This window comes from Phaseolus vulgaris, chromosome 2, assembly GCF_000499845.2.
Source record: "Phaseolus vulgaris cultivar G19833 chromosome 2, P. vulgaris v2.0, whole genome shotgun sequence".
NCBI classification, from domain to species: Eukaryota; Viridiplantae; Streptophyta; class Magnoliopsida; order Fabales; family Fabaceae; genus Phaseolus; species Phaseolus vulgaris.
Genome location: NC_023758.2, coordinates 28,718,052 through 28,862,230, shown reverse-complemented (window position 1 = coordinate 28,862,230; position 144,179 = coordinate 28,718,052). Strand labels below are relative to the sequence as shown.

General features: G+C 31.6%; 11 protein-coding genes, 1 long non-coding RNA gene and 1 other non-coding gene across 14 annotated transcripts; 5 read left to right on the top strand and 8 right to left on the bottom strand.

The window, feature by feature from the left end:
- Positions 1-5,874: 5,874 nt before the first annotated feature.
- On the bottom strand, positions 5,875-10,168 carry LOC137811268 (uncharacterized). The gene is made up of 3 exons (XR_011081042.1): positions 9,867-10,168; positions 7,982-8,083; positions 5,875-6,168 (listed from the first exon to the last, which is right to left on the bottom strand). It is a non-coding gene; the product is annotated as an uncharacterized lncRNA (long non-coding RNA).
- LOC137811267 (protein HAIKU1-like) lies at positions 8,151-9,868 on the bottom strand. Its single transcript, XM_068612939.1, has one exon. The coding sequence runs from the start codon at positions 9,541-9,543 to the stop codon at positions 8,584-8,586; it is 960 nt and encodes a 319-aa protein (XP_068469040.1). The 5' UTR covers positions 9,544-9,868; the 3' UTR covers positions 8,151-8,583.
- Positions 10,169-14,281: 4,113 nt separating the features above from the next.
- On the bottom strand, positions 14,282-14,366 carry TRNAM-CAU (transfer RNA methionine (anticodon CAU)). The gene is given in 2 exon segments: positions 14,282-14,317; positions 14,329-14,366. It is a non-coding gene; the product is annotated as a tRNA-Met (tRNA).
- Positions 14,367-14,456: 90 nt separating this feature from the next.
- On the top strand, positions 14,457-18,149 carry LOC137811265 (uncharacterized). The gene is made up of 2 exons (XM_068612938.1): positions 14,457-14,598; positions 17,172-18,149. The coding sequence occupies exon 2, from the start codon at positions 17,192-17,194 to the stop codon at positions 17,696-17,698; it is 507 nt and encodes a 168-aa protein (XP_068469039.1). The 5' UTR covers positions 14,457-14,598; positions 17,172-17,191; the 3' UTR covers positions 17,699-18,149.
- Positions 18,150-19,190: 1,041 nt separating this feature from the next.
- LOC137809321 (uncharacterized) lies at positions 19,191-19,532 on the bottom strand. Its single transcript, XM_068610449.1, has one exon. The coding sequence runs from the start codon at positions 19,530-19,532 to the stop codon at positions 19,191-19,193; it is 342 nt and encodes a 113-aa protein (XP_068466550.1).
- Positions 19,533-32,225: 12,693 nt separating this feature from the next.
- LOC137811264 (transcription factor MYC2-like) lies at positions 32,226-34,879 on the bottom strand. The gene has a single exon (XM_068612936.1). It carries the CDS (start codon positions 34,567-34,569, stop codon positions 32,611-32,613), a length of 1,959 nt encoding a protein of 652 aa, XP_068469037.1. The 5' UTR covers positions 34,570-34,879; the 3' UTR covers positions 32,226-32,610.
- A 19,692-nt stretch (positions 34,880-54,571) lies between these two features.
- On the top strand, positions 54,572-59,573 carry LOC137809681 (probable ADP-ribosylation factor GTPase-activating protein AGD9). Its single transcript, XM_068610779.1, has 6 exons — positions 54,572-54,640; positions 54,715-54,833; positions 56,308-56,743; positions 56,822-57,085; positions 58,572-58,694; positions 59,233-59,573. The coding sequence occupies exons 1-6, from the start codon at positions 54,572-54,574 to the stop codon at positions 59,365-59,367; spliced, it is 1,146 nt and encodes a 381-aa protein (XP_068466880.1). The 3' UTR covers positions 59,368-59,573.
- Positions 59,574-65,318: 5,745 nt separating this feature from the next.
- Positions 65,319-69,966, top strand: LOC137811260 (ubiquitin carboxyl-terminal hydrolase 21-like). 2 transcript variants are annotated; one of them, XM_068612932.1, is made up of 9 exons: positions 65,374-66,051; positions 66,142-66,262; positions 66,551-66,661; positions 66,876-67,042; positions 67,210-67,539; positions 67,646-67,768; positions 68,213-68,786; positions 68,883-69,086; positions 69,705-69,966. In XM_068612932.1, exons 1-9 carry the CDS (start codon positions 65,665-65,667, stop codon positions 69,710-69,712), a joined length of 2,025 nt encoding a protein of 674 aa, XP_068469033.1. In that variant the 5' UTR covers positions 65,374-65,664; the 3' UTR covers positions 69,713-69,966. The 2 variants fall into 2 exon arrangements, with proteins under 2 accessions (XP_068469032.1, XP_068469033.1); XM_068612931.1 differs by lacking the exon at positions 69,705-69,966 and having other exon boundaries at positions 65,319-66,051; positions 68,883-69,413.
- A 2,404-nt stretch (positions 69,967-72,370) lies between these two features.
- Positions 72,371-77,237, bottom strand: LOC137809320 (glycine-rich cell wall structural protein 1.8). The gene is made up of 2 exons (XM_068610448.1): positions 76,452-77,237; positions 72,371-73,930 (listed from the first exon to the last, which is right to left on the bottom strand). Exons 1-2 carry the CDS (start codon positions 77,205-77,207, stop codon positions 72,542-72,544), a joined length of 2,145 nt encoding a protein of 714 aa, XP_068466549.1. The 5' UTR covers positions 77,208-77,237; the 3' UTR covers positions 72,371-72,541.
- Positions 77,238-84,047: 6,810 nt separating this feature from the next.
- LOC137811263 (uncharacterized) lies at positions 84,048-85,666 on the top strand. The gene is made up of 3 exons (XM_068612935.1): positions 84,048-84,438; positions 84,665-84,817; positions 85,267-85,666. Exons 1-3 carry the CDS (start codon positions 84,407-84,409, stop codon positions 85,463-85,465), a joined length of 384 nt encoding a protein of 127 aa, XP_068469036.1. The 5' UTR covers positions 84,048-84,406; the 3' UTR covers positions 85,466-85,666.
- A 1,516-nt stretch (positions 85,667-87,182) lies between these two features.
- Positions 87,183-87,695, bottom strand: LOC137809318 (putative gamma-glutamylcyclotransferase At3g02910). Its single transcript, XM_068610447.1, has one exon. It carries the CDS (start codon positions 87,693-87,695, stop codon positions 87,183-87,185), a length of 513 nt encoding a protein of 170 aa, XP_068466548.1.
- Positions 87,696-90,619: 2,924 nt separating this feature from the next.
- On the top strand, positions 90,620-92,013 carry LOC137811262 (photosystem I reaction center subunit psaK, chloroplastic-like). Its single transcript, XM_068612934.1, has 3 exons — positions 90,620-91,047; positions 91,219-91,299; positions 91,709-92,013. The coding sequence occupies exons 1-3, from the start codon at positions 90,967-90,969 to the stop codon at positions 91,934-91,936; spliced, it is 390 nt and encodes a 129-aa protein (XP_068469035.1). The 5' UTR covers positions 90,620-90,966; the 3' UTR covers positions 91,937-92,013.
- Positions 92,014-118,206: 26,193 nt separating this feature from the next.
- On the bottom strand, positions 118,207-119,243 carry LOC137811259 (uncharacterized). The gene has a single exon (XM_068612930.1). The coding sequence runs from the start codon at positions 119,111-119,113 to the stop codon at positions 118,430-118,432; it is 684 nt and encodes a 227-aa protein (XP_068469031.1). The 5' UTR covers positions 119,114-119,243; the 3' UTR covers positions 118,207-118,429.
- Positions 119,244-144,179: the final 24,936 nt, after the last annotated feature.

Below are 144,179 nucleotides of genomic sequence, written 5' to 3'. Positions count from 1 at the left end.
AACATGAAATTAACATATTTTCTATCTAATTCAAGTAAATTTCAATAAATAATAATATATTAAAAAGTATCGGTATGAAGATGAAGCAAGTGGGGCCCATCTTGTTTTCCCTCTTTACTTGTGGCGGTTTTCAGAATGATGACACTGAAACAACAGTACCCTATATGTGGGTGAATAAATCAAATAAAAATTTAATATTTGTATACTTTTTAACGTAATTACCATAAAAATTAAAAAATTTATTGTGTATAATATTTTGAAAATAAATAACAGTCTAACATGGTTTTTGAGTGTAAGTTTGTAATTTAGTTTTGTTATAAAATAAATGAAAAGGGGTTGGAAGAGAAAAATAAGATTGTGTTGTGTTGTGGGGCTAGTGGAGCTGAAAAGCAACTTTTGAAATAGTAGAAGATGAGGAGTTGAACAGTTATTTTCCTGGGAAAGTTATGCAGAATGTATTGTCGGACGTGTGAGACCAGACCAGACCACCCCTTTGGGCAGGTATATCCAAATTATCCAATTCACCTTATTGCCATCTACCTTTAAATTCTCAATTAGAATATTTAGTATAAGAAAAATATGTGAACTTTTTATTACTGGTGTAAATTTGTTTTTTTATTTATTTTCTGATATATATTTTTTTTTAAAATTATGTATCTAATTAGACTAGAGATTATGATATTTCATTATGTGTAAGTAGGTGTAAACCTCATCTCATGACATCTCATGAGCCGGTTTTATAAAATTGAGTTAGGCTTAAAGTCCATTTTGTAATATGATATCATCATTTCAAGTCTATCATAGAAAGTGTTTGTTGGGCTTATCAGACCACCTACTATCAGACCGTTATCGGATCACCCATAATATGTTATCTCACACACGAGCTATCACTCTTGACATGAGGGATGTATTGGAGATCTAATAAATGTTGTCTTAAGGTTAATTATTGTTAATTATTAAGAATTTTTTATATATGCTGATAGAATATTGATGTTTTTATATATGAATGTTGATAGACGTTCTTTTCACACAATATCAATCCATGATATTAGTTCTAATGCATTGGGTATTGATGGAATCGAAAGGAAGAAAAAGAAATGATTATGAATTATTGTGGATTTGAAGTTGAAAAAGATGTTTAAAGAATATTTGATCCTTTTAGCACATATGGTTTGAGTAAACATAGCACGTGAAGAGCACTAAGCCCCACGATAAGAAAGGGGAAAGAAAGCGACATGGAGGGTTTTGAGATGATCCAATTGGGGTGTTGGGGTGGATACAAGTTGGCAAGTTGATACTAAAAGAAAGGTAAAAAGTTGGAGATAGAGAGCGACAAGGAGGAATAGAAGCTACAAACACTAACTTTACACTATTTTTCCTCTAAATCCAACCCATTTTCCTACTTCATTATTGCCTATTCTCTCACCCACACAACTAAAGCCCCCAATCAGATCAAAATACTTCAATCATATTTCTTTGCTCTTTCTACATATTCTCTTACCATTCTCTCAAAATAATGATATATTATTACAACTCTATACCAGAGTTAAATAACTTTTTATTTAAATGAAACAATTTTAAATTTGTATTGATAAATCACAGCTATAATGATTCTTTTAATCTACTGTTGTCAAAGTAAAAAAAAAATATTGTTGAAAACCTTTTATTCATCCTCTGTTTAAAACCCTGTTGTAAAAATAGAAGAAAGATATGAGCATACATAATATTATTATACACAGTGTTCGAAAAAAAATTTGTTAGAAATGTAAGAGGTAAGTTGATGTTAAATGAGGTTTTATGAATCTGAACAAATAATTTTGTTGGGACCCTTATGTTGGGAGTTAGGACTTATGAGGAAGAGAGTTTGTTTACGAATGGAGCATTACGCAACAACTCTGTGCCATCCATTTCTGTCATTTTTATTGTTCTTGTTGTTATTCATAACCTACCACCACTTCATCCAAATCAATTTAATTCTTATCAAATTCAACTCAATTCAATAACAAAATTATTTAATTAATTTTAAACTAGTGAAATATATTTTTGTTTTTATTCAACTTTTTAATGTTAAGAATCATCTCAAATAGGAATTGCATGTTTCATTCTAAATAGCCTGCTTTCTTTTTTGGACCACAAATATTGAATCTCCTTTATTTATTTATATATAATTGTTAAACTATATTCAATCTAAGGATCCGTTCGAAAAGTTCAGAAAATAGGTTAAGTAAAGTTAAAAGAATTATAGAATAGGTTAAATTGGGTGATTTTGCATCCGATCCAATCCGAAAATTTATGAGCTAACCCATTTTAGAAAATATATATATATATATATATATATATATATATATATATTTTATACGTACATATGTATTATAATTTTTATTTCTTACTAACTTAAATTTACCTTGTCCTTTAATTTAACAGCATATCCAATCTTATAATTAATTTAATCATTTATTTAGCTCATTTGTAATGAACGGGTCCTATTATTATAATGTAAATTTTTAAGAATTTTAATAAATTTGACTATAATTCACTTTAAAAAATATTAAATAATAAATAATTTTAAAAATAAAAAATATTAATTATTATATTAAGTTAAATATTATTTTATAAATTAAAAATTATTGATATTTAAATATTATTAATAAAAAAATTAAATTAATTTTTAAATTCGTTACTATTTTTTAACCACTAATTATTTTGATTTTAAATAATGGTTTGATAATAAATAAAGAAATAAAGAGGAAAAGAAAGTAGAAACGAAGATAAAAAAGAGAAAATATAAATTTATATTACTATTTTTAATTTATTTTTATTTAATAAAGAATTGACACAGACAGCCTAAGTCTGTGTTTGTTTTAATTTATGTTTTCACAAAACTTGAGTGAGCCCAACTACAATACTATACAATACTAATGTATTTTTATTTTATTTTTTTATATTTCTTTCAGTTTTTTTTGTTTTCCTGATCCTCAACCAAATAAAAAAAAAAAAAATCTAAGCACACTTGGATATATTGAGATAGTAATGAGTAAAAAATCTTGTTGAATCTCATTTTACTTGTTTTTAAATTATTATTTTTATATTATCTCCTTATGACTCTATTATTGGAAGTTTTATTTAGATCTAATTTTTTTTTGTTCACACATGATTATAATTTACTAAGTGATTTGATTTCTGAACCAGACTTTTAATTAGGATCTTGTCATGAACAATTAATACCACACATGATCAAGATGACAACCTAATTGATCATTCATTTTGTTTAATCGATAGATGGAGTTAAATTATTTGGTTGAGACATATTAATTCTGGTTATCCAAAGTAGTGGACGATTTATTTTACTTATTGTAATCAAATGAATTAAAAACACTATGGTGATAGTTTGTGTGTGTTTGGTTTGTGTAAGTTAAGTATATAAGGTGGTTTGTATAAGTTGAGTTTATTCTTTTCATGTGAATGAAAGATCATTGATGATTTTTTGTTAACACTAACTTAGTTTTGATTTTAAATTTATTGAGATGGTTACAATTTGAAAATAATTATTTTAGAAGCACAACTCTAAAGTAAAATAATGTTTGAAAAACATAATTTTTATATTTAATTTTGTTTATACCGAAGATTAAAAAATATTGAAAACCCTAACCCAAAAGTTGCAATAGTAAAGAGGTTTTCGTTCCTCCAATAAAAATTTAATTATTTTGTACATATATTAATTAATTTTGTTTACATTTTAACATATAAATAAAAACTACTTTAAAAAAATGTAATTATCTAAACAATATTATTTTCACAACTTTTTTTTCTTTTCTCTTACCACCTCATTCTCAATTCTCTCCTTATTTCAAACACAATATTAAACTAAATTACTAATACTACTTTTTTTCTAATAAATTCCTCTATCTCGAAGAAGTGGAGAATGAAGAAGAGATGCACAAAAGAGTTAAAATTTGGTAATCAGTCTAGGTTATAGAGTAACTTTTAAGAAGAGTTAAACACAAATAAGGTATGTTTTTGTCAATATATAATTAACTATTATACAAAGTATTTACTTTATCGTCGGATAACCTTTTACAGGTTTACTCCCGAGTCTTAGAAAGCGAATACGATAAAGAAGGAGAAATAAAAGCGACTGAGATATCAAAGACAATTGTTACAACCAATTGTAAGTATTATCTAAATCTTATCCATTTATACAAGTACAGTTTTTAATATATATATATATATATATATATATATAATTCATATGAGATTATTTATCTCAACAAACATTTAAAACCAACTAGTAACTACTAATGTAGATGTTTTATTGATTAGTAAATTTTTGGGTCATTATACAAATATTTTGAATATAAATAAAATAAAATAATATTTTATTACATTAAATGAATATAAATAACTTAAATAAATATGGAGTTAAAATTAATAAAAAAAAGTATTAAATAAACTGTTAAAACTCGATACGCATCACTTTTTCTAATATGAATCTTAAAATTTAGAATTTTATTTTAAATTAATTTTATTAAAAATTATAATAATTTAAATTTTACTTATATGAAATGGAGAAATATGTTCAATTCAATATTATGTATTAAGATTTAAAATTTAAGTTAAATTAAATTTACAAAGAATATTTGGGGATAAAAAAATATAAACATAAATAAAATATAAATTTATATATATATATGTATCTATATGTACTTATATATAACATTATACTTTTTATTAATTTATATTAATGAAAAAAAGGGTCTTCTCACGCTTACGTCTTTATATTTTTGTATGATAATAAAAAATAACAAATATAGTTAAAAAACTAATATAACTGTTATTACAAAAAAAAAACATAAATAGTAAACTCTTAATAAAATATATAAAAAATTGTTATAAAGGTAATAAATTCTTATTAATTATAAGAATTATATGATAACAAATTCCATCTTTCATTATGACTATTCATTATGATAGTTTATTTAGATAATGAAAACTGATTTTTTTTTTAAAATACCAAAACAGTAAAATATATATAAACGAAAAATAAGTTAATAAAATGAATCAATATTATTAACTGATAATATTAATTTATTTTAATTTTTATTTATTTAAAAAATGGAAAAAATAAATGAAAAAAAGGTTGAAAGATTCATTTGCTTCCAGTGATAAAAAAAAACAAAAAAAGTAAAGAAACAAAAAAGAAGAGGCACATAATTATTTGAAAAACACAAAATTAATAAAAAATATGAATGTAAATCTTTTCACAAAGAAAAAAAGATTGGACAGAAAACATAATTTATTATAATAAAATAAATATTTAAAATAATATTATTAAAAGTAAATAAAAATAAAAATATTTAATTTGTTCTTATTTTCACTCATATCACTGAGTCCAAATAATTTTTTTTCATTCTTTCACTTTTCATCTCTTTACTCTCTTTTTTTTTTTATCTCTAATCTTCAATCGAAATAAAGCAGAATGGATTAAATGTGATGGGAGATAAGAAGTCATTAATAGAACATAAATGAAGTAATTAAATTGTGTGGGAGTTGATTTCATCATGATGATTAATTTAAAGTGGTGATGGCTTCATGATGATATCCCCATTTTTTCTATATAATATTGTAGTGTATAAATGTCAGAAAAGGATGCTCACAGTGACAGGAAGGTAGAAGGGCAAAAAATTATATATTTGGAGTATATTGATAAGAATTAAAACAAAAAAAATCATATTGATCTTCAATATTTTCATATTGGTGACGTGGTTGACAAATGAAATATTAAAAAACAGATGCTTGTAAATTTGGGAAGATACTTGCTTCTTCAATTTACAAACAGCTCTCCCAGATTAATTAACTGAGACTATGATATAGGGCTAAGGTGGGTGTTAAATGACGTGTAATATGCTAACTGATGTTTGACACAAAAAATTTCCTCATGTTTAACGAATTATTCCTAAAGGAAAAAAAAATAAACTGAGGATAACATAAAAAAATTATAAAGAAAAAAAAACAATATATTATAGAGACTAGAAAAGTATTTAATATCAATATTTATAATTAAACGCATATCAGATTCCTTTGACAGAACCAGTGCCAAGATGAGGGCCAACGATTTTGTCCATTGACATGGTTCCAACTGCTTCACGAGAGAACTATCTATCTCCACAGCTGCAGTAAAATAAAAAGCACCTTCTACTATATCACTCACAACTCAATTATAGAGTATTTGCATATCTGTTAGGAAAATCAAAATCATATTTTAAGCAAAAGGAACAAGAAAAACTTTTCCACTGAAAATCCAAAAATGCCATCAGTCTCTTGCTATCATCGGGCATTGAACTCCTCCAGAAAAACCCAGACATAAACTTGATTTGGATTACTAAAATATCAGCCTGTTTTAACATATAGACATCATGCACCCTAGTTTTTCATTATATACCTTCTTATTTCAGAGGAAACAAACCCTCTATTTTGGAGGAATTAAAACCCTCGTGCATATAAAGTAAAGTTGGCACATTGAGATGCTGAAACAAACTTTACAAAGCACACCGATGAAAGAATCTAACTTAACGTTTTGAATCAGTCAATAAAAGCAAATTATAAAAGCCAGACTAATATTGAAGTATTTTCCCTAAAGGTATTTTATAGGACATTAGTAAACGAATTAAAAAAAAAAAAAAACTACTAAAATATACAACATTTAAAGTTACATACAAATTTCCATATTTTTTATAAACTTTCAATCAACTCGTTGAATTATTTTTACAATGGCAATAATGAAGTCTGAGTTTAGACCCTATGCAACTACTTAAATTCTTCATCGCTAGGCTGACCCTAATACGTTTATTCCTTGACTTCTTAATGGTCATCAAAACCGAAATTAAAATTGCAGAACATTAAAGCAGACCAAACCAAGGATTTTACTAAATCACACGAGTAACATCCAGAAGGTTGGCAAATTTATTCAACTTAAATTTCATGACCATTAAGCTCTCTAGATCATGTGCATCACTGTCTCCTAGGCCCCGGGTCAGGAAATAAATTAATTAAGTAATGATTTAATAAAATAAAAAAACCTAAAGTTATCTTTTAAAACTGATGGTAACCAATTTGATGGATGGATGTTAGCAAAATCAAGTAAACAGGGGTTCTATCAGGGTTTTATCTCTGCAATGAAGATTACTCACTATTAACCATCAAGAAACGGTAAGAAAGAAAAATAATTGCAAAGAGGCATATTGGAAAAAAAAATATTGAAAAAGTTATTTTTATTGGACCTCTCATAGATCAAGATCAGTCTCTCTCACTATTATAATTTTAAGTGAGAATCATAGATGTGCAGTAGTTTTATTGAACTAAAATAAAATACAATCTCCATTTGAATCAACACCCCGCTCCGCCAAAGATAAGGAAACATGAAATGGAAGATGCAGAAGAAATATTCAAAGTCAGACCTAGAAGGAATGCATGATCGTGAAAAGAACACATTAAACAACCCACTCCTATAGTCAGATAGAAAAGAAAGACGTTAACAGTTAAAAACCGGTGAGGCCACAAAACTAACTAATGCTTCTTCTCAATGCATGACATGACACGGAAACTGAGTAATCTATCTTCAGGCTCATGTTCTGGATATTATGCACATGCCCCCCATGAGTTTGCAGGGGAGCAGCATATTCTGAGGTAAATAAAAGTTAATTTAATAAGCAAAAGAATCAGAACATAAGCAGGGTCACCAAGGGATGGTCAAGAACAGATGATAATATGCCTAGTGGTTAAGTAACATCAAATGATTTCCAAATGCTTAACAAAAGAAGAAACAACAAAATCAACATAAATGATTCAGTCAAGTAGTCAGCCATATTATTCTCTCCCTACATACTCCCTTTAAAAGCAGAACTCAAAATTAAAAATGTACTCCTTTATACTTAATAACAAATGGGTAAAACATAAACAGTAACCCCAAGGAAAATCATTTTACCTGAAAACAAGCCCAAAGAAAGATGGAATCAATCTACACAAAATCAGCGTATAATTTTTCTTGGACCTTTAGTGTGGCTCCTTTGTCCCCCAAAAGAGGCAGCTAAAGATCTCCACCAGTATGCCATTAAATCAAATAAGGAACTACTTTAAATAAGAACAATAAAATATGCTGCAGAAGTAAAATATATTTGTAGCAAATCACATGGTAATAACCATAAGAAGTATTTCAAAATACCTTACATAGGAAAAGATAAAAAATTTGAGATGTAAACCACTATATTACAAAAGAAGATGACATACACAACAAATATTGTCTATAATCCTACTTCCTTTTGAGCTACAGATCAGTCTTCCATCTTACAGCTCCTGTCCAACTGTCCAATTGAGTTGTCTGATCTTCAATATATTGTCTAATGTAAAACTTGTCAAAGTAAAAAGGATTGCAACCATTACGGTTGTCAACAAAAGACAAACAAAGAAATGAGAAATGAACACTACAGATAACCAAAAAGAGCTCTTACAACTTGATTGTACATCACATGCCAAAGAACAAGCCTAGGACCTCTTCAGTTAGAAAGAAGCAAACAAGAATTCAGAAGACTAGTGGTCTCTCCACCTGGGACTTGATATGGGAAAAAAGCCTGAAGGAGATAACGGAAACACAAGGCCAGGAGAAGGAGGCGGTTGTGGGCCAGGACCTAAAATCCCTGACTGCCCCATGGATGAGAACGGAAAATTTGGTGTAAGCGGAGATGGGAACTGAATGCCAGGTGACAGAAGAGGATAAGGTGATCGAGGGGATAGCAGATTCATGTAACCAGTTGGAGAAGGCAGGAGGAATTGAGAGGTTGGAGAAAGTAAAGGGGGAGGAGGGCCATTTGCTTGTGGTGAAGGAAGAGTAGGTACTGAAGAGTTAGTAGCATTCATAGGAGGAATGGGACCATTAAATCTTGGGGAAGGGAACATGGGCATGGGAGGATTAGGAAACAAAGCAGACGAGGGAGGGGGATGCGGATGGACATTGCCAGGTACTTGAGGTTGAGGGTAGGGATATAGTTGAGGCTGAACTTGGTTACCCCTTGAACTTGGATCCATTATTGAATTCTGAAGGTAACGCATGTAAGCAGATATAGGTGACTCGGTCGTATTAGACCATATATCCCCAGGAGTAGGCAACGGTTGGCCAAACTGAGCAGGTCTTGGTATGGCATTATTGTGAGGAACTGAATGAGGGGCAGCAGCAGGCACTGGAATCGGCGGGGGCATGCGAGGCCGATTGATTGGCGTTAACGGGGGAGGTCTAATTTTCTGCAGTCGCATGCTCTGCGGCTTCGGTGGATTGTGTGGTGGTCTAGGTGGATGATCCTGGGAGGGTGATCCAGTAAGCTGCTGAACAATATCCCGAAATTCATTCTTGCTAATGTTGTAAACCTGAGGCTGAGGCTGTTGTCTAGCAGCATTATTAGCAAAATTGGGCTGATGTAAAGGGCTCTTCCTTATATTTTTTCCCATCTTGTTAACACCCAAACTATCATTATGCCTGTTTTTGGAGTTATCCATTTCCAAATCAAACCTTACTACACTCAGAAATCACCACTTGTTCTTCGCTTCAAGCAAACCAAACCAACGCTCATAAGCTTCCAACGACACCCACAACTTCAAAATCCAAACCTAAAGAACCCGGTGAATTTCAACAATTCTAATACACTACATGAACAAAACCAAGCTTGAGCTGTAATCTAAGCATCCTGAAGTCAAGCAAATCTTAAACTCGCAATCGACACCCAAAATTCCCAATTCCTTCTATTCCAATTAAAAACCAATACCACCACCAGCAGCAGCAAAGTTAACCCTAAAGCCGAAGTAAGAGGGAGAAAACATACCCTTTTCGGAGCTTCGCCAGAAATTTGAACGGTTGGAGGACCAGCTTCCGAAAATTCAGCACGGTATCAGATCGAAACTGGAAATTACGAAAGTGGGAGCTCAGAATAAAGGGAAAATGGGTTAACGGAAAGGAAAAGACCCGGAAAAGGTTGTTGAGAAAAAAAAAAAAGCGAAGCTTTGGAGGGAGCAAGACTTATTCAAAAAGTGGAGATGAATTTTGGGAAGTGTGAAATAGAGAAAATGGAAGAAGAAGCATAGAAAACCCTAAGGATGGAGAATAGAAGGAGTTGGGTGAGTGGTCAATGGGGGAACGAACGAATGAAATATAAGGGCATTTTGGGTATATCCAATACGTTTGCAATTTCACGGTGATGTGACTTCCTCCACACAACACAGGCCTATGGGGATACATACAAAGCAATTGGATTTAAATCTAATAAAATTATCATAAAACGTAAAAATACATATATAAGATTATGATTAAATTTGAGTCCTCGTAATTGGTGTTCTAGATAAATAAGTTAATAAATATTTAATATACTATATTAATTAATATTAATGGTATAAAATGAATAATAAATACATTTATATTTTTAAGGTAAAAATTTAAACTTTCTTTTTCGTCCATATATATATATATATATATATATATATATATATATGAATTGGCAGAATGTACTCTATTATGTGTGGGATAACATTCCAAAATATTGCCTTTATATATATTTTTTATAAACGTTTTAAAATAAATAATAATAATGAAATAAGTTTCTTTATCATTTAAATTTAGTTTATACTGTTAAAAACACTTTCATATTAAATTCTAAAAAATATTACTTTTAATTTATGTACAATTTAATTTCTTTTTTATTTTATTTTTTTCTTATAAATGTTTATAGAAATATTTCTATCATTTTTATATAAAAAGATATAATGATTTTTTATATTATCTTCACTGTTTTATATTAAAAGAGGTAAATAAGATTATTTTTAGAAAAGTAGTTTGACATTGAAAAGTTTGTGGAAGTTGGAAAATGGAAAGTTAGTTTGTAATTTGTGATAAGATGAAAAAACACAATAAGAAAGAGTTTAACTGCGTTTTTTTATCAAATTTAAATATTTTCCATAAACTATCTGATTGTAAATATTCAAGTGATCAGAATGTAATTAATTCGTCCAATAAATTTTATCAAGCATAGTAACTTCAATTAATACTTCCGCATTTTCTAATTTGTTTTATCTAATCATTAATCAATATCTCTCGCATATGATGAATTATAACATATGCTACTTAAAATCTTAATTAAAGCACTTAAATAAAAATAATTTTTAAATATATGTATTGATAATAAATGATATCTCATTGGTTAGTGCATATAACAATAACGTATAATATAAAAAAAAAAAAACACAATGATTTATACTAGTTTTTTTTCCAACAAACTACGTACAATTTTCATTAATAAATTAAGTTTTACTAGGCAAACTCATGTTATAAAGTACACTTCGAGTATTCTTTTGACTCGTAGGCACTCCTAACTAATCATGTGAGTATTAGTGACTCTAGTCACTCATGACTTAATGAGTATTCTTTCCCAAACCACTTCTAACTCAATGCGTATTTCTTCGGATAACAAATCACTCCTATTTCAACGAGTACTTTTGAGCACCTAGTCACTCCTAGCTACTCCCTTGGGTATTCTTTACCAACTCACTCTTAGCTCAACAAGTATTATTTGGGTCTCTAGCCATTTCTGACTACTCCCTTAAGTATGGTTTGCCAAACAACTGCTTCTAACTAAGGTATGGAGGTTGATTGTTTACATGATCATCAGATCATGGAATATGTCTATCATGGAGTATTTATGTCTAACGACGAATACAAGGTTAAACTTTCTCTCCTAGTTCATACCATTGTTTTTGCTCTCTGAAAAGGGGTTATGTCTTTCGAAGTATACAATGGATAAACACTATCTCATAGATTAATTGATGAACACTCATATTGTCTTCCATGTAGCTTTTGATGAATCTAAAGGTTTGGCGGGATCTCTACTCTCAGCATTAAGATCTCTATTTTCTTCTTCTTGAAAACTTTGAGGAATACTCAACATTTGAGCAACATTTTGGCACAGTGCAACCTCAACTCTCACTTTCTTCTTCATGATGAAGGACCTCAACTCTCCTAGCCAATTTCTAATAATTGTAATTGTGTATTTAATCAACTAATTTAGTTGATTTTTTATAAATACCCTAAAATTTCAATGTAAATTAATCATTGCATTTACAATTACTAATTTTATAGTGAAATTTATTTGATATTTGATTTTTGGTATGAATTTAGCTAATATATATATACATTAACTCAAAGTAAGAAGATATTATAATACTTGAAATGGATATTTGGCGTGTTTTAAACATTATTTGTGTTAGAAATATACATGTTATAATTATTTAATTATGAAATTCGTGTTTATGAATGATATAACTTGTGTGGTGGAGTACTGCTCAACTAACGCTTAAGTAGTGAGTCATCATTGTATGAATTGCTCAATGTTGATCAAACACCAACATGGATGTTCAAGTAACAAACCATATCACTAATATTATTTGAGAATTATCAAAGGAAGATGTCGATTAAGTTTTCTCTCATAAAATAGGTCACATTAATACGACGAGAAATCGCTTAAGCATTTAAATGTGCACTGATGTTGAAGTTTTAGAATAGATGAGACCATGTAACTACATTAATATCAGTCAAGTGACAATGTGGTCTCTAAAGCGATAAGAAGGAAATGTGCTTGATGATTCTAGAACTTGTTGGATTTTATAACAAATATCATAATTTAAGCATTGAGATTCAAGTGATGAGTGAGTGTTTGAGTGAAGGAGAGACCGAACCAACTCTCTTTATTATAAAGATGATCGTTTAAGTGATGAAAGATTTTTCTAACTGAGAGAGACATCATACCAATCATCTCTCCTTTAGAATCAACGTCACACAAGTTACATGATGTCACTCAAGAGACATTATGTCTCTCAATAGACATGATGTCGCTTAAGTGAAAAAAGACTTTCTTTGTTCATGGAACCAATGTTGCTTAAAGACAAACTTGCTCAAACTATGTGCCTATAGTGGTGAAATATTATTGTGTTAATTTGTATGAATGTGTTTTATCTGTTTGTATGAAGTTGATTACAGTGATAAGATGCATGTAGATGTATATGTAATTATATAATATACTTTATGTTGTGTACTGTATGTATGATGACCTTTTATGAGTGTGTAGTGATTCTTTTGTATGTGTTTGTGATTTATGTGTGTATTATGACCCTTTATTGGTGCGTCGTGAGGGGTACCTTAGATGGTCTCGTGGTCTCAAAGGTTGTGTATTAAATATGAAGTTTACACGAAAAAAAAAATATTGTATACTTCATTGATGATTTTAGAACCTAGATTAAAACACCATGTACCCAGAAACAATCTACACACAAAAAATTGTTGATGGATTATGTCTATAATGAGTACTCAAGTGATAATATATGGTGAAATATACTCAACACCAATATTTTGTATAGCAGTGTGACAAATTATTTTAAATAAAAATTCATATATATTATTGAATAGAAATATTCAATTAGGTTACAATATTTTTTAGTGTTATATATATATATATATATATAAATAAATAAATAAAACGTTACCTCTCATTAAATTTCAATATCATGGTGAATACTGTTTCATATAAATATTTAATCTTTTTATATGCATATTTTAAAATACTGGAACTAAATAACTCTTATGAATGAAATCTTCAGTTTCTTTTTCATGAAAGAGAAGATGGAATGTTGAAACTAAATAACTGTTTTGAATGAATTATTGAGTATAACCATTCAATAATATTTTCAAATATCAATGTATTATGTAAAAAAAATGCATTCACCAAAACGAATATGGTGACCTGATTTATATATAGGATGTTAAGTTTACCATATAATCTAGATAAAAAAAAAGAAAAAAATGTATTAATTTTTATTAATCAATAATTATGTAATGTTTTTAAGTAATATCTCTAAAATGATTTCTGTGATCTCCTTGTTTCTCTGACGTAATAAAAGGTGCTAAAAAAAAGTGGATTATATTATCCTTCTCCATCTCCTAAGATAAAATTTATATTTCTACAAATTAAATGTGCAGTGATTCTATAAAGCTAACACTAGTATGTATATTTTAATTTAAAACTATTCGTATATAAATTATCAAGGACAATTATGAGTTTGTAAAAATTCTATTGCAAGTATAAGAAAGTGTTAAGTTTTCCATACATGTTATTCGTCATAAATAATAATGATAATTTTTATAAAGTATAATAAATAATGATAAATTTTACAAATCATAAAAATGTTAAAAAGTAAATGGGGTGAGAGAGGCTCGAACTCTCGACCTCAGGATCACTCAGAAGCTATGAGACCTACGCGCTAGCCAACTGCGCCACCACCCCACTTTGCTATTTTGAATCAAATATTACTTTTAAAACTATTACTTATACCTGTAACTTCACTTCCTGGAAACTCTGTGTCCTGAACAAGACTAACTTTGCGTGTTTAGTCATATTTTCTTCTGTCTTTGACGAACCTAAACAAACACAACTACTCATTCCTGACCGTTTCTAACACTTGTTCTTCTGCTGTCATTTCGGCGGTTTCTTTCCGAGTGGATCTTTACACACCAAGGTAATTAACTCAACTACTTTCTCTTCTGCATTTTCTTCCACCTTTCAGTCACTCTTTCAATAACCATTTCACCTAGGAATCTCAAAGCTCAAAGCTTCTATGTTGCAGAGCCACGTGTTCCATACCCATGGTTGTGTGTTTTAAAATCTATTCTGCAATCTGATTTGAGGATGCCACCCATGTCACTTTAACCCCTCTTGATGACTAAATTTAGAGGGTTCAATTGCAATCTATTTAGCTGCATAACCCCTTGACTATAACCGTGTTGTTACTAATTAAAGTTTCCATTTTTCTTGAATGTTTTTTTCCCGGTGCCACATTATACTGTTACTAGGATAGTTTATAGTTCACACCATTTGACTCAGATTCTTTGTTTTTTATGATCTGGGTTTGTGATAGTTTACTTGTTGATTATTGAAATGTACGGAATGCATTCTGTGATTTTTTTTTAAGAAACCGACCCGTTGGAGCTGCATCCCAAGTGGCACTACGTGTTAGGAATTGTACTGTTCAAATTTCTTTGGGATGTTTGGTCTGTTCTCTAGTTAACTCTCATTGTCCCTCGATATAAGTACTTGTGGATCTCCTTTGGAGGAATTGTGGTGGTTGTCATAGTCGTTGTTATGTTATAATACTTAACATGCAGAAAATTGCAAACAAATGCAGCGGATGTGGCTGCAATGACAATCATGAACGGTTAATTTTTAACCTTGCCTCCTTTATAACTGAAAAAGGGGGAAATCTTAAAATTCGTCAACGGTATGTTTGCGGCTTTCCTTATTTACCTGTCCAAGTGTGCCTTGTCTTTACACTTAAATGCCAAACTTTATTTGTATTAGGAAGTCAGTTTAAGCCTAACTCATCTTCTCAAAATCGATTAGTAAGATGAGGTTTATATATTGTAAGTTAGTCTTATCTCTAGACGATGTGAGATTTGTCTCATTTAGATTTATCTCCCCCTCACACGGAGGACATCAATCTTGACTAGGATAGACTCATATTAGGAAGTGAATTTAAGCTTAACATATCCTCAGAAAACCGGCTTACTAAGGTGAGATTTCCCCCATTTATATATTAAATTGGTCATATTTATAGTTGATGTGGGATTTCGAACACACACCTTCACACTGAGGATATCAAGTGGGAATCCGGGGGGCAAACAAATCTTGACTAAAATAAACTTTTAATGACTTTGATACCATATTAGAAGTGAATTTAAGCCCAACTGATCATCACAAAACTAGATGAGTAAGGTGAGATATATCCCCATTTATATATTGTAAATTGTTCATATCAATGTGGGATCTCCAACAATTTGTTTGTTTTTTGTATATTTTATGTCTGATGAAAGCCTCTATGGAAAAGATGAGTGGTTGATGAGCTATGAAGATCTCATATCAGCTGAGTGTATGACTAGAATTTTCTTTATAATAACCTTGGCAATATTTTGTCCTTGAGCTGTTATTTCTGGCTGAATTAGGTCTAGTCCATTCTCATCTAATACAAGCTTTTGAAAGTATTTCAATTTTGCCATGGTTAACTTATGTTTGGTTAAGAAGAAAATAGTGTGGAAGGAGGGGAAAGGAGGGAAGAGTGACAAGCACCAGAATTGGAGCTGTTTGGTAGCGTAGCATGGAAAGGGCAATGAAATACTCAAAAAAGCAGTGGATCCCACAACTTTGAAGTTCCATGCTCAATAGTGAAGATTTGCATGCAATCTTTGGTGTTACACATACGATCAGACAATAGGTAGTCAAAGGCAAAAGCACCCTTAAGGCACTAGAGGGGTTTTAAAACCTTGAAGCAAGGGGTGTTAGAAAGTACGTGCCATACTAAAGAAAGGCATATTAACATTAGAAAAAGAAAACAGTAAAATATCTTGCTGTTTTAGTATTTTGCATTGGTTTTCATAAATAGTAATTACCAAGCATAAAATTCGTTGTAAAAATAGTTACTTATTTTACAAAAGGTATTTGCTGCTAAAAGACCCAAAGACTAACAGTTAGAAAATTAGGTGGCTAGTTTTAAGTTCTTTTAATATTCTGATTATTTGCACCTTTTAGCATCACAATTGGCCAGTTAGATGACTAGATTTCATTAATATTATCAAATATGCTTCCAAAGTCATGGTTTGTATGACTCTTTTGGTGTTGTGTGCCTTTTCATGCCTTTAACTCCCTTTGATGGGAAGTTAAGAAAGTTACATAAAAAGAGGGATGAAAGATATTAAAGTCAAGAGAATCATCGTTTACATTTTGGGCAGGATAGTTTTTGCATTTTTGTTTTCTAATTTTGTGGTTGTTTACTTAGTTTTGTTTTTGTTTTATTCCATGTTTCCAATAAACAATTTTTTTATTGACATTTCTTTGCCATTTATAACTTGTGCATTTCTTTAAAATTTCACCCTATTCATTTTGCTTGAGGTTATTGATGGTGCTCTGCCAGAAAAGTGGCCTTTCAGTGAAGTACAGAAATAGACTAAAAGGCTTGCTCGCTCTAATAAAAGTATCACATGCATGCATCACAAAGAATTATTTTCTAGATTCTTTTGTAAACTGAATTGAATACTGCAGATGCTAGTCCTAATCTGAAAATGGAAAACAATCAAAGAGCTGGTGGTACACAAGATAGTTCAATAATGAAATCTGTTGATCAAAGAGTACGCTCTAAGGGGCGTAATGACATAACGACTCGTCGTCTGAAGAATCGAGAGAGGCAACGAAGGTATAGGGCACGGAAGCGGCTAGAAGCTGAAACAAAGAAGTCATTTGTTATCGAAGAGACACCATCTGTGACGGTTGAACAACCACCAAATAGGAACCACAACAACTGCATGACCCGCATATATTGTAAGCGAGATTGGAAGAAGGATGCTAGACATGCCCATGTGTTAAAACATCAACAAATGAATAGATCTATTGATCCTCTAACCATAACTAGCATGCCTGGGGTGTCTTGCTTAACCATTGGAAATAAGTCAGAAACAGTGCCAGAGAAGGAAATTCGGTCTGAATCGTCTAGTGTTGTTAGTTCTGAAACTCCTAGAGTGGTGCTGAGTCGAAGAAATTGGAAAGCAGAAGCTAGAAGAAAGAAAAACTAGTTGACTCTTCATTTCTCGTTTTAAAAAGAGTATTTGTCCCTGTGGACTTTCTGTTCTGTGATAGACATTATATAAATGTAAAGAATGCTGGATAACCACCGTTTCATTACTTGGCAGGCTTTGAAATTATGAGCACCACAGAAAATCTGCTTCATTTTCTACGTTATTCATTCATATCTTTCATCACAGACGTAGAAAGGGCATTAAAGAAGATACCTGGCTGACTCTGGTCATTGGTTGATCTTTGGCACAGGGCTAATCAGAAGTTCATCTCCACAGTGAAATGGATTTTTTATGAAATGTTGAGTATGCAGGTAGAGTTTTCAACTTTAGTGCAAAGTATGCTTGAGAAACAAACCATCAATCTATTTATGAATTTGTAATATATAAATCTTGGTTTACAAAATAGGATGATCTTAGAAGTAAATATCATACTTTTTGTCTCTTACAATTCTCACTCATTCATCTTTACAGTTAATGCATTATTGCCATTCCATCTTTTGTTCATAGTAATTGAAACTAAGAACCCAATGAATTGTCAAAGAAACTGGTTGAGTATAGTATCATTTTTGCAATTTGTGTTATTACTATTACAGTGACATTAACACTAATATTACATTTTCTGTATTGTTAACTTTACACCCTATGAATAGAATTCGACATTGAACAGAGAATAAAATACAATTGCCATCTCCAAACTCATTCTCATCCTTTAATAACTTTTCAATTGCATTCATCTAGCCTTTTTTTACTTCAAATAAAAATAATATTCATAATATTTACTAAAATTAAAAACTATTTTTAGAAAATCGTGTAAAAAACTGATAGAACATCCAGACAAATTTTTAGATACTATTTGGAGTCATATCCTTATTCTGCACATTTTTTAAACTCAATATATTAAATTTATGAAATTTACAAATATGCAAAATAAAGTTACTGTTAGGACTCAAATTGTATTATTGTTATACCTACTATAATATTTGAAAAATAAAAGAAGGAAAATTTTCGTATTATAAAATTTTGTTTAAAGTTATATTAATATTAAATTCCTCACAAGTCACGGGTCACCATCTAGTCTTCTTTATTCTTGCTAACTTCTTCTGATCCCATGTAAGATTTCGTGTTAAACCTTAGATCATGGCGGTTATCGATATTCATTTGATACAAATCTTCCTCTTTCACCTTAAAGCACCACAAACATTAGCTCTAGCATTCCAAGGTACACACAGTAGAGAGATGGAATATAAAATGTGATGAATTAATAAATTGAACCACGAAATACAATGAATCCATAGGAGAAATAAGAATCCAAAAACTACCAAGGATGTGAATCATGTATGGTGCAAAAGGAAAGGCTCATAACTTGTACAGTGTGTTTGGAATACCATCATTTAGTAATGTCCCTTGTCTTTACAACATCCCCCATAAAGAAAGTATACAAAAGACAGAAAAGACACAGCAATGAAACAGAACAATAATGTGATCAATCTCAGTGGAACCTCATACTCTGCTGCTCTTGCGTTTCAGTCACATCCTCAAAACTCCAGTTTCTTCTCATTCCACTGCTCCTCACGAGCTTTGGTCCTGAGGATCCAGGATAAGGAACGTCTCCTGTACTATAATTGCGGCGATGATCACCCTTAAGCTTGGCCACAGTACTAACTTTTGGTAGCTCACGTTTTGGTGTTGCTGGTAACTTGTTGCTTGACCAGCTTCTATCAACCTGCTTGCATATTTCCTTGATTTCCTTGAATTCATTTTCTGCAAATAACTCCCCAAAGGAGTCTGTCCTTTGAAGTAGCTGGCTGCAGGTAAGGCAATTGAGACTCATTGTGTTGGTGATTTCTTCTGTCTCAAAAAACCAAAACCTGCTCTTTCTTGTGTTGGTAGGAGTATTGGTGGAATGAAGTGGGGAGGAGGTGAGTTTATATACATTAGGCCAATGGAAATGAAGTGGGATGAAGACATGGTGAAGGGTTGCAAGATTGGATTTGACAATGCAATTGATTAGTACAAGCAAGCTGTTGCTCTATTTTTGCATGGATTCTGACCCAAAACAAAAACAGCTTAGCCATTTTTTTCTAATTGTGGCGTTTGTTGTTGCATGTGCCATTGACCAATGACTCATTCATTCCTGTTGCTGTTGGATAGGTTTCTACTGCAAGGGAGTTATTCTGTCATTCATCACATGGCAAATGTTGTCACCAACTCAAATGTTCTATACACAATAGGCGTGTTTGTGTTTTTGTTACCCCAAAATGGAACTATGTTCAGCTCCCTCTATTTTAGCTGGTTTTAAAATTAACAAAGTTTGTAGCTGTAAATAGTAAACTGATCAATATAGCATATAACAGTTTTTAATATAAGAATGATGAAAATAAGTGTATGTTCTAAACGTATATTTTACTGAAGTAAAAGAAAATTATTATGAAACTGATTATTTATAATATTGTAAAGTAAACAAATTTATGGTTTCTCGCATAATTTATATTGATTTTTTTTTATTAAAATTGGATTTCTTTTGACCTTTGACGGTTTTTATCTTTATTATTTATTCACGCCAATATACCCATTATTAAGCCCATGACGAAAATTTACCATGAGAATAAAACTAGTCAAGTTATTATAGATAAATGATTAAACCTGCTTAGACTTTTTTTTTTCAATTTCTTTATTCCTTTTCTGATGATTTTTTTTTTTTTTTTTGGCTATCTCTCATGAATTACGATTTATCTGATTAGTAAGTCTTTTCTTTTCCTTTTTATACGAAGAGTTCAAATGTTTAAAAAAAATGAACCCAGATAGATGATGGGCCACTATCTTCAACCTGTACTGTAATACGAGATTGGGATAATTTCTTTCTGTACCCCAATAGTTTCTTTCTTCACTCTATAGATCTAGCGAAAAGACTATTTTAACCTTAATGAAAATAATAAGTAACCATAAATCTGTACACCCTTCACCTTCTTCACCCTTGAGCAGGGGCGGAATCCCAAGCACGACCAAGAATATATAGGCATATGGTTGCTTTACCAACTCAAATGATAAATTGTTCGAATTGAAGGAGGATACATAGTAAAATAAACAATGAAAGGATGATAACATTATTGGACATGATGGAGAAAGAATTGAAGAGGAAGAATATGAGGAAGTAAAAGATCTAATTGACGAACAAGATAAAGAGAAGGATGAGAAAAACGAAAATTATAGATCTGAGAAAACAAATGAAGATATGCACTTACTAGAAAATGAAGATCATGACGAAGGTGAAAAAGATACACAATCAAAAAGTGAAAAATATAATAAAAGAGATTGACACATCTAGTCGTTATCATAAGAATGTCAAAAGGCCTAGGTTCTTAATTTGAATTTGAAGGTTTGAAAAAATTAAAAGAGAAAAATGTGGGAAATTCGGAAATGATTTAGAAGAAGAAAATCATCAACTCAAGCAAAATTATTGGCCAGAACTCTAAATGAAGTTCCAAATTTCAAATAACATTTCAAACTGAAAAATGCATATGCATAAAAGTCTGCTACAACGGTCAAATAACGTTATATGAAAATTAATATAAAATCAAATATAACTATAAAAAAAAATACTCAATTTAGTTATTTATAAAAGCAACATATAATCAACTACTTGCTTCATCTAGGTAAAGTTAGTATTTGCAAGTTATTCATATATGTGTTATTGTGAAAAACTTCTTAGAAAATAATTCACACATTTATGTTACCTCTTCTTTATTGAAACATCACCTATGTCTATACTAAGAAAGTATATCAACATTGTTGTAACTTTTGTTGTATCCAACCTCACATACATGCTAAATTGTATCATAATAAGGTTGTGCAGTAATGTTAAAACATCATCGAGAGTAATGATTATTTTATCAATAAGAAGGTAGAAATTGTTAGCCTGTTTGTGCCACTGATGAGAATAAGTTACACTTTAAAGCTTTAATCATGGATTTCTTGGACTGTAATTATGAATAAATCCACTATTTTATTTATGATTCATCCAATAGAATTTATTTTGTCATGCACTAATATTTATGTTAATATTATACTTTTAGTCATAGTAGACAATACAATATTACACAATATATACAATCTAGTGGTTACATAAAGTAGAAGGTTCGACGATACATTTGTTAAGTCTCAAATGAAGAAAACACTTCAAAAACATTGAGTTTAATGAAGAAGAAGGTATAGAAAGAATTTGGTGGGAATAAAATAAATTAGACAATCTGATGAACAGTTTGAAGGGAGTGTCTACTACTACGAGTGAACCCTAATCAAGTAAAAATCTAAGTTGTTTCTCTTAATGAAGAGGAGAAACATAATATAAGTATAAGAATAAGAGAATAAAATCTACAAAATTTCAAAAACAGAATTAGATGCAAATCATATGCAAATATATCAAGAAACAAACCTATAAGTACCATTGTAGGAGTTTTCTTCTGATTACTTTCACTCATTACTTAATCATTCACACTCACAAACTCTTGGTAACTTAAACATCAAAAAATCTTTTACAAATATAACTATCACTCAACTTTCATCATCAAAATTTGACAATCTTTCATAAAAAAAAATTATGAAAAAATTAATTAGTTATACAACTCGATCACCGATCTTATACTACTCCAACTCTTTCTGAGTAAGAATATATAGCTCTTCTCATAATTTAATTATTATGTAGCCTCCTTTTATAAGTTTGTTGCGTTTGGACATGACAAGTTCTCCAATAATACAAATGGTTAGTGCTTCTAAAGTTATAATAATTAAAAGAATAAAACACGGTTATGCTACTTACACGCACATTTCAATCGTGCCGCACATTTCAATTGTTATTTTAGACGGCCGTGGTTAATGTTTTTTTTAGCAGATAACTAATATCATTCAAACATCACAAGTACTTATACGAATATTATTATTACTATTATAAAAGAAAAAGTTAATTAGTTGTACATGCAAAAACCTCATTTTTTTTATCATATTTACATTTTTGTTTAAATTGACAACAGATCATATTAGTATACCTACAAATAAAAATTCCACTCAAGGTCATTGATTTGTAATTTAAAATTAAAATTTGAGATTTTATTCAGGAATGTATCATGTTTTTAGTATGTTTTATTTCATTTGATCAGTTAGATGTGATAAAAAAAATTTAAGCTAGATCGACGAATCTAATCTAAATTTACTTTATAAAATATGGAATTGATATCTAGTATCAATTTGTTTCATCGTTGTTACTGTAAGCAAGGATGGAAGATGCAATGGTTTTGTATACGTGGAAGAGTTTCTTTATGCTTATTTTTTTATAAGAACAAGAAAAAACTAATTTTATAAGTCCTAATTGAGCATAGTTTATTGTACCAAGCCACCATAGACTTTCTTGTTGAAACACAAATTATATATAGACTACTTTTAACTAAACCATGATTTAGTCCGCAAAAAGTCTTCCATTTCAAACTTCAACGAAGTTTCTTCCTTATTTAATAAATGTAAATTAAATATGATTTTGTTGACTATTTTTTTCTAACCCTCAACTCAATTAATCGATACCATCTAACAAATAACATATATGCCTGCAATTTTAATACTAAAGTTTACTAACAAATTATTTTATTATCTTTAATTTTATTACTAAGAATTTTTCCTGGGCAAAGTTTATTAATTTTTTTTAATAAAGTCATGTTAATTAGTTTATAGCCAACTCCGAAATCATCATAGTATTAAAAAAACATGTGCCTAATTATTAATTTTGATATTAGAGAATATAAGTGGACTGTAGCAGGAAGACAAGAACAGGTATTAATCAGTTTTCCATGGCCATGGGATGTCAGCATTGTAATGACAAAACCAACTTCACGTGGATTTTCTTGAGCTGTTGTTAAAGGAAATATTGAATTAAGTGGCTCATTTGGTGGCATATCATATGTTCTGGTCCACTTCTTTAATTTTGAATCAATTCTTCTCCAATAAACGGTTTCTTTCAAATCAATCATTCATTATGCAAAAGTACCCTTGACGTGATGTAAATTACACACCTTCTATGTTTTAATTGTGTGGTTACAAATATTCATTTGAATCCATTTTATGAACTTGTTCATAATTCAGGTGTTATCATTAAATTTTTAAATTATTTCTGGAGATTCTTAGACACTCTTAGATGTATTCTGAAGTATGATACAAACAATATAGCACAAGTAATCTAGTCGTGATATACATTTTAAGATATCACGAAAATGGAAAATTTATTTTTTTAATTATTATTGGAATTACCATATTAAAAATTAAGATCATATTATATAAATGTAAAGTTTATTTTATAAATTAATTTTATATTTTTAGTTAAAATTAAAGTTAATATGATATTAGAATTTTTTCGGAAAAGTAAAAATAATATACTAAAAATTTATATATATATATATATATTACAAAGTAATATAACTATAACTATAAAAAAAATCGCCAATGTTATATCTTGTTTCTTTTAAATTCTTGTACAATCCTTAATAATTCAATCATAACTAAAAATTTAAGAGAAGTAATAAAAAGAGAAATATTTGATAAATGAGTTTCATTTAATTCTTAAAAAATATAAGAATACGTAAATTAGTTAAAGTATAAGGACTTGGAAAAGAAAAGAAGATATAACTATTCAAATTTCTATATTTCAAACATTACCTCAGTATGTTAAAAAGAAATGCATGAGAAATAATAAAAACTCATGTATCATAAATAAATAATATAATATGAAACTAATACTTTACTCTCACCTGGGACGACAAGATGCAGTTCATTCTCTCTTTTTTCTTCAAAAATAGGACAAAATAAGTGAGACATGAGTAAAAACAATGAATTTTTGTTTTCCTTATTTTTTTTTCTTTCAAAATTAGAATAGAATAAGTAACTATTAAAGAGAGGACGAACTAAATAGACGAGGAGGGAAAATATAAAAATAAAATCTTAATTTTCTTCTCTATATATTTACTTCTTTTTTTTTAGCATACTTTATAAAATAAATTGGAAATCCTCCTAATTATATTCTCATCTATCTATGACCATATAATTCTAGGAGGGGAAAGACACCCTCTCACACCTATAATCCTGTGCCACTGTTGAGTTTTGAATAATATATTTATAAGAATTCGTAGGATAAATATTAAACTCTTTTCGTAGGTACATTAGTGGAGATAAAAACGTTTCGATAATTTCTATATGACTAAAATTAATGGAATACAAATAAATATATATATATATATATTATCTTTAACTTTTCAATTCGTGTTCCATTTAATTTAATTTCTTTAATTCTTTGCTAAAAAAAAATCTAAGTATTAGTCATATTTTTATAAAGAATGACTTCACTAAATATTATGATTGACTTGTTTGTTAAATAGGATATCGATTTGTATGTTTAGTTTGTTTTCGAATGATTATTGTTTACTTGAATGAATTTACAATAATTATTCTTGTTTGGATCTAGGAATATGTGAAGAAAAACAATCGTGGAAAGGTGAAGAAAGTCTTTTTTTTTCATTAAAAATGCATGAAAGTTAGTTTAGGAAATTTTCAATGCATGAGAAGTTTAGATTACCTAGATAAAATTTTAGAAGGATTATTTGATGAATTATGATTTTGATTTTGTAAAAGCCATTAAAAAGAAAAGATTTCAAGATTATAACTCAAGATAAAAATCTATGAATTAGAAAGAACTTGTGTCACTTATACTCCATTAAATAAGCAAGAGTAGAAAATTTCAACTTAAGAATATAAAAAGTAACTGGTAATCAGAATTTTGTTAATCTCTAAAATAATATTTAATTTAGTTAATATAATAATTAATTAATTTTTATTTTTAAAATTTGTTTTTATTTAATTATTTTTTTAATGTAATAAATGAAAGAAGTGACTTGCCACTTAAAACTCCATCAAGATAAGAACACACATTTTATTCAATTATAATTAAAAATATGAGTATTTGAACTCTCCTTTTATAATGAACGTGGCGGAAAAAATTAACAATTATATTAAAATTGGATATAACAATAACAATTATATAATAAAATTTGTAATTGAAATAATATTTAACATTTATGTAATTTGTAAAAGTATAAAAGAAATAAATAATAAAAATAATATTTAATGGTTGCACAATGGAACTTAGGATGACAGTCACAACACAACTTCTTATAAATAGATGCAACAATATAAAGGTGGTGGTGTGATGAAAATAACCTTTTGAAGATAACAACAACTTGAAAAATGAAGATGGTGGTTGTGACAAGAAAGCAATGGAGGAAAGGAGAAAGTGAAGGAAGAAAGGGAATGGAGGAAGAGGGGAAATGATGGAAGAGGAGAAATGGAAGAAAAAAGGGAAAAGAGAGAATGATGTGGTTTTGACAAATGAACACTAAAGGAAGAAAAGAACAAAAAATAATGCAGAATGAAAATGAACAAAAGTGAGTATATCATAATAATGGGACATACTAGATCAATTTTAGAACAACCAATATGATATGTAACATCATAATTATGAAATTGTCACTACACTATATTTTATATATTTTATAAAAACTAATATAATATTAAGTGTAAATTCATGTTTTTGCATTAATATAGAATCTCAAATTTATTATCGTTACTGAAATTAAGAATCGTTATTATGTTTTGACCATTATTATTTTTGAAGTAATGAAAATCGCATCTAAACATTATGATTAACCTATTTTTTAAAATTAAATGTCAACTCTTAAATATTAATATTTGATGTTAATATGAATATTTGAAACAGGTAAATTAATTTAACTATTTTAATTTTTTTCTTTTGAATTACAGGTTTATTAATATACAAGTCTATTAATTTTTTATCAATAAAAAATAAATAAAATAAAATGAGATAAATCAGGAGTGTCTGAACCCTTATACAAAAATATCTAAACAAACCTTAATAACATTCAATCAACTAGGATTCCGATTGACTTTACAAAACAACAACTAGAGTGACATAGACATGACTAGATAGATATAAACATGATATGAGAACACAAATACATCATCCCTCCAAATGAGTCAAGTTTTCAAAAAAGAAGACAAAATAAAAATCATTTTACATCATTTTCCAACAACTGAAAAAGATCTTTGGTAGCAAGTTGGAGTAAGCCAACCACCCGAGAGCTAGAAAAATCAAAACAAACCAGCGAGATACTACGGAAACCTAATTATTTGCACTAGAACACAACAAAACTTCTAATCTTAAACAAATTGTTAAAAAGCAATCACTGAACATAAACTTTTCAAAAACCTCATATACAACATTAATTCGAGTAAGAGAAATTTGTCATTCTTTTCTTTACCGTAACTCAAAACCAAATTTTCATTTATATCACAGTAAAAACTTTAACCAAATCAACTCGTCCATTCTTAAAAACAACTTTAGTTCTATTATTTTAAATTTTATCTATAACTTCTATCCAAATCCTCCAACATGTAATAGCAGCAAACTTATAGGTTTAAACAACTTGAAATTTATTAACTTATTGAAAACTTTAAAATGAAATAGATTTTTAAATAGACTAACTGGGTGTTTGTTTTTGCGAGTCTTTACATTTTTTATGCAGGTGTGATATAAATGATTAGGTATAGTTTTCACAAAATATTGATGTGATTTTTAGTTTGAATGGTTGTTAGTTTCCAAGCACACTAAATATATCATATTAAACTTGGATCACTAGATTATGAAACATGCTGTGACAAACGTAAATAAAAGCCTAACTAATTTGGCCAACTTCCATGAGAAATTAGTTAAACATTAATTAGATTTAGACTTGCTAATTTTTCTCTGAATATGTATAAATGATTTGATAAAATCGATCGATCGATGCTTTTGACCATTAATTATAAATTGTGAATAAAAAAAATAAAACTGATTGCCTATAATACAGACAAATATTAAGATATTTTCTATTTTTTAATTTATTATTTGTCTACCTCATTAGTCATTACTCTTTTTTTATGTTATGATATAATTTTTTTGTAATCCTTCATGTTTTGTAATCTATCAAACGTGTATTCATAGACTAATATGAATTCTAATTCCTTCTTCTTCATTTTGTGCTTTGTCATTTAAATTCTACACTCCATTTATTCATCTATTTAAATAAATAATATTTATCAAAATTTTATTCACGTTATAAACATGGGACAGCTCTTATTACGTACTTGTTAAAGAGTCATGTGTTGATTGTGTGATAGTCTTTCAACACATGGAAGAACCTAATCACAACTTCAGTTTATCATTAGTATGACATATGAAAAATATATGTATAATGGTAACATTATTTTCTCAATACAGCTCCTATATATGACAATTTATTTGGGTCTACTAAATAACAACTGCAAATTTTATTCTCTGTTTCATGTATTTCATTTTGAAAATAATGAGACTACTTGAAAATAAATTTCAATTAAGAACAGAGAGTTAGTTAAAAAGTATATTATTAACATTCCTTCTAATAATAAATATCTAATAATTTCAATAAATGTCTTATTAACTCTTGGCAAGGGTAGTCTCCTAACTAACTTGTTTTAGTCCACTAAATAATTAGTTACTAAATTTAGAATCTAAATAATTGGTAGTTGAAATATTGATAATTAATTATATACTAATTTAGAAATTATTTATAAAAAATATAAACTAATTTAGAAATTAATAATATCTAAAATAGTCTATAATTTAGTTACTAAACCAACTAATTATTTGCTGTCTCTAAAATTAGTTTATATTTAATGATTTTTTTTAATGGTCTAACGGATCTCTATTAGATGACAAAAGAGGATTTTTTTTTTTTAAAATGATTAAAAGGAATTGACTTACTTAACCTTGTACTTTACCGTTTTAAAAATTACTCAATTGAAACTATCACTACAAAATCATGAAATAAAAATCAATTTCTATAAACCAAAATAATTAGTTGCAATAATAACTAAATTAGAGACCATTTTAGAACCTAAAAATAAATTTGGTTTCTAAATTAGTTTATATTATTTTCCATTATTGTTAAATAATTTCTAAATTGGTATCTAATTAGCAACCAAGGTTTTTGCTACCAAATTTAGAAACTAAATAATTGGTAGTTAAAACCTTAGTTGATAATTAGGTACCAATTTAGAAACTATTTAACAATAATAGAAACTAATTTAGAAATCAATTTTTTTTTTAGTTTTTAAAATGGTCTTTATTTTAGTTCCTATTGTAACTAATTATTTTGATCTCTAAAAATTGATTTCTATTTCATGATTTTCTTGTAGTGTATTTTTTTTTAGAAAAATGAAATTATTAATATTGGAGTTGATAAAGTTGTTTATATTTTCAGATTTATTAATATTGTCTCTCTTTTATTTTATTTTTCTTAATTATTTTATATTTTTATTTTAAGTGAAGCAACTCACTCAAATTAGTCTGAATTTCTTGTTTCTTACCAACTAGAAGAGGAAATAGAGAGGTCAAAGCTATCGATACTAATTTGACTCATAAATAAATAAATATATATATATATATATATATATTAATTTGATTTTAATATGAGATGTCTATATTCTACCTATTAAATATATTGAGTGTTTGAAGAGAAATCTAATTATGAATAGAATGATAGATACAACAAACTTTACTAAACTCTCATATGATTTGATAACAAATAGATTTAAATCTAACTATACACTTAACAAATCTTATTATGATATATTGTTATTGTAATATATTTAAAAATAGACTTTAAATTTAGTTAAACTTAAAAAAAATATGTTTTGTAAGATAATATCTCCATTCTCATGTATATGATAATTTTACCTACTATCTTATCTGAAATTAAATTAACTCAGTATTAACATTTCTAATAGCCTCCATGAGGGTACAATTACAAGTCACTTGATGATAATTTTTCTAGCTTTATTAACATTTTGCTCACATGTGATAATTAATTTTTTAATAATTGGCGTGGAACTACCCATTGGTTGCATGCACTCTTAAAGATGATACTGGGACAAATTCTCATCAAGTCATCACAATTGAAAGATTTCGTGGTGATGTAATCCAACATTAGTCTTTGTGCAATATAGGTGATGATAAACACATAAAACAATAATGTGCCTGAATTTCTATCATAAGATATTTAGCCCTATTTTATGGTCATCTTCTACCCTAGGCCTATCTGTAATATCATAGTTTATGACCACTGTCTTTATATAATAAACATCTTGTGAGCTGCTCTTGCCAAATTCAACTAATTTTAATCATTCAAAACATGTTCATCATTCAGCTTGGATCAACACGAAACAAGAAGAACCCCACATGAATTAAATATGATCCACTTCAATGTCATCATATTAAATGAACAAAAACAAGGGAAAAAACGAAGCACCTCAATTTTCTCAGAGCACGCAATCTTTTGCATCAGCTAATAAAAATTTGTCGTTGCTTGACAATGGCGTCTATTCATCTTTAATCCCGAAACAAAAACTAATTTAGTAGTCAAATGGTGGGAACTTTTTTGTATTCTTGTATGTATTATACTGAACATCGATGAGGATAGCTTATCTGTCCATTCTTCTACTGATAGCTACCACTATCTACTCCTTCAATTTAATATAATGTTTCAAAATTAACCTTTTTTAACATTCTACCCATTATTTTCTCTTGTAGCACGACTCATTCCAAAAATTTCATTCTATTATTATAGATACAAAATTTACACCTAGTTTTTTTCTTTTTTTTAAATTTAGCATGATAAGAGTGACTGAAATTGAAACCTTGGAAGTTTGGTAGAACCCATGATGATTGAAGAAATTTTAGAAAAATAATTATAAGAATGAAGAAAGCATAAAGGCATCATTTGCTGAGTTGTTATTCCAACCATTCAAACCAACTGCATAATTGGAATGATGGACGTATAGCGGTTGGTTAGTTGTATCATGCATCCTGCGCCTGTTTTGTTTTGTCTAAGATAGATGGAAACGTCTTGCTCCAACGTTGTTAAAGCAATATGCTAAAGCATGGTTGCTCTTCACAGTAAATACATCCACTTTACAGTTCATTAAATTAATATTTTAATTTATTTTTTAATATAAAATATTATTATATTATTGTTTGGGTTGTCAAATGAAAGTGTTTCACTGTACAGTGTAAAGAAAACTTTTTCTTTACATTTAACACCTTTTGCCTTTTTTAGGTCATCAAAAGGAAAACTGGATTTTACAGCTATCCCAATATCATTAGGAAAGAACTGTGAAGGTTACAGTTGAAAGCAGTTAAGGACACCCTAGCACATGGGGAAAATTGTGAAGTGTGTTATTTAAGGCATTAATTAATGGCCTCTATTAATCGTGCCCGTGTCATCTTCCGTTTGTTTTAAGTAAGTTTGTAGTGAAATTATTTCCTTATTTAAGTGGAGAATTCCATAATTACTACTGAATGGAACAATAACTTATCTTATAGCAACTATGCAACTTTAAAGCTTTTAGCATATATATGTAGCAGTGGTAAACTTTACTTAAAAATAGTTTTATCCAATTCTGCTTATATCCCAGGATTCCTGAAATGCCAAAAAGGCCAGCTGTGGAGCTAGTATAAGTACACACCCATACTGCTGTAAACTCCATTTATAACCATTTAAGTTTAACATAGAAGAAATAGTTGGTAAACGAATGAAATTCCATGTTGTTTTTAATGTAGCTTAATAGAAAGAGCCATCCCTTTGGGTCTCTTTCTTAAGGTGAACTTCTGGCTATTCCCGTGCATTAGCACTGATTCAGATTCCACAAACACATACATGTCATAGCCTCGTACATAGACAACTTGGGACTAAAGTAGCATTCGATACCCTTTTATTCCCCTCAATCCTACCATGCATGTCGGAATACATTTTCATTGTCAAAGTTGGTAGTAGGGTCAGAACATTAGTTAGCAGAATACCCGATAAGGAAACTCGCAAACCAGATGGGAAAAATGAGATAAGATCTAATACAGCGCGAGCAAGTCAAAAACTTGTAAACGTAGCATAGATGTAGACGCTCAAAAACAAATCCAATTAGCATAAAGACAGAGAAGCATGACCTGTTTTCTGTTGGTAAGCATTTTTCACATGGCTTAAAAGGAACATCAACTCAACTCAAAGCAGCTCAGAAATTTTGGTTCCCAATGACGACCAAGCTATCTGCTCAATCACACCCATTGACACAAAATTCACACTGTTCCCATGATAGATCAGACAGCAAAAGCACAACAACTCCATCATACCAACAATGATTAAAAAATTGTTCTCTTCCATGGTTAGACAAAAAAAACCTGTAAAAAGTGGGCAGTGCATGCTCCAACTAAAATCAAAAAACAAGTGGGGATTTTTAAAAGAATGGCGTTCTCTTATAATCTCTTGTAAAAGGCAGAAACAAACAATGATTATTTGAATAACCAAAACTGGAATGGCAGCAATGACTGGGAGTGGAACTGATAATCTGAAGAATAATAACACTGAGAACTTGCATGGTGTTCGTTCACATTTATGATTATTAATATATACACGATCTAGACAGATAAAAATACCCCTATTTTACTTAGCTGCTATCTCCACTCCTCTCACCCACAGATTAGGTGAGAACTGTTCCTCTACCTGGTTCTACAACTCCATGAAGCTTCCCAACTTGATTACCTCAAAATTCATACTGAGCTACTACCCAAAAAGAAAAGACATTATTATTATTTTACAGAAACAGCTACTGGGAAGGCTTAAAATATCCCAGAGTAGCACAACTTACACAGAGCTAGCTAGCTAGCTAACATGACACAAACACAAATCATATAATCTCAACTCAACTCAACGCCGCAAAGTGCAGACTCGTTATCATCGTACATCCCCAACCTTAGCCGACAGGGCCGAACGAAGCTGCTCCTGCGTGTAAAACCTACTCCCCATCTTCACCGTCGCTTGTTGGATCATCAAATCGTTAACTACCGATACGCTGGCGTGGTGCACGTCCAAGTCCAACTCCATCAGCGCCGCCATCAACCTCGCTGCGGGGTGGTTCTTCTTGCTGCATTGGATCCTTATCATCGCGTCCCACCCAATAATCTTCACGTCGATGTCCAAGTCAATCAACGCCTGATTCGACGACTTAATGTTACTATTACCCCCGTGTTTCGTATGATTAGAAGAAACGTTGTCGCTTGATTTCTCGAGTTCCTTCTTCACTCCTTCAAGTTGCTTCTGCAATCCATCTTTATCTGATTCTAGGTTTTGAAGCTTGGACTTCAGCTCCGTGATGTAAGATATGGCGTCACCCAGAAGCGACGCTTTGTCCATCTTGGACACGTTGGGAACCACAGCACGAAGCGCGTAGAACCTCTGATTCAGCTTCTCCCTCCTCTGCCTCTCCGCTTCAACGTGGTTCAACGGTTCCTCTCTTCCGTTCGCCGGCTTCCGCCCTCTCTTCCGGGGCCGCTTCTCCGGCTCCACCACAGGGTCCTTCACCACCGACGCTTCCAGATCCGAGTGATCGGAATCGCCTCCGCCGGCAGACTTCAAATTAGTTGCCGGAAGAATCGCGCGAGAGGTGAACGAAAGCATTCCATCGTCGTTGCTGCCTCGCGAATTCGGGGACCGTCTCTTCCCGTTGTTGTTATTGTTGTTCTCATCCGCAACAGCAACAAACGGTGATTGACCAGAGAAGAAATTTGAATTGGAATTGGAATTACCATTGACACCGCCGCCGCCGCCGCCGTAAGAGGTTCTCTTGCTGTCGCTGAAGCTGAAAATCTCGCAAGATTCGGGCTTCAGGGAATGCTGATTGTGAGTGTTGCCACTCTTAGGGTCAAAACCGTACTCAGAGAAGTTCAATTCTCTGGAGAAAACGCTCTGGTTCTGTGGAACAGCATGGATAGAGCTTGGGGTTTCAGTTAAGGTACTGGAACCGGGGGTTTGAATAGAACTTTCCAACTGCATCGTCTTTGAAATTCCGTGAGTACTGTTATGAGGGGGAACCGAAACGGATACAGAAGGGGTAGCTGCGGCAGTGTTAATTGAATCCCTAACTTCAGGATCGTTGAGCCAGAGCGTGGAGGGGTCGTTTTCTCCTTGATCGGCGCTGGTAGCAGGCCAAGAAGAACCCATATCGAAGTTGTTGTTGCTAAAATTGAAGAGAACCTTGACCTTGTTCATCAGATCCGGGTTCTGGTAAATTAACTCAGTAGACCCCAGCTCAACGACGCCGTTTGCGGACGGTATGCAGACTAGGGTTTGGAGGCCGAAGACTTGTCCCTGGCGGGCTCTCTCGCAGGGGGAGGTGGAGAGGCGGTCGCCTCCGATGACCCAGACGGGGTTGGAGTTGAAGAAGGCCTGGCCGGGCAAGCCGGCGCCGTTGACGAAGGACTGAGTCATGGAGACGAGGAAGAACCACTCGGTGTCAGTTACCTCCTCGTCTACGTCGTCGGAGGAAGCGGCGGAAGAGCCGGAGATGAGGGAGTTGAGCTCGCGGAGGACCTTCTTGCGGTGGTCCTGCTCGGCGGCGGAGGTGGCTTTAGCTTTGGCCTTGGCCTTGGCTTTGTCATCGTCGCCTTTGTAGTAACCGTCGCCCCAGCCGAGGAGAGCGGAGCCGGAATAGTCGTAGGAGTGCTGCCAGAAGATGGCGTAGGTCCAGCTCTCTCTGGCGCCCTCGATGAGAGCCTGGAGGCGGTGCTGGAGCGTGTCCTGGTTGAAGACGGCGGCGGATTGCGGCGGCGCCGGAGGTGGCCATATGGATGAGAGATCGGGGGAAGACATGAAAGCCTCCATAACAGAGGAATTATCGTCCGTCCAGAGATTCATCCACTCGCTAACGCTAGTTGTTGATGTTAGTGATTGATGAGTGGTGATTGGGCTTTGGGGTTTGGGGAATTGAAATTGATTTGGTTTGGAAGGTAGAACTGGAGAGAAAAAGAAAGAGAAAAGGGGATAAACACGTAAAGCTAGCTACCAAACAAGAGAGAATGCATTTGGGTTTGGAATTTATTTGAAGTGCATTTAGGGTGAATTTTAGTAGTATTTGGTTTGGAGAGAACTGACTGAGAGTGAGCAAGTGCGAGCCTTCCGCGAAACCCAAATGCCCCACGGAGAGTTTTTCGTTAAGACACGCCCAGGTGTCACCATTTTTTATAAAAAAAAAACACCGCGTATTTGTAAATATTACAAAAAAATATTAAAATATTACCGATAAGAATAATTTTAAAAAATTAATACATATTTATTGTGAACAATTTTTAACCCTGATGAATTAAGCAACTGGTTCTTATAAATAATAATGGAAGAGGTATTAAACTATATTTCAATCTAAGTTTAGATAAATGATGTCTTAATGAATATTATAAAAACACTTGACTAAAATGTTTAATATATCTCATTAAATAATCTTATTTATTTAAACAGTAAATATTAATTATATTTACCACAATAAACATTTTTTATTAAATATTTCTCTTGCTTTTTTAATAATTGTTCATCCGAAGATTTTTCGTTTCATTAAATAAGAAATTAAAATAACCAAATTTATATAATCTGTAGGTAAATTGATTTTTAAATTTTAATTTTATGGTTGTATTGTATAACAAAAAGAATTAGTGTGTAAATTGGGACCTACTTCATTTCCATTTTCACAATTATTATTATTATTTTGTCATGTTTTTCTTATAATTTTGTGGACGACAAAAAAGTCTGCGTTCCACCTGTAAATTGTCTTTCTCTGGTGCCTCCTGGGATTGACAGCCCACCCATCATATATTAAAGAATAAAAAGAATAACAATAATAATAATAATAATATATTAAAAATATCTCCATCTCATATATGTTTTTCATAATTTCAGTATATTTTTAATTATAATTTAAAATTAAAAAATTATATTCTTATTTTATTTTTAATTATATTTTAAAATTAGAAAAAGGAAAATAACTAATTCAGATGCTAAAAATAATTATGCATACATTTCAATCGTATATCATGTTTTAAATAATCTACTTTTTATATCATTATTATTATCAATTTAATTTTCTTAAAAATATAAAAGTATGGAATAAATTTATAAAAATAATAATAGTTTATAATCATATATAACGTGGTTCCAAACATGATTTATGTTCTTATTTTGCCTTTTTTATTATATTGAATGTCAAATCATCGTATATTATATTAGGTATGCAACGATAAAAAAAAATTAGCGCAAAAAAAAAAACTCATTCCATAAATACTATATATGTAAAAGTAAAAGAAAAATAAAAGAAGAAAAAATATTATTACACTAAAAACAATTGGATAATACTACTTCGTAATACAAATTACCTTTTCTTTTCTTTCATATAAATATGTAATATATAGTTTATATTGATTGTTTAATCACTATATCATTTTTATTTTAGACAACATTAAATTACAACACATGTATATATAAATGTTGCTTAAATATATGTGGACTAAACAGTAAAATTTTAACCTAAAAAGTGACATGAATATAGATATGATCTACACTTTTATAAATATAACTTATAAATTATTATAAACCATGTTTTTCTTTATCAAATCACACTTTGATAACACCTTTTTAAAAAAATAATAAATCATACCTAATTAAAGTTTCCTTTAAGATAAATAATGTGGTTATTTTAGTCCATTTTTTAAATTTAGGAATATTTTAAATCACGTTTAATTAATCCGTAAATAAAATGAAAAAATATGCTTTTAGATTCTAAATGTACAATAAGTTTTCTTTGTCTTTTATTATCCAACATCTTTCCAACTCTAAATCATAAATTTCCACTGCTTTATCATTTGAAATCCAAGTCAAATCTCAATTTTAAAATCAAAATCAAAATTATTATTATTAATATTAAAAAATTAAAATAATAATATTATTCATAATATTATTATTAATAATAATCATAATCATAATTATAACTATATGACAATAAAGTTTATCTGTTATAATAATTATAAGTTTTAAAAAAGTGTGCATATTCTACCGATTTAATGTAACGATTTTAAAAGCAGACATGATCAGAGGATAAAAATTATTATCTTTGTATAATGTTCACAACCCAATATTTCACAACTATAAAAAAAAATGGACAAATTATTATGTAAAGTTTAAACCACGATTTGAATGCTTTACACATTGGTTTTATGTTATTATCTAAAGTAAAGTAATATTTGTTGTAGATAATTTTTTCATTCAATTTATAGGTTACACAAAATATATAAAATAATAATTCATATGTTTGATTCAAATAAGTATATAAATTTAAATATAATATATATATATAATGTTAACTCACTCAAATAATATAACATAATAAAAAATACATATATACTGGGTAATAGTGTACGTAGTTCCACAAATACTTAATAGAGGAGATTGAATTTATTGGCTACACCTACCTTTAAGTGCCATGGTCTTATAACTCAAAGGTCACACAGCTTTAGCAGCATATTTCAATGAATTCATTTATGTCTTATATCTTATTTGTTTGTTGAATTTGTTTAGTAGACTCACAAAGAAAAGTCAAGTTTAAAAGGATAGATGATGGGTTGTAAATATGTTTTGAGGAGTTTGAGATTAAACACATTTTGAGACATTACATTGTTTGTTATACTTCACAAAATAACAGGTTAACTAAAAGGATTAACAAGGTCCTATTGGAGAGTTCAATAGTTATGTTATGCATCATTTTGGATTGAATTGAAAATATTAACGTGAATCAGTATTCATTTACAACTAATGAATTCAAGACGTTTATTAAGACATGATATGGTAAGTTTGTAAATTACTCAATAAAGGTGTTTTTGTTGTTCAACAAATTATCATGTAGACAATGGGAAACTATAACTAATTGTAAAAATAAAATTCTTGCAAACTATGAAACAAGAGTGAAATAATTTAGTGTATGAACAAAGAGTGATTTATGATTACAATGTAACTTCTGATTAAAGTTATTTACTAAAATATGAAGAGAGATTGAATAAGTCTAAAAAAATGACTTGATAAGTTGAACATTGATATGATATTATCATCCAAAAACTAAAATAATTATCATATATATTATTCAATCATACTGAAATATATTTTGGTGAAGATTTTTCTCATATTTTGATTTAGTGAAATACTATATAATTTCTTTTATGTGATATCATTTATTTTGGTAAGATATATCTTTGATAAATAATTTAAAATAAATTTTGATTGAAATTTTCTCTTACCAAATTTGAAAGGAAAATAAGAGTGAGGTACGAAACTATGTAATAATTTTTGTGGAAAAAAAAATAAAAGAAAGGAAAAAGATTGAACTAGTAAAAACAATAATTTTAGAAAAAGAAAAAATAAAATTAAGAAGAAAAGTGGGAAAACATAGAAGTAGAAAGAAAACAGTTTGGAAAAAAAACAAAAGAGTGAAAAAGGGTATTACAAGAAAAAGAAATTAAAAAAGGAGAATAAAAAGGAAATAAAAATAATAATAATTTGTTTAGGGGTTAAGAGTGCTTTTGTCTAATAAATTACATTGTTCTAGTTGTAATAACATGCTTTAAAAAAAAATCTCTAGGTTTTGATATAGTCATGGTTTTACATATTTTGTCTGTAGGGTTTCGCGAGATTTTATTTTCTTGTTTCTTGATGGAGACACGGGTCTCGTTTTATAATTGTTTCTTCATCGTATGGTCTACTTTGGTATGATCTGTTTGGTGTAGAATTAATATATAAGATTTTATTTTAGTTTAATTTTATATGAACAGACAAGAATTGGGTATGAAATTATTATATAATGAATTGTTTCAAAAAATCTTTTCTAAAATAAATAAAAAAAGACAATTATGAAATATTAATAAATAATATATGAATGAATATTTTTTTTTCTTATAAAATATTGCTTCCACAATTATTTCATCAAGTTCCAACAACGAAACATTGGCCATGACAAATAAAAAGTGGGGTCGTAATCTAGCAATAAATTAGAATAGTCATTTCATATAGTCTCTCCGACACAAAATCTTTCATATCCTCACGTGCTTGAGTCAAAAATGAAAATTACTATCAGAAAAATATCTGATGAAAAACGACTTGACAAAAAAACGTTAGGGTCCTAAAATTATTGTAGTTAAAATTTCAATTTTCTCATTTAACTCTCTTTAACTGTTGTATTAAAACAATATAAAAATTATGTAAATATTGAATGTATCAAATAAGAAGTATTTTTTTTCTCCCTTTTCGTTGTTTCAGCCGTACCGCTAACATTATATCATTTGACCTCTCCCCATATGAAAATATATCCAATAAATTGTGTTTAATATTTCATCTGAGACTGATACCAATATTAGGCAACAAGTTTTTCTGGAGTAACTACTCTGAATTTATTGATACTTCTTCCAGTAATAAATGGATCTTTAAAAGATATATTTATTTGCATATAATTTATTTTGTGTTAAATATAAACGAAATATGCATTTATATATATATATATATATATATATATTAAGGAACTTATTTACTTAAGTACAGTTTTCAAAGATTGATTTGTGTACAAATTTTAATATTAGTATGCACTTATTTCTACAGTCTATCTGAATCAAACCATAGAATATTATTGATAAAAAAATGCGATGAAAATAATTAAATTTTTATATTTTTTTCATTAAAACATAAAAAAAAAAAATTTACTATAGTAAGAAAATCTAAAAAGTGTAAATATAATTGATTTTATTTTAAACATAATTATTTATGGATACTTTTTTAAAACTATTAAAAGAAAAAATTTTGAAATTTTATTACAATTTTATTTCTTAAAAATATTTTAATGAATTAAGAGAATAATATATATATATATATATATATATATATAAATTATCATTAATCTGGACTCTTTAATTGAAACTATAGAATGTATTGGGACAATATGAATTATGTTTTAAAATGTTTATTATTTTTATTAATTATTAATATTTTATTAATATATATTCTAATATTATAATAAAATAAATTATTAAAATAATACATAAATAAAATTTTAAATTTTATCATTTTATAAATTTGTTTCAATTTTTTATTTTAAAATATATTTTTTAAATATTTGTAATGATTTTTTATTTTAATTTATATATTTAAATTAATTTTTATAATAACTTATTTTATATTTTTTATCATAAAAATTTATCGCTTACTTTTAAAAAAAAAAAAATTAATCTCTTGTTATTTTATTTCATAAGTTTCCTTGACAGTGTTGTAAGTTGGTAGTTTCCATAAAGATTTTGTTGTAGCTTCGAGACTTACAACAAAACAGTTTTGTATAATCTGAAAAGTCAAAGTTGTATTATTACAGATCGTATAAAAAGTTAAGAGTATTTATGTAAGCTTAGATTTTTTGAAATAAACGCTGAATATTGAATATTTATGTCTGATATTAAATTCGTGGGGACAATCTTCTTCATAAGTATTTTTATGAAAAAAATAGCTATAATTAAGTTAGGGTAATTTATATATAGAAGTTACTCCGATAACTTTTACAGAGTTTTATTAAGTTAATATGAAAAAAAAACTAATATTGTTTATTTTTGTGTGATGTTTATTAATTTTGATGAAAGGGAGGAGTATTTGATTTTGTGTGTGTACTGTTATGGTAAAAAAGAGAGAGCGTAAGGAATGGAATCCGAAGTACCAACGAGTATCCATAAATGGGTGGGTGTGAAGAGATGAAGACTGAAAGTGGCATAAGCGTGACGCACAGTGTCAGACACAGTCTCACACTGACTTAAAGAAGCCAATCATTTCTCACTTTTAATCACACACGCAGAAAAAAAAAAAAAAAAACACAGGTGCACCCACGCACCTCACGTGTTTCATATTTTCACCCCCCTCCTCCCTCTCTTCTCATCTGCACGCGGAACATCTTTCTTGTTTTTTTTTATTATATTAAAGTTGTTGTTTTCAGCCGCCGCGTGTGTTCCATTCCGCGGCTAAAAGTCAAAGCATTCCAACTTGGCGGTGCTGAGCCCAATGAATGTGGACTTATCCGTACACCTCCTCTTTCTTCTAATTACTTCAATCTCTTCACCACACGCTATATTGCTGCCTCCTTACTTCACGCTTCTCGATACATCCCAACCTAATTTTAATCAATAATACAAAATCTCTTTCATTCATTTTTACCACAATTATTTAATATTTAATCCATCTTATTGTCAACATAATACTACTAGCCAAAGTTATTTTACTTTTTTTTATAAAATATCTGCAAATATTTAGTATAATTAAAAATATGGGAATTTTTATCTAGTCTATAATCGGTCTTTTTTGTGTGTATTATTTTATGTATATTAAAATTTTCACTCTATCTCTTATGTATTTAATTTAATAATAAATGTTGCATCTTATTTAAAAGTTAATTATTCAAAATTTATTGATTTGTACTGATACGACATTAATGTCTTTAAATATAAATATGGATAGACAATGTGTTTATGCGAGTTCGATCCATGACACTACAACCTCTAATTTCAAGCATATGCCAATGAGATTAAAACCCAAGTTTATACTGACAATCTCTAATCAACGCATGACGCTATACAGTTTTCATAAATTGTTAAGTAATATCAGTTTATGACTTGAATTGCATGCAATATACTTGTTTTAATGGTGTTCCCTTCTTCACCCATTGTCTAATTGGTCTTTAACAATGCTAGGAACTTAGGATTAGAAAGCTAGATAAATAAAAAAAGGTTAAAAGATTGTGTCTTTTTGTTTTCAACTTAATTTGGTTTGGCGCAAGAGATACCATTGTGGTGTCATTAATGCAAATATAAAATTATTAAAATAAAATGTTTCCATATTTGTATTATTTTGCTAACTAATTTGAAGTTATTGAAAGAAGAGATGTTGCACCAATTATGCAAAATATCCATTTTTGGGTTGTCATCTTCTTTCACGAATGGGTGATTGGGGGTTTGTCCTCTAGTCCTATGTTAATGTTTGAACCTTGAAACTTAGCTATGTCAGTTGTTACCATAGCATAATTACAGTTTTATGGTTTGATTTCATTTTTTTGTTGTATAAACTAAGACAAAAACTACAAAAGGCGTAGCGTGTATAACTTATAATTGAAACGTGAAAAATGTGGGTAGACGGTGAGGGTGAACTGTGATATTGCATGTCTCCCACGTTTTAGTTAATAGACAGAGAAGATGGTGATCCAATGGTAGCAAAGCGAGGATGAGGTTGAAGAGAGAAAGTAAGAAGAAAATTTGGGTGGTATAGACAAATGGTCAATCACGTGAAGGGTGCTAGAGAATAAGTTAGTCAATTTGATCTGGGTGGTTGAGAAAATTAGTCGACATTCGACTAAAAAATGTCATAGTAGTCGAGTGAGCATTCATCGATCAACTTTAATAGGAGATATTTGAGTAACTTGTATCTTCAAAAGACTTTGTCAAAAAATCGAATGGACATAAAGTAATACACAATCTCCAACCTTGATTAAAGTAGGCGAAGAAACTTATTCTTATTCTTAGTAACCTGAATTACAGTAATCTTATTTTTCGTAACCTGTATTTTAGTAATCTTATTCTGCATAACCATATATTGTTGTTAGTAACTTTACCATAAATATCTAATTAACTTTTACTTTGTTACCTCTTCAACTTTAAAAATAATAAACAAGAAAAAAAAAACTCTTAGCAAAAAATCTTATACTTGAAAAAAAAAATGATTGATTAATTTTAGTTAGGGGTAAAAATAGGATATACTACTTTCATAACAAAGTGCACGGGCGTATAGAAGAATGACATGGCTTAATACACGTGATCTTTTCAAGTAAATATAAATAATATTTTTTATTTGTATTATTATTATTATTATATTGAATTTGTTCTAATATATTAAAATCGTTTATTTAGTAAGCATGTTTTGATCTGTATAAAAAAAGTTAAATTTATAAAATTATGAAAATATAAATTTGTAATTTATTTAAAAGCTTTATAAGAAATAAATTTCTAAATAAGTAATTTATAATGATACATATATTACACAATAATATAAAAAAAATTAATTCTTAATCATCCTTGCAAATAATACAATAAATTTACCAGTAATTAAAATTTATTATAATAAAATATTTTTAAATAGACTTTTCATGTAGTTCAAGTTAAGTCTTTAAGAAAATGTCTAATAATTGACCAAATTCATGCCTTATTTATTTAAGACATGTGGAACTTAGATATACTAAAATTTGTAATAATATAAAATATAAAAACCACGATTCTATATAAACACGGTTAGTAGAAAATTGTCGTAAAAAAAAGGTGATAATTTCGTAATTATATTGTGTTTTTAATGACGATTCTATGGGGAACCGTCATTAAAAATGATTTTGGAAGAGATATAAAAATGATTTTAGAAAGAATCGTCGTTAAAAAATATTATGGGAGAGATATAAAGACAATTTTGAGAACAACCGTCATGAAAATTTGTATTTTTTTTTTTAAAATAGTGTTGTGTTGCACGCATTTTCCTCTCTTATTTTATCCCACGCTCATTCTTTCCAATATCACTTCTCTCACACACTCATATCTCTGCCCGACACTCTAGTTGTGATCTCCACCACACCATGAAACCGCCATCGTGCAACCTTCATCACTTCAATCACACGACACCGGAACTTCCACTCACACTCTAATCATACCACACCGCGACCTCCACCACATCGCAAAACCGTCGTCACGCAATCTTATACTATTTTTAAATACTCTTTTTAACTTTCATTAATATTATCGGGTAGTGTTGAATCAATTTCTTCTATTTTTTACCCGTAATTATGAATATAAAAATGGTAGAAATAAATCTTTTGTAAATCTCACGGCTCAAATTTAATGAGTCATTCTCTTCATTTATGGTCAAGTAATAAAAATTAAATGTTTGATTTAAATAAACTATAAAACTTCCTTGAAGGAAAACTGATCCATGAATTAAAAATTCTGACTAAAAAAACTGCAGTGTTATTTAATTAAAAAATAAAATATTTCTAATATTATTTTCTTTATTATGTTTACAAATTTGTGTTATTAATGGTTATTGTTGTATAAAAGTAATAAATTTAGATATAAATAGCATGATATACTTTTATTTAAACTTCTGAATATACTCATTATCTTATACCCCTCAACAAAATGAATGTTTATTTAATATTACTTATGTATTATTTAATCATCATTATTATTATGAATTCGATCATTAAACTTTTAACCAATGTATTAATTAATTTAACGACCATTTCGATTTTAAAATCATTATGATAACCAGTGTCAACTTGCATGTTTCTCATTGAAATTTGTTTGAAAATAAAATAAATAAACAATACAAACAAATTAGCAATTTCAAGAACAAATTATTTGATCGGAGAGAAACAAATGGAGAGTAGAAACTTTTGACATATAATTTACGAGAAAAAGCAAAAACTAAAATTTCTTTAATAAACTTTTGTTCAATTCAACCAAATAAAAGGATTAATGTATCATTACATGTGTTTTCTTCTATTTTTTTCTTTTATATTTCTCTAACCAATCATAGTTTAACAAATTAATTTTTTTTCCTTAAGACAAAATGTTTTGTGTTTTAAAAAGCCTACATCATGATAAAAACCTCCACTTTGGCACATTAGCATCAATCAAAATCAAGGTTCCCTTAACTTGAAAGGTTTGCACAGAAAGTGGTGTTGGGAAAGAGAAAAAGGGGTAAAAGATATAATTAGTGTGATTTGGCACTAAGAAGTTTGGGAAATCCGTGTTTAATGAAGATAAGGTTAGATAATGATGTAGTAAATGTGAGATTAGGAGTATGTGAAATGGGAGGATGAAGAATAGAGGTATGGGGTCAACCCAAAAAGAAACAAGAAGAAAGGGATGTTTGAGGAGGTGAGTCAAGATGAGTAGATAATGGCAGTGTGTGGTGTGCAGATAGACACGTGGACCCCAAAACCATACCCCCACGTTCTTCACGCATTCAATTCTCACACCTAGATCCTCTCCATCTTCCTTCATTAACAATAATTAACAAACACTCTTTATTATTCATATGTATCAAATTAAATTAAATATTAAAAATAATTTTAACTTATGAAACGAGGTTTATCTCCACTTCTATAAAATATTTTTATTTTTAATTCTAATGCTTCTGTTTGAAATCTAATTTCTAATTATATTTTTATTAAAAACTAAATTTGACTCGAGACGTAGTGCGGAATGTATTCCATGCTTCATGCTAATGATGGTGCTATTATTGATTTCTTCTCACTAAGGACTGCACACATTTCAATTGATTCACACTGCTTCAAGATATCAAATATTCATGTTGTGCATATTTAGCCGACATGCTTCAAATTAAATTACTCTTCAACTTTTTGGCTCGAAGAGAATCACTTTCCTTGCTGCAAGCTTAATATTACGAAATTTCTTTTATTTCTATACCTAAAGAATAAAAATGTAAATATATACTCTCATGAGATACAACTACTAAGTCTCTTATACAAACAAGATGGTGAAAACACTCAAATCAACTCTTCAATTTTTTAGTATTTTTTTATTTATTAACTTTTATATTATACAATATGAAATTTTGGTGAATATTCATTTGAGAGCCGCATATTCTTTCTTCATTAAAAGTCTCTCACATATTAATAGAGAGTAATCTCACAACGACACTTCAATATTGTCAAATTCCACATCAGCTTTTTCGGTTTCATCTTGAAGCAATGTGTCGTCAACACTATGTGTCAACATATACTTTGACATTATCTATTCTCTTTTGTGCTCTGATGTAAACACATGTCACACTGCCAATAGATAGGCTCGCACCACTTTTGCCACTAGTGACCTGCGCGAACTTATCAACGACAATCCTTCCTCGTCATCGATCTTTAACACCTTGCACCTCAAACTCGTTATTGACACCTTCCACATTATCTTCATTTACAACTAATTGATATTCAAGGTGAAATCTATCACCAACGACCACATCGGTCAAGTCAAATTCCACCACACGTTGATCATCACCCTCTCAAATCAAAGAACAATTAGCTTCACATTACATTAAAGAAATCATAAATACTTATATATGTTGGAAAAGTGGTGTTAACTCAGTCTTTATATTTTTTTTACAAGAGATTAAACATCCATCAAATTGCTCAATTTAATTGATTTATTTTTTGTTTATAAAAATAAAATTCTCCCCAAAAACATAACAACCAATGTTGACTCTAATCATACCAAATTGCTCCTCTTCTTTTTTTTAATTAGAACATGTCATTGTTGAAAATCATACCGTAGAAAATAATCTCAAAACACAATCACAAATAAAATTATATAATAAATCTCACCAGTTCAAAACCTACATTTACAGATAATTAATAAAAAAATTTATTAATAGACATATAATTTTTTCCAAGATAAAATTGTAAACCTTCTAATACAAAAATTAAAAATCCTCTTATAACACATAATTACATAATTCTCCTATACACTCAGTAGACTTATTAAATTAGGGTGAAAACATTTAAATCAACTCTTTATTTTTATAATTTTTTTTCTTTCGCATATTATTGGATGTGTTATTTTTTGTGAATATACAACATCTTTATATACTAACTATGACATGAAATATTAGGCCCAAAGATTTGCAGCATAACGTAGACCACACATATACAACATCAAGTGTGGATACGTGGATTAATTCATGATGTATCACCAAAAATATATTACGAAAGTACATTCACATTATTGTTCAATTGCATTTCATTCAATGACAATATCAATATGGTGGTACCATGCCATTTAACTAGATGCAGTGCAAAATATGTCTTTTATAGCACAGGAGAGGACCAATTAATATCTATTGTGTGGCAGAGCTTCATTGGATCCGTTTTCTTTTAAGTTAGACTGTGATTTTAGATTTTTATTTTTAAAATATAATTTTAGTTCATTTTTTATTCTATATATGTTTATTTCTTTTCTTTTTAATTAATTAAAGTATTTCTCAATATAACTTTATCGGGTTAAAGTTCAATTAGACATTGGTTAAATTAACTCCATTCTAAATAAAAAAAATTATTAAAAAAATACACTCACTTCAAATTATCCACTCTCAACTTTTAGTTTTCACCTGATTTTGTAATTCATAGCCAACTGATAATTTGATTACTAAACACACCTAATATTTTAATATTTCACTTCGGGCAAATGCGTTAGTTGAATGCATCCTTTGAATTAGCAATGAGGCATTTAGACATTTATAATTTGGGCAATTTCTCCTTCCACCATATCAATTCCAGCACGCACCCAATCAGCTCTAGAAAATGACAAAAATACCCCTCCTTAAATGACAAAAATAATCTTATACAAAAATGGAAAAAATTATTTTTGAAACTTTTATCTGAAATATTTTGGATTTCAATTTTGGAACATATTTTTGAATTCTGAATTTTTTTATCCAGAATGTATTTTTTAGTTTTGTGTTCATAATTTTTTTTATTTCTCAATTATAATTATTATTTTGGATTTTTAAATTTGGAATAAGGGTAGTTTTGGAAATTTAAAAAATTGATATGGTGGAGGTTAAAATTGATATGGTGCAGGAGGGTAGTTTTGGAAATTTAAAAAATTGATATGGTGGAGGTTAAAATTGATATGGTGCAGGAAGAATTTGCCTATAATTTGCGCAAACCATTGAAACAGGCCCAAGAAATTAAGGCCCGTATCCAATACAGATACGTTAGCCATTTTCTTTGTAACGAGCTATCACTAGCAATTGCATTTTGCACTCATAATTTGAAACTGCATCCCCATCCAAAATTACCCTTTTAAAATTGTATTTTAGATAGCACAGTATGGAATACATTTTTTAATTTTGGATTTTATAATTAATAATAATTTTTTTATTAGATTATATATCCCATAATACATCATTTAATATTTTTTAATTTTTCTGTAAGTTGATTAATACAAAATAAAATTATTTTAAATGTAAATTTTTAATGCCAAAATCACATAAATTAAAAATTAAGTGCATTACGCATTTGACATAAAAAAAAACATATGTCATATATTAATGATTAAAAGTTATCCTATACTATAATTTTTAATTTTAAAATGCAAAATTTAAGTACATACTATCTAAGAATTATATTTGTGTTGTCTATCTCGTACACTCCGTGGATGTTTGGTGTAAACAGTCTTCTCATTCGTGATGTTACAGATTAACTGTAATACACTTTGTGTTTCATTCTATGCACAAGTGTCTTCTGATACATGTTCATAATCAATTATGCATTACAAGATGTCAATAATTCTCCTGAATATACACTACATTCACTAAAATCCCCCAAAAGTTTTAACTTGATTTGCATTCATATTCACATGCTTATGACATTAACCTAAGGGTATCACTTGTTGCATGATCAACTCTAGAAAGTGAACCATCTTTACACTGGATTAACATGATTGACTTTTGTGATGATCAACCCGATCACACTCTTTCATATATAGGAACCTTGACTTTTTGTATTTTCAATTTGTAACGAGTATTGATGTGATATCAAATTTGTGTCTTGACTTGTACTTGAGTTCATCCTGTGAGAGTCTCCTTTTCAAAGCTTTTCACAAGACTTCTTCGTTGTGAGTTAGACTTTTTTAACTTATCAATTTGAAGCTACCAAGTTGCCACTCTTCCCTCATAATTCCAAGTTTTTTGCATACTTATCTCCATGGATCCTCCATTACTTCTACGACTAATGTTTCTTGGACGTTTCGTAATCGATGGAATACTTGTCTGAATTACTGTGGGAAAATCAGACTCAGGGTTACTCATATTTTTTGGGAAGGAAATGTATGTCCTGATAAGTTGCCTAATTTAGAATTTATTCATAGAGAATCTTTTCATTGGTATAATAGGCTACCATCTAGTCTGTTCTTAGAATTTTTTATGAATAGGTATAATTTACCTATGTATCGTTTTTATTAACATATGTATTTTGGTCTAGTCCCCCCATATTTTTGTATTTTTTTTTTTTTCTTTTTTTTTAATCATATTTTTTTCAAGTGATAGTAAATGATTATTGTTATTTGAGGTGTCAGCATAAATAAGGTGTCAGCATAAATGAGATGTCAAATTGCATAATTTTACCAAAGTAATCATATTATTCTTAAATTAATAAAAATAATAGTAATATTAATATCAATAATAATGAATGAATTACGATGAAGTTGAAAAAATATTGCTTTGATTTTGAGTTAGTAATTTTTTGTTTGGAAGATTTCCATTACTTGAAGATAATAATAATACTTGTAATGATTATTGATTACATTGTCCATCTTGTCAAGAGTCTATTTTTTTTTAATTCTCTTGCTATTATTATTCAATATAAAAACTCTTTTCTATTATTTTCATATTCTTTTAAAAGTTTATTTAGCAATTTTTTTTAATGTTTTTATATCTTGTAATTGATTAATCAACTGATAAACAATTTTTTTTTTCTAAATAATAATCTAAATTTGATAAGATTAGCACCTACCAAAGGATTTGTAAAGATTATTTGTGATGGAACTTTCATGGAAAAGTTGAATTATTTGTCATCAAAAAATTACCTATGGGATGTGATAATTTGATTGTTGATTAATTGAGATTCATCCAACAAACTCATAATAAAAAAATATGGGTGACAAACTTTATTATATTTGTTGGAATCATATTTATAGAAAGATGAACTCACTAACTCACTAACAAATGGTTTTGTCAAACATGAATTATCATTATCTTTAAACTCATATATTACTTTTTAAGTTTACTCCCATATCCTTCTTTTTTTCTTTGTGTGTTGATAAAGTTGAAAAAATGTAATTTCGATAAATGTATTTTTTTATTTATTCATAAATAAAAACAAATATGTTATTATAAAATACAATAGTTTTCTTTCTAGCATACATTATATATATATATATATATATATTAAGAAAAACATAATTCAACTATTAATTAATTTAAACTGTTAATTTAAAATTAAATAAAAAAACTTGCGTTAAGAATAATTTTATGTACTTATTTTTTGTGAAGCACATAAATACCTTATTTTTTTATATATAAATAGAAGTTAGATAAAAAAAACAGGAATGATAGACTTATAAGATTTAGTATCTATTTATACACGATGATAATTATATTTTTCCTATAAATAACACTAACATATTAAGAATTTTAAAATGTATGCTTTACTTGACATGCCTTATATATATATTAAAACTTTGAACAAGTGTAACATAAAACTAAGAACAGTGGTTTAAATATGTTATAATTATATTGTATAAGATGAAAGAACCAATGAAATAGTGATTAAAGGAAAGGAACCATCAAATATCGCTTTCTCATTTAAAATTAATAATTTATTTCAGAACTGCTTGGGCACATACATGTTAATTCATTGAACTTAACTCTTACATAAGTTAGTGAATTGTTTTCCTTAAAATATTAGCTCGTTACAATATTTTTTTTGTAAATAATTCGATTATTAATAATACAAATCAATTATAGTCTTTTCACATATATAAATCAAGTATAGTTAAGATCGTAGTTTTTAGTTTATTTGAGTAGTCTTTTGAAAAAACCCATAAATGTTATTCCAAAATCCATAAATTTTAATCATTCGTCAATTACTATGTCTCATCGATTTTTTTTAGCAGAGAACTATGGAAAAGTTTTTTTTTTATATAGAACAATATACTCTTATTTATGTAACATTTTATTATTTATACAACGATATTGAGGTCGTTTTATATTTATGTTACTTTTACATTATATACGAAATAATTAATTTTCATTCATATTATTACGTGTGAAATAATATATAAAAAATCTTGAATTTAAAAAATTATTTTATATTTTTCTAGACTCTTTACCACTTTTATAAACTATATGTTAGAATGTGTAAAAAGTAATTTTGTGATGATTAATTATTAAAATAAGTTTATTCGTTATCCTCGTTGATAGAGAACTAAGTTATAAACCACTTTTTCCATCTCCAAATTACAGTTTAGAACAGCATATAACTTATAATAAAATTACAATCAACTTGATTATGGTATGTACACTTTCACTGATTTAAAATTAATAATTATCACAACACACCAACACAAATGTGTTTTTTTTTGTGTATTTGTTCAAAAGTTTAATAAAGAATTTTGATCAAAAGGTCGCCCATCCAAAATTAATTTAAGTCCAAGACACTTAAAGTTCTCAACTATGGATTAAACAAATGCCTTTGTGTTAATATACATAGTGAAAAACAAAACCTTAACGTAAGTTATACAAATTCATTCCTCTATATATATTCTCTAAAACTTTCAATTTAGTGTTTTTTTCATCAACAAAATGAAAAATTATAGAAGAGGTACTCAATCTAATGTATGTACAAAATATATATATATATATATTTATAGACTTTTGGTGCAATATATAAGGAGTTACATTTAGCATTTCGGCGGTTTTAACTCCCATTAATTAGGTTACTTGCGGTTTGTTTTTTTTTTTAAAAGATCCAGCGTAGCTAATGGATTACCAGCGATTTTTATGAAATCCTCGAAGACATTTATTTTCCAGTGGTTTTTTAAACTTCTGTTATTCTCGACAATTTTCAAACCCCTGTTTTTATGAGTCACTGTATCACTTCTTGTAGGAATTCAACTTCATAAGTAAAATATAGCAAAACATTAATATATACACTCTCACGAACCAACTAACTTTTTGTTATAAACTAGGTACTAGTGCACATTTAATAAACAAGTTGTTTCACCACTCCTACATGCAACTTCTTCAACACATTCTAATTTGAGCATTACAGTGAATGCTAAGTGAGATATTCTAAAAAAAACTAAACACTTTTTCAAAAGTGTTATAAATTGAACTTGTGACGAGTAAAAGCCAATGAATCCAAAATAAGACAAGTTTCTATTTTATATTATGTTAAGTAACTACACAGTTTCACTCATTCTAATTTTCATTAGCTTTTTGTCATATCTCTAACACTTGAATAAAAAGAACGATGATAGTTCAATGAAGAGGACACCATAAAAACTCCTTTTTCTTTTTGTCCTTTGAAATAATAACTCAGTATGGTCCACAAAACAATCAAAATAAATGATTTAAAGTAAGCCAGCATAATTTGGAAGCTTTTACACGTCGATGCATTTCATTTGACAATAAAGCACGAGAATTTGGTAATGCAATAATCTAAAAAAACTAATACATATCAACGTGACATTGTTCACCACTTTAGAATTAGTTATAAAACAACATCAACAAAAGACACGAAAAGAAAGGTAAACAAGAGACGAACCGAGAGATCCTAGGCATCAAAACCACGAAATGCATTTTAGTTCCCAAAACAAAATCGTAACGCATTTTTGGAACAAAAATGAACCATTGAAAACAATTTGTTCAAAAAAGGAAAAACAAATTTGCTCACGAAAACACAAGAATTAGTCACAAAAGTGATCTAGGACGTGAGAAATAGAAAAAGTGTAAACCAATTAAAAAATCAAAATGAGCAAAATGAAAACTATTTACCTTTGAAACCATTTGTCCCTAAAAAAATTGTAGTCTCGCGAGAGTAGCAAACCCATTTGCCTCTTAAACTAAAGAATCTGGCATGCTTGAGTTTTCAAAAAAGACATACTGAGTGTGTAAACCCTAAAAAATTTAGAAAAAAAAACAACTTTAACTTAATATAAGGTTTCTTTAAAGAGAAAAATTAATAAACTAAAACCTTTAATGCGGTTTACTAAAAACCAACAAATACTTTCCAAAAGTTTGAAAATCCTCACTACGTTGATGTTTAATGAGAGGTTATTAAAACCTCCACTAGTAAACCCTTTTAATTTTTTTTTTTTAAGTGTATAGAGATAAACTTTTAGCATAGGAAAAAGAATAAAAACTCTTTGATATTATTAAGAAGTGAACTTTAAGTTTAACTCAATCTTATAAAATTGATTTATAAGATAAGATCTGTACTCACTTATATATTACTAAATGTTCTTATCTTTAGTCGAGATCTCTAACAGTTATTTGCACATAGTCAAAACCATGAGAAAAATAGTCAAAACCATGAGAAAAAAAAATGAAATGACTAAAATCTTATTTGCTATCTCCTTCTAAAAATACATAATTTTTGAATTTTTGTATGACTAGATTGACCAAATAACATTTGCAAACCACACTTCCTTCCACGTTTCCCTAGTTTTTTTTTTCTAATAATAACAATGTTGCATAAAGTGGGATGGTTTCTTGTAACCTCAACCAATTGTAAAAGTAAAACCAAACCCCAACAAAAAGGGTGCATGAGAATATGAAGGGGTTGGCAACTTGATTATGTAAGGAACAATTTTAGGTGACTAAATTTGTGGCAAACTTTATTTTTAATTGATTATCAATAGTTGATAACCTTTTCATGGTCAATCTCAAAGCAAAGAAGATATTAGATGGTATCTTAGTACTTTTGAACTATTTGAAAAACATTGTTCACATGACTTTGATTGTAAATCTATTATTTCATATTTTTTATTTTATAAATTTTTGTACAATTTGTTATATTTTTTTACTCTGAATAAGGGGTCTTGTCTTTAACCCATTTTTAAGAAACTCACACATTTAACCTCTCCTAGTTTTCTCTTTCTATTTTTTTCCTCCAACTTTCCCAATTGATTAAATCCACACACATTTCTTAAATTCTTCCATCTTATTAAAGTTTTTATTTTTGAACTAGACATTTCCGCCTCAACATCTAATTTGAGCTAGTTGAGACACTAGTATATCTTTGACCTTTTGACGTCCATATTTTTTTTCTCAAGATAAACCTTTTCAATTATAAACTACTAAAAAAATTAAATCCAATGACAATACAATAATAACGGTATTTTTTATGTACTTCCATGATTTATTTCTATATTTCTACATGTTATTTAAAAAATAAAACAAAATATAATTTTTGTTATTTTCTTCTACGTAGTCATGGTTGTTCTTTTTTTTTTCTTTAATCATTGGCTTCTTATTGTGTATTTTTTTTATTTTTTATTTTTTACCTTTCATGCTTTATCTACTTAGAAGAGATCAACATATCACCCTATATTATGATAAAAACATGATTCTTAATAATGACTTTCAGATTAAATAATTAATTCAGAAACTTGTTTTTATGTAAAAAAATAATTTTGGATTAGATAATCCAAAATATTTTTTTAAGAAAATTACTTATGTATAATTTGATTTTTTTTTCAAACAAAAAAATAACTTATAGATGCAATCTGATTTTTGTTATGAAAAAATAACTTCTAAATCAATTTAAAAATTTGCTTTTATACTAAAAAATAACTTAGGAGTTGCACAGTCCAAAAATATTTGTTCATATCTCAAAAATCATTTTAGTATATCTCAGAAGAATAAAAGTAAAGATTTTCATGAAAGAAAAGTCCCGCCAACAAATGCACGTCTTGAGGCCTCAGCTCTATATTCCATGTCATTTTCTCATTTAAAAAAAAGGAAATAATGGAAGATTTATTTTTTTGAAGAAAAGAAGAAGAAGGAATAACTATAAAAGATGATTAGTTATTTTTGCTGAAAGGAGGAACGGTGAGGTGATTTCACCAAATCTAGGCAAGCACCTTTAGTGGAGAAAGTGATGAGAACCCCCAATTAATTCATTCCATAAATAAACTACTAATCTAAATACCCATTTGCGTTCCCATTTTCTTCATTTCTCTTTTACGTTCCCATGGCCTCAGATGCTTGCAATGACAAGAACATTGTGTTTCGGAAACTCAAGGCAAAGTCTGAAAACAAGGTTCATCATTATCTATTCCATTTCTTCCATTTCTTATTGTATGTGTTTCTAGTTCACATCTTTTTTTGTTTTAGATGTGTTTCGATTGTAATGCAAAAAATCCAACTTGGGCCTCCGTCACCTATGGGATCTTCCTCTGCATCGATTGTTCCGCTGCACATCGTAGTCTCGGTGTCCATGTCAGTTTTGTCAGGCAAGTTAATTATAACTCCATATTCGAACTTAATGTTCCCTGTTTAATATTTCCCATAGCTTCAGAATATTGGCTAAGTTGCATGGCATCAAACTAGTTGGAGGTTGAACAAGAAATATTGGTGACCACCTTTTAATAAATAAATGTAGTTTGATGCTTTTGTTCCGTGGAACCATTTGGAAATATGGTAACCACACAAATAATGTATATGAATGGATTTTTGCAGCTAACAGACATACTACGTTAAAGGGAATTAAGAGGTTTTTGTCGTGGTTTATATAATTTGAGAATTTGCATGGTTCAATTTGGTTTTTAAGTTTTATGAAAACAATTTTATTATTGCATTGTTCCACATGAGTATAATTTGTGGCAAATAAGAGGATGAAATTAAATAAAAACTAATTTTAAAGATAAAAAATAATTAATCACCATTTTAACTAAATTAGATAATAAAAGATTATTAATATTTAAATAATTTATATTATTAATAAATAGTTTTTAAATTATTACTGTTAAAATTTTGGTAACCATAACAATTTAGAAACTATGTATTAATAATATAAACTATTTTAGAATCAAAGATATTTTTAATCTCTAAAATAGTATTTAATTTAGTTAATATATTGACTAATAATTTTTTTATTTTTAAAATTAGTCTCTTTCTAATTATTTTCTTGTAGTGGTGATAATGATGCTAAGTTCTTGAGTTGTTAGTTGTTATAAAAATTATGTTAAGAAGTGTAAGTCTAATTCAATCTTACAAAATTCATATATAACATGAGATTTTTACACACTTATATATTATGATACGATAGACTTAACAAACTCTCATAAGATAAATTATAAATGATTATGAACAATTGAACTTTATTAAAATTGAGCTTTATGTTTAACTTAATTTTACAAAGACAACTTGTAAGACGAGATTTGCACTCATTATCGATTTTATCTTTAGTTGATGTGAGATCTAAAACAGATTAAAAAAATTGAATAAATATTTAATTTATTATTTATTTTTGATGAGGAAATGGATATTTAATAAATGTGATTAAAATAGAATCATTAAAACCGAGGTGTATTTTTATAGTAAACAAAGAAATTTTCAAAAAAAACATTACATTCGAATATATGGAAATCATGTCTTTTGGTTTAAGGAGATTATTTTTGTGAGAAAATAATTGAAAAATAAACATTTTTGTTTGGTGAATTTAGGAGGCTAGTGCAATGCCCTAAGAAAGGTAACGCGATTCATACTTTTTACAGACATGGTAAATTTGTTGAGTTTGTTTGAAGTGCTTAATAGTTGAATCACGGAATGGAATTAATCAAGTTATATTCTGTGCCTTTGTATCTAAGTAAGTTGATTTTTATTCGTTTTTTGAGCTTGATTATTTCGTTAAATGCATTCTATAAGATAAAGAGAAAGGATGGGATGAAAGATGAATGAGTGATTAATTAAATGTTTGTTTTGTAGATCTACAAATTTAGACATGTGGAGTCCGGAGCAATTGAAAACTATGAGCTTGGGAGGAAACAATCGTGCACGAAATTTCTTCAAGCAGCATGGTTGGACTGATGGTGGTAAAACAGATGCCAAATACACATCAAGAGCTGCAGAGTTATATAAACAAATTCTTTCTAAGGAAGTAGCTAAAAGTATGACTGAAAAGGAGCTAGATTCACCATCATCACCAACTGCTTCTCCGTTTGAACAAGTTGTTGAAGGACTTCCTCAACTAAAGACTAATGAATTGCCAAACGAAAATGCTTTGCAAAATCCTGGAATTCCAGAAAGCGCTTCTTCACCTAAAGCTTCACACGCAACAGTTTCTAATACTGGCAAAAAAACAATTTGCGCTAAGAAACCTAGAAAAGCTGCGGGACTTGGTGCTAGAAAGCTTACTAAAAAGGTATGCAAAAGTTACTTTTATTTGCATTTATATTTGAAGATATGTTTTTTTATTTAAAATTATGCTTATGATATGCAGTCATGTGAATCTCTGTACGAGCAAAAACCAGAAGAACCACCAACTTTTGTTACTTCCGCGCCAAAGAATAGTACACTTTCAGGGTCATCTTCTACATCTCGATTTGACTATATAGAAAATGACCAATCATCTGATTTGAAGTCTAAAGGTAAGGGTCACTTAGTTAGGCATGCGTCTTTACCAGAGTCATCAAGCTTCTTTGCAGACTTCGAAATGGATAGTGCTTTTCCAAAGGAATTTGCGTCAAATTCATCAAAAGAGAAAGTAAGCCATTCTTAGAAAACTTAACTTTTAGCTAGAAACAATATTTGGTTTCATCTTTACATTTTTTTTTCTTAGAAAAATTGCATGCACTACAATAAAAGTAAGTTTATTTAATCACATTGCATATTAGTAAGGTAAAACTTTAGGTAAGATTGGAAAACAGCACCATCTACATTTTTTTTAAATGTCTTTATGATTTTTTTTTCCAATAGTAAAAAATATGTATCCTCTTGTTTTAGTCCTGTAATATTTTCTCATTTTGAATTAATCCCTTTAAAAGTATTTTAGATGGACTAGAAAAAATAAATCTACTCTTTATAGGGACAAAAACAATACAAGAAAAATACTTTAATAGACTATAAAATAAAATACATGTAATAAAAAAACACTAGGTTGTTTCAACCATTGTTAAAAAAAAACAAAGAAAATAAAGAAAAGAGAAACAGAGGATTAAACCAAAAAATGATAGTTGTAGAAAGACAAAAAAACAAGATACCCTTCTCCCAACACAATATGTACAGTTCCTAATCCTCTGATCCCACGGAAAACTGCATAAATTATGTACCCCTTATAGTCACACAAAAATAGGCATCCATGAACTCGCCCAAAAAAATGTAACCAATTTTAGGAACCCTAATCAACTGGGACCATAAAGACACCATCAGACAAAAAATAATTTCCCCTACATTTTTCATGTGTTAAGACAACTAAGGGGAGAATCACACACTACTGAGAAGAGAAGAACACAGCTCCGTCTCAGATGAGATGTACTTTGTAGTGCCTAAAAACAATTTTAAAGAAAACAGCTGTGAAGATACTTCAGATGTGTTTGAATTGCTGCATTTGGTTTTCTTCCCAAAACTTCCAAAAATACACAGAAATCTGCATTGCATACTTATAATCTAGGCTTCACTCTTCAATGTTCATAAACGCATCATACTTCTTCTGCTCTCATAAACCTTTAGTAATTTTTGTGGACTCTAATTTACTTCAATTTAGGACAAAAAAAACATATTCAATTTTAGTTTCTAAGCTATTTTATCTTTAAGGATGTATTATATTCATAATGCATGATCTTATGATCTCAAAACCTCTAGACTATCTCATTTTACCTCAATATGTTGGATATGTTTTGGGTCGTTTTATTTTAAGGGATATAATATTTTCACATCCAGTTTTATTCTACGCCCACAATAAATATTAATATTTATAATAATAATAAAAAATTTAAAAAAATATTTAATAAAAATACAGCAAAATACAAAATGTTTCAAAATTAAAAAATTATAATTTTTTATAAATGATTAAAATATTAATATTTATTAAAATACAAGTAAAATACAAAATGTTTCAAAATTAAAAAAAATATGTAAAATTTTATAAATGATTATTTATTGAATTGTAAGGTGTAGCATGATTTAAAATAAACATTTTTATTATTTTAATTTGGTTCTTATTTTTCGTTTCGGTATACCACCCTAACCAGGTTCAGGAGTCCGATGAAGCTAGAAGGAAGTTCTCAAATGCTAAGTCAATTTCTTCATCTCAATTTTTTGGAGATCGAAACAAAGATGCAAATGATTCACAAGTTACTCTGTCAAAATTTTCAGTACGTATCTCTGTTATAAATTATTGAAACATAGTTCGAATATACACATTTTAGGTAGACCAATGTGACAAAAGTTATTTTTAAAGCTTAAATTTCAAATGAAGATTGTTGAGAAGTGATTTTTTTTTTCAAACCAGCCTAATTTTTTTTTCTAATGTCATTTTCATGCCATGTTTCTAGACGTTGGAATCATAAGGTTGTAGCAATTGAAAACCATTAATATTATGATAAATAATTTAACACAGGCTAAACATTATTTATGAACAATCTTCGCAATTTTTTCCTCAGTTTTAGTTGTTACGATTTCCTATTGTAAAATCATGTCTATTAGTGGAAAGTTTCTTAATATTTCCTTGACATGTCTTCCTTAATTAGCTAAACTAGTGTTTTTTTTTTCTTGTTATCGATTTGATACTACGACATTAACATTGACATGGGATTTAGCAAAGAGTAGTACTATAGTTTTTTTTTTAATTAGAAATGAGAATCTCCCAACTCTAAATTTTGATGGTTAGTGATCATCCTCTTCTATTTTCAGGATTCAACTTCAATTTCTAGTGCTGATTTTTTTGGTAACAACTCTTCCAGTGATCTTGATGCTAATGACCTCCTTAATCGACTATCTTTCCGTGTATGTTTTTGGATTGATAAACTTTATTGTTCATGTCACTAGCTAATAATGCTTCTCATGTATCACATTTTCTCTTCTCCATATGCTGTTTTGTAGGCTCATGAAGACATTTCTTCTCTTAAAAATATTGCTGGAGAGACTGGAAAGAAACTCAGTTTCTTGGCCTCCAATTTGATAACTGATATTCAGGATAGAATAATCTAAATAAGAGTATATATGTTTTGTATATAAAATATCCATTCAATTTGGTGTAGTTCACAACCACCTATGTATCAAATGTAATTATAGTACAACATTAAACCATTAAGAAGTACATAATAAAATACTTTTTTTTAAAAATGTGTTTCCCATCATTCATGAGAAATTATTTATAATGTCAAATATTGGAATCAGCATTACAATAAAATCATTAAATTTAAAAACAAAAAATAATTAGTTATTATATTAATCAAATTAGATACTAATTTAGAGGCTAGAAAATTATTAGTATCTAATGTAGTTTCTATTATTAATAAAATGTTATAAAATAGTTTCTAAATTAACTATCAAAATTTTAACTATTTTTTGATATTTTTAGTTTTTAAATTAGTCTCTAAAATACTAATAGAGACTAATTTAGAACATAAGTAAGTAGTTAGTAGTTAAAACCTTGGTAGCTAATAGTTAAATACAAATTTAAAAACTATTTTATAAATTTTTATTAATAATAAAAACTATTTTTTAGTTTATAAAATATCTTTAATTTAGTCAATATAGTAACTAATTATTTTTTTTCTAAAATTAGTTTTTATTTAAAATTTTCTTATAGTGCACTATCTCAAAAGAAAAATAAACTATATACTCTACAATAATAAGTTATAACGCGTTACTTCACAATTTTTTTATTGGTCACTTAAATGTTGTCTTTGTATTTTTAACTATATTTTTTTCTATTCTTTATTTTATCTATATATTCATTTAACATATAATTTTCACAATTATTCGATTATTTTTTACCATGACATTGTTATTATGTATATTTGTAAATATTACATAAAACCAAGTTACAAGTTAGCTTATAGTCGGATAAACTTTTTAACTTATAAGTTAGATAATAATATTTTGACTTCCATCAAATAAAAACAAATTATAACTCAAAATAATAATATTTAATTTAATTTTTAAATTAAAATTATAATATATATTATTATATTATTAAAATAGGTTTTAAAGTAAGTGTATTTTTTAGGGCAAAAGTATTATTTTTTTTATAAGTTTTGAGTTGATAAGCTAATCTTTTATATTATAAGTATTTACTAAAACTAGTTGACAAATTATAGTTGGCAAGTATAAAATGGTATATAAATTTTATTATATAAATTAAATTTGTGTTTTTTTATATAAAAATATATCATTATGAAATTTTAATTTTAATTTTTTAAAATAATTAAATTCTCATTAAACTTTTTAGTGTTTTTGTTTTTTAAAGTTGTATGTGATTTTTTTTTTTGACAAATCGTTCTATTTAAATAAGTTGATCTAATAAGTATTAATTAAATTTAACTTTTATTAAATTTTCATTTTTTTTATTTCTCAATTTAAACTACTATTATAATGAGTTTTTTTTACAATTTTTATTGTGTATAGATTTTACATTTCATCGTTTAATAAAACATTAGTTACTTCAAAATTGTAATGTCGATTTTTTTTTTCAATTTCAAATACATATAAAACTAAAAAGTAATCTTACCAAAATATATGAAAAAAACAGTACAATAATCAATTATCTATGTAAAATTGAAATAAGTGAAAATAGATTAAGAATAATAAATGATTGTATTACAATACAAAAATTAATAATAAAAGAAAAATATATTAGATACAAACTAAGTTAGCTAAACTAATTTTTACCTACTTTAAATAAGCTACTTTAAATCATCTTATAAAAGAAGTGGGTTTTAGGTCTAACTCAACCCCATAAAATTGATTTATGGGATAAGGGTTGCATCCACTTATATACAATAAAATATAAAATTGATTCATGGGACAAGGGTTGCCCCCACTTATATACAATAAAATGTCTTAATCTCTAGTCGATGTGGGATCTCCAACAAGATCTGCATTCAAATTTCACTTTATTTTGCATCTCTTCACAAATAGATGCATTTGTATTTTCATAGCCAAGTATTAAATTAAGGAGTTTGGTGAAAGTTTTGCCACGTTAATTCAAATATATATAATTTTTATGGGGACTTTTTCATGCCATGTAGCAAATTCTTTTTGAAAAACAACCATATACAGTTAATATATAAAACATGGTCATTTTTATATAGTTAAATGTTATAAAAATATATATTAAAATATAAAATATTTATAATCAGAATTAATTATTAATAAAAAAATTAAAGTGCATAAATTACTTTTATAATGAAAAATATATTTCGACATAAGTTTATTTTAAATTATTTATATTAATTTGTATTTGAAGTAAATAAATACTAAGCGTGGAACTCACATTGTCTATGTAGTAATAAAAACACAAATTTTATATTGATTTACTTAAACTAAGTTAAAATTTTATTTCATAATTTTTAAAGGTTCCTACAAACTAACTAATGTATGGTTATTATTATCTCATCTTAACTTCATTGTTTTACAAATATTATTATTTGTTGTGACTTTTTGTATAGAAAAAAATATGAACATGTGAAATAATTTTCGTCAAAAGGATTTATGATTAATAGTTTTCTTACGAGTATAACTTTATAGTGGAAATAATATTATAAAATTTCTCTCTCACTATACAAATACTAAAAATACATAGAACATAATGTGTCTTTGGAATCATCTTTTTGTTGCTTCTATAAATGTTCAAGAATGTAGTTTTTTAAAGCAATCTTCGTGTTGATATTATTGAGTATCATCTTCAACCTTGATGTGAATAATTACTTTATTTAAACCGTGCAACTAAAAGGGTTTGTTTCCTGTTATAATTGTCTCAACACAGAAAATTAAAATTAAATGCAGGGTATTATATCACAAATTACACTTTTTGTATGTGTTATTGTGATAAAAGTGATTTGTTCGATTAATATATGGTCTCTTTATGTATACATGCAACAATAATAACTATAAATATTCATTTAAATACCATCAATTTATTTATATAAGGTTTGTCTTTTCAACACTGTTTTCAAACGATAACTTAAATTAAGTAATCCAATTATATTTAATGATTAATTTTATAATTAGAAGTGTGATAATTCATGTTGCAGTGTTTTCTTTATAAACTACTTATAACTATTTTCTTTATAAACTACTTATAACTATGAGTTTGTTTCATCATGTTCATATACAATAGGTTTAATACAAATACTTATTAATGCATAATGCCCAATATGTATATGTGGATATATGTTGTGATGCTTAATAAAATAATTAGTTAAATGTTTAGTTATATTCATCATAAAAAACTTTGTAACTCAATCATCCATTTTTTTCTTCTAAATTATTGTAGTACTACACTCATCTAAATATGATATGTTTTGAATTTATTATTTATATAATACAATAGCATTGTTAACCATGACAAGATTGCATGATTATAATAGATATAGTGTCTTATATAAGAGAATTCGAACAACTTTAAAAAATCTTCTTTATCATTTAACAAGGGATTTTGAATTATATCATATTGTTGCATCAAAGGTGATTGAGTTGAGGAGGTTAGTTTTGGGTAGGAGTTTAGTTTTGGTTAAGTGGTTGTTTTATTTGGATTGGTTGAGGTGCAACTTGTGGTAAAAGTAGTGTTGGTTGTTAGCTTGCATTAATTGAGAAATAATTGATTAAAATTTATTGTTATGGTTGGTGCGATGATTCTGACATTGTTCTGTTCAAGTTCATGTAGAGTAGTTTGCACCTCTTAACATTAATTGTTGTTGCGTGATATCATAATTCATATGTTAAATGCTATCCAATAGTATGACAAGTAAAACAACATTGACTGACTTAATAGGTATGAAAATTATATTTTGAAAGTTGTAATAAATGTTGACTTTGAGAGTAATTCAATTAGATGTTACAAACGAGGTTAACAATTGAAACACTGCTCTAACTCGGGTTTCAAATTTTGCTTTGGATTAGCTTTGACATGTTCCCATTTGGTCGAGTTAAACCTCAATGTCTCTCGACATACAAAATTGTTTGGAAAGATGTGGTAAGGTTTGGAAAGATGTCCTTAATGGTTTGCTGGTGAAGGTTGTATTAGTTTTTTTTTTATTGCTATTATTGTGGTGTTTAGGTTGGGATGATTGATACTTCATTTGATTGATTTTGAAGGAATTTGTAGGTAGTGTTAACTACATGGAAGGTTATAGGAGGGCAAACGACATATATCATATAGGTCTAGTGATCACCATTTTTTTGTCGTATTTTTAGAGTGAGAATGTAACAAGCTTAATGAAATCTCAATAAACTCTCAGTTTCCATGACATCCGAAAATTCCTTCATGAAAGACTTTCCATGTCCTAAAGTCATGAGGTGGAAGTCTGATAATTGTGACTAAAGGTGTGAGCACATGAATGTCAACATTCTTTTCAATTAGCTACTTAAACTTGATGAATTTGTATGACACTAGATTGTGGAAGACATGGCATGGGTAGAACTTCAAGTTCGTATTCTCCCTTTATGTTAAGTGAGGTGCACCACCATAGTTTGGTTTTTAGAAAATCTCCAGGTAATGTTTTGGTTAGACCTTCCTTGATATCTCACCAATATATGTTGGAGTTGTAGAGAAAATGATAATATATATATATATATATATATATATTCTCGGTATAATTTGAAGTTTTGTATTTCCCTCCATGTATTGAGTGAGGTACATCATTATTATTTGATTTTTAACAAACCTCAAAATAATAGTTTTGGTTAGACATTCTACTATGTAGCCAAATAAAAGATAAATATGAACAATGCACCACAATTATCTGATTATCTTTATATTTTCTTTAAAATTTAAACTTAAAGAGCCATACTTTTAATTTAATATTGTTTTATTAAACTAGATAAAATCCACCTCATCAACTCTTAAACTAATAAATCAAACATACCACTCAATAAAAAAGCATGATAATAATTACACTTACAAATATATTTTTCACTTAAAGATAAAAAACCATTTTTATAATATAAATCTTCATGTAAATATTTGTAAAACAACACCTTCTACATAGTATAGAAGATTAATTGAAAACAAAAAATAAAATAAAATTTAACATTTGTAATTTTTAAAAAAATCTGAATGATGAATTAAGTTGATTCTTAACGAGTATAAGTTGAGTGAATAAAATACATATATGGTAAGATTATAGTTTATTTACTGCATAAAATAGATACAATAACTTACTTTTAAAACATTTAAATAAAATTTGTAAAGTATTCAAAATCATAGTGACGAATGAAAAATAATAAAAAAGATAAAATTTAGTTAATACCTATTTTTTTTTTTCAGTGAAGCAGTAAAAATATATAAATTTAGATAACAATTACTATTGTTTTCATTTATCATAATCTGTTACTGCAAGAAACCAGACGCATGAATTCCTATTGTCATATATCTTTTCCTATAATCATATATCTTTTTCCATTATCATATAAGTTAGTTAATAATGACCTTTTTTACAATGAGCTGGTAAAAATAAGAAATATAATATTCAGTTAACATTTTTGTTTTCATTATCATAATTTATTAATGCATGAAACCAGACTCATAAAATACATTTGAAAAAAAAAGTTAGATAATAATTATATCCATCCATTATGATAATATTTTAATCCACTAAGCTAGATATCAAAAGATTTAGAATATTAAAATATAAAAACAGTTAGTATTTTTGTGTAATTTTATTTTATTTCGCGATGTAGTTCGACAGATAATTAATCATTAATTATAATATCATAGAGAGGGTTAGGATTAGTGTTAAGATTAAGAAAGTTGTTAGTTTAGATTATGCCTTGTCTTTGGCACAAAACCAATCACTATAGATACAGTATCAGAGAGCGTAGCCCGCTGTGTCACTTTCACTAAAATGATTTTGGTGCCAAAACTCTCAAAACATTGAACCCCTTTTCCCTCTCATTTCAAACGCTTTTCACCTTCCCTCCTCTTCTCCCTCGTATCAAAACCCTAACCCCCAAACCCCGCTTCCCCAATTTGTTATCGTTTAATTTCTAATCCAAATTCCCCCCAATTTTTTCCAGTTCAAAAGCCTCCCCCTTCATTCGTAGTCATTGTTCAATTCTTCAACATCATTTAAACCCCAAACTTTTCAACCCTAACTTTATTCTGCGTCGCGAAATTCAATGTGTTTCTCACTCTCTTCACCTGCTAAGTCCGCAGAGGGGCCAATGGAGGTTTCTCCCGCAACGAATTTCTTTCCCCAACCTCTATGTCCCTCAGAATCGGTCGGCGGTTGTTGCGATCATTCTGGTCAGTTATCGGCCGTCGGCCAATCTACTCTTCCGGTGGGTTACGGTGTTGGCGGGGAGGGCGCTGACCAAGAAGATTCTAATACGGCCTCACAGTTCCGGCAGCTCAACAACGATTCGACTTTGCCCTTGGCTTCGTGTTCACCGGTCTCGGCGGTGGCGCCGGAATCTTGGGTTCCTAACCAAGGGAACTGGCTCTTAGACGAGAACGAGGGTTCAATGGGTGCAGAATCTGTCTATGAATTTGGGCCTTCTAACATGGTTGTGGTCGTTGTTTTCTTTGGCTTTGTTTTTTTATACTGATTTTTTCTCTAAATCTTTATATTAATGATATTGTGTTCCGTTTAACAGGGAGCAGGGCTTTCGAATCTTGGCAATACATGTTTTCTTAATGCTATTCTGCAGTGCTTTACACATACAGTGCCTCTAGTGCAGGGTATTCGTGCGTGTACTCATAATTTCCCTTGTGCTGGTGAGTTATGCTTGTTTGAATTTTAATTTTGGCGTTGTCTATACTTGTTTAGTTCTAGCTTATTTTGTTATTCTGTAGTGTTGTTGAGGGACTTTGGAGTTACTGATGATAAGCTGTTTATGCATTACTTTTATGGTTGACTGATTGAGTGAGTGGATTATCTGTAAGCTTGAAATTTGTAAAGCAGCGCCTTTACAGTTGTTTGCTCCTTGCTGTTATGTGTATAGTTTGAGTGTCTTAATCTATTTCTCTTGTGTAGTTTCTGATTTTTCGGATTGGAAATTTCAGGTCATATGGATCGCTTCTGTGTTATCTGCACTTTTCGTGACCAAGTTGAACGTTCCTTGGCTGCTTCTGGACGCACTCTCTCACCTTTGAAATTTGTGAACAATTTGAGCTGTATCCTTCTTTTATGACTTCGACGATTATTGTTTAACTAGCTTGCAGACTCATGTGAACCTGTGCCCATTCACTCGGTTGGAAGAATTAAGGATTGTCATTAGTAGTGTTTTTTGCGTCATCATTTGCTTGTGAAATATAACCTTTGAGTATTGCAAGATTGGTTTATTTTTTCACCAATGACTGTTGTAATCCTTAACTATAATCATGACAGATTTTTCTTCTGGATTTAGAAGATATCAGCAGGAGGATGCCCATGAATTCATGCAGTGTGCCTTAGATAAACTGGAAAGGTGTTTCCTAGATTTGAAGAAGACTGATTTAAATTTTGAAGGGGATAATCTTGTACAGAAAGTATTTGGAGGTCGTCTCATTAGCAAAGTATGACAGTGAAGTGCATTGTTAAACAATTTGGGTTTTGTCTCCTTTATGATTTGTCTTGTGTTTGCTAAGTTATCTTTTATTGGTATTTGTGTTTTGGTTTTGATTAACAATGTTGTGTTTGCTAAATTGGTAATAAGTATCTGATCGTTGTGTTTGTGTTTTAGCTTCAATGTTGTAGCTGTGGTCGCACTTCAGACACTTATGAGCCATTAATTGACATGAGTTTAGAGATAGAAAATGTAGATTCTCTTCCAAGTGCTCTGGAATCTTTTACTAAGGTGGAAAAGATTGATGCAAACTTTAGATGTGATAGCTGCAAGGAAGAAGTGTCCATGGAGAAACAGCTTATGTTGGATATGACACCGTCAGTTGCAGCATTTCATTTAAAGAGATTTAAGGCAGATGGGATTCTTGTTGAGAAGATTGATAAGCATATTGAATTCCCATTGGAGTTGGACTTGCAGCCTTACACCATTTCTAATCAAAACAATGACGTGAGTTATGGTTTTAACTTACATTTACTGTATCTTTACACGTGTGTAGTTTGAGTTGTCTTGTTTCCCTAATAAATTGTGTTCTGACTCATTTTTATGCTGACAGGTACTGGTGAAATATGATTTATATGCCATTGTTGTGCATACTGGTTTTTCTTCTACTTCAGGGCATTACTTCTGCTTTGTTCGCTCTGGTCCAGACACATGGCACAAGTTGGATGATTTGATGGTATTGTTGTTTCCCCTTTAGATGTCCTTATATATTTTGCATATATGTTTGATGATAAAATGTTAGTTTTTCCTAATGTGTCTTCATGGTACAAGGTAATTAATTGCTAGTGTTATTAAGTTAAACAAACAGTTGAATTTTGTTTTATGATTCATGCCTTTTGGTTTGACATCTTCAATAAACAGTTGTTGCTGACAGTTAAAAGTGATACTACCATAGATAGTTTAGTTCATAGTACCGTATTTCCTATATAAGCATATGGAATTGCTACGGTTGAACTCTGGTAAAATTATGTGTTATTCTGCCAACGTTCAGTCTTCCATAGCTTAAACAAATTCGTTTCTCCTGCAATTTCTTTTGCATGTGGTTTGTTCTTTTGTAATTATTGTGTTGGTTAATGTTCATTCTAAAGTTAAACATGTTGTGTCTGGGTTTTTTCTTCAGGTTACTGAGGTATCAGGAGACTCTGTACTGTCTCAGGAAGCGTACATACTGTTTTATGCAAGACAGGGTACTCCGTGGTTTTCTAGTATTATGGAATCTCAAAAACAATGCCTGGATCCAAATATTTCAAGTACATCTCCTACATCTGTTTTAGACGTTGGTGATGGCATATCTAAATCAAATCCTAATTTAATTCCAAGTACTGAAAGAGGTGGGGCTGGTGAATCCAAAGGATGTTCTGAGCCTCGGTTTGATTATTTTATTCCAGACGAACGTACTTTTACTGAAATAAATGACGCTAAAGATGCTACTCATAGCTGTGGACAATTTCTCTGTGAGCCAAATCAGGAAAGCGTTTATTTCCTTAGCAGCTCTAAAGATGTTGAAACCCAATTCAGGAACAGGGTGACCTTGGATGGTCGTTCCATGTTTGATGGAAAATCATATACTGAGAATGCTAGTCTTGATAATAACTATGACTGTGAGGAAGTTGTTGATTTTAGAGAGAGTGCTGGTGCTTGTTCATTATCTCTGCCTCCGCCTCCGCTCACCTCCCCTCTTGATAATGCTTCAGGTAATTGAATATACTTTTGCTAAATGTATTTTCTTTCAGCATTATTTCTATGAATGATTTTTGTTTTGTTTAATAATCTTGAGTTTGATTTGTCAGATAAATTTCGTACCTCACGTGATAATTCGAAGAAGGAGAGCAAGCAGAGCCGTAAAAGACCAGTCAATCAGTGTAACGAGAATCCTGAACGACGAGAAGCTGTGAAATATCTTAATAAGACTGGTCCAAGGAGAGAGGCACTTTTGAAATATGTTGCTCGAGATGAAGTTTCAGACAAGAGAAAAAAAATGGATTCATTGCAGTGTAAGAAAACCACATCTCTTGATCGCAAAAAATCAAACCAAACATCTGTCAGCCGCCCTGTGGCAGCTGGAATTTCACAGTGAATGGTCTTTTTGGTGTTTTGTTTATGCACTTGAATTCTTGTGGTGTAAAGCCTAAAGCAGTGATACTTATGTTAAGACTTCTTAATACAACCACCGAATTGTATAGTTTCACACTCGAGCGTGCATGAATGTACTGGTTATCTGTATATGTTCCCTTTCTGCACAGGTGTAACATATAGCCAGTGAGGACAAGGATGTATAATAAATGGTTACATGGCAAATAAGATCATCTTGACGTTGATTATTTCTGTCGTTGGTTACATCCTGTCTAGAGATGTAATTAAGTTATAAAGAGTTAACTTATAATATACAAGTGAGGAGACACTTCATGTTCTAAATCAATTGTGAGATTAAATTAAAAATAAAATCTGTTTTATGAGATGATATTTGTGATGATACCATTTTGTGAGGCATGCTTAGTTTCTATTTAGCAGCTGAGTTCCTCTAAACAAAAGTAGGAACTCATTAGTTATTTTGTTGTCTTATTATGTATGTCAATCTGATTCATAGTTGTCGTTCACTGGTTTTGTCGCAGATGGATAGGCTTCTTAATGTCTTGATTTCATCCCTAGACGCAATGTCCATGGTTTTTCTCAAGCGTTTGTCATCAACATATTTTCGTGGTGCACTGGCCTCTACTTTTTTTAGCTACTCTGCTGTTGGCCTTTTTCCAGTTCATTGGTCTTGACACTTTTTGAGATGCATTTTGTGGAAGGAAAATGATAGTTTGATAATCTTTATATCCTTAAAGTTGTATATAATTTTTGATTTGATGAGTTTAGAAATAAATATATATATATATATATATATAATAAAAAATAATTTTAAAATTAAATAATATGAAAAATATTAAAATAATAATATTGAGATTTGTAATATGGTTGTATAAAAAATTGTGGATTATCTTATACTTTTATCATTATACTTTGGGAAAATGATACAATGACAACCTTACTCTAGTATACAACTCTCTTTCTTTACCTAAAATTTCAACTTTTGTATGAAATGACAAAAATACTCTTTTTTATATCATAAATGAAGAGTTGTATAGTGGAACAAGTTGTCTATATATCATGGTTATTGTTTTATATATAAAATGACTCAATTGTGCCACCTAAACATATAATTTTGAGCATATCTTCCATATATTTTTATCTGAAATTAGAGTTTATCCTATATGTTATTTATGTACGAAATAAAATCTTATATTCACTAAGGATATGATTAAATTGTAGAATGTAAGTGAGTAAATTTCATTTTACAAAATTGATCTCGTGAGAAATTAAACTTGATTTTTTTCTTAAATATCTTCAAAAATCAGTAATTAATTTCTTGGTCCACTTTTCCTGTTTGCGGGTGACAATTTGTTTATAAAATTCTAGTTAATACTTATTAGCTTGTCATTTAAGTATTTGTCTAGAATCAATACTGTGCATGTTTAAGGACAGTAATTACTAAGAAACTGTTCTTAATCAATGTAAGATTAAAGATGTCAATTAGTAAGTAGCTCTTAATTATGTCAAGCGCTTGTATTGGTTTCCATGCACTGGTAATATGGTCTATATAATGAATTACTAAACCTGCAACAAGTCCCTTATTCAATTTTTAATGGTTACTTGCAATAACTCTAATTACTTAAAACAAGTTATGGTATGGTCCAATTTCTACATTCTCCCTTGTAACTATGAAAGCAAGATTCTTGAACAACCATTAATGAACACCACTGGAGTGGGACAATTATCCTAGGTAATATAATATCCCACAAATGTAATAAGAATACATATAGAACAATGGCAGGGAATATTTTACAGAACCAGAAAATTAGTTTAATGTACTGTATAATAGCTACTGATAATAACTTCCCTATTATTACGATTCATTTGATTTGTTGTGAGTTGATCAATTTGGTCAAGTATTATTTTTTAAAGGAGACACCAAATAATAAACTGGAACTAGTTAGCTTTAAGGTGTTGATTATAATCATGTGTAAGGATTGAGTTTTTTTTTTTAATTTTTTTTTTTGTAAAATTGGTTACTAAATCATATTTGTTGCATTTCAGTTTTATAATTAATGTTAAATGATGCATAAGGGATTAGACATCTTTGTACCTACCACATTTATATATCATAATACTTTGGTTATTAAAAAGACTTTCTCGTACAGAAATAATATGAGGCGAGTATTCCCATACCATTTTGTTCTATAAATCATAGCAATAAGTGAAAGTGAAATGCACACTAGTAAGTATAAATAGTGTACGATTCTTTTTCCCACTAATAATTATGTTAAAATTTATACAAAACTTTTAATCAATTCATATTGCAAGAATCTTAATGTTTGCTGACCTAGAAAATTGTTATGGTATTAAGAGACATTTTAAAAAAAATGGCCTTTTCTTTAGGTTAATAAGCGATGGTATGCGGTCATTTTTCACACATCATATATTCTATTAATATTTATTATTACTACTATTATTTTGCCGATAAAAAAAATTACTATTATTTATTTTGCGCTTGTTATATCACCAATTGTATCTAATTTTTTCTTTATCTTCTTTCTTTTCCTAGATATCCTGCCCAGAATATTTTTCTTTTTGTTTTATGGAACTTTCTAGCTTACTCCAACTTATAATGGAATTAAATATAAATGATTAGTATAATTTTTGTATTTATTTTAAGATAGTTGGTAGAATTTTCTTAATTAGGTAAATATTTGTGATGTATTGTTTACATCTACTTTTATTGAATACGTTAAATAATCATTTCTATATAACTAAAATAATAGCCATTCATTATATTTTCTCTTCCGGTTAGATGACTAAGATAGTATTACGTATAGTGTGATTTGGCGGGAGTAGATCCGGTACATTACTATGTAGAGATTATTATCAACTAATAATCTCTTTTCTAATAAGAAAAATAATATTTTACCCTTAAAAATACACCCATTTTATAGCCTATTATAATAATATAATAATATAATAATGTATATTACAATTTTAAGTTAAAAAATAAAATAAATATAATTAAAATATGATTATTTTAATTTATCAAGTATAGATATATTTTATTTAATGTATGTCAAAATATTATATCCCTTTCTAATAATTGTACCAGTTTGTTTACACCAAGATGTAGGGAGAGAATGATATTCTCAAACTCAACATATTTGTTGCATACAAATATAAATAGAAAAGCAAGTAGAAAAAGAGAATAGTTGGCAATTAATAATTATAGAAATATTTGGGTACATAAAAATCATAAGTTGATAAAAGGTGCTTGCTAAGTTATTATTATGATCGTGTTATTAATACCATACTTATTCTTTCAAATGCGTCACTTGGATATCTATTGTGCTTTGTAGAGAAATTCTTAGGGAACATAGCCACCATGGCCCCCGCCAATTCCACCACCTCCTCCATAACCACCACCATGTGCTCCACCTGCTCCATACCCACCTCCTCCACCGGCGCCGCCACCATATCCACCTCCATGTGCTCCTCCATCACCATAACCTCCTCCACTCCCACCTCCACCTCCTTCACCACCTCCATACCCAGCAGCACCATGATCTCCACCAGCACCATAGCCTCCTCCACCTCCTTGACCTCCTCCATAACCACCACCATGCTCTCCACCAGTTCCATACCCTCCACCAGCTCCACCTCCTTGGCCACCCCCATATCCCCCACCATGCTCTCCACCAGTACCATACCCTCCACCAGCTCCACCTCCTTGACCACCCCCATATCCACCACCATGCTCTCCACCTGCTGCATATCCTCCACCAGCTCCACCTCCTTGACCACCACCACCTCCACCTCCATGCTCTCCACCTGCACCATATCCTCCACCAGCTCCACCTCCTTGACCACCACCAGCTCCACCTCCACCACCATGCTCTCCACCTGCAGCATATCCTCCACCAGCTCCACCTCCTTGACCACCACCACCTCCACCACCATGCTCTCCACCTGCACCATATCCTCCACCAGCTCCACCTCCTTGACCACCACCAGCTCCACCTCCATGCTCTCCACCAGCACCATATCCTCCACCAGCTCCACCTCCTTGACCACCACCACCTCCACCTCCATGCTCTCCACCACCACCATACCCTCCACCTGCTCCACCTCCAGCTCCTTGACCACCCCCGTAACCACCACCGTGATCTCCTCCTCCACCACCACCGCCACCAGCTCCTCCACCAGTACCATATCCACCACCCTGTGCTCCTCCAGCATTATACCCACCTCCACCACCAGCACCACTTCCGCCACCTCCTCCATACCCAATGCCATGTTCTCCACCAGCTCCATATCCCCCTCCAGCTCCACCTCCTTGACCTCCACCATAACCACCACCATGCTCTCCCCCACCACCGTAAGCCACACCACCACCACCACCACTTCCACCACCACCACCATATCCAGCTCCTTGATCACCACCATATCCTACTCCCCCACCTTGTCCTCCGCCACTACCACCTCCATACCCAACAACTCCATGCTCCCCAGCATATCCACCGCCACCACCCGAGCCGCCACCTCCACCACCTCCATAACTTCCAGCAGCAGCACCACCATAACCACCACCAGTGCCATGACCTAAACCATATCCAGCATCAAGGGTGAGAAGGGCCCTTCTAGCAGAACATACACCTAGAGCCAATAGTACTAAGAAAACTAGGCTGGGAAGTCTGTGAATAGTAGCCATGAGAGTGAAGTGAAGCTGAAATAGGTTGGTTTTGAAGTGAGGAGACTTGAAGGGTATTTATAGGGATTGGGAAGGCGCGTTGAGAGCAAAGAGTGGTTGAAGCACATGGATATGAAAGTTGGATGCCCCCACAGTGTGGCCCATTATGCCAACATACAAAGATACACTGAAACCACTCATACTGGAGCTTCATTGTGTGCTTCTGCTGTCTTCCACATCCAACGGAGCATGCAGTACCCATACAAATACACTAGCTGCTCCAACAAACCTACGCTTTTTCTTTTCTTTTTCACACCTACCTATCTTATCCCTCTTTTCTACCTCCCACTCACCACCATTTTGCACTGCATTTTACTTTCTCAATCTTCTTCTTCCTTCTGTCTTCCCTTTTTTTCTTATTGCCACCACTATCATCGGGTGCAACTGCAAACATACCTCTTTTTTATAAATTTGTTAATCGCTAGATAAATTAGGAAGATAGAACAGTTTATTAATTTACTACCGATGATATTTAAGTAAAAAAAGTGAAGACTGCTAGCATTATTTGAATGCATGGAACAATTCTTCTCAAATTAACTTATTACCATTGATATTGCTTCAAAGAGTGCCATCAATAATATTCCTTTTAATATTTTGTTTTTCGAGTCTCGAGTCATACTAATTAGGTATATGAATTACACTATTATATACTTCTTTCCCGAGAAAACTATCATCTATCATTACTATTATTATTATTATTTCGAAAAGCAGGCTAAATTGCAGTACTGCAGGTTCAGTCTAATTACATGAATTTGAGAAAGAAAAATGATTTTTTCACATCCATTTTTCCTTTGCTCCAAATTACTCCTTTGGATTTGAGAAATGTAAAGTCCCAAAAATATTTTCAAAAAAAGATAAAGCTGCACCAAACATATATAAGTACATGGAGACAAATTTTATTAGGTGAAATTGAGTTATGTAAATCCACTTTATAAGGTATAAGGGTTTACTAAGATTTGTTGGAAATTCTTCTATCCCTCAGGATTGGTGCCATCCACTACTAAATTAATGTCAAACTACTAAAAAAGTATTTAATTATACACTAAAAATACTTCATATGTAATTTTGTCACTCTATGTCTGAGTAACAAACGCAACAATGTTTGGAGGTGCATGAGAGTGAGAATCATAAGAAGTAAATGGACATATAGGACTAATATCACTTTTAGGAATCTTAAACTTGATGTTGAGGAAGTGTTTACCCTAGCACAAGTCAAGAGCTAGATTACAAACAAGTATCCAAAATATTGCAACAAAATACGAACTTATAGTTGGCCTGTTTAATTCAAGCCCTATACCTTAGTAATTTTGTGAATGTGTATACATTTAAAACAGGGGGTGAACGAACTCCTTTTTGGGAAGTTTTCAACAGAGATAAGACTTTTTCCTACACTCTTTGTAAGGATAATTTTGAGGCTTTCTAGCCTCATCTAACTCTTGTAAATGTTCCAGAGTTTTATAATTTTGAGCCTGATCTTACAAACCACGTGCTTATAAATTAACAAATTGAGTGAATCTTTCGGAAAGGAATATGGGGAAAGGATTCATTTAAGTGGTCTTAGTCTAAGTGGTAGCGTTGCCTTGTTAAAAACTGAGTTTTGACCCTGAATGCATAAATCTAAAATATCATACATGTCTAGTCTGGAAACACATGACATGGTCATTTTAGAGATGTAAAACCAGGTCCAAACGCTCTAGCTGGGATATAAACATTTCATGTTATATTAAACTTTCAATATCTACATACATATTTGATTTTAGTTATATAGTTCATGCTGCTGGAAACTAGAAAACTGTCTAGGTGCATGGAAGTTGACTCTGAAATAATATGCAGGTTGCAACAATGAGGAAAGCCAAAGAAAGGCAACAAGAAGATCAATATTTTTAGATCTTCCTCTATACATAAAGATTTAAATGGATTGAGACAACTATTTGTTCCATTTATAAATGTATTGTTTTTGCTAATAAAAGAATGTTATATCTTTAAAGTAGAATGTCCCTTTTTAGTTATATTATTTGTACTAAGAAAAATATATTTTGCAACTTCATTTTCATATTCAACCAATTCACTTTTAATAAATAATTAAGTGAATAGTTATTAATTTATTGTATAATTAATATTGATTGTCAAATTTAATACAATTTCTTGTAAAATTCTTTTTGTTCATTTCGTACTTTTGTTTCTATTTTTTAAAATATTACACAATAGTAATTTACTAATTGATATAAGTTCTATTTACTTTGTATAACAATTCTTGAAGTTGGCATGTTTTCCATCACGGCTTCTTTAACTTGGTCAGAAAGAAACTCATAATGAAAGTTCATGAAATCGGGCAATGTAGTCTTGCATGTATATGATTAATAAAGACATTCACACCATTTAAATATCATAAAGAGTCTTGCATGTATATATATTAATACCAGTGAATATAATGCATAAATAGTTTATCAGCAATACATTTTCTTATTATTTTACTATAGCCATAAGAAGCTAGTTAAATATTTTCTTATGTAATGTATTCATTTCAGGGGTAGTATCCACCACCGTGGCCACCACCTTCTCCACTCCCACCACCACCTCCATATCCACCCCCACGTGCACCTCCACCACCATAGCCTCCACCGCCACCGCCCCCAGAGCCACCCCCACCGCCACCAGCTGCTCCACCACCATATCCTCCACCGGCTCCTTGTCCAGCTCCCTCACCACCACCAGCTGCTCCACCACCATGTGCTCCGCCAGAACCTCCTCCACCACCCCCACCATTTCCGCCTCCTCCTCCGCCATTCGCTCCACCGTATCCACCACCAGCCCCACTCCCTTCCCCACCCCCATAGCCACTACCAGCACCCCCTGCACCACCGCCTCCTCCTCCTCCACTTCCACCTCCACCACCATAACCACCCCCATTTGCTCCACCTCCGCCATATCCTTCACCACCACCTTTACCAGCCCCTCCTCCGTATCCACCTCCATCAGCACCACCGCCACCGCCACCACCTTTTCCTCCACCACCACCGTGTCCACCACCCGCAGCTCCATATCCAGCACCGGCACCTTCACCTCCTCCAGCTCCTTCCCCGTATCCACCACCACCGTGCTCTACCGCGGCGCCTCCTCCTCCGCCGCCGCTTCCTCCACCACCACCATATCCACCAACAACAGTACCAACATGCAAGTTCACACGGTCCTCTAGAGTGAGGAGTGTTCTAGCAGCAGAGCAAATGCCAAAACAAACAAACACAAAAAGAACGTTACTGAGAAGTACTTTAGAAGTTGCCATTGCAAAGTGTGGTTTCGGAATGCAAAGTTCGTGTGTATATATAGTAATGGGCCTGGCCCATTACAGAAATGGAGGGGCCCAAAAGTGTGTTTAATTTCTTGAATATGGCCCACTGCACATGCAGGAGTTGTTGGGTACAAGTACAGAAAATCGCACTATAAGACCCACTGGTGTGCTTTTGCTGTGAACCACAAGCATTACATTCATCTTGTTTCTCACTATGGCCATCTTATAAACCTATTCTCCATTTTCTGATAAAACGTATATCCGTTTTTCTGTTGAGGATGGCGGAATCATTCATCTTGCATGTTCACACTTAACAGTGGCCACTGCAACTAATTTTCTTTTTTCTTTCAAATTTCCAGCAGCTCTTCAACAACTTGTTGATTTGGATTTATCCTGATATACCACTTTTTGTGCAGATTTTAAGCTTTTCTTTTGAGTAGTTGTTAAACTCGACTAGAAATAAAAACTTTTTTTTATTATATAAGAAGTTGGTTATATAAGAGTTAATTTTTAAGTATATAAGAAGTTTGTTATATAAGAGTTGGTTAGACTTAAAAATACGATCTCTAAAGATATCCATCCAAAAGTTAACCAATTGGTGTTTCGAGTATAATGTCTGTAATGTTAAAATTGGGTTAAAATCTTGTTAATAGCTAGGTTGGGAGCATCACACATGGCTAAAACCAATGACAGTGATGTGTTTAAAATCTTGTTAATAGCTAGGTTGCCAACTGACATTGTCTTAGCTAAAGGTTAGGAAAGGGTGTTCTGTTATGCAGGTTGTGAACGTTCGAAAGAGGGGGACTATGAAGCAAAATGAAATGGTGTGGAGTGGATGACTATAGATATCCATATATGGATCAGAAAAGTGTAATGGTAAGCTAAATGGATATCTGAATCAAGTCATGGAATTAAAATTATGTAGTGATAAAGGTCCAGGATGGAACTATTGAGGTTGAAACTTGTTTGTAAGGGTGGTGGTGCTGGGAATGAATTGAATATAAATCACCAATATGATGATTATGTTGACATGGTCTAGTTTGATTTAGGGTTGGTTGATAGGCAGAAAATGTAAATTTGTTTAGTTGCACATGTTGGAAAACCATAGAGAAAATGAAGGTGTAGCATGGTGGGTGTGGGAAGATAATAACATTCTTAGACATTCATCACAAATGGACTGCTGTATAGGAAAAGGTAGACTATATATGTGGAGAAAAGCCCTATGGAATAGAAGGGGTAAACAGAAATTCTATAGAGCAAAAACAGAATGAGCAGAAGTATGTGAATCAATTTTGGAGGTGTTAGTTATGTACTTGTAATTAGTTTGCTCTACCTGTTTATTGTAGGTTTTTGTGTAAGGATTGAGACACCCAAAAAATGTCTCCTTAATTAAATTCATTCATTCCTAATAAAAACAAAATAATTAAAATTACTGTTAGGAAAAACAACACAGAGAGTAGTATATGAAATAGTTTTGTGTGTTTGCATTGGCAATGGTTTGGGTAGACATTTTGGATGTAAACATTAATCGCGTAAGAAGACTCGTTTTGTGCATGTGGGCATGTGTGAACTGGATGATAAGTTGTGAAGCATAAATTGGTTCAATGAAGACACTTACGCTTGGCCTTTACCTTAGTCCAGCTATATATCACTGACATTAAAAATGAAGAAGCAAATTCTGCAGTAGCAGTACATGAAATTCAAAGTTTGGAAATAGTGGATGATCACATCAAAATTCCTAGATTGCGGGATCCACCCATCATCTTCTGCTTCTTTAGTGGATTGCCCTTTTCCCCTTCACGCTTAGAGCACACAATAATATACCAACTATTCAAATAGCAATGGAGGAAAATAATAACTAATTATTTTATCTCATTATACATGTATATTTTTAAAAGAAATAGGACAAATATTTTTCTGATATTATTCTCTCTATGAGATGTTCAAACTTATTAATTTGGCTGTTGTTTATAATTAAAGATTCGAGTTAAAGCATTGTGAAAATTTCCACCTTCCAACCAATTTGAAGGCCTAGTATATGTATAGGTATATTTTAACTTATTTCTTTTCTTTTACTTTTAGAATTGCTTTCCTATTTTACACAATCTTCCACTTCAAACTTCATTATAGGAGACATGCCCCAGGATAAAAATTGACTTACCCTTTGTCATATTAAAATACCATAAGATCTTCTGTAAGTAATTACTTCCTTTTGAAAAGTTCAAACCTTTTTTTGTGTCAATAAATTTGTATAAGTTTTGTCATAGATTTGTGGAAATTATGTTATTTAATAATAATCAAGTTAGAAAGATGTGTGGAGTCAGGGTAGACTGTGATAGAAGAACAAAATTCAAAGCATTTTCAAAGTTGGAAGGTAAATTAATACGCCAAAAAGAAGTTCAGAGACAGAAGTGGTGAGTTTGTGTAACTTTGAGGACAAAAGGTATAATCAAATATATATTCTATACCTTCTTCAATAATATGTAAATCTTGATTACCATTTTACTTGTTAAGTTTAAAATTAAATAATGTGAATTAATTAATGTTTTAAGTGAATACATTTTATATTAATTATTTAATTGTAATATTGGTTTATAATTTTTTCTCAATTGTGCGATATAGACATGTAGTTATTATTCAAACAATTTTTTCCTCCATCTCTACGTTTTTCTTCCTGCACCTCCATAATGTTATGCAAAGATAAAATTGTCTTTATTATTTTTTAAAACTCTTAAAATGCACATAAGACCTACACTATTCTTTTTTCTTCCTTTGTCCACAAATTGCACAAATTGCACAGACAAACACCACAAACTCCATTTCTCTCTGAACGACGGTGCTGCTCCATCTCTTGACACAAGAAGGCGTTTCTATTGGTGGTGGGTGGTATCTCGACAACTTGGTGGTGGTTGGGTGATTTCTCTTGGCGGTTCCCTGTTCGGAGAAGAAGGTAAGTCAATTTTTTGGTTTTCGGATATGTAGTTCCATATTTTTTGGATTGTCTTTTCCACAATTCATATGTAATATTCCAGACAATGCAGTATGATAATTTACCGCATTTGTTTTTTTTTGCATTCTAGATTATTGAATGAACATAAATCCTGGATTGGGGAATTAGTAAATCTTTCGGATTGGTGAGTTCGGTAACAATTCTAGATTGACGCTTCCGGTAACATTTTAGATTGGTGCATTGTTATGGACTTCAATATTATGGAGTATCTTAAGTTTCACATGGAGTAATTTGGAATGCTCAGTAAAGTATGCAAGTGTTTGGTTCTTTTTTCACAAGTTAAGTTCCCCAAGTACTTGAGAGTTAACAAGAAATGTCATCTTTCTTATATTTTCTAACACGAGTTCCTAACAAGGTTGTGCATGATCCAACTTAAACTATTGCACATTTCGATTGGTTCAAAGTATGCAATTATTTTGTGATTCAAACAATTTAAGAATCAACATCGATGTAGTTTAGAATCACATCTAATCTAAAAATCAAGTTGTTATTCATACAATTGTGACAACCATGATCAAAACAATAAAGTCTGATATAACTCACCAAGGATCCTTCATTAAATAGTGATGGGTGGATGAAAGTGTAGAATTTTCCAAGTTATGCCTCAGATAACAGTACAACATCAGTTTGGCTCCTGAGATTGAGGGACAACCAGGGGGAAGAAAGGCTTTGGATAACATCTTCACACTATGTACTTGGGTTCTTTTTATGATAATATATTATAGTACATTATAATATACTAATGTACTTGGGTTCTTCTTATGATAATATATATTACGGATTGGTTCTATATGCTTTAGGATGACTTCAAGCATTTCAGTCAAGATAATACATTTTTTTTAAATAAGTGATTTAGTTTCTTTAGTTTCACACTTTATTTGTTGTTAAATTTTTAACTATAATGTTAGATGATTAACATTCTCGATTGGCGGATCCGTAGTAGGTTTTCGGATTTCCAAATCCGAAAGATGCATTGTTTGTAATTTGGTTTAACTTGAATGATGTAATTAAACAAAAATATGAAGACTAGGGGAGAAGGCTCACAAGGTGACCGTCTACGTCCCACAACCTCTATTAGAAAATGAAAAAGACATATTAATGAAGATGAAGAACATGTTGAACATGAAAATGCAAAACTTGTTGATCATGAAGATGCGAAGAAGAACTGTTAATGAAGATGCAAAATATGTTGAACATGAAGATGCAAACGTCCATCATGCCGATCCCTCTACACTTGAGATCGACCGACGATGGTTAGATTTTAATGATAATCTCGTACAGGATGTCACCTTAGAAGCTGATGTTGGAGTCTGTGTTCCTGTATATATATGTTTCAGTCTATATCACACCCATATATCATTTAGATGGATGAGGATAATAGACCTCTGGTAATTACCCCTGATGGAAGACGTCGGGACGGGAATGATACAATCTCTGAGCATCTCGCAGTGGTAAGAATTTATTACTTGTTTATTTAAATAATACATGTTGAGTTGTAATTAATATAATTTGTTGTATCATTGTAGGGTCTTTGTAGAAGAATAACATCCACCTTGCAGTTGATTGTAGATGATGTTCATCTAATCGAGGATTCACCTGTATGGGAAGGGATGCAAACAACCTTGATGCTATCCCGATCAGCCACCGAGAACATGTTCGTGTATGTCCGCATACGAAGACACAGACGACGATGATGATCATTTTAGTTGGTTCAATATTTTTTAATTTCATGAAGAAACACTTAGTTTGCATTTTTTTTTTTTGAATTTGGTGAAGGAACAATTTGTTTACATTTTAAATGAATTTGATGAAGGAACACTTTGGTTATGAATTTAAAGAATTTCTTCTTCCGCATTTATAATAGTCACAATGTTAATATATTCATTTATCAATGTAATTACAACTCATTTCGGATCCATCAATCCATAAGTCAAACAATTCATTCTGGATCTAGGAAGGCATAAGTCAAAAAAATCATTCTGGATCCACCAATTTGTAATTCAAAATATGCATTTTGGATTCAGAAATACATAAGTCAAAATAACTTCTTGATCCATCAATCCGTAACAAAAAAATAGGCTTCCGGATTCAGTAATCCAGAAATAAAAAAGTTATTAAAAATTTGCTTTCGGACCCTCATCTAGAAAACAAAATCATTTACTTACGAATTGGTGCATCCAGAGATCATATTTTCACTTTTGGATTGATCAATCTGTAGCACAATCCCGGATCCCAATTTCTGGTAACCACAAAAACTCCATAACCACCTTTGCTCTTAAAAAAACTTAATTCTTCCCTCTAAAAGCCAAACAACACTTCGACAATGCAACCCACTCCTCTATCTTGCTCCGCAAAACTAGAATGCTCCTCCACGAACATCTCAGATTCATGAAGAGGAATAATAGTGCCAAACCAACTCCACCATCATGTCCTTTTTCAAATAAAAGGTCAAGGCTAGTTTTAGAATTTTTAAAATTATAGGGGTACAGGAAGAAAAACGTAGGGGTGCAGGGAGAAACTCCCTATTAGTTATGGTGGAACATGAATGGGCATTGTACCTTCTGGGCCTACGTGTGCTTTGAAGCCGGGGATTTCTTCTTGTACCTCCATACAAATTTTTCATGCATTCCTATATTTAAAAAATACCCAAATTATTCTTTAGTATTTTTTATTGAACTTTTTATTAATTATGGAATGTGAAATTCAGAGACTTCTCATAGTATAAAATCTGAAAGTTAAAATTTGTGAATTTTTGTATTTTAGATTATACTTTTGGAATGCAAATTTTGTATTATGGTATAATCTGAAATGAATATTTTGATATTTTTGAAAGTATGTTGTGCTGGAAGAAATACTAAAAGTGCAGGAAGAAATCCCCTTTGAAGGCCCATTATTGACATTTAATCTTCAAGGCCCATTTGTGTGCGTGAGCGTCAACCTTCTTGTGCCACCCCATACTAAATATGAAAATACCAATTTATCCTTTTTTTTTTCAACCCTTGAATTTGAAATAATAAGCCTATGAATTATGTAATCCGGATAAATTCCGGATTACATAATCCGGAAGTCAATTTCATATTTAGAAAAGACTTCCGGATTATGTAATCCGGAAGCTAATAACACATCTGAAAAAAAAGACTTCCGGATTACATAATCCAGAAGCTAATCTTATGTATAGAAAAGACTTTCGGATTATGTAATTTGGAAGCTAATCACAAAAGACTTCCGGATTACATAATCCAGAAGCTAATTTTGAATCTAGAAAAAAACTTCCGGATTATGTAATCCGGAATATTGAAAAGGGTATTTTTGGAATAAGAAAAATTTATGGAGGTGGCACAAGAAGATATGAAGGTGCAGGAAGAAGCAGCCCCTTAAGAAATATATTTAAAAAAACAATAATACATTCAGTATCAGACAAAGGCCTGGGCTACACAGAATTGGACGTTACTGGGATATTTTAATTAATTTACAAAATATTCATTTGAAAGTGTAAAATATTTTAAAATGATATATAAATATTACTCCTTGATTTTTCTTAATTGTCGGGTTTACGGGAAATAATATTATTTATTTATTTATTTATTTATTTTCAAAGTTCAAAATCGTAATTACTTGTGTGTAAAAATAATTATCCTTTTCTCAATTATATCTAACAGAATTTTTAATTAATTTATACATTTATCGTGAGAGTGAAAAAAACTAGTAATATGTATTTATTGTAGAATATCAATGAAAATGTTAAAATAAAAAATTTAGATCTATTTAATAAAAATCTGGAGAAAAAAACTTAAACCGTATGGAAAAGCCTGATGTATTGTTAGTTTGGTGGTTTCCTGATTGTTTTTTTTTTTATCAGCAGTGGTTTCCTCTGATTGTAGCTACTGATAAGGTTCAAATAATTGGAGGGTGCTGTGTAAATCAATGAAGATATTTTTAATGTCAGTGTTTAAGGACAGGATTTCCCAAACTTAAAAAAAAAAAGCTTCAATCATTGAGGACACTCATATTCAGTGATTCTAATTAAAAAATTCTTTTTTTTTTCCATTATGTAATACTTTTCCTTACTATTTAATCATTTTCTACTGTTCTACCTAATATCCATTATTTTCTTATACATATAAGATAAACATTCCATCCAAACAATGAGTAAGAAAAGCCAAATTCTTATCACTGAGCCACTATGACCACCCAGGAGAAGTCTCTCAATCTCAGGTTTCTTATGAGTCTAATTGCAGTTTTGTAGCATCCTATACTTCACTATTCACCTTTTTCATCCCTATATCGTTTAATTAAATTCAGTAACATGTGTCACCAATATTGTTCTTCTATTTTCATCAATCTTTGTAATATATCATTGATGATTCGAGCTGATACATACCTGAAATCTGAATAAAATCGTTTATGCATGTGTTGTTGAGCTTAGCAACTCTTTGTGCAGGGAAATCCCAGCCCCAGATAAAACCTTGGGCTTGAGCAAGGGCAGTGCCTTCTGCAAGATGGGTGCGGGTTGGACATGCATCATAACTAAGACTGAGGGGCCTGATGCAGGCAAAGTTTTCGTTAAATGTGGTGAAAACTGTTCATGTACCATGTACGTCAAACACACCTCTTTTCTTACTTATTTTTAGATTAGTTATTGTTTAATTGAATTTGATAGGAGCTACTCTAGTATGAATTAGCAATTTTGTTAGTTATGTGATAGGGAACAGATAACTTTCTACCCAAATATATTCTGAAAACTACCATTAAAATTATAAAAAAGATAAACATATTTATTGATTGATGAATAAGAAAGATATGTTTATGTAGTCTAAAAATTGTGATGATTGAAAGAAGGGGTAGAGTGGGTATGCTGAGAATGGGGGTTTTGCTGGAACTTAGGAAAACCAAAGTGGTTGCGTTAAAAACATAGAATATTATTTTTTCTTATTTTCTTTTTCTATAAATATTTATTTAGAAGTTGATCCAAACATGGTTAATATTTGAATAAAATAATGTATTGCAGCAGAATCTAATTGTGTGGTGGAATGTGTGGTGCAGTGAGGGCGAGGCAGTGTCGGAAGAATTGAATTTGCCTGCTGATGTTGTGAGTGGCAGTGACACTGGCAGTGGAGCATTCTGCAAGTGTGGTGAAGGGTGGAGTTGTGTTATTTTGAGGACTGAAGGCCCTGATGCAGGCTCTGGCAAAGGCTTTTCTGAATGCACTGAACCGTGTTCTTGTATTATTAACGAGAACTAGACCAAAGATAAATGGTCAGGAGAGAGAACATTTAAAGTGCATGTATGATATTTAAATAATCTGATGCTAATAACATCAATCTCTGCTTCAGTTGTATTGTATTGATTAAGAAGGGGACTATCATCAGTATTGTGTGTTGTGAAGTACACATATGATACAATTTCATCAGTATTGATAAGTTATGCTCTGTTATGTTTTTCATGTGTTCTGGGTTGTCTAGATTAGTTTCTATTTTTCTCTTGTTTAGTTTCTGCTTTTGGGCACCTTGTGTTTTGGGCTGGTTTCAGGTTTGAGTTTTCGGCCATCTTTAGAAGGTCCCCTATTACACTTTCACAGTACCATTCAACTAAAAACCTACAATGACTCATAATGGCTCCTTGTCCACAAACCAGAAAATCCATTACAGGTGGATCCCTCGTATCGTAAAAATCCAAAAGGTAACGAACAATTTCTTGAAACTCTTATGAAATAGAATATCGGGTTCTTGCACTAGTAACTGTTCTAAAACCGTATGAAAATATGAATAAATATTGTAAAACAAAAAAAAAATATGCATAAAAATCCTAGCATTTTTAGTTGGAGGAAATCTTGGAAGTTTACCTTAGATTGATTCTGAGTTTGAAGTGCAAACATTGCGTTGTGGCCGCACGATCAAGAATGTTCACTCCGCACTATTGGTCTTTTGGAGGATTGAAGAATGTTGTTGTAGTTGAGAAGCTGAAACATTCAAATGGGATTTGTAAATGTGCAACAACTTTGGTTCAATTTTCTTAGTTTCTTTTTCTATATAGAGAGGTTTCATCGCTTTAGAAACACCATCTCCTCATTGTCTTCATAAACCCATCTCACAAGTCACCTTTACGTCTTTGTCTCTTAATTATTTTTTTGAGTTTTTACTTTTAATAGTAACTTGTTTTGATTATCGGAAATTTTTGGAAAAGTTTCGGTTATATCTTAGAAAACTTGCACTAATAGATTGTTGATAAGTCTTTACGGATAGTAATCAATCACGCACGCTTTAAAAATCAATTTTTTTCGTTTTTAAAGTCAACAACTGAGATTCAATGGATCAAATATTTTTTTAAGAAGCATTTTGTTCCTACTATGACAATTGCATTCAACCAGGTTTTTCATGAGAGAACAAAATAGATTATCACATGATTCATCAAAAACTCAACAGTGAATTACTCAAGCTTCATCGAACTATGCTCTATTCTGTTTCTTGTGTTTTGGGCCATGTTGTTTAGTTTATGCTTTTAAACAGTTTGTGTTTCGAACTGATTTCAGGTTTCAGTTGTTTTGCCTTGTATATTTTTGGTTTCTTGTCGGTGTCTTTACACAACAATCAATGAATAAGTTTACTTTTCCGATCACTCTCTCTCTCTCTCTATTTCGTGACTTCTTCTCTCTTTGACAACCTTGCTTCCAGGGTTTACGTTCATGCAGGTTATCGGTGACACCTTTTCTTGCATCAGCCATCCAGTTAAGCATTAGTGTTTAGCCATCCAGTAAGTATTAGTGTTTATACTTCACCTTTAACAAATGGACAAAAAAGTTGTACATAAAATTTTATAAATGCAACACATATATTGGTTCGTACACTGGCTGTCGGAATCTCTCTCGGCCATGAACAGAAATAACATCAGTTACTAAAAACCCAAGATTGGGAGTGGAATGGTTCCAGATTATTTGATGGCCCAAGAAATAAGGACAGAAACTAAGGAACAAGGTCAAGAATAGTGTTTCTGCGACCCGTTCTGTTCTCCTTCCTCACGTACTCCTTCGCTTCTTTCTCCCCATACTCCTTCAACCCCACCTCCCCCTTCGTCTTCCACAGCACCTCCCCGAACCTTCTGTGTCCCCAATACGCCTCCGCCTCCACCCTTTCCCCACCCTCCTCCGCTACCACCACCATCACCGGTAACCGCTCGTAGCACCCGGCGCTCACACCTTCGAACTCGTCCAGCTTAGCCACTGCGCTCTCCGACACAGCATAAACCTCGCCCTTAACCCGGTGCCCCGACCCGGGTAGGTTTATGAGGTAAGGGATGCCGTGGGGTCCACACACCAGCGGGTAACAATCCTCCGTCAAGTAGGCGCCAACCAAATCGGCGTCATCTTGGCTCATCAGCTCCTCCATCAGATAGTGGTTGGGGAATCCTCGCTTCAACGTGCCATAAGCGAATATCAAGTGGGTTTTGAGTTTCTCCTTTTCGCTCCCTCTCTCCATCACCACATTCGTTTCCTCTCTTCTATCTATTTCTTATTCTTTAACCTTTTAACTCTATTTTAGGCCCATTTTTGTTTTTTGTAGGCCTGGGCCGCAAACGATTATGGCCCATAACAACTTCCATTCACCCTACAAAGCTAGCATAGTTCGGCTTCCAGACTCTTTCTTCCTACACCTCCATACCTTCTTGTGCCACCCCATACTAAATATGAAAATACCATTTTATCCTTTTTTTTCACCCTCTTGGATTTGAAATAATAAGCCTATGGATTATGTAATCCGGATAAATTCCAGAATTCGGAAGTCAATTTCATATTTAGAAAAGACTTCCGGATTATGTAATCTGGAAGCTAATAACACATCTGAAAAAAAGACTTCCGGATTACATAATCTGGAAGCTAATCTTATGTATAGAAAAGACTTCCAGATTATGTAATCCGGAAGCTAATCACAAAAGACTTCTAGATTACATAATCCGGAAGCTAATTTTGAATCTAAAAAAAGACTTCTGGATTATGTAATCCGGAATATTGAAAAGGATATTTTTGAAATAAGAAAAATTTATGGGGGTGGCACAAGAAGGTATGGAGGTGCAGGAAGAAGCAGCACGGCTTCCATTGGGAGAAAACTATACCTAACTAGGATTTAATTAAAACCACCGTTTTCCCAAAGATAATGAATAGTTTTCATTCTAATGTTAAAAAAAAAAATAAGACGGCTGTTTCTTCCTTGACCTAACAAATTTCTTCCTGCACCCCATCATTTTTAGAGAAAACTGTTTTACCACTTTTAAGAATGACTTTCAGATTGTTCTTTCCAAAATATTTCTGGAACATATTTTCCGAAACACATTTTATTAATTCCAAATTTATCAATCTGAAAATCAAAAAAATGTATTCTTGAATGATTTTTTGTCTTCTGGATTTCTTGTTTTGGAAATACTCTTTACTTACGGAATCCTTGTTCATAAACACTTTTTTTCTTACAGAACCCCTATTCTGGAATCACATAAAACTGTGAAAAGATAATTTCAGTATTTTAAAGAATATAGGGGTTCAGAAAGAAAAATGTAGGGGTGCAGGAAGAAACTCTCTTTTAATATTGGGTCTGATAAGGCCTAGGCCCAAAATGAGAAATTGTGAACTAAAAACGTAAAGAGGAAATAAAAAGAAAAAAGAAAAATAGGAAGAGAAAGAGATGGTAATTTGTTGAAATGTTGGTTGACAGACATTGGAACCCCACTGCGATACAATATTGCCAAAAGTAGAATAAAAATGAGTAAAGTGCAACGAACTTGGGTTGATGAAACATTGGATCTGGTGGGTGACATGCACAGCTATATAAATAGCCCTGACATAATAGAGATCAGATAATGATTTTTGGTGGATGAAGTTACTCTGCCCAAAAATGAATAGTAATGTGATGATAATGCGAAGGAAGTACAATTAATAGCAATGTTTGTTTGGAGAAAGTTGTGTTGTGTGTGGTAATATGGGTAAGCACGCGTACACTAAATGTTGTGAGAAAAGGATTGGATGAAAATAACAGGCCTTCGATTCAGTGCCTCTTGTCTGATTTGAAGGCATGGGAGAGGAATTATTGAGCCCAAGAGCTTAGATCTCATCTCTCTGATGTTACCGTTAATTGCAGCCAAATGTTTTTGGTTTTCTTCCAACAAAAAAGTTAAGGCCCGCAACTGATTTTGGAAGGGACCATGTCGATTCGAAACTGCCACCCTTCTACCACCCAACATACCAAACTCCACAATAATTGCCTATTCACACACTAAATTACAAAATCGAATACCTATTTAATAAAATCCAAAATTATTTTTAAACGTAATTATTTTTTTACACTTTAAATTTAAATTTCAATATCATTTATAGATAACTTAGACTCACAACGGATTGGTGTAAGTATAAAATATACACAAATCTAATCCACTTACATAGATTAATCCTATGATTTATAATATCTATATATATATATATATATAATAAATTTAACATATTTTTAATCATTCAATTAAATCACTTAATATAATTTGCTCAATTAAATATTTTTTTTAAATAAAAACTTTGCATCACTATGCAACTTAAAATATCAGTTAGGCTAACACCTCAAAGTAACAACAATAATTTGTCATCACATAAAAAAAATATTATTAAAAAAAATAAAAAATGTTTACTTTAATTATCCATTAATATTAATAATGAATTAATATTATTTTCAATATTTCAAGTGGCATTAAAATTTTTAGAGTATCAACTACAAATATTTTCAGCAAGAATCAATTATATGTAAAACAAGTTACAAGATTAAACAACTATGGGTTAGTTGACGGGTGAGGTAGTTAACAAATATATATATATATATATATATATATATATATATATATATATATATATATTTAGTTGGATAAGTCACAGTTTGGGTTAGACTAATCAAATTGGTCTGTTTGGTGAAACTTAACTATTACATGATAACTCAGTTTAATCTACTTAAAACAATAGCTTTAAATTAAAAAAAATTAAAAAAATAAAAGTTTAAGTTATATTATTAAAATTAATTTTAATTTTAGATATATAAATTCTATAACTAATTAAGTTTAAATTTATTAAGGTTAGAGATTAAATAGACAAAAAAAACTTAATTTAAATTTAGATTAGAAATCTAATTTAATTGTGAATAGCTTTAAAGTGAGATCCATTTAGTTATTCCAAAGAAGAGAGGATATATGTCTTGTATATCTAATACCATTTTAAAATTTTAAAATAATAACTTAATTCAATTTTAGAAAACAAACTTAAAAGATAAGTTTTCAGTCACTTTTATAAAAAGTGGTGTCGTATACGATAATTATTTAATAATTTAACTAATTTTCTAAACTTTATCTATTAAAAGAGTAAAGGAATTGTAAATGCATGTATGTCTGTAGCATGAGGCCACACGAAATCCTTAGCCCAAAAACACGTTTAAAAGAGAAGACATAGAATTTAGACAGATTCACGGTGGCATCTATGACATTATCCGTTATCCGTTTCTCAAATCAGATAATGCCACCTCGGACTCACGTATCTTGGTCATCTCATTCTGGGCTTCTGAGGCCACAAATTCCTCATGTGATCACTGCCATTAGATAGTATTGCACTGCATGCTACATCACATTCCCTCTGCAACCAAACCAACCCAGAAAACATTTCAAAGAAAAAGGAGAGTTTAGGGAGAAGAGACCAAACATATTTTCATTTCCTCTTCTCAGTTTTAACAAATGGCAACCACTGCGATGACCACTCTCCCCCAATTCACTGGTCTTAGACCCCAATTCTCAGCTGTCCCTGTGCAGAGTTTGGTCAGCACTTAGCATCTAATTTACATTTACACGTTTACCATGTCTTGCTTTTATAGATATGTTATATATGCTAGACCCAGTTTGAAAATGATCTTGTTGCTTCAACCATTTCTCATCAATTACTTGCATTTCATACGTAATTATGATAACTGGTTACTTTTTTGTTCGCAGGTTGCTGTCCAAACCATGAGGCGCAAGGGGAAGGGTGCATTGGGAACTAGATGTGACTACATTGGATCATCCACTAATCTGGTAGGATCTTCTGAGTTAGAGTCATTTCCAAGTCTCCTCGTCCTTTGTTGTTTCATCTCGGTACTTTACAAAGCATAATAGTAGATTCAATTTTTAGTGGGGTACATAGGAAATTATTGTTTACACATGTAACAATTTTGTGAATTGCGGATTGCGTATGCATACTAAAAATTATGTAGTTTCTTGTTCAGTTACAATGATAAAGAAGTGAGGGAGAATGTGTTTTTATGTTAATTTGAGTTTCTGTAATACTATATATAGAACTGATTGAATCACTATGGACTGAACAAAGTAAGCACATCTTAGAGTAGTGAGTGTTGTATAATTTTCAAAGAATAATAAAATGTGTTTCTAAGAGTCTTCCTTGTTATGGCGATATGATAGTTGACATGGTTGAGATGTTGAACAGATTATGGTGGCTTCTACTAGCCTGATGCTGTTTGCTGGAAGGTTTGGATTGGCTCCATCGGCGAACAGGAAAGCCACTGCAGGGCTAAAGCTGGAGGTGAGGGACTCAGGCTTGCAGACTGGTGACCCTGCTGGCTTCACCCTTGCTGACACCTTGGCCTGCGGAGCTGTTGGCCACATCATTGGGGTTGGGGTTGTTCTTGGACTCAAGAACATTGGTGCCCTTTAAATAGCAACAACCACTTTAGTACCTTATATATATGCTGCATCTGTAATCAATTTATCATCTACTTTATTTTCACTTCACTCTTTCTCAACCTTAACCTAAATCTTCAGCTTATCCCCTCCCTTCTAAACACAGAAAAAAATATAACTGTGATGAAACAAGTGATCAAATGTTCCCCCATCAGCATCAGTGGCAAAATGCATTTGAATTGCTACCAATTATGAACCTGCATCATGCAACTTCAAGGACTCAATATAAAAAGTACGAATACAGGAAGCAATACTATTTATAGAAATTTTCTTCATAATTATTTTTAGGAGAAAATAAATAAATAGTTCTATAAATTAAAATTAGCTTATGTGTAAATTCAAAATAGGAATTTAGAAAAATATATATAAAAAATATCTATAAATTAATAGATGCATAAGTTAATATTAATTTATGAAAAATATTTAACATTATTTCTTATTTTTATATTTTAATGGCCTTTTTGAAAAAAAGTTGTCCAAACAAACCTTAAATTGGTTATTAAATTTTGTAGTAATATTTTACTATTAATTTCCATAAAATTTAATGATAAACTTTTTGAAATTTTTAGAACGGGAGGATACAAGTGGAAGAAGTCTTTTTGATGCTATTAGAGAGGAATTAAAAGTTGTTTACGAATGACTTAGGGGAAAAAGATATGATAATGAAAGGAAAACATGAAGTATTGTGAAAAAAAACAAACTTCTGAATATTAATCCTAGAGCACATTATAGTCCATTCGGTTGTCGTAATCTAAACTTAGTACGTTGTGATCTCTATAATTCTTGTCTTAAATATACATTTTTTTTGGTGTGCTAATATGTATGTATATTTTATTTCCTTCTTCTAAAAAGGTTGAAAGTTTTATAAGATCATATATAACTTAAATCTTAAATTGTCGTCACAAATTTATTGGGAAAGTCGTATTAAAAAAGTGGAAGTATTCAAACTTCACAAATAAGAGATGCTTTTTTTAAAAATAGTTGAAGTTAAAAGTGGAGTAGATTAGGAGTTTGAAATTTTGAATATTGATTGGTATTGTTGGGAAAAACGGGTAATTTTTCCACTAAAACAGAACCCTAACAGAGCTACCCAACAAATAATATTGAATAAATAAAGCGGAATAATAAAAGAGATAAAGAGGAAAAAACACACCAGAAAATTGTTAACGGAGTTCGGCCAATTTAGCTTAATCTCCGAGCACAGCAAAAATAGCTCACTTTTATTATGGGAGAAGATATTACAAATTTGGGATATATAACAGTAAAGGAGGAGAGTTTAATCTATAACCCTCAAACCTCCTTCCCAAACAATGAACCCACCGATGTGGGACTTGGGATTAAGCCAAAATCAACAAATCTCTACCTTGGCTTAATTTCAAGTCTCACCTAAAACAAATCTTCTCACAGCATAACAAAAACAAACTTTGCAGTGCTTCAAATTTGCTCCTCCGGGCGCCAACTTCAAATGTGCAAGATATTAACCAAGTCTAAACAGTGTTCAAACTTGGTCCTTGTAACCACCTTGGTGAGCATATCTGCAGGATTCTCCGTAATGTGAATCTTCTGGAGAACAATTTCCTCTTCTTCGAGAATCTCACGCACAAAGTGATAATGAACATCAATGTGCTTCGTCCGTGCATGAAAGACTTGATTCTTTGCTAAATGAATAACACTCTGACTGTCAGAATATAACTCAAGTTGTTTCTGACCAACTCCCAAGTCTTTAAGCAACCCATGAAGCCAAATTGCTTCCTTCACAACCTCTGTAATTGCCATATACTTTGCCTCTGTCGTAGACAAAGCCACCTTAGACTGCAAGGTAGACTTCCAACTAACTGGCGCTTTTGCTAAAGTGAACAAATAGCTAGCTGTAGACCGTCGCTTATCCAGATCACCTGCATAATCAGAATCACAATATCCAACTATGCATTGACCAAGTGAATCATCTTGCTCAAATGTCAATCCAACATCTAAGGTATTTTGGAGGTACCGTAGAATCCATCTCACAGCTTGCCAATGTCCCTTGCCCGGATTATGCATGTACCTACTAACAACACTCACAGCCTGTGAAATATCTGGTCTTGTACACACCATTGCATACATCAAGCTTCCAACTGCATTTGCATATGGGACTTTCGCCATGTATTCTCGTTCTTCATCAGTCGTCGGAGATAAACGACTACTCAATTTCAAATGAGGAGCAAGTGGGGTACTTACAGGTTTTGTATCTTCGTGTATACCAAAACGTTGTAGTACCTTCTGCAAATATTGCTTCTGTGACAGCCAAAGTTTCCCCCTCTCTCTATCCCTATTTATCTCCATGCCGAGAATCTTCTTGGCTTCCCCCAAATCCTTCATCTCGAACTCTTTACTCAACTGAGCCTTTAACCTGTCAATCTCAACTTGGCTCTTTGCTGCAATCAGCATATCATCAACATATAAAAGTAAGTAAATGTAGGAACCATCTTCAAGTATGCGCAAATACACACAGTGATCATATTTGCTTCTCTTGTAGTTTTGATCCTTCATGAACTTATCAAATCGTTTGTACCACTGTCTCGGAGATTGTTTCAGTCCGTACAACGATTTGCTAAGTTTACAAACCCAATCTTCTTGATCAGCAACCTTGTATCCTTCTGGTTGAGTCATATAGATTTCCTCCTTCAAATCACCGTGTAGGAACGCGGTCTTTACATCAAGTTGAGCTAGCTCCAAATTCAACTGTGCTACCAAGGCCAACAAAATTCGAATGGAGGAATGTTTAACAACTGGAGAAAATACCTCATTATAATCAATTCCCTCCCTTTGAGCAAAGCCTTTAGCAACCAACCTTGCCTTGTAGCGAACATCTTCTTTATTAGGAAATCCTTCTTTCTTTGCAAATACCCATTTGCACCCAATTGCCTTCTTACCTTTTGGTAATTGTGCCAGCTTCCACGTCTTGTTCTTCTTCAAAGACTGCATCTCCTCTTCCATCGCACCTGCTCAATTACCACTCTCTGAACTTAGAATGGCTTATGGGTAAGTGGATGGAATGTCATCAACAACTGGAAGTGCATAGGCAACCATATCCATGAAACGAGCAGGCTTCTGAATATCTCGTCTCTGTCTTCTAACTGCAATTGGCGCTGATTGCTGTTGAGATTCTTGGGTAGAAACCTCTTCCTCATCTGACTCTTCTTCTGCCATAGGAGAGTCACTTGTGGTATTTCGTGTTGGGATCACCACTGTCGGCTCAAACTCCACCTTCTTCCAGGCACACTCCACCTTTTCTGGAGTACTATCATCTCCTTCTGGATTTACCTTATTTAACATGGAAGATTCATCAAAGGTAACATCCCTGCTGATAATCGTCTTCTTTGCCTCTAGACACCACAAACGGTATCCCTTCACTCCAGGACTAAAGCCCATGAAAAGAGTCTTCTTTGCCCGTGGATCCAACTTTGATTCAATCACATGATAATATGCAATAGAACCAAAAACATGCAAAGAATCATAATCAGTTGCAGGTTTTCCAGACCATACCTCTAACAGGGTTTTGCCATCTATAGCAGATGATGGCAAACGATTGACGAGATGTTGAGCGTATGTCACAGCCTCAACCCAAAACTCTCTGCCTAACTCAGCATTAGACAACATACAACGAACTTTCTCCACAAGTGTCTTGTTCATACGCTCCGACACCCCATTCTGTTGTGGTGTTTTTCTAACAGTGAAGTGCCGAACTATGCCACAATCTAGACATACCTTCAGGAACGGATCACTCTTGTATTCTCCTCCATTGTCTGTTCGAAGAACCTTAATCTTCCTTCCTGTCTGGTTTTCAACTTGAGCTTTCCACTTAAGGAAAATTTCAAGCACATCATTTTTGTTCTTCATAGGAAACACCCAAACTCTCCTAGAAAAATCATCCACAAAAGTGACAAAATAATGCCTACCTCCAATTGACGGAACCTTGGCAGGTCCCCACACATCTGAATGCACATAATCCAAAATACCCTTGGTATTGTGAATTGCAGTGCCAAACTTCACTCTTCGTTGTTTTCCCAGAACACAATGCTCACAAAATTCAAGTTTGCAAGTCTTCGTACCTTTCAACAGTCCCTGCTTGGTAAGAATTTGCAAGGATTTCTCTCCAGCATGTCCCAACCTCATATGCCACAACTTCGTTGCCTCGACATCCTTCTTAGTGCTAGAAGTTGCTACCGCTACAGTCCCCACCACTGTACTACCTTGATAGTAATATAGATTGTTCTTCCTCACGCCTTTCAACATCACCAGTGCTCCTAAAGTTGCTTTAAGAATTCCATCTCGCATCGTCAACACTAGGCCTTTAGATTTTAAAGCCCCCAATGAGATGAGATTCTTCTTCAACTTTGGCACGTACAGTACATCCCGCAAAATTTTGGTGGATCCATCATGATTCCGTAGCTTGATTGAACCTATCCCAGCTGTCTTACATGATTATCATTACCCATGTAAACAACCCCGCCATTGAGTTCTTGAAATTCAAAGAACCATTTCCGAATGGGACACATATGATAGGTACAACCAGAATCCAATATCCACTCATCTGGATACGATGATGCTGAAAGCGAGACAATTAAAGAGATATCTGATTCCACATCATTTTTGCATTCTGCAACATTTGCATCTTGCGGAGCCTTCCCTTTCTTCTGCAATTTTGGACAGTCTTTCTTCCAGTGTCCTTTCTCATGACAGAAAGCACACTCATCTTTGGCAACGACTCAACCTTTAGACTTAGACCTCCCTCTTCTCCCCTTTGTTTGGCTTTGCTGACGACCTCTTGCCACCAATGCTTCTTCTGATGTCGTTGATTTTGTTTTCATCTTATCCTGCTTTCTCAATTCATGACTATATAAAGCAGAACAAACAGCATCTAACGACACATTCTCTTTCCCGTGAAGGAGCGTAGTCTCCAAATGTTCAAATTCATCAGCAAGAGATGATAACAACATCAAAGTCAAACCCTCATCCTCAAATTTCACATCTAAATTCAACAGGTTTGCTACTAATTGATTAAACATAGTGATGTGTGCATTCATAGTAGTACCTTGTTGGTAGTCAAATCATAACAACCTTTTCTTCATTAGGAGCTTGTTCTGACCACTCTTCTTCAGAAACTTGTCCTCCAATGCCTTCCACAGTTTGTGTGCAGAAGTCTCATTTTTTACAGCATACTTCTGCTCTCTGGACAGGCAGGATCGAATAGTTCCGCATGCTAACCGATTGATGATGCTCTAGTCTTTCTCCTCTACCTCTTCTGGTTTCTCTCCTTCAATAGCAATATCAAGACCCTGCTGAAAAAGAGAGTCCAAGACCTCTCCTTGCCACTTGCCAAAATGTCCAGTGCCATCAAATATTTCCACCGCCAATTTCAAAGCGACCATGATGACGAGGAGCCTAACACTCTGGATACATCCTTCGCTTCTTCTTCTTGATTTGCCATTACAAACTCAAAATATAATATTCAATATTACAAATAATTTCAAACAACCCAAGGGCGAACCTTCGGCTCTTGATACCACTTGTTGGGAAAAAGGGGTAATTTCCCCACTAAAACAGAACTCTAACAGAGCTACCCGACAAATAATATTGAATAAACAAAGCAGAATAATAAAAGAGATAAAGAGGAAAAAACAAACCAGAAAATTATTAACAGAGTTCGGCCAATTTAGTATAATCTTCGAGCACAACAAAAATAGCTCACTTTTATTATGGGAGAAGATATTACAAATTTGGGATATATAACAGTGAAGGAGGAGAGTTTAATTTATAACCCTCAAACCTCCTTCCCAAACAATGAACCCACCGATGTGGGACTTGGGATTAAGGCAAAATCAACAGGTATGACATATTATTTGCAGTTAACCTGTGAAAAATTGCAATTAAAAGATATAGGCATTGATAAGGCTATTGAACAATTAAATGTTATTCTTTCAATTTTTTTTAAAGGTATAGGAAAATGGATTTGAAAATCCATTGACTTTTGCAAAAGAAATTGCTTTTGAAATGGATTTTTTTAGCAAAGAATGAATAAATAAAATAAAAAATGAACACTTCAGGGGGTGTCCCAACCTTTATACAAAATAGAGTAAAAATAACTTACTCTAAAGTCATAAAATCACAAGTATTACAAGAAAAGACAAATTAAAGTCTAGCTTCTTAATATATTCCCTTTTTTTTAACATAACTACCTCAACACTAGTAATTGCATAAACCAATATTTCAAGATCATTTTCAAATCAATAGTATGGATCCAATGACTCTGACATATTCCACAACTTTCAAAATTAACAGTTTTGACTCCACCAAGACAACGTCTTCTCTGTAAAGATAACTCATATATGTGATTAAAGATGTTGAATTTGATGCTTTTCTGTCATTCTTTATTCAGCTTTTAACACCCTCTACATTAATTAAACTCTTGAACTCCAAATAGCAGCTATAGGACCTAGTTTCCTTTGCTTCAAACTTACCACATACTCTACACCTACTACACCATATTGCATCATCATCCGTATAACATCATCACTTGCACCAAAAAAACTCAACCTTTCTCTCCTCTCATCCATATCACAGATATCAAAGCATAACAGTTCTATTTGACAACAATAAAACATGCAGCAAATTTAAATTCAAAACCATAGAACAAGTGAACAAGTTAAGCAATTATACTCACCAAATTATTTTTGTTACCATATTAATGCAAATTAAGGGTGATAAGAAAAGGAGAAGTTAACTTTCCTTACTTTATGTTTCAATGATTGGACTTGTGCCATGGTGAGAATTTCTTCAGCATCTATCTTTGCATGATTAAAAATAGCTTTGTTTCTATGCTTTCAAATACACCATATGACAAAAACCCATAGGCTTTTCCACAACTTATTGATGACCACTCTAATTGCATACTTGATGGATTTATAATCTCCAATCAAAATGACCACTCTAAGACCACTTTCCTTACTTTATGTTTCAACTCTGCCCATGATTGGACTTGTGCCATGGTGAGAATTTCTTCAACATCTATCTTTGCATGATTAAAAATAGTTTTATTCCTATGCTTCCAAATACATCATATCACAAAAACCCATAGGCTTTTCCACAACTTACTGCCTTCATTGTTAAATCAAATGGTGGAAACTTGTTCAAAATGTTTGACCACCTCATTATGATTCACCGAACAAATCACAAGCCATCTATTGCATATATTCCAAACTGAGATTGAAATCTTGCATGAAACAAGAATGTGTGATATCGATTCCTCTTCCCTTCCGCATAAGACACATAATGTATATGTCAACATCACCCCTCTTTTATACAGGTTTAACTTTGTTGCTATCCTATATGATAAGGCTCTCCACACATAAAATTGGGCAGATGGCATAACCTTCAGATTCCAAAGATATGCAAACACCTCCTGGACACTCCTTGTTCCATGATTTGTTAGCATTTTATAGGCGGATTTTACTGAGAAACTATATGAGGGAGGATCATTCCATAACCATAAATCCTCCTTATCTTAATGTAGGGAAACCTGTGATATACTTGCCATAAAATCTTCAACCATAGGTTTTTCCTACTCGAACCATTACCTTCTCCAACTAAAATCCCACTTCCAACCCTCTGTAGACCAACTTCCGAATCTCCCAATAAGTTTATCTTTAAGCCGGGAGTTATTGTAAATTTTGGGGTATCTCTCTTTAAGCTGAGAATTATCTGACCATTCGTCTTCCCAAAATTTGAACTTCTCCCTCGAACCTACTTGCAAACCAAATTTGGAACAAACCATCTGCTTCCTTGATCTGAGAGGCTTGTTGAACCAAGTGGTGTTCAATGTTTTGAAAAATCCAAATCCTTTGAAGGATGATGAAGCCTCTACTTTGCTTGATGCTGCTGTGCTGGTTTAAGCTTTGTTCTGGGGTAGTTTAATGTTGTAATCAACCCTTAGATTAAATCTCAAAGCAATTAGCATCTCAATTTTAACAAAGCAAAATGTTTTTCAAACTAAGTTGAAACAACCGATTGTTTACACTTAGATGTTTTGAGAAAGTTTGAAAACTGTTTTTGAATGGTGAATTTTGTTAAGTAACAAAACAACCGATTGATTCGAGGAAACAATCGATTGTTTGTTTTGAAACCATAACAGAAAAACTGTTTTCTTTGACTGAGCTTTAAATGCTTTAACTGAATACGCTCCAGTCATTAAATGCTTTGACCAATCTGTTTTAAATGCAATTAAGAGTTTGTTAAGATTTGATAACAAACTATATTCTTAGATATATTTCTGAAAAACTGTTTTTATGTTTTTAAGAATCTTGAAAACAAAGTTTTAAACTAAGAGTTTTTCAAAGAGTGCTGAGATTGCTTAAGAGTTGAGAGATTGATCAAGGTGCTGAATAGGATTCTACTTGTATTGATTTCAGATATTCATCTGTAACAAGTGTAATCTTTGTAAACTGCTGAACAATTCGTGTGTGTGTTTTGCTGAGATTGGCTGTGTGTTCTTGAGGTGTTCAAGATCAACAATCTTAGTGTTGGACAAGGAGAGTGTGTTTCTTGAGGTGTTCAAGGTCATTCTCTTGGTTGTGGTGTAAGTGATCAAGTGGTGATTGCTTAGTGGATATCCTCAGGGTTTCTGAGAAGACTGGATGTAGCTCTTGTTTGGAGTGAACCAGTATAAACAACTGTGTACAATCTCTCTATCCCTAACTCTTTAATTTCAGTTTGTTTGTTGTTTGCTGGTATAAACAACCGATTGTTTTTTCTAGTATTACAGTTTTGCTTGCTGTTTTGGCTAACTGAATTGCTGAATCAATTGGTTTCTGAAATAAGTTCATTCTAGCTTTGAAAAGTTTGCGAAAACCTCTTTAAACAATTCACCCCCCCCTCTAGTTTAAAGCCATCTTTTAATAACAAGGCTTACTTTCAAGAAGTCATTCCACCATCTAGATTTATACTCATTTCGAGCCAGTGTAACTGAATTTGCCATCCCCCAAGACCCATATTTCGATTCCAGTACAACCTTCCAAAGGCCATGGTTGGGAGATCTCATTCTCCATAACCATTTTGCCAAGAGTGTCTTATTAAACATATCAATGCTTTTTATACCGAGTCTCCCCTCCTCTTTCTGTTTACAAATATTCTCCCAATTAATCCAAGCATTTTTCCTCCCTTCTAAACCCTATCCCCATAGGAAAATTCTCTGTAATTTTGTAATTTCCTTGCTCACTCCTTTCAAGACTTTAAAAAAAGATAAGAAAAACAGAGATATGGCATTAAAAACAAATTTTATAAGACATACTCTTCCCACAAAGGCATGCTTTTAAAATGGATATAAATCCTAAGTTTCGTAAAAGAAACATATTTATACTATTTTTCTGATAAAAAAAACATATTTTTCATACAAAGAAACAATTTAATGAAAGTGTTAAAGATTGAAATTCTAAAATGTCTTTAAAAATATTTATAATTGATTTTTATACATTGTAAAACAATTACCTCACTTCAAACTAGATTTAAACAATTTATTTAATGTTAAAAAATTAAGTTATTAGATAGTATAATTTTGAAAGGAAAATCCTTAAATCTTGAAAAATCATTGAAACATGAAAATTTCTTAAATATTGATAGATTAGATTTATTTCAAAAGTAAATATATCTTAAAAAAATTTATAGGATTTAAAAATAATAAATCAATTGACATGCTCAATTATATAAAAATAAAAAAGTACAGCTTATTTTCAAAATTTTAATATAATTTATAGAATAATATTAACTATTTGGACGTTGTCAGGTTAAAATGAGTTTTTTAAATATATAATTAATAAAAATTTACTTAAGATAAATTATATCTCAATAAAGATTAAAGATTTGTTTGTTTTTATGGATGTACTTTTCACAAATATGAGAAAATATCAGTTATTTGGATTTAGAATTTTGTGACAGAGAGAAGGAGAAAATAAGTATGACCGGTAAATATTATCTTCTCCCTTTAGAATGAAAAAACGTAAATGAAAAGTCACGTTATGTGTTATTTCTAACTTTACCCTTATTAAATAAATTTAACTAACACAAATATTTTAATAAAATAAATAATAATAATTAACAATAAAATAAAATTTAATATAAAAATATATACTTATTTCAAACAAACAAATTATATACAAAAATATTTTCTAATTACAATTTTTATATATGAATATTTAAATTATTTATTTCTATATAACAATTGACAATTATACATATATTCAAAATTTTGAATATAAATTATTTTTTCGTATTTTTTTCAAAAAATTAGTTTTGAACTATATCAAATTATATTACTTATAATTTTAATTTATTTAAATTTACACAAAATACTTAATATTTGAAAATTATATTTTTTTTAAATTTAATAGTAAATTTGTAAAAAAACTAACTCTTAATTTGCCTTAAGCCTAAAATATCCTTGAGCCGTCGTGGCAAAACTCATAAACTGGATTGGTCGCATCACGTGAGAGTCTTGTCACATTCTCTGCGAGGAATAATGACAGTTTGTATGATATTTCGGGTATAGAAAACATATATCACGTTTTTTTTACTGCAATATTTAATTCTCAGACCACAACTAGACAAACACTAATTTGTCCCTTTCTTTAAACTTGCAATTCTGCAAACAAAATTCAGAATCCAATCAGTCATAGAGGTAACTACGACATTTATTACGTTTTTTTAATGTAACATATACTGAATACGCTGAACCCAAAATCTTGCATTTCATATCAAAATAAGCACACGAGATATTTAGGTTGTTTATAAAGAAAAAAGAGATAATCATTGATTGGGATTAGAAACTTTCAAATTCAAAATATCCAAAACTGCTAGCGATTGGGATACTGTAGAGAGGAAATGTTAATGACATGTTGTGGTAGATCAGTGATGACGAAAGAAATTTCGTTGTTAGATTGTATGCGATAAACAAATCTTTAACAGATAGAACACGTCGTAAGAAAAAAGTTGAATCAGGATATTCAGAATCAAGCAATTCAAAAATTGAATTTTTTTTAATTTTTGAATTGTTGTTGTAAGAGTCGAGAATTTCAATCTAAGTTTCATTTTGAAGTTACTATATTGTGACGTCTCATATTTTTAATAAAAAAATGGAACCCAGGAAACATCGTACGTATATGAAACATATATTTTTAAAAATGAATTGGGTCTGGAATTGAAGTGTTTCTAAAAATAGTTGAGAAAATGTATTCTTAAACGGGTTGAATGATAAAAGGTTGATGTGAGTGGAGTTCGAAAAGAAGTTGTTGTATACATGCATTTTTCGAATCCAGCGTGGACACCTTCACGTGTAGGAGTAAGATAGGTGAGAGAGCACATGAGATGTTCTGGCTCAATGTGGCCCCAAGCGACGGCGTGGGGACAAACACTTGGATTTGGGGTAAGATAAAATCACAAAACCAAACCCTGCCTTATTCCTTACGCCTTCTACCTTTTTTCCTGCATCTTCCCTTTGCCCTCCATAATTACCCTTCACTGCCACACTCTCTCTCCTTCCTCCCCATTCATGCTTCTCTTCGAGTAGTAAATGTGTTGCAGACCACCAACAATATCAGGATCAATAAGATAACTACCATTCACTTAAATGATAGTGTTTCAACTTTCATTCACTGCCTATCTAATAATTTACGTAGCTAGATTTTGCTTGACCTATTATAGAAGATCTTTCTAGTATCTAATTTATAGACACTTCTCTCGTCTAAACAAAAGATTAAGTTTGTATTGTACTCATACCTCTGGTTTTGGATTTTCAAAAGCATGCATAAGTGTTGGTACGACCAAACATTATGGTTACGATTTTGCTTTGTCCTAGATATTTTATGGTCTTCCCTACGGGAGAAAAACTTGTGGGTAGGGGTGTTCGGTGAAGGTAACTTGGACAATTATCCCAAAGAAAAAAAAAATTGTTAATTACTTTCTCGGCTCTTGGTAAATAATAGCACGGTCTCTTGTATTGTAATCATGAGTGTTTCGCATTCCAAAAGTATGATCAATACAACCTGGTCAGAGTATGGGATCAACTAGTACTTACCTTAAACAGAAAACAAAGTTTTTCTAATAGGATTGTGATGATTACCTTCCTCTTCAATTCATGATTTATCTATATCTTTTTTTTTAAATAGTTTCATAACTCTCTTTTCTATCTTCTTCTTCTTATTATTGTAGGCTTCAAATTTGGATGGTATATTTAAAAGATACTCCAACATTTAATTCATATTTTGCTAATTAATATTCAATACAATTAATAAATGATAATGACGTATTTTTTTTATGTGTGACTATGTATATAATTATTATGAATTATTTATTATTGAATTGGATTAAGAATTTTAATTATAATTAAAATATATTATCTAATATTTAATCACTGTTTGATCCTATTAATCTTCTGTTATACTTATACTTAATGATTTTGATCCTATTAATCTTCTGTTATAGTTATACTTAATGATTTTGATTGTTTTAATCAACTTCAATTGAATGCTGGAATTTTTATCAGTTGTCCAACCTCAACTAGTAAATAAAGTTAGTTGACTTTAGTCGGATGCTGGAATTTTTATCAATTGTCCGACCCGACTAGTACACAAAGTATTTGTTTCATAACAAAACTAAAGAAAATATCCTCTTCGTTCTCTTACAATAGTGAGAGAGATTTATTTTATTTTTTTTCATTTTATGGGCATTGAGTGATTAATTATCCCTCAACTTGAACAGCTGTATGCATACATTATGTCAACGCCCACCAGAACAACTTTATCTTAAAAATAGCTAAGACCATAGACAGAAGAGGTATGTCTCTGTCTATTTGCTGTCCCTTTAATTAAAAAATAACATGGTATAAAAACTAACCATTATTAATTCAGAAAGGGAAAGTTATCCTCTTTTCAATAATTTGATGTTTTTTAGTTAGAAAAAGAAAAAAAGAAAAAAAAACGAGAAACAAGTTTAATGGGAGAAGTGATTTGAATCCATGTGTAAATAATGTGAAGAATTTCAGACTTGGACGTATGAATTTAGAAACTGGCCGACAGAAAGACTGACGGTAATTGACTATGAAATAAGACATTTTTCTGCCTTTCCCCTTAAATGAAAGACATGTACTATTTCTTTACCATTTCCACGCCATGTGGTATGGCCTGTTATAAGCTTCAAAACCAAAAATTCAATTCAAATCAAACAAATATATATATTCATTGTTTGCTTCTCTAGTATTTCAAATTAATTTAACATACTTTCAAAAATGTTTTAATGCAAAATTCATATATAAAAAATGTATGGAGAACAAAATCTTTTGGAATTCTATTTGTACATGGCAGAAAAACTGTGAATGACACAATTATCTTTAAACTATTTAACACAGTTCTATACTTATCGTTTTAACTTCAGACTACTATATATAGTTAAACTTAAACAATCCTATACACCAGTTGATTCATATGTTTAGTTTAAAATTAAATTTATATTTAAGGTTAATTTAAAATTTTATATTTATTTTTCTTTAACACACAAAACTATAAAGAAAGTTTGGACTGCAACATGTTTTTCTTCTTCTATTAAATGGTTTTTTAAAATAAATTTAAAATTACAAGCTTCTGAGTATAAATTTCACGAAAGTTTCATGTACAAATTGGGTTGATGGATTAATTTTGAAGGGGATAACCTTCATAATAAAAAAATCAACAAGATCATTTATACCAACATCTCAATATATTTTATTATAATGACAACTTTGTGAGTGTAATTGATATTGAATCTCGAAGAAAAGTTTTTAATCCAAATGAATATCATAATTGAAAGAAATCTCATTCAAAGTGTTCAGTTGAATTTTGTAATTAGAGCTGAATTATAACTTTGACGTACACTATTGTTTACCTTTTTTATTCTTAGTATATTTTTATTTATTAACCAAAAAAGTTTATTGAAAAAATATCTATAAAAAGAAAAAAGTGTTTTTATTGTATAAATATAATCACAGTTTTTAAATAAAAATTAAAATATTTTGTAACTATCTTTTGTATATATATTTTCTTATTAATTTAACTTTTATTTTGAATGTAATTTACATGTAATTCGTTTATATAATTATTTTGTATGTATATAATCTTTTATAACATTAATGCTAATATTAATTTCAGAAGTATTTGTAATTAAATTTATAATAACAAATATTTTTAGTTATATTTTCTTTTAATTATAAAAAAATACTCATAAACCCTAAACCCTAAATCCTAAATCCTCACTCCTTCTCCTCGTTTGTATTTATATTTATATCTTATTAATTATTTGGTTTAGAAAAATTACTAATTATTTCTTTTAACAGATGCTCTGTGTTTTGATCATTCTGGAACTTTTGCCTATCAACACCTTATAGTCTCTAGCACTTTCAGTATTTTGGATTGATCTCTTTTAAACTTTATAATAACATTCTTCTATATTCTCAATTCATTTTTTACTATGCTATAACAATATGATTTTGCATAATTAATAACCATAAAAATACATTGGTGAAAGAAGTTATTTACATGTTTATTATTACTATTATTAATATTATTATTATTATTATTATTGAATTCCATCTATTTGTAATTTTTAAATGTTAAAAAATTTATTATGTTTTTTATTTTATTTTTAGTATTGCATTATAATTTGCAATAATTATAATTTTATTGAATTATATAAAAATAAAAATACTAATATAGAATGTAATAATTTTATAATCTTCTAATAATAAATTATTCCTTAATTAGGAGAAGAAAGAAATTTTAAATTTATCTACAATATTTTTTTTAATGAATTTATTTATTAAATTATAATAATAATTGAGTATATTTTTTGGATTAGTTATATATACTAAATTGTATAAATTATTATTATATATAGGTAATCATTACTTTTAAAAAGAAAAATTAATTATTTTGAAATAAAATAATTATTCAAAAAATAAATAATTACACTTTTTTCTTTTGAAGAAAAATACTATTATTATAATAACTATTGAAATAAAAATATATTATTAAATTATAAAAATATTTTAACTAAAAGTTATTATAAAAAATATCATTTTGTTATTTTTTTTTATTGTATACGTGGTTTTTTATTAGGAATAATTATTTAAATGTTAAAAATAGTTATTTAAAGGATGAAATTGTAAAAATTGGATTTTGTGTTTTTTTTTTAAATTCCAATTTCAATAAATTTTAAAATTTTAATTTAAAATAAATAATTATTATATTTTAATATTATAATGGATAAAATTGAAAAACTGTGTAAGAAAATTCTTTATATACTGCTATGCTATATATAATTATTATTATATTTTTATTCAAATTTGGCGGAATAAAAGTGGTGTGATATTTTTTGTAATTTAATAAAGATATTATAAATTATTGGGTAACTTATATTACATATAAAATATATTTTTTTATGTTGACATAACATTTGACTTAAAAGATGTTTTTTGTTACATCGGTAAGAAAATATTATTACTTCTGAATTTCATGTTTTTCTTATTTTTGATGTACTTGTGTTGCTCAGATATTAGTGTCTTAGTCATCCCTTCATTTTCGTCTGTGCTTTATTATGCGGTTTAGATTTGTTATTTTATTATAACAGTGTATCTTCATTTGTAAGTGTATTTGTAAGTGTACACCACTCAAGTAGGTATTTCTATCCTCATTTTATTACTAAAATTGAATCTATATGATTAATTTTAACGATTTCAACTAAAGGTAATACATAGATCTTTCATACAGAAAAATGTCGATTATTAATTTGTGATATTCAAATTTCAGAAAATTTTATAAAAAAAGTTAATTCTTTCAATTTATTAAAATTTTAAAAGTCAAGTTATAGGAACTAAATTATTTTAGTATCTATTAGTAAATATTTTAAATTATTTAATAATTATATTATATTAAAATTTGAAAGAAAAGTGTTCTGATAATGGTCCGATAGCGTGTGACCTGATAAGCCCAACAAACACTCGCTAGGATAGGCTTGAAATGGCTCTGATACCATATTATGAATTGGACTTTAAGCCTAACTCAACCCCATAAAACCGGCTCATGGGGTGAGGTTTGCACCCACTTATATACTATGAAAGACTTTAATCTCTAGTCGATGTGAGATCTCCAATAATATCACTACACATGTTGTTGCATAATCTTAATAGAAGTTAAAAAAGGGGCACAATAGAAGAAGAACATAGATTTTGAGCAAAGTTAATGATTCATTATTTTTATGTGATTGTTGAGAGCAACATTGGAATGACTCTTTAATCAGTGTGTACATGTTTTCGATGATAACGTATGAATATGTTATCAAGTCTATTGTACATAATTTACTAGCATCATTTTGGTTGGTATGACATGAAATAGTTATAGTGGGTTTTTTGAGATTGTGCATACTTTGTGTTTATTGTGACAAGTTTTAGAGTACTTTTTTTGTCTATCTCTATTTCCCCATCTTATGTTTATTTTTAATTTTATATATGAGCTTGAACACCCAATTTTTTTATACTCAATATATTTTTTTTTACCGATAAAAAAAATTAAATAGTTTAAAAATAATGTAAGCTATCTCCATATTTTTAATTTTAAAATTCTTTAAAATTACATGAAAGTTACAAAGACTAAATTATATGGATCTATAGTACTATGAGGTCATGGGTCGAGTCCAAATAATAAAGTGAAAGATCTATGAAAATGATGACAAAATATCTCATTTGTTCCTCATAAAGAGAGGAGGACACTAATTACGGAAATTGACTAAATATGTGAGATTGTAATTAATTTGAAAATATAGTTTAAAACTATATCAGAAGAAGAGGGGAGAAGACTACTGTATATAAAAAGAAGATCACGTGATCAAAGAGAACAACAACTCACCTGAAAACCACTCTTTCTAGTAAGGGTGGACAAAAAATCCAAATTACAAAATCCAATCCATAATTATCTAAATCCATATTAGTTTTGATCCATTTAAATGGATTTATTTCAAATCCAAATCCATATTTTTGGATTTTAAATCCAATCCATTTAATTGGATATGGATTAGATATGGATTGGATACATTTTGGATTATCCAAATTGTATTTTGGGTTGGATTTTGACTTGGCCCGATCCAGGTTGAGCCAAGACAATTCCGGCGCAGGTTGAGCAAAGTTGACCCAAGTCCACGTCGAGCCGAATGAGCCTGGGCCGATCTCAAGCCGAGCGGGCCCGGACTGATGACGAGCCAAGCGGGTCCAAGCTTATGTCGAGCCGAGGGGGCCAGGGCCGATATCTAGTCATTCGAGCTTGGGCCAATGTTGAGCGTGCGGACCGAGGCTGATGTCGAGTCGTGTGGGCCCGCGCCGATGTCTAATCGTGCAGGCTCGGGCCGATTTTGAATCGTTCAGGCTCGGGCTGGTGTTGAGCCGAGCGAATCCAAATCGATGTCAAACCGAGCGGGTTTGGTCGATGTCGAGACGGTCGGGCCCGGACGGATGTCGAGGCAAGCGGGCCCGGTCCGATTTCGAGGCGAAAGGGACCGGACCGATTTTGAGTTGAGCGGGCCCGGGCAGATGTCCAGACGACCGGGCCTGGGCCGATGTCGAGCCGACCGGGCCCGGGCCGATGTCGAGCAAACTAGGCTCGGGTAGATGTCGAGTCGAGCGGGCCCGAGCCGATGTCGAGCTGAGCGGGCCCAGGCCATGTCGAGCCGAGCGGGCTCGGGCCGATGTCTAGCCGAGCGGGCCCGGCCGATATCGAGCCGAGCGGGCCCGGGCCGATATCGAGTCGAGCGGGCCCGGGCCGATGTCGAAGCGAGCGGGCCCGGTCGATGTCGAGACGATCAGGCCCCAACCCGATGTCGAGGCGAGCGGGCTCAAGCTGATGTCGAGTCGAACGGGCCCGAGCCGATGTCGAGCCGAACGGGCCCGAGCCGATGTCGAGCCGAACGGGCCCGGGCAGATGTTGATGCGACCGGGCCTGAGCCGTTGTCGAGTCGAGCGGGCCTGGGCCGATTTCAAGGCGAGCGGGTCCGGGCCGATGTCGAGCCGAGCGGGCTCTAGCTGATGTCGAGTCGAGCGGGCCCGAGGCAATGTCGAGTCGAGCGGGCCCGGGCCAATGTCAAGTCGAGCGGGCTCGGGCCAATGAGGAGTCGAGCGGGCCCGGGCCGATGTCGAGTCGTTCGGCCCAGGCTGATGTCGAGTCATTTGGGCCCAGGCCGATCTCGAGCCGAGCGAACCCAAATCGATGTCGAAGCGAGCGGGCCCGGTCGATGTTGAGACGATCGGGCCCCAACCGATGTCGAGGCGAGCGGGCCCGGGCCGATGTCAAGCCGAGCGGGCTCAAGCTGATGTCGAGCCGAACAGGCCCGGGCCGATGTCGACGGGCCCGAGCCAATGTCGAGTCGTTCGGGCCAAGGCCGATTTCGAGTCGTTCGGGCCCGAGCCGATGTATAGTCGTTCGGGTCGAGGCCGATGTCGAGTCGTCTGGGTCGGGGCCGATGTAGAGCCGAGTTGTTCTGTGTCCAGGTTGAGTCGGCTTAAACCCAGTTCGAGCCAAGTTAGTCTCTGTCCATATCAAAATGGATTTAATATAATTGACAAAATGGATTTAATATAATTAATAAAGTGGATTTATGCTGGATTCAATCCACTTTAAATGGATTTTAAAAAAATCCAAATATATTTGATCTAGTTAAAGTGGATATGGATTTTAAATCCAATCCATTTGTTTGGATTTAGATTTGGAGTGGATCTAGATTGAATTTTTGCCATGCCCACCCCTACTTTCTAGCTAAACTAAATGTTCTAATTAAGAAATATCACTAAATTATAAACACTAAACATTGGAAATTGATATAAGACACAATATGTTAAATTCATTAAAAAATACTAAATTATCTTGACTAAAGCATATAATCTAACACTAAAAAAATATATTAAATAAAGACTAATTTTAAAAAAAATTATTAATTAAATTAGATATTATTTTAAAAATTAAAAATATTATTAATATCTAAGTAGTTTATATTATTAATAAATAATTTATAAATTAATATATAATTAACTACTAAAACATTAGCTATTAACTTTATAATTTTGCAACAAATGTTTTGAGAAGGTAATATGTTATCAATTTTAACTTATGATAAAAAAAAGTAGTATTAGATGGATATGGAATCAAAATATATACCCATACCTTAGTGATTATATATTATATGTAAATAATTTTGTGAATACGGAAAGAAATAGACTCAGTCTAATATATTTATAGTTTAAGAGAAATTGAGATATAAAAACGTTTTAAAAAAATATCAAATGATGCATAAAAATGGAGAATAAATTGGTTGGTGCAACAGGTCTAATGATACATTTTACTTACATTAAAATTATTGATATGAAGAAAATATTTGAAAATTAAATTGTAAATATTATATGAAACATCTTCACATACTATAAATAAAAAATTGTGATCAAGCTTTTGGAATCATAAATTTAAACTTAATTATCAAATAACCCTTCTAGATCTAAGAACAATCTAATTGAAGAATTCAAGGAACCTGATGGCTAAAAGAAACTTTGATTCAATAGTTTAACATCATCAAACTCAAAGCAAAAGCAAAGTTCAATGTTAGACCACCCCTACTTTATGTTATCCTCTTCAAAATGTTAGAATGAGATAACGTAACAGATTTTTTTTAAGTATAAATCCTATAGTTTCACGTCAAAGAAATACAATTATTAACTCATTATAAACTTCTTCACTTCACATTCAAGTTTAATTCCTACAGATAAAAGGAAAAAAAAATACGTCGACTCTTTTATATTTCAGGTTATGTAAAAGTGTTACAGTATTATACAAATATATGAAGAGAGACTATAAGTTCCATAAAAAAAATATTAAAATGCAATGTTATTTACTGGTTGATAAAATATACTTTTTTCCAGATATTATGGCTTGTGGCCTTTCTTTCTTTATTTTTATGTTTTTTTGTCACCTCTATATTTAATTGGGGTAAAATTTTTGTATGCGCGTGAGAGTACTCCGAGTATTCTCGTATAATCAATTTTTTATTGTTAAAAAAATAGTTTAGTTTATTTTATTTTATTTAAATAAGATTTTATAAAAAATAAAATCAATTTTTTTTAATTTTTTTTTGTAGGATCAAGTCTCTTTTTCATAGTTTGCAAAAACACTTATCCTAATACAGCCCCCAAACAGACAGAGGCAGCTGTATGAAAAAAAGTAAAGATAGTGAAAGCTGATTGCAGGAAAAAAGCAGAATTACAAGACTTTGAGATTCATCATATTGTGCCTCTAAAAGTTCTAGCTATTTCAAATTGTTTAAGCATATTTTGTCTTCTATCCTCATTATTACTCAAATAACATTGTTTATTATAACAGTTCAGAATGTGATTAGGTGAAGTTAGACGGGAGTACCACCAAATTCTGAACTGAATTTTAATTTTTTATTTTTTATTTGAAATGGAGAACTCAATTCCCTAAAAAAACAAATTTTGGCGGGTTTTCTGGCAAAATTACATCTAATCATGTTCAGATTTTTTGGTTATTCAGTGACGTTCTGATTTTGTTTATTCAGTGACTTAATTTTAATTTTAAGTTGTTACATTAAATCATGTTATTTGAATAATTATTTAGTACTATGTCATTAAACTAAAAATAAATGTAAACTTAAGTTGTCGAACAAATTTTATAGAATTGAATTATATTACTTATATTTTAATATAATATAATAATTTTCTTAACAAAATATGTTGAGTTGATTTGTCATCTAATCCCGTAAGAACACTAATCTTAAATTATTTACAAATATTTAGTTTCACTGAAATATCTAATTATAAATATGTTAAAAATCTCACTTCATCTATAAATAAAGTCATGTAATTATAGAAATAATTTTTAGAATTTTGCTAATAGAAATAAAGTTAATAAAGAAACAATCTTAAATAATAATAAACATTTAATATAATGATTTTACTATTTTTTCTTCATATTATTATAATAGTTAAAATAATGAAAATAATGTTTAAATGAAAAATTAATATTTAATATTGAAAAAAAATGAAAAGAAGACTGATATATAAGAATGGGGAGAACATGTAGTATAAAAACAAAACTAAAATAATGAAAAAAAAGCAGGAGAATTGGGCTGGAATGATGTAATTGGAAGATATGATTCTTGACTAGAAGAGATGTATATTTGATCTTAGAAATAAATTTGATAATATTGAATTAAATTTAAAATATATTTTGCAATAATAAAGGAAGTATTATATAAATATAAAGGGTAGTGTTTGGTGATGGAAGTGGCCCCTGATTCAGGTTTTGAAGAAGGTACTTGGTAGATTGGGGCATAACCTAACGTATCCTTTTTCATTTGGCTGTTTACTAGATTGGGGCATGACCTATCGTATTCTCTACTCCTATTTTTTCGTGTCTATATCTATTTGTAACCACATACTCATTCCACACGTGTCAGGCCCCAAGATTCTCTTCCCACGCCTACTCTTCTTTACTCCTCTAAACAACAATAACCTATCTTCATCTTATTATTATTTCAACCTCTATTATTACCATCTTCCAACAATCAAAATGTAACAGTTTTTGTTTCTTAGAACATCAAACAAAATCAGATAAATAGAATACTACATGAGATGAACTTATGTTTATTATTTATTCTATATATATATATATATATATATATATATATATATATAATAAACAGAAAAAATCTGCAGTTGTCGAACGGAAAACGATTACGAATTCAAGCTCAGTTTCCTTTTCATGGAGTTGCTTTCTTGTCTTTGTTTTCTTGAGCAGCAGTATCCCCTCACATGTTACCAAAATTGACATTTTCCTCACTCAACGTTCTTTTTCAACTCTTTTTTATTTTACTTTTACAGTCTACAAGGCAGTTTGAATTTGTAGTTATGTGATTATATTGACTCCACAAGTTTTCATATATTATAAAATTAAACATGAATTCTTTATTTCAATCTTCTATATAATGTATGAATATATTATCATATATTATTGTTTGACAAAATCTAACTTTATAGTGTCAGAAATGCTTACTTCAAGATATCCTAATCCTCATTGCTTTAACCTCTACCTCAACCTTCTTCCAACACTTCTAAAATATTCCTATCAAATTAAGTCACACAGATTATTATGCCTGTATTGTAAATTTTGTTCATAAGCTTAAATATTCATTACCACCGTATAGGCCAAGGTAATGCTACACCTCTAAATGTTATGTCCTATTATTTGGTCCATCATTAGGGCTAATCAATAAAACCTTTTAAAATAACACCTTTTAAAAAGACTGGATCGATTTAACTACTCATTTTTTCTCTCTTAAATTCCAATATATCCAAAATGATAGGTGAAAAAAATGTATGATACGAACAATCCATTTTACCAAAAAATAAAATAAATAATAAAATTATTTCAAACAAAAATATTGGGGATCTTAAATTTACAATTTTAGAGTAGTTAATAATATCTAAACTCTTAGTTAATATGTAATATGTCTTTTCTTCTTATGTATTTTATGATATATATTAAAAAAATTATTTTATTTTTGATATTACACAATCATAAATGTTATCTCTTATTTATTTAAAATTGATTATTCAAAATTTTATGATTTATAGTGAATTGATGTATTTAATCACGCATTGGGACTCGGCCATGATAATAAAAAATCAATTGGAAGTATTGATTGAAAAATAAAAGCAGTAGAAATGTGACTCAAGAAAAAAATCTCATTTCATGATCCAATTCATGTGCACATTTCCCCAAATAATTGCATAAAATATTGTAGCAACTTGTGTTACTCCAAGAGATGGAAATCCACTTAAAGATTCTCAATTTTTTCAAACCCAATTAAAAGTATTGCAATCCCACGTGATAAAAGGTAAAATAAGTGACTCTAGACATTTATTTATTTCTAAGTTTTTCCTTTAGACTATGGAGATGAGCACAACATGCATATCAAATTGCTTGTTTTCCTCAAGGAATCTTTATAGAATATCGTATATTGTTGTGAGTGGATCTTTCCATGTTCTATTCATACTTTTTATACAAAATTTGCATGTAATTTTGGAAATAAAAATCAGTATAGTATATTCCTCGGAAAATATTAACGAATATCAATTCTAAGTAGTTGAAGGACATTTCATTTGGAAGATGTATGAGAGGAATCATTAAATCAATGAATCCTGTATCCATTTACGACCAAAACCAGAGGTAGGTCCTTGTTGAAATATTTTCTAAAGCTAGTTAATAAGCATTCTACCACATTGAAAAACCAACCAAAGAAAAAACATCGCTGACACTACAAAATTAAAAAGGTTTAAATGTTTTTTCTCTCTTTCTATGGATTACAGACATTCTGTCTGCTCCTTTATTCTAAAGTTGTTATGTAATCTTTGTATTTGCTTAACTACTTAGAGCTACTATACTAGTTTTTAACACGTTTATTTTATTCGTGAAGTTACATTTTTATTCATTATATTTTTTTTTCCGTAGTGTCAAGTTTCTTCTTCCATTTGATCTTTCTATCTAAGTAATGCAATTTTTTAATTTAGTTATTTTGAATATGAAGGATTTTTATCTACTTTCTCATTTTAAGTAAAAAAAAAACACGGAAAACGACAAAGACACTACTATATAAAAAGAGAGACCAGTTTATTAGTAAGTTACATTCTACAACAAAAGGACGAAATAAAAAATGTTAGATATTTATTTAGAGTGATCAGATATAAATATTGTGTAATACTAACACATTTTTTAATGTGATAGGAGTATAAACTCATTTTCTGATAAAATAAAAGTTTAATAAAAATATGAGTGCAATAATATTGTAAAAAGTTTCAGACAAGAGTATTGTCGATTTCAAACCTAGTTAAGAATATGTTAACTCTTAGTTAATGTATAATTTGTTTGTCTTCCTTATGCATTGTCTAATATATATTAAAATTCTCACTTTATCTCTTATGTATTTGGTCTTATTGTTGACCTAATTCAATAATAAATGTTGTCTCCTGTTTAAGGTTGATTATTCGAAATTTCTTGATTTACGCTAATACAACATTAGTTTTTAAATATGAATATTGACAGGTGATCTACTCCTACACAATATCGGATTGATCTATGATGCTATAGTTTCCTAACTTCAGACATAAACTAATGAGAATAAAAACTAAGTTTATTTTGAGATCTCCAATCAATCCACATATATCTTATTATCATACCTATAACACTACAAATATCATACATATTTTCCATTATATTTACCAGCTTACATTATATATAGGTTAGTCATGTACCGGCTTACCAAAATCTAAAAAAAAGGTCGAGGTATAGTTCTCATCATGCTTCACAAAATATATGTAATATTCTAGCCTCATTTGATAGAATAATTTTTATAATCGGTTCATGATTATGTATTTTTCTTTTTCCTTTTTAAATACAATTATTACGATAAAATAACGGTTGAAGTAATCATAGGTCCTTAGTTCTCCGTGGTTAAAAATATTAATCAAATCTTTAAACTAAAAAAATTGTAATTGAATCCTTAAAATGTAATCTATGTAATTAATTTCGGAAAATTAATTTATGGCGGGCGGCAACTTCCACAATCATAGGAAATTGTAAAATTTTCAAAATATTTAATATGGCCAAATATCCTTTTAATTTCTTGAAATAACGCCTTTTGCTTTGTCCCAAGAAACATCAAAATTTTAAAAAGTATAATGTGTTCATTCACGTCGTATTCTATGTAAACACCCAAAATAACAAAATAATGAAAAAGGGACCATAAAGAAAGAAACAAGAAGTGTAAAAAAGAAGAAGAAATAGGAACAATGAAAAGAAGAGAAAGAAAAAAAGACGCTTACCTTAAAGAATTACTTTCTTATATTGAATCTTATAAACTGAGATATATATACAAAAAAAAAAAACTCGTAAAAGATGAGTTATCACTTAACCCTTAACGTAACATTTAAAAAAAATTACACACAATTTTTGGATTCAATTAGGACCAAACACTTTTAGGAACTAAATAGTTAAACTTTGAAAGATATAACGGTATTCATCCATTTAAGAAAGTTAATTACAATAATTTTACGAATTCAAAATTTCAAGGAGTAAGCTTTTGTAGTTTAAAAACCTAATTCAAAATTTCTAAACAATTCAAGCACCTACTGAATTTAATATGACCTAGAAGCAGTTATCGTTTGTCTTCTACTATTTTATTTTTCTGCAGAATCTTTGAAACAAATTTAAAATTGCAGCAGAATTGCATGAAAGTGCCAAAAAAATTACAACAAGTTTAAAATAATTTTACGTCAATTTGATATGATGTTATTGATTATAGAATGACAGCATAGAACAGTCAACATTGTCTCCTATTCTTGTAATAAACAAGGATCATAGAAAAAGTTGAGCACCAAACAATGGTATTAAAGTCGCTTACATTTTCAACGCTCACAGACATGAAAAGCATTATATACCAATCCTTGGGTGTGATGGGCTGATTCAGTGATAAAATAAAACAGAGGGACTAGTTATGCAGTGAAAAGTCAAAAACTTTTACCATGAGAAGCATGAATAAAAGTTAATGAGATGTACGAAATGAAAGAAAAAGAAGAAAGGAGGAAAAAGAGGAGGGACAGACCGTACTGAAGCACATTAAGGCTAAACCTCTCTATAACACAAACCCAAAAACTAAAAAACAAAGTGAAGAGATAGATAGGCATGAAAAGAAAAAACACGAAGCCTAAAACACTGTGTGATTGATTAATCAGCTTGGAACCACATGTTACGTGGGACCAAACATATCAAAAATCGATCATTTGCATGAATCGTAAGGCAGTTAACGCTTCACAACCAGATCGTACAACACACCCTAATCACGCCCTCCCAAGAGTTGGTGCTATCATATAATACACATATCATATCATTTCATAAATCTTATCACACATTGTAATAATACACTAACCCAAATAATATAAACACAAAAAATAGCCAAATTTTCCACACAAAAAAGAGCTGTGCATAATCTCCTAAGAACATCCACTAAAATTCAGAAATCACAAATGGTAGGAGACATACTTGTTTACATATACAAATAGAGTAGAAGCTAAACACCAAGAACAATAATAATAATAATAAACATTCTGTCATTGTATTTGTATCGTTGATTGCAAGTTCAACATTTCCAGCCGAATCATAGGCATGCATAACCACTACAATCACGATTCACGATGTAGATTATAATCAACACCATACTGAACAAAATAAAACTTTAATACCTTTGGTTAATATAAACTTATATAAAGTATTTGTTGTTATTATTATTATTTTTAATCTACAAAATTTCAACCTCTATACAAAGGAGATCGTTCCTGAACAACTTTAGAAACCTTCGATTGCCGGAAAGCCTTCATCGGGCTTGGAAAGAACCACCCTCTCCCCTTTGTCCGCGGTCTCAATTCTCCGTCGCCGGAAACCGCAGTAACCGCCACTGACTTCGACCGCACCATCACCGGATTTACGCTCCCATCGCCGTCGTTTCCCCCCGTCAAAATCTTCTTTGACTCCCACTCCTGCTCCGGCGCGCCGCCTCTCGTGCTCTTCTGCGACTTGAACATTGACCAGAAAGACCTCGCCGACCTGCTTCCGTTCAACGCCGGCGAGTCCTTCGCGCTGTCGAGATCCAAACCCCGGTCGCCGCCGCCGGAGAACCTAGACCGTGACCGGAGAAACGGAATCGCCATGGAGCGGGAGCGCCGGAGCCCTGGCTCCTGCTCGATGAGGTTGTGGACGCGCCCGACTCCACCGACGCTGCCGGCGCCGCCATGTAATCGAGAGAAGGAGGAGGAGGAGGAGGAAGACGAGGAGGAGCTAGTGGCATAGCAGGAACAAGGGCGGACGTTAGCACAGTCAGGGCACAGAGTTACGAGACGGTCGCGAAGACAAGTGGGGCAAATTCCGCTTCTTCTTCGCTTGGATGGATGCTTGGCACACTTCCAAACTTCTTCTTCGTCCAGGTACAACGCCATTTTCTTTCTCTTGAAGTTTTTTTCTCTCTCTCGTTCTCCGCTTAATTTTCTTGTTCTATGTTTCTCTGCTGAACTTTCTTTCTTTCTTTCTACCTCTGTTTGTTTTTCTCTCTCGCTTTCATTGAGGGGTGAGGGATTTAAAAGGAGTAGAGTTAACCATGGTTAGCGTTACAAGGGGCGCGGTTTAACCAGGGTTAGTGACTGTTGGGGGAACCAAACGCCCCGTTTTGGGTAACGGTTCGGGTTTGTAGAATCGAGTTAGTGGGTTAGCGGCGTTTTATGATTTGGTCCTTAATTGGGGATATGATTAACGGGAAAGCCATTGGCATTGGTGTGTGACTTTTTTACAGAGAAAAAAAAAAAACAGAAGAAAAAAGAAGAATTGTTGTGTGGTGTGTGCGTTTCAAAAACTGAAAAGGTGAATGTGATTGCTGGGAGTGGATGTGTGTTGACACCTTCTAAGTCGTAAAAAGTAATGCAGCGTTGCAGACACAAGGAATGCATTTTCACATCTGAGATGGGACTACAAAGCAACCCAACAACTCAGGACTGGTCCCACTCCCAACAAGATTATTACTTAATAATGGACACTTACATTTCCACATTTTTCTTCTCTCAAATATTTTTAACTCTTTTTAATATATTTACTATAAATTACAAAGTTAGATTAACTAGTATTTAATACCATGTGTTTACTTTCTCAAATATAAAAATATCCACTTTAAACTCTTTTAAATTATGTTTTATTTTACCATATCATGTATTTGATAAAATTTTAATTTAGAATTGAACAAATTGGAAAGTAAACGCAAATTAGTTTAGATGCCTTTTTCATTAAATTTGTCGTTTTTGTTAATCAACACATGATGATGATTTCGATTATTTTATGGAATATGTTAAAGTTGATTGTTGTGTGGAAGAAACTTTGACTTAGTGATAGTCTTCTTCCTCCTTGATTTGAATCATTTTTTTGAACAAGGACAAACCTGAATTTAAAACAAAATTTGTTATGATAGATTAAAATTATTTAAAGCGCACAAGTTGTTTGCAGAATACAAAATATTGCAGAATAAGAGCATTTAAAAGCACACGGAGTCCTCTAAGGTCAAAAAGTTAATACGAAAATTCTTATGAGGGAAACTATTCCCATGAAATTCAATATAGCACGCCTCATCGCAAAAATGGTCAAAGGCATTGAATAACCGAGTCTCTTAATTGCTCGGTTTGAGCGTGTCAACGTGCACGTGCAAAGACAAGAAGAAACGGAGCCACGAAGGAGCAACATTTCTCGGAACATTTTTACTTTTGCGTTGTTCAGGATCTGGTGTGACCAATAATTATCATCACATTCTTGAGACAAGGCAAAAATTTCAAAGGCGGTAGTAGATATAATTCAAAATTGAAACGTAATACTAGAAATAAGTGGTGCACCTAAAAATATTTATAGGTGGAGGAGATGTATGAAAAGAATTATCTTGGCCCACATGGTGATAGGAATTAATTGTGAAGATGGAAGCTTTTTGTTGTGGCTATTTTTCGACAAGGATTTTGTTTAATGTTTTGTTGGGTGGTCTTTTCAGAGGGATGGTTACGGTAAAGGGTTTAATACTTTACATTTGCCTGGTTTTAATAGATATTGTTACTTGGGGTTGTGAGCATGTCCCACTAAAAGTACGCTAAATCGCATCTACCTCCTGCTGGTACTTCTGTAGGACGTCTCTCTTCTGTTTAACGCATCTAATCAAACACAAATTAACGAGAGTTAAACTTTCTCTAACCACAAACCCAAACTATGTCTTAGCCAATGCACAACTCACTCTCTCTACACCACTCATGGAAGAAAAAAAAAAAGAGACACTGACCCGTCTCTACCCCTCAAACCCAATACGGGATTGTGTCGGCACGTGTTCAAAATACTTCGAATTTATAACCCCAAATTACATTTTCTTTCCAAAGCTATGGATCTTTGCACAACAACAATTCCTCTCCCTTTAATTATTTTATCTTTACATGGTTATTATTCATTGAGGCTGAGATTCTTGGATTTTATTACAATTGCACTTGGAACAAAATGTTACTTCCTTATTTAAAAATAAATAGAACAAATCATTACTATAAATACGAAATCCTTTAAATTGTTTTCGTAAAGATTACTTTAACCTTTCTCCATTGTTATTTACAGATAAATTTTCTCCCAATTTTTCTGTTGGTAATGTGACTTGTAGAACTTATTTAATATCACTTAAAGATTGTCTTCACTTAAAAAAGAAATTAGAATATGATTATATTATATTATTTATTGATGGTTGAATCTCTTATGCTTTGTTTGAAATAGGAAGTGAAAATGAGGAAGTGAATTTGAGATGATTTGAAGGAAAAGTGTAAAAAAAGTTAAGATGTTTGGATTAAAGTAAATAGAATGGAAAGTGTACAAAAAATTTATGAAAGTTTGTCAATAATGTGAGGGATGTGATTGAAATTATATTTTTTTAATTGATAAAAATGTAAGTTTACAAATTTATCCTTATATTTAAAAATTATCAAGAAATTAATTTAACTTATTTATTTATAAATTATAATTATTTTTAATTAAATATTTATAATTATAAATATTTGATAAAAACTTATTTTTATATTAAATAACATTATTATTTTTATCTTTACTCTTTTGTAATTAATATAATTATTATATAAATTTATTTTTTATTTTTTAAAAATATTTTTTATTATTTTTTATATTTATAATTTATTATATATAAAATATAATAATTATGTTATTTAATAATAATATTTTTTTATAATTTTGATTATACTTTTTAATATTTAAATTATAAATTTATTTTAAATAAAAATAAAAATAATTTGAGTCTAAAATAAAAGAATAAAAAAGTAAATTAAAATTAATTAATTAAATAATATGCATGTATACAACTTTTTTCGCAAACTATGAAGAAAGTTTTGAAATAAATTTTTATTTTTTTTGTGTTTTTTAAATTTTTTTCTTTGGTTTTCTAACTATCTTGCTGCACAGTAAGTTATAGCTTTTCTTTGCTGAGAAACAAACAGTCTTAAAATCCAAATAAAGACAAATTTCTCGTTATAACAACCATTTATTATTATTTATTTTATGATTCAATATATATATGTATTATTTTAAATTTGGGAAAATCGGTCATAACTGATTAAGCATGTGATAAAAAGTATGTAGTAAAAATGACACTAGTGTCAAAAAATATAAAATTTAAGAATTGAATGAAAGTATGTTTCCCTCTAATCAATATATTTGTTAATTAGTGGTTTTTAATTAGTGGTCGTCCTTTAGGTGTTATGTTTTTTTTTAGAGATCACTGTGTGTCAGTCATAGGATATTGTCCTGACCAAATCTAACAACATTGGTGAAAATGAAAATTTTATTATTGAAATTTTGAGAGCTTAAGCAACTGAATCATTGAATTTGGGAACTTGTTTTTCCCCAATACTCTGAACCTTCTTGTCTCTCGAATAATCTTTCTAGTAATTAAAATTGTCCAACGTAAACATTTGAAGACAGACCTATAAATACGACACAACGTGGATTGCAAGTGACACTTAAATTGACGCTGACCGTGAGGTTAGGTCAAACTTCTCCTACCTCCACAAGATATCACATAGATAAAATTTCTCCTTCATAAAATAACACATATATAAAATTTCACCTCCATAAAGTAGCACAATGCAACATCATGAGAAACCAAAGGCAGATAGCTCAACCTGGGGAAAATAGTCACGCCCCAACTCTACAACAAATCATGAAACAACAGGAGAACATACAAGCCACAAGACGAGAAAAGGAGGCTCAGACAGAACAAGAGAAATTACACAAAAACTAAAAAGGTCAGGAACACGAGGAATTGCAAAAGACCAATGAGGAATTATAGTAGGCTATGCATAGATAGATGACCTGTCAAAGACAAGCCAACCCATATCTAATTCATCTTCAAGCGAACCCGTAACCTTTCTCCAAATAATCATGAACGAGTCGTTAAAGAACTACCTTAACCACTTTGTGACATTGGATTCGTCAACCAAATGAGAAGATTTTTGTAGATCTCTTTGTAAAAGGGCTCCATGTCAATCCTTTTAGTGAATCACTCATTCAAACACAAGAACCAATCTATGGCTGAAGTTCGAAGTAGGGTTTCATCCCATAACGAGGTCGATGAGGTGGTAAGAGGGAAGAGGTTAAAAGACAAGCAACAACTAACAAAGCATAAAGAAAACAGTTAGGAATGGAGAATGAAGAAGTAAGATGGCCAATAGTAGGGAAGACATGTTGATCGACAATATGTGCCTTACATGGCTCAATAACCAAGAGAAGAAAGAGAAATGCCCAAATGTCCATTTTTTATAGTCCTTTGAAAACAAATCCTTGCAAATTATGATATTTCCAGGAGATTACAATTCTCATAAAAGACACACCATCGAGATGCTTGACGTGAATTCCACTAAGCCCATGTCACGATACGGAGAGTTGTTATGCCTTAGCAACCCATTTCACCAAACTGGCAAAAAAAGGTCATTTACAACGTTATGAAGAGTTATCCTGAGAATCTAATCGCAATTCAAACACTTGTCTTCTAGCTATCACTAAACATGAGACATCTATACTCTGAGACTTCAACACAATATCATAAATGTTTGTCAGAGCGGGGTGACCAACTCTTGTCTACATTAGAACCATAACCGCTCATAAGTGTAACATCTTTATATTATATATATACCTTTGATTTTATTTTACATGCATATTCGTTTATTCCATGGAAAGAAATAGGAGTTTATTTTATCTACAAATCCTTCTTTTCTTATTCAATACTACTTTATTTTATATGGTTGGAGGAAACATATTAATCAGGGGGTTGATGTGAAGGGGGCATGTAAAAAGTAACCACCATTAGTCCCTTTAGAATAAATGTGACCTCCATATCTGAAACAAATGTGAAAGTCTAGTTCATCCAAAAGTAATTTGAATTATTAGAGAATTGTGTAATTTGGTGTCTCCATCTACTTATGCGATATTTTTAAATATATTTCTTTGTCATGCACCAAAAATAGAAAAGTGAGAACAAATATCATGTAAAACAATATCATACCAAAGCAATATATAAATCATCTTTTACAATTTCAGTAATATACTTTTATTTATTTAGTATTAGAAATATTTGAATTAATTTTTGTGGTGATCAATTGGGATAAATGAGTTTTACCATCATTCATAGAATAACAAGATGATTTCATCTTAAGCAATATTCACTCATTTAAATCTTCAAGATCAAACCTCCATCTACCATGTCTTCAAATCCTTATTTATTAATTGTCGTATTATATTTACATAATTTTTTTCCTTAAATTATTTCTATCATATTATTCATTTATTTGAATAAAACAAATAATTAAAATTATAATCAAGAAACTACATTTATATTAGTGGGATCACATAAAGGACAAATTGAATATAAAAAATAAAATAAAAAGTAAAAGTAAACTAATTATATTTGTAAATCATTGATTAATTTAGAATTATAAAAAATAGTTATATAAATCAGAATTATAAGAATATATAATTATTGAAAGATAAAAAAAAGTAGGTTTTTTTAAATCAATGTAAAAGAATGCAGGAGTTGTTATATAGTATATACGTACACTTGCTACTGATTTTTGGTGTTAAGGTCAGAGCATTCACACGAAACGAAACCCTCCCCTGGAGTCTGAACAGTTGTATTTGGATTTAGCCCAAAAGTTGAACGTGGAATAAGTATTGATTACAATTAGTTCCCTAAATTTGACTGTAGAGTTTTTCAAAACAAATAAAATAATTTGTTAAATCTTTTAATCAACCCACTCACTTTCAAAGGTTTGACAATTCATGAAATGCTTTTCTCTTTTTCATTCTAGTGACATCCAATTTAATATCAGTCAATAATTATGAAGCTCTTCAGTTTCGTCTAATTTCAAATTTAATTCATCAACATATTTTATCAAATTAATAAATGTTATACTATTTTATGAATAATCAGATCAATAAACTCATAATAAGAATAAATAGTTATGTGGTTTATCATTAAATTTTCCTAATTATCTGTCCCTTTGTTTTTTAGAAAATTATGTAATTTTTAAAAAGTTTGTTTTGAATAACAGTTTTAAAATGAAGAAAGCTCGTGTTTTTAAACACGATTTTGGTTTCGAAGCAACTTTATAATACTGCAATTGCATCTAGAAGCATGTTTTTCTTTATATTGGAATAGTATTTAGAACCACAATTTATATTTATGAATACTTTTTAAAAGCGAGTTTTTAAACATGTTTTAATTTTTTTTTTAAATTTATGTTTTGTTGTTTTTTATAATATTTTATTTTTAATTTTTTATAAAATTATGCATGTAAACACATTTTCATTGTTTTTTAATTAAAATTCTGTTTTTGACTTTTTAATCCATTTATTGGTTTTTATTATTTAAAAATGTTATTTATTGCTATTTTTTAAAATTACATATAAACTGCACGATGGAAAAAAAATACAGTACATGGACAAACATGCTGGTTTATTAAACAGTGCAAAAATAGAATTTATAACTTTATGACAAACAAAAGACGAGTGCTATGTGTTTTTGTAAGTTAGCTTTTTTAAGCCATCATTTTTTTCCTGACATTTTTTCTTGAAGCATGTTGGAACTTAGGTAGCCTTCAATTGTATGTCCCAGTTCAAACCCCCAAATGTATACATATTAACATATATGCTTTTACAAAAGATAGACAGATAGTATAAGAATTTTTTTTCAAAGAGTTATGTATTTTTCTTTTATTTTTTACTTTTTAATTTATCAGTTTTATCTAACAAATTATTTTAACTTTTATATTAAGTAAAACTGAAGAGTAAAGGTGAAAAACAAATCTAAATAATTTTTTAATAACTTGATTTGTCCTCACACAAAAAAATACATGTAATTATTAAAAATATATTTGTACTTTTAGTTATTGAGAAGGTATTTTATAATATTATTTATAATTATTAATTATTAATTATTAAATTATTAGTTAATCTGAGTTTTTGAAAGAATGTAAAAAAATATTTATAACTTTTAGCCATTAAACTAACACAGAGGCAATTTTACATATTTTTTTAGCTGAACATTTTATGGTTAATATAACACTATTAGGTTTTTGTTTCCATACCATCAACTTTTGCCTGATTAAATAACACTGTTTATACATTACTTATTCCATTAATTAATTTGTCTTTGTTTATAATTTTTAAATCCATATTTTGTATGCTATATCTTCATTCTAGCATAGGAAATTTATAACAATATAACTTGAACTAGTAGATTTGTCTTTTGATATTTTTTTAATAAAATTTTGGTATTTATTATTTGATGGAGACATTAACTTTTGAATGTGGAAAAATATTGTATGGTGAGTATTCTTAGTATAATGTCCAAGACATGTAGCTGGTATAGCCCAAGGACACAAAATTGTTCTCATTCTGTCAACTAGTTAGATTGGTGGTAGGTATAACATCCTCCAAAATTTTACTGAAACAAGTGTAATTTGTGAGTTTGTTTGTTTTTATAAAAATGAGTAATTTTAATAAAAATTAGAAAAATGGATAAATAAAAGATTACAAAAATGGGAATACAATTTGTTTTTTTTTCTATATATAGAAGAAGCAGGATTTTTTTTTCCTTTTTTAATTTTATATATACACGACTTTTTATTATGTTTTATTTTTATTTATATTTCAAACTTATGTGTTGATGTTGCACTACTAGAAAATCATTAATTAAAAATTAATTTTAAAGATGAAGAACTAATAACTTTTATATTGATTAAATTAGATACTATTTTAGAGAATAATTTTTTTATTAATATCTAAATTAGTTTCTATTATTAATAAATAGTTTCTAAATTGGTATCTAATTAACTAGCTACATTTTAGTCACTAATTATTTAGATTCAAAAGTTGGTATCTAAAATCTTAGGGTTTAGGGTTTAGGGTTTAGGGTTTAGGGTAGTATATAATTATAATATCAATTTAAAAATCACTTATCAATAATAGAAACTAATTTAGATATATACCAATAATTTTTTTAGTATGTAAAAAAGTATCTAATTTTATCAATATAGTAACTAATTATTTTTAGTATCTAATATTAATTTTTATTTAATAATTTTCTTATAGTGTTTACTTAATTATGAATATTAATATTAATTAAGTTAAGGATTTATTCTTATAATTAAAAATATTGACAAATACTTTTTATTGTGAACCTCACAGGGTTGAAGTTTAATTTCTATTGAAATCGCTTTGATTTATAAAAAAAATAAAATTGTAGTTAAATCCTTTCATTTGGTAAGAATTTTCAGAAAAAATAGAATAAATATCTTTATAATTTCAAATTAACTTATAACAAAATAAAAGATAAAAGTAATGTATATATTAAAAAAACAAAAATAAAATAAAATAAAAAGTCATACTTATAGGCATAACTTCTACATAAAACTTTTTTTTATAAGTGGTATAAAGAGAAAAGAATTCCAAAATTCATTTTCTTAAACACGACTTTAGAGAATAAAAATAATAATAGTAACAATACGTGAAAATTTATCAAATAAAAATTAATTTTAGATAAAAAGTTAATTAATTATTATATTAACTAAATTAGAGACCATTTTATAAACTAATTTTTTTTTTAGTTTCTAAATTAGTTTCTATTATTGTTAAATAGTTTCTAAATTAATATATAATTAGTTACTAAGGTTTTAACTAGAAATTATTTAAATTCTAAATTTAGTAGAAAAATTTGATTCCTAATTAGATATCAATTTAAAAACTATTTAACTATTATAATAGAAACTAATTTAAAAATTATTTTTTTATTTATAAAATAGTCTTTATATATAGAAATTAATTTTTTTATTTCTAAATTTGGTTTTTATTTAATAATTTCTTTTGTAATGTAACTTAAGATACCATTTCTTTTTTTTTTAAAAAAAAAAAACAGATACACCAAACACATCTTCTCCTTTCAAAATTGTAATATCGTGTACCACTTACTTATTTTTCTAACTTTTATAAAAAATTGTCCACAATGAAACACCATAGAGTATACTTGTTTTGTAAATTTTCCAACATCATCTCTCCCTTCTTCTAATAATATGTGAAGTATAATATTATAGTATTTTAATATCTATATTTTTATGATTAGTGTTATCAACTGATTGTTATATAGTCAATTTTCATAATTTCTTAAAGCATTATAGTTTAAAGTTTGATTTAAAGGGATTTTTCAATCTATTTTAATTTCTTTGTAAGGACTTCAATTTTAAATAATTTGTATATCTTTGTTTAAAATGGATCTTTAGCTGAATATTTATTATTATTTATCAACATAGCTAGACCTCATTGTTATCATTACATTAGTATTACATGGAATTTGGACAGAGTGATATTTTCATTACAAGAAAATTATTAAATAAAAACTAATTTTTATATATCAAAATAATTAGTTGCAATAGAAACTAAATTAGAGACTATTTTAGAAACTAAAAAAAAATGGGTTTCTAAATTAGTTTTTATTAGTGTGAAATAGTTTCTAAATTGGTATCTAATTAGCTAACAAGGTTTTAACTACCAATTATTTAGATTTTAAATTTGGTAGCAAAACCTTTAGTTGCTAATTAGATACCAATTTAGAAATCATTTAACAATAATAAAAACTAATTTAGAAACTAAAATTTATTTAGTCCCTAAAATGTTCTCTAATTTAGTCACTATAGCAACTAATTATTTTTTGTCTCTAAAATTGGTTTCTATTTCGTGATTTTCTTGTAGTGTTTTTCTGTCATTTATTCATAAAAACATTAGCATAATTTGTTACCATTTATTTCCTATATATCAAGTTTGATATTAAATATTTGAATGATAATAAAATCATATTTTTTTAATATATCATAAACAATTTTGTTTAAAGAAAAATAAAATAAAATGTGTATTATATTTTAATAAGTATTAATTAAAATATATTAAAATTAGAAATTAATATAATTTTTTCTTTAATTTTTTATGTAAATAAAAATTAATATAATAGTTTTATTAATATAATGTACTATGCTACTAATATTCTTTGTGTACAAAATAATAAATTTATAATTATAAAAAATGATATATAATATTTTTCTTTTAATATAAAAACTATGGATCATAAAACATTAAATATAAAAAAAATGTCATTATCTTACTTATACAATATTAAATATATTAGTTAATTGAATTATGCACTTAAAAATCTAACTATAAATCTTACTGAACATTTATATTTTTAGTACTAAATTAATCACAACAATAATTAATTAAATAACTAGCAAAATAGAAAAAAATTAAAAAAAAAACTAAAATAGGATAGAATACTTTTTGTAGAAATTTAAAGAATATTTAAATCACATATTTTATATTAGTTTTACTTTACAAAAGAATAGAAAAATAAAAGTGTAATGTCTTTTTACATTGCATGCAATTTTAATTGTTAGTTCTTAAAACATAAACATTTTATTAGTTCTCTCGCTTTATAGATCGAAATTCATGTTTCTAGTATTTAATTTTTTTATAATAATTTAATATTATAATATATAGAAAGTAAAACAATTTTTTTGAGTAAAATAAATAATATTAAAAGTAAATTATTACATGAAAAGGTAAAAACAATATATAATTATTTTATTTACATTAAATCATAAATATATCACTTAATTAAGTTACATAAGTAATATACACTACAAGAAAATCATTAAATAAAAATAAATTTTAAAAATAAAAAATAATTAGTTATTATATTGACTAAATTATATATAATTTTATAGATTAAAAAAATGATTGATTTTTAAATTAGTCTTTTTATTGATAAATAGTTTCTAAATTGGTATCTAGGTTTTTCTACCAAATTTAAAATTTAAATAATTGGTAGTTAAAACCTTTGTAGCTAATTAGATATCAATTTAAAAAATATTTATTAATAATAGAAACTAATTTAAAAACCAATATTTTTTTAATTTTTTAAATGATAAATAATTTAGTTAATATAATAACTAATTATTTTTAATCTCTGAAATTTGTTTTTATTTAATAATTTTTTCATAGTAATAATTATAAAATTCAGTCAACCATACAATTTTAACATTCCTTCTTTGTTCCAATCAACCAAATGAAGTTAATTTATTATTTTTTTCCTGATTTATGTGTAATAATGCTTATTATTATCCTTATGATATTTTTGCCCCAAATAGAGAGCCAGTGCCCTTTTTGTTCAATTCTCCCATTTGATTGTTCATATGAGATGTCTTAATCTTTTGACATGCAGATGTGAAAATTGTGGAACACTTTATTTCAATTTTATTACGGGATTTGTTTTTGCTAATTGGGCTTGGGCTTGGAACGAGCAGTTGAATCTGCTGACAACAGAAGAAATTTAACAAGCCTTTTCTTCCTGCACTCCATGGTTTTCTTCCTACAACCCCACAATTTTAAATATATCAAAATTGACCTTGACCTATTATCTGAAAATTTTATGGTATTTTGATGACATACTATTCATTATTTATTTCAGACATCAGATAATGGAAGTGGTGCTCCATCACCTAATCAAGTAATAAGATCAAGTGTTGGAAGCAAAATTGATTAGGGATGTGTTTTTTAATTTTAAACTTGATTAGGGATGTATGAACTTTTGAACAATTATGTGATGTAATTTTAAACTTGATTAGGGATGTATGAACTTTTTATGTGTTTTAACTTTCAATTATGTATAAACTTTTGAACAATATCATGTGTGCTTTAATTCTCAATGAAATGAATGAATGATTATAACTTTATACATTATTTTATTTTATTATGAAAATATATTATATTTAGGTTAATTGCATAAAACATATTATAAAAAAGATTATAAAAAAGTGGTGATTAAATTTTATTTATTCATAATTTAAATTACGTCATTTAAAAATGCGACTACTTACTTATATTATGATGTCAAAATCTTCTTCAATAAATTAAATTGCGACAGTTATAACTGACACTACTTACATATAAAAATGTCACTACTTACATATAAAAACCGCCACTACTTACACTATGTTTAAAGTGGCGGGTGTTGTAGCGAGCGTAAAACCACCACAATAAACTTTGTGACGGCCAGTTCTATGACGGTTTGGCAAACCACCACAAGTATATATTGTGACGGTTATAAACGCCAATTTATACGAAAATAACCGTCACAATATACACTTTTTTTTTGTAGTGATATCACATTAACAATGAACAAGTATCATATTACAACATATTTACTTACCACACCATTCCATAATTGCATGGCCACATGGTCTTCATAACCTGTCAACAATGTCCCATCCAGTGGACCTCCGGGATAACCTTCACCTTCTACTTCAGGTGCGCCTTCATCCTCCACCTCCATTTGGGGTTCAGTTTCAACATGTTATGCATCTTTATGTTCAACATGTTCTTCATCTTCATTAACATGTCTTCTTCTTCTTCTTCTAAGAGAGGTTGTGGGACGTAGACGATCACCTTGTGAACCTTCTCCCTTAGTCTTCATCATTTTTTTTCAATTACACCATTCAAGTTAAACCAAATTATAAACTAATGAATGAGTCCATACTCACCCAGTCCCACAACTCCTCTAGTTTGAGATTGAGTCAACACAAACACGAAATAACAAATTAGTATTCTGGAACCACAAATCCAGAACAATCCCAGAACCACAAATCCGCAACATTCTTGGAACCACAAATCCAAGATTTTATCGGAAACTTAAATTCGGAATTTTACTGGATTGGAGAAGCCAAAATTCATCCATATTCTATAATCTGAAAGTTTACCAGATTCTACAAGCTGGAAGGTGAATAAGAAATGACGGAAACAAAAATCCATAAAAAAATGGATTTACATATCCAAAAGCAAAATATTTACTTATCTTTGTCAAGACACTCTAAATCACCAAGAGATGTGTGAGATTGAGAGAAGAATGCATTTTTTTTAATTTGGAGGTGCCACTGCAAGAAGGAGACTAGGCGGCTGTGCAAGAAGAAAACAACTCTGCGTTTCTGGGTTTTTATTAGGTTAGGATATTTTTGGAATTTTAAAAACTAATAAGGGCGATTTAGTCTTTACATAAGAGTGTGGGGATGGAGGAAGATAAACGTGGGGTGCAGAAGAAACTGTCAATTTAACATTGTTCTAGTAATGCTTTTATTTGGGCCAACGCATTGGGTCACCATACTGTCTTTTGATAATTGCTTCCTGCACCATATCACTACATCCAATTACAGAGGAAAGACGAAAGTACCCTTAAGAAATGGGGTACATTTTACATTCTGGATTTTCGTTTTCAGAATACTATAATCTCTTCGGGAATGTATTATTTTAAATTCCATATTTTGTTATCTTTAATGGAGTTTTGATTTTTTTTTCTGAATTTTTATATCCAAAACACAATAATCTCTTTCGGATTTATTTTTTGGAAAACATAATTTTTATTTCCATTTTTTATTTTTGGAATAAAGGTATTTTCAGAATATTTTAAATTGTACTGTACACATTAAAAAATGTTGGGTGCAGGCATTGCCCCTGTCTTTTTGGTGGAAAAATTGCCAGCTGAGCACCTATGCAACTGGCGTTGAGCATTTCGTCCAATATCTCCATACATTTCTTATGAAACTTATAAACATAAAAAAATCTTATTTTTCTCTTCCTTTTTGAATTGTATGAAAGTTAAGGTATCTTTTAGACTATAATACATAATTCAAAATGACTTATATCATTTTAGTTATCTTTTTCAATAATACTTTCACTGACAAAAAAAAACTGTCACCAATAACAAATTTCTCGTCAATAATATTACTATCTTTCTCGTTTGTACAACTGTAAATAAGGAGGTCATGAGAATCGAACGCTAGCTCTTCAATAATTATTGCACTGAGAAAAAAATGTCACTAATATCGAATTTCTCGCAAATAATATCACTATCTTTCTCGCTGTCACAACTTTCAATAAAAAGTCACAAAAACTGAATGTTAACTCAATCATCACTTATTTACTTTTGGATTGCAATTTAAAGTAAAAAATAAATTTAAATTTATGATGTAAAAGATACTTTTAATTTAACTTTCAGATTTTATATTTCGAAAAAAAAAGTTATATTTATAATGGTGCAGAAGAAATGCAGAGGTGCAGGAAGAAATGATGTTGGTGTCTAATGAGCGGGTGTAGAGGCCCAGTCTGTTTTTAAACAGGTTTAAACCAATAATATTTTTCCTCATTTAGTAACTAATTATCACCATTAAAAATAGTTCTATTTCAACATGAAAAATACATTTATCTTTGAGATTAAGATTTCAAAGCTTAACATGCAAATCATTTAAATACTACCTTCAAAATTTAAAATGCTTTGGTGGTTTTATTTACTGTTCAGTTTCCTATCTTCTACTTTCAACCGCCATTTAGATATTACATTATATTATATTATATATTTTTTTTTGTCTATAAAAGCATTATTGTTCCGATATATTTTGTCATGTAATTATACCGTCTCGGGACGTTGACCAAAAGTAAAAGTCAAAGTCAACACGTGGTGGGACCGCTCGAGGGTCCCAAAAAAGGGAAAGGAAGTCAACAGGTTGATCGCTTGAGGCATCGTCAGGTTAGGGCGTCGCCGCGAAGGCGTCGCCCAAGAAAGGCGTCGCCAGGTAAAGGCATCACCAAAATAAGACATAGCCGAGTCAAGACATCACAAGGAGGACTCGGGCCTCCTTGACAACTCAGAATGATGACAAAGAGAAGGAAAAAGGTGGCTTCAAGGCCATAGTTCTAGTACTAGTAGGGAGTAACCTAACTCGTGAAGTACCCACGCCACCGCTGGAAAACCCTGGGACAGATACGACCCATGAGGGGGCCACGCCCAGGGGAGAACCACGTGCATGGTACGAGAGAAAGGTAAATACACTATCAAGGTGAGTGACTAGGAGTTGGGGCGCATGAGTTGGCACCCAGAAAGTCACCCCCTTTGCGACAAGTGCACTTCGAGAAAGGAGGGTTTGCACGATGGATTAACCCTAAGTGGGGTTACGGCGCTGTAGGGCCCTCCGCGAAGAGACGCGATCAAGTCAGAAGAACACGTGACAATAAGCGCTAAAAACATCAAGGCTTTCCTAAAAGTTCGCTAAGGTATGCGTTAAATCAGTTAAGATTCGAACGTTCCAAGGAATATTTTTATACGCTTTCAATGCGCTTTAAATGCAAAAGGTGTATAAAAGGGGGCCTTGGGACATTTAAAAGGGATCCGAGTTTTGACCTAATTCTCGCAGTTTTACACAGAACACAAACCCTAGTTGTTTTCACTGCGCACCCACTATGTGCACAAGACGATTAGGGCAACACAATTTTAGTCACTCGATTATTTCTGACCACCTTCAGAGCATTCGTTTACGGTGTTCCGATACGGAGGTGCGTCACCTTTGATGTTTCTCGCTAGCTGACTTGATCGTCGGAGTGCAAACGGTCGCGAGGGCACCCCTTTGTTCACTTCTTTTCAGGTATTCACAAACGGAGCAGAACGAAGGTGCCCTAGCTCGTAAGGACAAGCCTCGCATAAAGACAACCCAGATCAACCATATATATATATATATTTTGTAAAATAATTTTATGAATTTTCTATATAAAAAAAAATGGTTAAAAATGCATTTTTTTTGTTGTATATTTTTTGTAAAATTAAATGAAATATAAAAAATCTACTAGTGAATGAGGATTAATATTATTTAGTTCTTTTGGTATAAAATATTTTGTATGTCAAAGGATTTTAATTTACATTTTTAACTTGCTTATGTGAAACTGAGTATAAATTGGACAGTGTGAGAGCATTAGGTAAATGGGAAAAGAAAGGAGAATGAGTAAAAGAAATGTGGAACACGAGTTTTAATTATAGTTTAGTAATATAATTGTCTAAGCTTTTTATTGGTACAACGACCAACATTTCGAACCCATATAAGTACATCTCCGAATAAGACATTTTTAATAATAGTTTCTAAAATGAATAAATAAATATTCTCTCCTTCAATTTATTTTATTTTATTGATGCGAACAAAATTAAGTATTTAATTTTTTATTTTATTTTATCCATCTTACAATTCTTAAGAGGAAAATTTGGTTTTACTTTTAGTGGGAGCTGTTTGAGTTAGTTATGTTTTCATGATCTAATATGATGGTAGAGGGAGGAGACATTCAACCTATTAAATTATCACTAAATTAATCTAAATATATTTAATGTACAACATCCTAAGAAAATATGTATGAATTTATAAAATAAAATAACAACTATGCCTCGAGACTATATTTTTAAACTTCAATTCATTCTTAATTAAAAATTGTTCACGTCGATCCTTCAAACTAAACTTAAATTTGTTTAATATATATATGAAATCAATATTGTTAAATGTGTCAAGTAAGATCTTAATTATCGTAACATCATCTTGTAATACAAAATCTGTACAATATTTCCGAAAAACCAATACAATATTAAAACTATACAATTTCAACAACGAAATGCTAAATTTATGCCATTAAAAGTTGAAGTTCAAAATTACATCTATGTTGTTTTTCATAGAAAGTGTTGTAAAACAAAATCGGATATAGCAAAATAAAAATATAAAATAGAGTGTGCAAAACCGAAAAAAAAATATACGCATAAATCCTTTTCGGTGTTTCTGTTGGAGGAGATATCGGAAGCAAGAGCGCACCGGAGACTGGTTCTTAGGGTTCCGTTGCTGCGCGATTTGTGGAAACTCTCATGTATGGGATCCTCTTCTACACTCACGATCGTTGCAAAGGCAGGTGCTCCGTGCGCAAGACTCAGACCTTCGAAGACTCAACCGTTCTTCACTGGATGTTGGGCCGTTGGAGTGAGGAGTAGTGCTGCCAGGGACAGGATTAGGGTTGTGGCGGTTTTGAGGCCGTTACTCCTTTTCTCTATATAAAGAGAGGTCCATCCTCTTCATTGACACATCTCACTCATTCACCTTCTTCAACTCCTTCACCCAACACCACCGTGAAACCCTTCTTCTTCCTATCATCTTTTCACTTTTTCTCTTTCTCTCTCATCATTTAAAATTACTTTATTATAAGATTTATGGGTTTATTGGATTATTACTCTTTTAAGAGTAACTTGCTAGTTCTGATCCTCGGAAATCTCCAGGAAGTTCCAGTTGTACCCTAGGGGACTTGCGCAATATACCACGGATAAGTCCTTACGGATAGTGATTACTCACGCCTCACGAAATCAATTTTGCTTGTTTTAAAGCCTAATTTACTACAATCGTAAGGACTTATGGCTGACAAGACGGATAAAACCAACAACGCTGCTCCAGAAACGTCAAACACCATTTCCGTAACTGTACCGACCAGGTAGTCGGGAGTGATGACGTGGCAGCAAGAGATAAAATAGGCGTGTTAAGCGGAACACCTGGCTGGCAGAAGGGAAGCACATCGGGGAGTTCGTGTAGTCGCCAGTCGTTAAGTTGGCGTGCTCCGACCTCTAGCATATCTAAACCGGCGGTCACCAGGCTTGTGTTGTCGTCGCCGTATGCGAGATTGGGCGACCAAGTGATCATAGATCGCCGAGAGGAGGACATCGCCGAAAGATCAGGAAAGCTTGTTCAAGGCTTTCAAGGAGCATGAGTGCGAAGGATGAAGTTTTCAGATGATCATTCCCTAGCTAGCCAGAGGTTGAGGTCAGGGAACAGCTTACCAAGACATGCACGGTGAAGAAAGTGAAGCAGATCATGATGGCGGCCGGCGAGACCACAGAGAAGGTGTGCATGGTGACACCCCGCACTTGCTACATAGAAGAGATCGCACTCCAAGGCAGCTATACACCGAGTTACTCCTTGCATGGGTAACTTAGTCGAAACAGCCTGAAGAGTAAGAAGTGACGCTCAAGTAGAGGACGCTCCAGATGGTGACACGTGTACATCTGGATGCGAGCCACGTGTCCAGAGGTGTAACTGTCAGGAGAGAGAATGTGCACAGGTATATAAGGGATTCTAACGAACTTCTGAGGTACGCGCGTTTAGAACACTTTTTTACGCTTGAGAATACTTGAGTACGCTGAGAGAGTTTTTGCACGGTTCCTTGAGTCCTTAGTTTTCTCTCTTAGAGTTTTTGGTGGTTCCGTCACTGACTTGAGCGTCAGAGCGCGATCGGCCGCAGCGGCGCCACTCTGTCTTTTGCAGGTTCTTGAGGTGAATCGAGGAGTGAAGGACGGAAGCTAGCGTGGTGCAAAGCCGATCCAGAGGAAGACACCTTTGACGAGACAAGGCTCTTGCGCTCTGGTCAACAGGCAGGATCATCAGGCGCCCACCGTGGGGCCGTGTAAAACCTGTTCCCATCCACAACGTCAAGTTCTTGAGGTTTCTGTAGTTTCCGCGTGGTTGTGTGCTGGTGCAACCATTTTTCACCGTTCGTTCGAGTTCTTGTTCGGTGAAGTCGAGTTTTCCACTGTTCGTTCGAATTTTTGTTCGGTGAATTCGAGTTTTCTGCCGTTCGTTTGGGTTTTAATCGATAGTCTGAAGTTTGCCACCGTTCGTTCGAGCTTTCGATCGTTCTCTTGAGGTTTCTTGCTGTTTGTGTGGTTTTCAATCGGTTGGTTCGAAGTTTTACCGTTCGTTCGCGTTTCTGATCGGTGAATCGGGAGTTTTGCTGGAGAAGTGGTAGGTTCGTGGTGAGGTTGCTAGTTTCTGTGAAGGTTTGGACGTCCGAATCTATCGGCGTGCAGTTGTGGTGGCGTTTGAGGAAGTTCTTGGGAGTTTGGAAGTTTCGGATCGGTTGACTGCTGGATTGATCGTTTGCTGGAGAAGGTTTTGCTCGTTGAAGTGTGGTTTGCTGAGTTTTCATGAGAAAGATGAGAAGCAACCATTCAAGTCCCGTTGTGCCAGTTGCTACAGAAGGCGCCATGACCATGACGCAGATGGTGGAGATCATGCGCGCACTGCAGGCGAATGTGGAGGCCTCGCGCATAGAGCAAGCGAAGATGCATGAAGACCTGGTCGCCTATCGGGCCAGGAATGAAGAGCTCAGCAAAGTAACTGAGGAGTTGCGTCAAGCTCTTCAGGAGCAGAGAGGACGCCCATCTGTTGAAGAGGTCGCGCCGTCGTCATCGCCGCGCGTTTTCCCTATGCCGTTTGCTCGGGCGATCACCGACACGCCTATTCCTGCGAGCGTAGTACCAATGAAAGCTTCTTTCACCGGCGTGGAGGACCCTGAGGCACATCTCACCACGTTCCACACGCAGATGATGCTGTCAGGAGGCTCAGATGCTGTATACTGCAAGATGTTTGTGGGCACGCTCCAGGGAACAGCGCTGGAATGGTTTGTGAGCTTGCCTATAGGTCACATAACAAACTTTCAGCAGTTTTCGAAGCTTTTCGTCAAGCAGTACATTGTGAACAAGGCGCCACCTAGGGTGTCTTATGACCTGTTCGACATAAGGCAATACCAGGGAGAGTCCCTCAGGGACTATCTGAATCGTTTTGGAGCACAGATGGTCCGCTCGCCTGCTAAAGACGAGGAGATGCTGGTATACGCCTTCAAAAAGGGCGTGCTGCCGGGACCTTTCTGTGAGGCGCTGATTAGGCTCACCCCGCCACATTTGCTGAGGTTAGGCGACTTGCGGTGGCCCACATCGCCGATGAGAGTGAGGTCGCCGAGAAGAGAGGGAGCGTGGCCCCTGCTAGGCCACGTGCCCAGACGAGAATCCAGCCGCAGAGGGTGCTGGAGACGATAGCGGCTAGGAAGGATCAGAGGACTCGCCATCCTTATGATCCCAAGAGAAACAAGGGAAGGGGCCCAGGGAGTACAATCGCCTACCAAAGCACAAGTTTGTCATGGGGTTGGCGGATCTGATCGCCATTCCCAACATAGCAGCTAGGCTTAAGGCGCCTGAGAAAGTGGACGACAAGGTGTTAGGACCAAAACCAGACGCCTGGTGTGAGTTCCACCAAAGTTTTGGTCACACCGTTGATTCGTGTTTGGCCCTGGGATACCAGCTCGACGACCTGGTCAAGAGCGGTTTCTTGAATGATTACCTGCTGGACAGGAGGACGGGGGGTGCGTCGAGCTCCCAGCCGGCGAGTGGTGAGGGTCAGCAGCATGAGATGCCAACCCACGGCGAGATCCACACCATCGCTGGAGGTTTCTTGGGTGGTGGATGCACTGCATCACAGAGGAAGAAATATGCAGGGTTTGTGATGACGGTGGACATGTTCGAGGACCACTCGCCAGATGTGGATATCACGTTCACAAAGGAGGATCTCAGGGACGTTGTGCCTCACGACAACGATCCCATAGTCATCTCACTCGTCACAGCGGGAAGGAAAGTCCACCGGGTGTTAGTGGACCAAGGAAGCTCGGCAGATGTAATGTTCTGGCCGACTTTTACACAGTTGCAACTACCCCTTGACCAGCTAAGACCCTATGGAGGGTGTTTGTTTGGGTTCGCTGGCGATCAGGTGGAGGTCAGGGGGTACATCGAGCTAAGAACAACGTTCACGAATGAGGTGGCCTCGAGGACGGAGAAAATCAAGTACCTTGTTGTGAATGCCCCCTCAACATATAACATTATGTTGGAGAGACCAACCCTCAACAGAATAGGAGTTGTGCCCTCAACTAGGCACACGAAGGTGAAGTTACCATCGATGGAGGGGGTGGTGATCACCATCAGATCTGACCAGAAGGAGACGAAAAAATGCTATGAGAATAGCCTCAAGAATAGGAGGTCAGTAAGTTACATCACCACGGCACCGCCTCCTGGTGTGAAGCCCAAGCCAACTGAATGGCGAGTTGTTGATGCGGTGATAGAAGAGGCCGCCGGAGGCGATGTCACCATGGTGGAGGCTGAGGTTGAGGGAGAGAGCGCCGGACGGGAGGAAGAGGCGAGGAACCGCCCAGAGGAAGCGAGGGAATTGGGAATCGCCAAGGCAGTGATCGCCAGGGAAGCCAGACCCAAACTCGTCGAGGAATGGCTCGAAAGGGAGATCGGGGGAAAGGTCTTCAAGCTGGGAAGATCTTTGGAGGCTGAGCTCCAAGACCAGATCGCCAAGGTGATAGAACGGCATCTGGATGCTTTTGCATGGTCTGCTTCAGACATGCCGGGAATTGACCCCGATTTCTTGTGTCACCATTTGGTAATGGACACACAAGTTAGACCAGTGCGGCAGAGAAGAAGGAAATTCAACGAGGAGAGGAGGCAGGCGATCAGGGACGAAACACAGAAGCTCCTCGCCGCAGGCCATATAAGGGAAGTCCAGTACCCTGAGTGGTTGGTTAATGTCGTGCTGGTGAAGAAAAGAAATGGGAAGTGGCGCATGTGCGTCGACTTCACTGACCTGAACAAGGCTTGCCTAAAGGATTCATACCCTTTGCCAAGCATAGATGCCTTGATCGACAGTGCAGCAGGGTGCAAGTTGCTGAGCTTTCTGGATGCCTTCTCGGGGTATAATCAGATAAAGATGCATCCCATGGATGAAGAGAAAACTGCATTCATGACTGAGAGGTCATGCTACTGTTACGAGGTGATGCCCTTTGGGCTGAAGAATGCGGGGGCCACGTACCAAAGATTGATGGATAAGGTACTTGCACCAATGTTGGGAAGGAATGTGCAAGCGTACATAGATGATATGGTCGTGATCTCGCCAGAAAAGAGCAAGCACGTTGCGGATCTGGAGGAGTTGTTCACCACAATCGCCAAGTTTAGATTAAAGCTGAACCTCGAGAAGTGCATTTTTGGCATGGAGGCAGGGAAGTTCTTGGGATTCCTCTTAACTGAAAGAGGAATAGAGGCGAATCCTGATAAGTGTGCTGCCATTTTGGCGATGAGGAGCCCGGCTACCGTGAAGGAGGTATAGCAGCTTACAGGTCGGATGGCCGCCCTGTCTCGTTTTGTATCAGCCAGCGGAGAGAAAGGCCATTTGTATTTCTAGTGTTTGAGGCGAAACAACAAGTTTGTCTGGTCGAAGGAGTGTGAAGAAGCCTTCGTGAAGCTTAAAGAGTACTTGGCAAGCCCGTCGGTTTTGTGTAAACCCTTGGTAGGAACCCCTCTCAGGTTGTATTTTGATGTAACTGAGAGGGCGGTGAGTGCGGTTCTCGCCCAAGATCAAGACCAGGCTTAAAAGCCTATTTATTTCGTCAGCAAGGTGTTGCAGGGCCCGGAGGTGAGGTATCAGGCCTTGGAGAAAGCTGCACTGGCTGTAGTATTTTCAGCGAGGAGGTTGCGCCACTATTTTCACAGTTTTACAGTCCTGGTGATGACCGACTTGCCCATCCAGAAGGTCCTGAAGAAGCCTGACGTAGCTGGGAGAATGGTGAAGTGGGCGGTGGGACTATCGGAGTTCGACATCAAGTATGAGCCCCGAGGTCCGATCAAGGGGCAGATTTTCGCCGATTTTGTGGTCGGGCTCTCGTCAGAAGCAACACGAGTTGAAGGGGATGATTTTCGTTGGGTGCTCTCGGTGGACGGATCGTCAAACCAGCAGGGTAGCGGTGCTGGAGTCATTCTAGAAGGGCCCAACGGCGTGCTGATAGAACAATCCCTGAGGTTTGCCTTCAAAGCCAGCAACAATCAAGCAGAGTATGAGGCGTTGATCGCCGGAATCCTGCTGGCCAAGGAGATGGGAGCTAGGGTGCTGATGGCTAAGAGTGACTCGTTATTAGTCACGGGACAAGTAACAGGCGAGTTCCAGCCCAAGGATCCACAAATGGCGGCTCACTTGGAGTATGTGCAGGAGTTGAAGAGTTCCTCTGTCTCGTTTGAAGTGGTGCATGTGCCCAGAGAGCAGAATGCCCGAGCAGACTTGCTAGCCAAGCTCGCCAGTTCGGGCAAGGGGGGTAGACAGAGGACAGTGATCCAAGAAACTCTGAAGACGCCTAGAGCATTTGTGGCAGACCACCTGGTTCTTCAGATAAGCAAGTCGACGGAGAAAGCGGCGAGGAGTTACAGGTCCTTGACTCAGGAGACCTTGAGGTCGCCGCGAATAAGAGCATGTCGTGGGGAGAGGGTGAACATGACGCAAGTTTGTGCCACGCATAAGCCAGACACTTGGATAACCCAGTACCAGCGCTGCCTGGCAAATGGCCTTCTCCCGCTGGATCCGACAGAGGCTAGAAAGATAAAGAAGAACTCCAGCAAGTTTACCATGATTGATGGCGAGTTATACAGGTTTGGGTTCACACACCCCCTCCTGGAATGTGTGCACGGGGAAAAATGTACAAGAATCATGGCCGAGCTCCATGAAGGGATATGTGGAAGCCATGTCGGGGGTCGAGCTCTGGCTGCAAGAACTCTCCGTGCAGGCTATTACTGGCCAACAACGAGGGAGGACTGCAAGAAGTATGCGCAGTGTTGCAAGCAATGCCAGCAGCACGCCGATTGGCACAAAGCGCCTCCAGAAGAGTTAAAGTCAATTTACAACCCTTGGTCGTTTCATACGTGGGGAATTAACATTCTGGGACCTTTCCCATTGGCGATCAGGCAGATGAAGTACTTGGTGGTGGCGATTGAATACTTCACCAAGTGGATCGAAGCAGAACCAGTAGCCCAGATCACCGCACACAAGATTGAGAGCTTTGTATGGAAGAACATCGTGTGCCGGTTTGGTGTGCCTAAGCGCCTGGTGTCGGACAATGGAACTCAGTTTGCAAGTCACCTACTGAAGAAGCTGTGCGAAGAGGTGAGAATTCAGCAGGTGTTTGCATCCGTCGAGCACCCTCAGACAAACGGCCGAGTAGAGTCCGCCAATCGGGTGTTGCTAAGAGAATTGAAGAGAAGGTTAGAGAAAGCCAAGGGATCATGGGCTGAGGAGGTACCCCGCATAGTTTGGGCGTACCATACCACCGAGCAGTCAGGAACTCATGAGACCCCGTTCAGCTTTGTCTATGGATGTGATGCAATGATTCCAGTGGAAATCCAGGAGAGCTCGCCGAGATTCCAGAACTTTGTAGCGGAAGACTCAAACGAAGAGAGAAGGTTGAATCTGGATTTACTGGATGAGGTCTAGGAGGAGACGAGAGTAAAGGTTGAGGCAGTGAAAAGGAGGATTGAACGAAGGTATAACTCGAAGGTGATGCCAAGACAGTTTAAAGAAGGCGACCTGGTGATGAGGAAGGCCCACCGGTACGAGATGGAAAACAAGTTATCGCCTAAGTGGACAGGACCGTTCAGAATAACCGAGGCGCTCGGGAACGGCGCCTACCGCTTAGAGACATTGGAAGGAGGGGCGATTCCTCGCACTTGGAACGCCACACACCTCAAGTTATATTACAGTTAAAGCTTTGTTAGTAAAAACGAACATAAAGAGATTTGCAAGCTTTCTGTCAAAACAGTTTGAAGGGGGCACTCTTTTTTTCCTAAGGAGGGTTTTTAATGAGGCCACCCAATAAAGAAAAGTTTTCAAAAAGTTTAGAGTTTCTAAGATTGCATGCTTGTTGTTTCGAAAGTTTTAGAAAAAGACCTTATCACTCGTACGTGATTCAAGGCAAGTTTGAAGTTATGCTGCATGCTTTCTAAGAAAAAGTTTTAAAGTCCCCATCGCTTTTCGGCGATTGGCGGCATCAGTTAAAGTTTTGAAGTCCTCATCGCCTTTCGGCGATCGGAGGCATCAGCAACGTCTAAAGACCTCAGCGCTCTCGTGCGTTTGGAGGCGAGAAAAGAAAGACCTCCTCGCCCTCGTGCGAATGTAGGCGAGAAAGAGTAAAAGACCTCCTTGCCCTCGTGCGAGTGCAGGCGAGAAAGAGAAAAAGTCCTCAGTGCATCCAGGGGGAAGGAGATGTACACCCTGAGCAAGTTGAGGCACTAGAAAAAGTCCTTCTCGTCGCCGAGCGAGTTCAGGCCAGAAAAAGTCCTTCTCGCCGTCGAGCGAGTTCAGGTGAGAAAAAGTCCTTCTCACCTCAAAGTGAGTTTAGGCAAGATGAACTGAAAGG

Coding starts and splice junctions, on each gene's coding strand:
- LOC137811267 (XM_068612939.1), bottom strand. CDS start 9,543: ATGGATAACTCCAAAAACAGGCATAATGATAGTTTGGGTGTTAACAAG.
- LOC137811265 (XM_068612938.1), top strand. CDS start 17,192: ATGGAAAACAATCAAAGAGCTGGTGGTACACAAGATAGTTCAATAATG.
- LOC137809321 (XM_068610449.1), bottom strand. CDS start 19,532: ATGAGTCTCAATTGCCTTACCTGCAGCCAGCTACTTCAAAGGACAGAC.
- LOC137811264 (XM_068612936.1), bottom strand. CDS start 34,569: ATGAATCTCTGGACGGACGATAATTCCTCTGTTATGGAGGCTTTCATG.
- LOC137809681 (XM_068610779.1), top strand. CDS start 54,572: ATGGCCTCAGATGCTTGCAATGACAAGAACATTGTGTTTCGGAAACTC. Junction 56,744..56,821: donor CTAGAAAGCTTACTAAAAAG/GTATGCAAAAGT, acceptor TATGATATGCAG/TCATGTGAATCTCTGTACGA. Junction 57,086..58,571: donor CAAATTCATCAAAAGAGAAA/GTAAGCCATTCT, acceptor CACCCTAACCAG/GTTCAGGAGTCCGATGAAGC.
- LOC137811260 (XM_068612931.1), top strand. CDS start 65,665: ATGTGTTTCTCACTCTCTTCACCTGCTAAGTCCGCAGAGGGGCCAATG. Junction 66,052..66,141: donor AATTTGGGCCTTCTAACATG/GTTGTGGTCGTT, acceptor TCCGTTTAACAG/GGAGCAGGGCTTTCGAATCT. Junction 67,769..68,212: donor ACAAGTTGGATGATTTGATG/GTATTGTTGTTT, acceptor TTTTTTCTTCAG/GTTACTGAGGTATCAGGAGA.
- LOC137809320 (XM_068610448.1), bottom strand. CDS start 77,207: ATGGCAACTTCTAAAGTACTTCTCAGTAACGTTCTTTTTGTGTTTGTT. Junction 73,931..76,451: donor ACGGTGGTGGATACTACCCC/TGAAATGAATAC, acceptor ATACCCTTCAAG/TCTCCTCACTTCAAAACCAA.
- LOC137811263 (XM_068612935.1), top strand. CDS start 84,407: ATGACCACCCAGGAGAAGTCTCTCAATCTCAG. Junction 84,439..84,664: donor GAGAAGTCTCTCAATCTCAG/GTTTCTTATGAG, acceptor CTCTTTGTGCAG/GGAAATCCCAGCCCCAGATA. Junction 84,818..85,266: donor GAAAACTGTTCATGTACCAT/GTACGTCAAACA, acceptor TGTGTGGTGCAG/TGAGGGCGAGGCAGTGTCGG.
- LOC137809318 (XM_068610447.1), bottom strand. CDS start 87,695: ATGGAGAGAGGGAGCGAAAAGGAGAAACTCAAAACCCACTTGATATTC.
- LOC137811262 (XM_068612934.1), top strand. CDS start 90,967: ATGGCAACCACTGCGATGACCACTCTCCCCCAATTCACTGGTCTTAGA. Junction 91,048..91,218: donor CTGTCCCTGTGCAGAGTTTG/GTCAGCACTTAG, acceptor TTTTGTTCGCAG/GTTGCTGTCCAAACCATGAG. Junction 91,300..91,708: donor TTGGATCATCCACTAATCTG/GTAGGATCTTCT, acceptor GATGTTGAACAG/ATTATGGTGGCTTCTACTAG.
- LOC137811259 (XM_068612930.1), bottom strand. CDS start 119,113: ATGGCGTTGTACCTGGACGAAGAAGAAGTTTGGAAGTGTGCCAAGCAT.